Here is a 112,117-nt window from a genome sequence, read left to right on the forward strand (position 1 = left end):
CCTGAGAGAGCTCTAGTGAAATATTTCACAGTAAATACTTGTAACATTTCCAGCGAGCCTCAGCGACCGAAGTTCTGAGAACCTAAATCGTACACTGAGAAAAATATTTATGAAACAAAAACCCGATGTCTGAGGTCATTGTCACAGTCAGTTGCAGTTCAATTAGTAAAGGGTGATTTTTCAAGAGCTTGAGAACTTTTTTAAACAATAAAACGCATAAAATTTGCAAAATCTCATCGGTTCTTTATTTTAAACGTTAGATTGGTACATGACATTTACTTTTTGAAGATAATTTCATTTAAATGTTGACCGCGGCTGCGTCTTAGGTGGTCCATTCGGAAAGTCCAATTTTGGGCAACTTTTTCGAGCATTTCGGCCGGAATAGCCCGAATTTCTTCGGAAATGTTGTCTTCCAAAGCTGGAATAGTTACTGGCTTATTTCTGTAGACTTTAGACTTGACGTAGCCCCACAAAAAATAGTCTAAAGGCGTCAAATCGCATGATCTTGGTGGCCAACTTACCGGTCCATTTCTTGAGATGAATTGTTCTCCGAAGTTTTCCCTCAAAATGGCCATAGAATCGCGAGCTGTGTGGCATGTAGCGCCATCTTGTTGAAACCACATGTCAACCAAGTTCAGTTCTTCCATTTTTGGCAACAAAAAGTTTGTTAGCATCGAACGATAGCGATCGCCATTCACTGTAACGTTGCGTCCAACAGCATCTTTGAAAAAATACGGTCCAATGATTCCACCAGCGTACAAACCACACCAAACAGTGCATTTTTCGGGATGCATGGGCAGTTCTTGAACGGCTTCTGGTTGCTCTTCACTCCAAATGCGGCAATTTTGCTTATTTACGTAGCCATTCAACCAGAAGTGAGCCTCATCGCTGAACAAAATTTGTCGATAAAAAAGCGGATTTTCCGAATGGACCACCTAAGACGCAGCCGCGGTCAACATTTAAATGAAATTATCTTCAAAAAGTAAATGTCATGTACCAATCTAACGTTTAAAATAAAGAACCGATGAGATTTTGCAAATTTTATGCGTTTTATTGTTTAAAAAAGTTCTCAAGCTCTTAAAAAATCACCCTTTATTAGAAACAAAACAACAAGCGTCGAATCGCGTCGTAACTATGACAATGTTTGTTTATGTAGAAATAATCTTAAGTTGCAATATGAAAGAAATCACGTATTTTGCTGCATATCGAGTGGATCTTGAAACAGGAAAGCTAGAATCAATTAGAATTATTACTAAGAATCTGTATAACTTGTTATATTTTTATCTTACGAGGCATTAAATTAAATGGAAGTAACAAAATATTGTGGGCGATATGTTTACATACACTTAGAAAAATATTACAGTAACCGCAACCTGTTCCTCGTGGTCATTTCAACTATGCACTCTAATAATAGTAACGACCATGATATCAGATTGTTTACCATCTGTATTGCAATAAGAACTCGAACAAAACTGCTTCAACTTGACTATAATATTTGTCTTAAGGTCTGAGGACAGAGGGTCACGAGTTGAGTTTTAAATCGACCACGTGGCTCGCTCAATTCCCTTTGCGCATCGTATTTCTCTTGTACTCTCTCGTATATGAGCAAACTGTACCGGGTTGCCAGCATACATTTTATTATTTTGATGAGAAGTTTTATCACATTAATCTATCGTATGGGTTGGACATTACATGGATTCCAATGAACAATTAAAAAATATTCAACTTTCACAAAGATTGAATGTCTGTGTGTTTGGCAGCCTTGTCGAGCCAATTTTATTTCTCTCCCCTTTTTCAGAATGCTATCAGGAAACCAAAGCGAAAAAAATGGCGGATGCATTGAAACTGACTTTGTTTCACATAAAAATACAAGACTTTATTTTTATCGCGATAACATATATGTTTTTATGTACTAATCGCATATATACTAAATTATCTAGACTTTGTCACGGTAGATTTATGATAAAAGCCTTCAAAGCCGAGATACTCGATGAACAAGTAGAGGTATGCATTTCCGAGCGTTCCAATTTTCAGCAGTTCTTCAGTCAGAAAAAATACAACGCGGCCGCTAAACTCAATGAATCATTTTGAAAATTTCACAGAATATTCTCAACTAAATTGCGAAGACATTGTCAGGTGGGTTTTTCTATATTCTGCACCGTTTCCAAGAAAATTCAATTTGAAACCGGAAAATAGGAAAAAAACCAACCACTTTACGGTACTGTCCTCAGCCCTTAATGACTTTTCTGGCGTGGTAATGCTGACAATCATTAAAACAAGAACAAAAAAAAACCAATGCTAATTACAAGTAAGGTGAAATTGAACTTTCGGTCACCATAAAGTTGAGAAGTGATATAGTTATGACTACCATGTGAGTAAGTTCTTTTTCAGAATCATGTTACCATGAATAAACATATAATTGGATAGAGATTATCAAGTTTGAAAGCACTTTACATATTGTTCATATCAACTTAATTTTTGCAGAAAGAACATCGTCATATGGTGTTTTTCAACCGACTACAGGGTCCGGCACTCGAAGTGTAACCAACTTCAGACCTTCGAGCCTGGCGTCAAGGTAAATGCGACATATTATCGGGAAAGTATTCTGGAGGTTGCTTTGAAGCCGTGGGCAGACAAACATTTCGGTGGCAGACCATGGACGTTTCAGCAGGACTCGGCACCGTTTCACAAAGCTCGAGTGAACCAAGAATGGCTGAAAAACAACGTTCCGAACTTCATCACGTCCACACAATGGCTCTCGAACTCACCAGATGCGAATCCAATAGATTATTCTCTTTGGGCCATTTTGGAGAGCAAAGTCCGAACTAAAAGATACACCAGTCTCGAGGCGCTGAAAAAAGTTATTGTCCGCGAGTGGGCCAAAATACCTGCAAGTCACATTCGGGCAGCTTGCGATTCGTTTTTTGACCGTCCCTAGGCCATAGTCAAGGCAAAAGGTGGTCATATCGAGCAAAAGTGAATTGATTCTGAATTTTTTTATTTTTTTTACACATTTTGTACTTTGAATTAAGTAAAAGTGATTTTCCAAACTGAATTTATGGCCTTTTTAATTGGTTACACTTCGAGTGCCGGACCCTGTATGTATTTGCTCAGTGCGACTATACAAATTGTCAATCAACGCGTTTGTTTTTTTTAGTGTCACATAAAACTTAATTACAGCGACAGATTTCATATTCCGACGACGGAATTGAGATATCTTTAAAAAGTTTTAAATTTTGTAATAGTGCGCAATTGTGCTTCTGCATTGGTATTGCAAATGAATAAATTTCATATGATTTTTGTGTATAAGTACTGGCAATATTAATGTTTCGACAGTATTTAAATTCAAGGATGAAGTAATCATTGACGATTATCTTGCGGATCCTCAATATTCGAACCGTCAAGACATTCTCTGTTCTACAATTTATTACTGCAAATCCTTATATATCGTTTTTCCTACAGACAAAAAACGTTGGTTATTTTAGGAAAATCGTCAGTAAATCTAAGAGTTTTCGATGGTGTTTCTTTGAAAAACTTTTATTACGAAAGTGGGTCTTCAGTGAGTGTAAAATGCTATACATTTCAATTAAAAGCATACTTTTGTTAGAATGATAGCGCATCGTCTCCTCGGTCGGTCGTGTGTACCCCCGGGACTAATTCTATAACTTCTAAAAAAATTCTAACAATATTCGGAAAAAAATATTTTTTTTTTCAATTTCGGAAATTTCCTTCCCGCCCACTTTGGTGATTTTTCAAGATCGTAAATTTTCAAACTTTGAACACTGAGCGCTTTGCGAAATTAGACATGATCCTAAATATTGACATTAAACATTGTATTCCCATATATATCACAGAGATATCCAAGATTTCTCGGGGCTGTACTACGAATCAACAGTTTGAATGAGGTTCCATTTGAATCCCTATAGTCCTATTGACAAGAAGCTTCAGCGTATCCGTTAAACGTGAATCCTTTCTTTGGATAGCGTAGTTCATCGTCTCTCCTATGCAATCAAGCTGGAACTACTGGTGTAACATACTAATTTAAGACCATTTATATTCATAGCAAGAATCACTTAGATTTGGGGAATGTATATTAAAGCAGACCCTGTCAGCTTGGAGCGAAATCAATCTTCAGTTCAGCAACGCCATCGCACGGCATCACATTCAACATATGATGTCAATTGTGTGAGTGTGTAGTGCTGCTATTTTGGCGCGCACGAGTTTGACATTTATCTTCCCTACTGCTATGTACGAGATTCGATGCGGACTCGTCTGAGGGCGCCATGCTCGCAAAAAAGTATGTTGCCAATGATTTGTTCGAGAAATGTGAGAGCTGGATATCTTGTTAATATGATGTCTTTGATTAATGGCAACGGCAGCAGTTAGTATCGCAAGCCCATTTGATTTTTTCCAACGTTTAATTAGTTTTGAATGTATACCACCTTTTGGAAGCTAATGTTACACTTCTTATTGACGTGTTCATCAAATCTTAAAAGGCTCCGTATCACTATTTTTTGCTGCCATGTCATTCTTTATCCCACCATTCGAAGATATAAACAAGATCGATTAGATTTTTCGATGACAAGCGATTTTTGAAAGAAAATGGTATGTCAAAAGATGGAAGTATTACTGATGGTTTCAAAATTACGATTTTCAAAAATATGTTGCCCTTTGTGTGAACTATACGAAGTTAAAAAACCTGTTTTAATCCACCTAGTGGTGTAATGACGCCTTTCTTATATTACTCATAACATCAAAAATATTACAGTGGAATTTGCAAAGACAACTGTTCATTGGATAGAAATAGGAAAGTTTGTTTGGGCTTAATCTGACAAACTCTACAAATCCCATTTACCCTTCCGGAACCGAAATCAATAAAGGAATTCCGTATGAAACTGTAAGACTTTTCCTTTGAATCTATAAGTATGTGAAAATCGATTTGGCCATCTTAAAAAACAGTAAGATTCTTTCTGCAGTTTTTCATCACTCTTTCCAATACTTTCGAAACAGGATTCGGATAGCCAAAGTTGGTTCGTTTGCCAGCAACAAATATGACCTACGAATTGACACAGTTTTGAACCTAGTTAAACCTATACTTACTATCTCATGCTCAATTTCGATTAAATCAATTAAACAAAATTTAACAAACGAAGCGAACCTGCGTTTCTGTTACTTCTGCATATGTAAGTCAAGCTAAACAGTATGAATCAGCAGCATAAAACATGAAGTAGAATTATTACTTTTATCATTATTATCAACATCATTACACCACCCAATCATGTCAAAACACGCGTTTTTTATTTGTGCTTCAGGGGTCAATTTTGAAACTTTCATGTCTTCAAAAGAATTTCTGTTTAAAATCTTCCGCTTCTTTTAATATAATCAAAGTTGATATTAATCCACCTACACGTGAGTTGAAAAATTATTTTGCGTACCATACGAGATAGAGCATTTATGACTTTAGAAAAATTGTAGATCATGTTTAAACCAGAAAACATCCCAAAGACATAAGCAATTTAAAATGCATTGGAGTCGAGATATGACGCACTGTTTAATAAGGACCCCCAAAATCAAGTATTTCCATCATAACTTTTTTCAATGAATTTTTAGAATTTTCGGATGCTCTACAATTATATTTTAATTATCAAAATATATATTTTTGTCAAAGACTTCAATTTTTAAGTTTACAAACTAAAAAGTTTTTGAACAATTTAATTACAAAATACTATATATTCATGTATCAATATCTCGAAGATGTGGAAATATGTGGAACCAATTTCAACAAAGTTTGAAAGTATGGTAAAAACACTATTAGAAAAATTAGTAGTCACAACTTAAATTCACTTAAATTTTTTTATGAAAACACACTTTTAAAAATACTATACTTTTTATCAACCGCAGCACCGTCTTTTACCAATATTACACACTAGTAGCAGACATCCGTAACCGTAACTTCATAGCGTGTACGAAATAGAACACGCATCGTTCGTTTTATGTCTTCTTCTTCCACCGTACCACCACGTACAGGTGTTGTACATAATGTCATTCTGTATGGCGATTTGAAAACTTTGACACTCATCGCCCTGTAACTGCGGAACAGGAGGACGGATCCGGGTGAAATTTCACAGTAGCTTTAAAGATAATATGAGCTTTAATTCGAAGTGAATTCTATTTTTGGAGTTTTTCTTCACCACTTTCGGTGCTTCCAGAACAGGAAAGGGAGGACCAGTAGCGTCGAATTAAGTTTTTATTTCCACAAACTAACAAGCTTTGCAAACTAGAAGAATTTATTAGGCAGTTTTTTTGGGTTTGTACCTGTTTTTGATCATCGTTTGTGAAAAAATATTAATGAAATTGGTAATTTTTCACTTATCACGCTTTAGTTCCGGAGCCGAAAGTCAGATCTGGATAAAATGTTGTTGAACTTTCTAGGAAACTATAAGACCTTTCATCTGAAACTCAGTTTGTGGAAATCGGTTGAGCTGTTTCAGAGAAAATTGAATGCACACTTTTCCTCTAATTATCACATATTACCATGTAATTTCGGAACCGGAAGACAGATCCAAATGAAATTCAATAGAAGGCTATGGGACCATAAGACCTTTTATTTGAATTTAGTTTGTGAAATCGGTTCTGCCATTTCTGAAAAAAGTGAGTGCATATTTTTTCCATTTTTTTGTGCATATCATCCTATATCTCCGGAACCGGAAGTCGGATCGGGATGAAATTCAATAGCAGTCTATGGGACCATGAGACCTTTTAATTTGAATCTTAGTTTGTGACAATCGGTTCAGCCATCTCCGATGAAAGTGAGTGCATATTTTTGTTACATACACACACATGCACACACACACACACACACACACACACACACACACACACACACACACACACACACACACACACACACACACACACACACATACACAGAGAGAGAGAGAGAGAGAGAGAGAGAGAGAGAGAGAGAGAGAGAGAGAGAGAGAGAGAGAGAGAGAGAGAGAGAGAGAGAGAGAGAGAGAGAGAGAGAGAGACCTTTGCCCATTTGCTCAGTTCGTCGAGCTGAGTCGAATGGTATAAAAAAACAAATATAAGGTTGAAACTTTAGAGCCTTTTTAAATACACCAAGAAAAGGAAAGTATGAACTATCAGCTAGTGTTCTAGTAAGCATCTGTTAAAACAAACACAGTTTTAAGTACATTATATCATACTGGGACATAATGGGTGAAGGGTTTTATAGTAACATTAGAATAACTGGAACGGAAAAATACTAGAGCTCATTTCCAAGTGATGATACATCCAAAACAGTAAACGCTCCAGTCGATTTTAACATACGAAATTTGCAGATTAGGCCTGTGTAAAAAGTCACAAGGAAAAATAAACAGTAAAAGATAGGCAGATAATTTCGAATAAAAATTTTCACGAGTTTTGTTTTGAATATCAATAATTTATTTACTTTTTATTGCATTTCAAAAAATTATATATGCTTATCATTTTAAAATATTTGTTGTCCTTTTTTTAATTCTTTCCAATGAATCAGTGTACTTCTACCCGAACAAAAAAAAATACTATAAAATAATGTAAATAAATGGAACTAAATAAAAGCATATTTTGATGCAATTTAGTTTATGTTAATCTTCTTTCATCATTTAAATTATTGATAATTATTTTTCAAGAATGGAATCCAATTGTTTGTTTGTGTATTTCGACTGTCATTATTTTTCTGCTGTAAGTCGTGGTTTTTCATGGAATACATACATTTACTTTAATTGTTTGTATATATTTTTATCCTTTTTAGATTAAGTAATTTTAATCGTACCATTTCCCGTTCACTACTCATTTGCCTACTAATAACCATTATTCATGCACATTCCTGACTTTTCCTCGCTATCGATAGTATATTTGATTTGTTGCATAATAATATAATTTGGAATAATTGTAATAATTAGTTGAAAATACCCAGTGTCTTAATTTCATGTTTGCTTTTTATTTTACGCATATCTAGCGATCAATAATCGACACGTTACATGCAAACAAATGAATCGTTACTGTCATTCAGATCGCATCACATAACCAATTGTAATGTACAATTTTCTTCGTCAAATAATAGTTGTCTTTTTTGTTACAAAAGCCTGCAAATGTCAATTGAATTACAGTATAAATGTCATATTTAGAAGAAAAAAGTCCTTGTTCATTGATTGATTGTACCGAAAGTAGGTATGAAACCAAATTGATATTTCAGAAAACTTTCAATCATACCACACTGCAAGCTATTTCATTCATGTTTCAGGAAACTATACACGAAGAGTGGGTCTAAAGATGTCTCGTACTGTTATGGAATGATGAGAAACAGAATTCTACTGGAAAATTTTTCGCTCGTCATGATTTCCAGATTCTCGTGCGAGACTGAGTACATATACTGCTGACGAAATGAAAATGCCATTGACCTTGTTCTGCATTCCCGAATGATGTTTTTTTTTTGCAAAGTAGATAGTTTTCGTCTCTATTTCTAACTGCGTGATTTTCATGTTCCTCTAAATGCGTGTGCTCTCATATGATGCGACAGTGGGTGTATGTGAGTGAAAGTGAATTTGGTGATGCTATATTGTTTTGTAACGTTTTATATGATAAAATTGACCATTAAAGTATTACCCTTTCGCTTGCCTTTTTGCTTCCTTGCTATGATTAAATATTACGTTACTTAGTTGTATGTACTGTTGTTTTAGTTGTTATCAATTATTTCAATTTACTCTAATCTACGGATTCTGAATGCGTACTGCTTGCTTGTGGATGTATCATTTTTCCGGTGCTTGTTTTCGCATGTACTATCTTCCTGCTGGTATATGCAGTACTACGTGATGTATACTTATCGCCATGTTCTGAGTTACTTCATCGTAATTCCTTGCGGCAGTCGCTCGTCTGTAACGTGTTTCGAAATATTTCTCGACAATGAATTTGTATTTGGACTATTTCTGAAGATTTACACCTGTGGTTTTTTTTATTTGTTACACTATAAAATAGTAGCTAGGGATAAAAATTTGTTGCTGTTTTCTTCCTGCTGTTTTTTTTTCTGGGTACTTAATTTGAATGTATTCTGTTTTAGAAAAATTCATCAAATTAGTTCCATTTGTTATCGTTTCCATTATGGTGGTATTTAAAATTCTCGTAACGCACTTGAATTCCCGTCGTTCATGTTATCAAAAAAGTTGGATGAATGAGCGCCTCCAAGAGTACTTAAGTATAAATCTTAAATGGGTCGATCGTATGCACATTATTTCACTTAATAATATTTTTACATGAGTCTAAATTGTTTAGCTAATCCCATTAACGATCATCAATATACTACACTTGAAATGTGTTGAATTACCAGCACTATGTGGGGTGTAATTTTGATGTTGAATATTCGATTATTTTATTGATACTATTCTCATATGAATGCTGCGTTAATGTACCTTAGACAAACATCGTGGCGGCCGACTTGGCAGTTGCTGCTGACTCGCTACCACTGTCACCAGTCACCAGTTACATCGATATAAAGTCCATTTCTGTTAAGTGCGTGTTGGAAGAATGTGTGCGAATGGAGTGGGAAGGGGGATCGGGATTTGGTGATGCAGTTTCAGTTAACATAGTACAGATGGACTACATGACACTATTGGGAACATGACGAACCAACGTGGTGGTGCTTACAAATATTGACTATTCTGGAGTGTGAAAAGTAAATATTTGTTTTTCGCTGATTATACTACTGTCTAGTAAATGTATCAATCTCTCAAGTTGTTTGGAGATTCCTGGTCGGAATAACACGGATTTTAAAATTGAGCGTAAACAACATTACACTCAGGGTGCCTAACATACATACGAACATCATGTTGTAATATGCTGATATGGTGTAATTCCGGATAAACACGAAAAAATAGAAAATTGAAACGTTTGATGACGGAAACGTAACAAACTTGCCATGCTTAAGCTCCATTTAGTTCAATTATATAGAGCCTATAACCAACATCTATAGTTACTCGAAAGATAACACATATATTTACCGTACACAATATCTCCACGGATATGAACATCGGTTTTGACCGAAGCCAGAACATTTATGTGTCCCACATCGTATTTCGGGATTCCTACTATGCATCACATGAAGATTACAGCCTGTTGAGCCACTTGAGAGATGCGAACCATTCACAAAACAAAAACCATTCGTTTATAGTTGAAACCTAGTTTACTATCACTGGTGCATTTTCGATTTTATAGTTTGCTACACCACGTTGGCAGAAGAGGAATCGAACTAAGAACAGTATCGTAAATGGATGACAGACGGATGATTGGTTATGTTAGAGTGTTAAATTTCATGAATTCTAGAAAGGTTAAGGTTCTAAAACTGCATTGATGTTGGTAAATGAGGACTATCCAATTGTCAACGAAATTTGCCCAGTTTCAAGATCGTTTGATGTTCGAGATTATATATTACTTTGTAAGCTACTCTACGACGTCATACTCGTGGATTCTATTCATTCATAGGTTTTTTGACGGTTATACCCATTAAGTCACACTGTAAGCTTTTGGAAAGCTTTGTTTCCAACTGTATGATTGGGTTTTTTATTCTGTGCCTCTGTGATAGAAATATGAGCTCTACAAGTGGCATCTTTACCTGTTTTATTGTTGCACTTTAATCTCCTGCTACTAGTTCAGTGTTTCACTCACTACTCCGCTAAATTGGAGTCTGCTTGGGGATTCATCTACCTACAATTAAAAAAATGCTTTTTAGAAATCCTTTATCGATACGTCTGCCACATAAATGCTACTTACCCATCTTAAGAGTTCCATCACTGGGCGGTAGCGACATGGCTTGACCGCCATTGTTCGAATTCTGTTGCCGTTTCATAGTTCGATCTTCATATCTGGTACCACTCTGGGATGCCATCGGACGGTTAAGCGTATTGTTGGGGGAATTTGGTGAATTGTCACTGTAGCTTCCTCCATTACTACTATTTACGTTCCGCGAGGCAATTGTTTTTGTTACAAAGTCTTGCTCCTTCCATCCATGTTTCTTGTAAGTATCTCGCAGATCCTGGTGTTGCCACATCGTGAACAACAACTGGCCGGCGAATTTAAGTACCCGGGGAGTATACTTTGACCGTTGTCGGGTCATGTTCATTAGCCGTTCGACTCCACCGGCTTCAAGAAGGGATCGGGCAAATTCAGCATTCTTTTTGATCACTTCATTGAGCGTGGCCAGCACGGCTGCAATCGTGTCATCCGAGGTACCCTGGTCACATTGTGGATTGCCGGATGGTAACTTCTGGACCAAATCCCGCATGGCATACTTGCCTATCAATTCTTTGTTTCTTTGGTCAATAGCTAGATTTCGAAGGGCAGTCGCGACGGCACACACCACCCGATCCACTTCCATCCGTAGTAACTCCACAAGAATGGGAAGCCCTTTCTCTTTTCGTACGGTGGCACGAATCTCTATACTCGGCTGCCAGTAGCATGCGGCCAAATTTTGCAATGCACCAGCTGCCGCTTCAAGTGTTTCCGGATTTGAGCAACTCTGCAGTAAGGCAAGATAGGAATGTACAACATCGGGCTGCCACAGTTGCTCTGCTCCTGTTAGAGAAAAAAAAATACATCAACATTGTTCCTAAAATGAACATGAACTTATCGAAGCATCTATCTGCGATGATAACGTAAATAGGTGAATAATTTGTTGCTTATTAGTGGCTAACTAGTACCGTTGGGTGTACTTAGCGAAACACTAGTAAAAATATAAAAAATGAGCACTCCAAACCATCGATCGTAACTAATTAGTAACAAATTATTCACTGGGTTTCGATATGTTTTCAAGCTTATTTAGGAGGGGTCAACTTCATGTGAACTTAACGAAGAAGTCAAACTTGCTTTTAAACAGGCATAAAACCTCCTCTTCTTTTGCATCAACAGATTACAATCATCCAAATGATACATTTTATGTACCTAAATATATTTTTTTCTAAAATAACTCAAACTAAAACTCATTGTATAGTAAGTAACCCTAGGAACAATTTCTTGACAACATTTCGTGATAGATTAAAGTCGAATGAATTGAAGCGGTGATTGAATATGCAACACAAGCTGACAAAAGGCTCGTTGTACTCATAATTTGTTCGAGCATAGTGAATCCGAAGAAAATAATAGTTTCAAATAATTTTTTTCGGCGTTGGATATCTATTTGTAAACGCTATAAGAGTTGGGTGCAGTCTATTCTTGATTGGAAAAGATCTGTCACAAAAAAGCCTTGTTAACATCACGACTGACAGATAACAAATCGAGATCAATTAGTTTGCATCTGTCATGGTTAGCATGGCATAGCATTAAACGTTGTGATCTAATATTATATCGACAAAAAAATTAGAAAAACAGTCCCAGAGAGTCGACTATTTTTTTTTAGAAAACACCGGTTCTACACGTCTCGTATAACTTTGAAAATTCGCTTTTTAAAATCGCATATCTTTAGAAATTCGCAAAAATAAACAGTAAATGCTCAAATTTGAAATCAGGACTTACTATATATTGGAGTTTGTTTTATTCATACCACCACCGCATTTACCCTGTGGACATTGTTCTTAGAAGGCATTACAAACATCAGACTTTCCTACATTTTATTCATTGTGTAAAATCAATTTTTGGTGATACTACAAGTTTTTAGATCGAAGATAGCGTTAGAAGAAGAGCAAGTGCGAAAAGCAATTGAATGGGGTCGCAATAAAAATGCGGATCTGTCAGTTATCATACTTGAAATAATGATTGATTTTCCGACAAGCACCGTCCTCAACATTCTTAAATCTTTCGATACACGTTTGACAACATCTAGGAAGGCTGGAAGCGGAACAAAAACTTATCTCAGAAACCATCAGAAGGTCACGAAGGTGAAGCGAATATTTCAGAAGAAACCATATTTTTTCGATACGTACTATTAATATAAAAATAACAATGTCTCCAACTTTTTCTATTCGTGTATTTTCCTGCGTGATAATGGACGATGAAACTTATGTGCTGGACTTTCAGCTGCTTCTCGGGATGTCGATTTATACAGCCATGCAAAGAAACGGCGTAGAGGAACATTTCAAAACAAAGAAAAAGATCAAGTTTTCCAAAAAATATTCGATATATTGTATCGCCTCCCACCACGAATATTGATAGACGGTGACGATATCGAGGTGTTTGACGAGTTCGTGTATTTGGGTTCACTGGTGACCGCCGATAATGACACCAGCAGAGGAATTCATAGACGTATTTTGGCAGGGGATCGTGCGTACTTTGGACTCAGAAAAAACCCTTCGATCGAGAAAAGTACGCCAACGCACGAAATTGATTATCTACAAAACGCTCATTAGACCGGTTGTTCTCTATAGCCACGAGACCTGGACTATGTTTGCAGAGGACCAACGCGTCCTCAGAGTTTTTGAAAGAAAGGTACTGAGGACCATCTATGGCAGAGTGCAGATGGAAGACGGAACGTGAAGACGGCGTATTAATCCCGAATTGCAACAACTGCTAGGAGAACCACCAATCGTACAAACAGCTAAAATCAGACGTCTACGATGGGCTTGGCATGTCATAAGGATGTCGGACGACAGCCCAGTGAAAATGGTTCTTGAATCCAATCCGACTTGCACAAGAAGAAGAAAACGCAGCGAGTAAGGTGGATCGATCAAGTGGAGGGTGATCTCCGAATCATCCGTGCCTTGAGTGGCTAGCGACGAGCAGCCATGGACCGAGTTATGTGGAGACGTATTCTTGATACAGCAAAGGACACCCCAGGACTATAGCTGTTAGGTAAGGAGAGTAAGTGTAACGATAAAAAACTGGTCAACTTCAATTTGCTACTTTTCGATTCTGACAGTTGTTCTTCAGTTGTTAAAATATCGTTGATGCACGAAAAGCAATATGTTGAATTTTAGTTCGCGCATCGCAAAAATCCAATATACTCGCACGCTAAAACTGTCATCAACGTCATCAACGTCGTCTACCACCGTTCATCAAGCTACTGACGATTTATAAGAAGGTGGAGATTCCAAATCGTGACGAAAAGCAAAAGGGTCAGCTAAATTGTGATTGTGAAAAAACAATGTCTCGATATTATATTACTTTCGTTGACTCGAACATACGACAACTGGCTTGTAAGACCAGTTCTCTATGCATTGAAAGGCTAACCCGGTTCGAAATGTGCGATTGCATTTCCGGACGAAGAATGTGTCCGAATTACGGAAGAAGCAGACCATACGTAGTTGTGGTCGAAAATCTAAAAGTTTCGTTTCTACCGGTACTAACAATGATGATGTGTACGAGAAAGATTTTTTTTGCTACCATTTATCAGAAGTCACGACTCTCCAGCTCTGTTTAGGAGGGATTTGGCCTCTTGTTACGATGCGAAATCCGTCCTGGAAAGGTACAAGAGGTCATGCCAATAACAGCCAATTCACCGAGCTATTCAGAAGTTCTCCAAACCTTACCATTTCCCTTCAATCCTTCCCTTTTATATATCGGGAAAATGATGCTAAAAACATATTGATGGCAAGGCACAAATCTCCAAATATCAAGGGGAACGTGCCATTTGAGCCAATTTGTTCTGATTCCTGAATTTTTACTGGATTATGCATTAAATTGATTCCATTAAAACCTACGTGAAAAATAGGGTCTGACTTCAGCATCTTAGAGCTAAGGCAGTGTGTCTTATTAAATATATTATTAAAAAAATAGTAGGGTGGAAAATATTCACATAACTTTCCACGTAACTACGGTGTGATAATTTTTTTTAATGAAGAAAAGAAATGTTTTTCTAGAAAAAAATGCCAGTTGTCAGGTCTGGTCCTAGGCACGAATGTCAAAACCCCTTGAATCAAAATGTTTATTTTTCGGAAAAGCTGTTGTGCAATAAAAAATTCTTCTCGTCAACTTGTAAACATATTTATGTAAAGTACAGATACTCGGGTGAAATTTCTTATACCCGGAACCGACGTAATTGATTAAAAAAAAATTTACTCGTATCCGACATGTACCCGTTTAAACAATAAAAAACTTTACGCTTACCTTTGTAATGTGCCGTGTTCTTATATGCCATCCGGGCCGGGTCCCCGTTTGCCATCGGGTGATCCTTCGGTTCAGCGGCTTGCTGTGCCGCAGCCGCCGCGGCCTGTTGTTCTTTCTTCTTCTTACTCGCGCCAAAGCAGCCAAGATTTTCGCCTTTCGAAGAGGCCGCACTCACAATTACACTACCGTGCGATCCGTCCGCACTACTGTGATGCGGAATCGGATTCTTGTCGTAGTTAGGATCTTCCACCTCCTGGCAACGGTAGGAAAGATTCCGAAGTATACACACGCAGTTTTCCACAATTTTGTTGCCAATATTGGACTTTTCGATTGCTATCCGTATTACGTACAGCAGTGAATCGACTAGGCCTTCACACTCGCGAAGTTTTTTCCGCGCATATTCTCCAGCCGAACTAACGTTTCGCAGGATTCCCGAGGCATTCCGGAACACCGTACTCCAACAAGTTTCGCCTGGATTTGTCGGATCCCAACCCGAGTGGGGAATGATGATGTACGACACAATTACAAGAATGGCATCATCGATAATGAATCGCTTCAAATCTTCGCAAGACGACATGTTCCAAATGATTCCAGTTACTAGTTCTTTGATGTCGGATTCAGAGGTACGTCTCAGCAGATGGATCAAGGCTTGAATTCCTCCAGCACTATTGATTGCACGCTTGTTTTCGTCATTCTGACGACCGTAGGATAAATTTCGCAGGGCACCACAGGCATTCCGATAAACATCGGTGTTATCGTGGCCTAACAGTTTGACCAATGGGGGAACTCCCCCTAGAGTCCGAGTTCGCTGTTTATTAGGATCGTCCATGTAGCAGAGATGTTGTAGATACGCGGCTGCGTTAGCTTTGATGGCATTGTTTGGATGACTAAGAAAACCGATCACCTCGGTTAGATTTGGATCACGCCATTTCATTTGGCGCTGATCCTCAAGATCTGGGCCCTCAGGTCCGTTGCCCGCCGAACGATTGTTTCCTCCGGGCGATGTTATGATGTGATGCTGAAGAAATACGTGATTGTGGATTTGCAAATTGGACATGTGCTGCGAAAGGTCGTCTTCACCATCATAATATCCCTCCGGTGGTACGCCTCGTTGACTGGCACTAGCTGCTGCTTCGTATGCAAGTTGTTTCGTGGCATACGTAGGTTCATTGGAACCAGTTGGATCGAGATGACCATGTGAACTGATTGTGCCATAGGGAGGAGTTGAGACGTAACCGTAGACCATAGCGGATGGATTATCCGGGTAGAGCCTATCTACTGGGCCACCGGGTGACGGAGCTATTACATATTCACCCATTTCGTCGTATTGACCCTGTAGATAACCCGGCGGTAGCATGTTGGCTGACGGATTGCCCATCTGAGGCACATTCATCGGAAGCGGGATTGAGGATTCGCTATTTTCGCTTGAATTATGCGGCGTTGAGCGGTCGTTAATCTGGTATTCTCCGAGGTAGGACTGCGGGTGTGGTGGATGATGCACACCGGCCGGGTCATAGCCGGAATCTGCGTACTGCGAATAATGCTCATAATCCTGATAATGAGTTTGATACTGTCCTTTATCGTTTGGCCCACCCATCCCCTTCGGTCCGGGTTGCAGATGCGACTGAGATGCAGCTGCTGCGGCTGCCGCGGCAGCTAAGTGCTCTTGCTGATCCAAGTGATTGTAATTCATGAATTGTGACCTAGTCGTGTAGATTCCCATTGGCATCGACACGTAGTCGAGAGGCTGTCCATCTGGTCCCATGTCGAGTGGCATTGCTACATAGTCAAATGGTTGTCCATCCGGTCCCAACTGTTTAACCTCGCGCACGACCTTCGTTACGGTCGTGATTTGCTGCGTCGTTTGTTGTTTATGAGTGCGGGCGATTAGTTCATCCTCACTATGCATTGATATAGGTTATTTTGCCAGTGTTTGATAGTCTTGTTTCTTCGAAACGTTTGCCCTCACTTTCACACTAATTTCTACTTGAATAGTGCACAATATTCAGTGATATTTTACCATTTCAAATATTCATTCCCATTCGTTGAGTTTCATCGGAACAATTTGCACCAAAAATAATTATTACGATCACTTAAGTTTTTTTTATTGCCGTCTAATAGAAACAAACTAGAACGCAAAAGCACTTCCATCAAATAATACTTCCAAAAAGGTCTTCAATAGGATTTCTAAGAATATTGCATGGTTCCTCCCTCCGTTAGTCAACTACACTATGGCTATGTTTTTTTTTTCCTTTCTATTCGAAACACTTTGTCTCAATTGACAATTTCGTTACTTGATAAGCGCCCCCCTTCCGGATAAATAAATGCCACTATAATTAACCTATCACTCGTTCAGTTCGTATTTTTCCTTCCGTTAGCTTCTAGCTGAATGGGTGATGAAAATGCAAGTGGTGCACCCGATCGACCTCAACAAAATCCACCCTCTTCCTTAGAACGAAACGTGCCTTTGGAAAAATCCTCCCTGCCGTCTGGAATCTTTCGACGGAACACTACAGGCAATTGTGTGCTTGGAAAAGAATCGCATAGATTAGATGTGTTTTCGGCACCCGCTTTTATTCTCGTTCGACTCTTTCCCGTACACCGGTGCACAGATGCAGAGCCCGAAACCGCCACCACCGTTGTTTGACACAGCGTGAATAAATCTATCTATCTACGGCAAGCGTCACACATCCAGAGCACAGGACTCTCACGCGTTCACTCCTTCCGAGTCTATCCCTCCTCGTCGTCCTCGATGTATGTGTAATCGTTGTTGGGCAAGGCTGCTGAGTGCAGTTTTCTTTCTACCTCCTCTTCTATATTCAGTTTTTTCGACTCCAACGTCGCCAACACACCGGCAGGCAAAGAAGCTTGTTATCAATTCAAAGACACTTCAGTTCAACGGGCCGAACACGGCATCCATCTGCAAAAAACGACACAAAAAGAACGTATATAAGTATGCAGAATACGATTATGTTCACATGAATGTGTACGACGAAGAGTAAATCGAATCAGTAGAGGCCTTCAGGGAGTGGAACCGGCTAGGCTATTGATTAGTAGCATTTTAGGAACGAAAATTGCATGTCTAGAGAATCGATTTTGTCACGTTCAACTATTTAGGCCAATGCAATTCAAATTTGAAGGTATCGCTTCGATGAAATTCTACATTCCCAATGAACGAAACCAGAACAAATTCATAAATCACCAGACAGTGATCAATTACTTTGGAACCGCGACGAATATCACACACTTATTGTCCCATTGTATTCAAATCAGTAGTCATTGGGGCATAGGAAACAGTAAAAAAAACCTCACCATCATCATCGTCATCCTCATTGCTATTGACTGTGTGAACAACAAAGATTTTTTTCGTGCTTTCTACGATTGTATGACAAAGCGGACCTGACAGATTCGCTTTAAATATTTCGGAACAAACTTTATTTGTCTAGATTATCGTTAGTTTTTGTTGTAGATATAATTTAGTAAATCTGTAAAAAATGTTCAAAACGACGTATGTAACAATGAGAAATTCTCTTTGTTTACTTTCTCCTTCGATTATTGCGAAATATTCCTGCTTTTTTCGGCAATTTCTCCAGAGCAGATTAAAAGATGATAGAGCTTTAGTTATTATTATCGGTAAATGATTGGAGAGAAGGATTGCTAAGAGTGCCGTAATAATCAAAAGAGAAAGTAAACAAATAGAATGTCTCATTGTTACATACGTCGTTTTGAACATTTTATACAGAAATAATGTATTTCAAATTTTGTGAATCAACACGTCGAAACTACGAAAACCACTTCTTTTTTTTTGTAAAACTCAACTCTATTCATCAACATAGTCTCCTTCAGGAGCAACTCAATCGGTCCAACAGTTTTCTAACATTTCAATAGCTTTCTGCTAAAACGACTTATCTTTTGCCTCGAAATTAGCGTTTGTTTTAGCGATGACCTGCTCATTGGAGAAGAATCTCCTTCCTTGGAGCATTTTTTTTAGGCTTCAAACATGTAGTAGCATTGGGGGGCATATCCGGTGAATATGGTGGAGGGGGAGAGCGTTCGAAGGAGGCATACGCCCCGTGTACAACGTTTTTCGGGGTGACAAATCGATTCTTGGGTCTCGGAGATGGAATTGAGAAAACTTAAATTATTTTTTGCTCACTAAACCAACGATGGGATGGCAAATCAAGTAATGGGTGGCTGTCGTGAAAGTAGAGAAAAAAATCTTAACTGGGTTATAAACTATTCCCATCGGTGGTCATTGTCTGCAGAAGATCAATTAAACCGATTCCGGCTACCCTGGCTCCCGGTATCGCATTCCGGTAGTACCAGAAATAGGTTCGGTCATATACTCCAAAGTGGAACTCACTTACTAAGAGATAGTTACACCGATGTTCATAAACATAGGTTCAAATGAAAGGTCTTGTTGTTTCATACAAAACTCCTGAATTTTATTCGGATGCGAATTATACGATGATAAGTGTACAAAATTTCGAACCGTCGTTTAAAATACTATGATAAAATTGTAGAAAATATTCTAAATTGGACCTATAACTAATGGTAGGTCATATTAGCTGATGGCCATACGAACCGACTTCGATTATATCGATTCCCGTATTTCGGTTCCGGCATGAGGCTCGTTTCATTTTTTCAGAATTGACCAGACTTGGAAACTGTTTCATTTTGTAAATTATACTAGTTGATGCACAAACAAACTTGATCGATGAACATTATTTTGCAGAACACCACAATATTATACATGAGTTGGCATTACATGAAATAGGCATCAGATTTTACTTTTTCATTTGGCGTCGTTTGTCACCGATTTCGTTCTTTGAACGCGGCAATTGGTCAATACAACGTTCGCTTTTGGTAGTCTTAAGTTTTTCAAGTTAGTCGATTAACGACCTTACCGGCCCATATAAGCATTTTTGGTCGCTTTGGTCAGTTCTCATCGACTTCATTTCACTCGGCTGACGACCGCTTCGACTCCGGAGTGTAGTGCTGGATCCAGGTTTCACCCCCTAACTGCGGTGCGAATCAACGACACGCAGTTTATGATCCACCGTGAGCAAACGCGGAATCTAGTTTGATAACAGCTTCTTCATAGTGTAAGTACGAGCACGTTTAAGCTTAGCATACCACCAACAAATGGTTGTTTTCAGTGGGGCGCAATCCCCATACCACGTATGAATACGTCTTACATTACTATGGGGCGCCTTTTCAAAATTCGCTCTGTGGGAAAATGGGTAGAATTTAATCGTGAAAATCTCGAGTTGTACTAAACACAATAACGAAATGCTATCAACAATATGATTCAATTTTCAACAGTTTCAGATAGCCATAAAAACTCAAAAATAATTTTTTCTCAAACTCTTGGAAACAATTAGGACAACTCTGCAAACTTACTTTACTTTCTCGTACCCGTGACGACGGATTGTGTGGTACAAAGCCGCAAACACCCAAGTCGCATTCTCATGCGCTTTTCGGATGTCGTGGATGTAGTTGTCGTCTTAGCCAACAGTATCTGGATTCTGGAACTGAATTTGAATTGGATTCTGAAACAAAATTCCAAAAATAAATTGCGAAACCGAGGAAAAATCTGGGTATTGTGGTCCACTTGAATTCTGAATATAATTTCAGGTTTAGAATATTATTTCAGAGCTCAGTTTCAGAAACCAGATTCAAAACTTAAAACCATGTCTCTGAAAATGAATCCTAAATCTGAATTCTGGAAAAGGTTTCTTGACAAAATTTTGGAATTAAATTTAGTTCCTTGATTACGGTGCGGAATTTTAGATCTGGATTCTGGAAATAAATATTAGATCTGAACTACTACTTGAAACCTGGCCAGAACTAACTTCTGAATCAGAATTTAGTACCTGAATTCAGTTTCACAATTTAATTTCAAAAGTCAGCATCAAAAATCATTTTCAAAACCAATTTTCAGAATTCATTTCCGGAATTCAGAAGCTGCATGCTCGAACTTAATTCGGAACATCAAAAGGTAATTATAAATAAACACACGAAATTGTTTCGAATCCATTGTTTTGAGAATATCAAGAGTAGCGTCACTCTAATTCGTGGACTATCAGAATGTCATTGAATTTTGACAGGTGAAAATCATGAAAAACTTATGTCGTTTTCGTTTTTAAATTGCACTACACCGGTGCGGTGTAGCGAAAGCTGCACTGAAACCGTTCGTTTTTACCTATAGCACTACACCAGTGCTACACTTTGTCTGCACCGATACCACTGGTGTAGCACTCATCAAAAGTTTGGTGTAGCTCTGTGCAATGGAATCGTTAATTGTAGTCAATGGTTACTGTTTATGTTTTCGTCATTTTTGTTCGTTTATTCATGCCTCAGTGTAGCACTGCACCGGTGTAGTGCAAATTAAAAACGAAAACGCCATTAGTATGCTAGTGTTAGTTTTGATATTGTGCCTGACTTCATGTGCGTAAAGTGAAAGATTTGAAGCAAGTAATGTAAAAACATAGTTGTTTTTACGGTGACCACACTATCAGGAGGAGTTCGAGATTATTTGATCCGGTATGTATTAAAAAATGTATTGCATGTCTCATAGAATTCCTAAGTAGGAGTATGAAAGATCGGTTGGGATACTCTGTTATCAATCGGGACTAATTAAGCTATTCCGATACTGGAAATAGTAATCAAAGAATTTGAAAAGAAACTGGCATCAATTTCTCAACTTGATCAAATTTGAAGATTAAATTGCTATCACTTATGGTTTTTAAGATATAATCAGGGTGGCAAGTGAATTGCCGATTTCAATGTCCCGTTTTTTCCCGGTTTTCCCGGTGCGCGAGACAAAAAAATCCCTGTTTTTTTACAGGCTCAAATCGCCTTTGTTCAGTATTTTTTTGAATATTTCTAGAAATCCCATATCCAAAAGAACATCGAGAGTTGAGAAATAAATTATTTTTTGGGTATCTCGATTTAGAAATAGAAAATATTCATGATGCCAAGTGCACATTACAATGGCAAGAAGTCTTTCTTGGCTTTCTCATATAGATAAGTTATGCAATCACTGTGAAAACCGATTTTGGAACCAAGGCCCGGAGGGCTGAGTGACATATACCATTCGAATCAGTTCGTCTAGATCTAGTTTTTGAGCAATCATTTTTTTTCAGAGATGGCTGAATCGGTTTTCCGAACTATTCAGTTCTTTGTAAGACTACCACTAAATAAGTCTTACTTAGGCTATCTGGAAAATCAGTAGTTCTAAAGACTCTTAGGATTCAAACTAGGAGTGTATTCTAGAGATGGGCAAAACCGTTCATTACAAAGAATTTCTACCGAAAGAATTAGTTCTGATAAACCGTTCTTTCGTTCTTTTTTTATATATCATTTGTTTTATCCCGGTTTTAACCTTTTTGATTTCGTTCAGCTGAAACTTTGTATGTTTCTTCGAAAATAAAATGAGAGATACAGACTACAGATTCAATAATAGTGAGCAGTGCAGTAAAACTTCATTCAATTCAATTGAAACTGAATGTGGAACACATTGACTATCACCCTACTTCAGTAAACTTCACACTCTGACACACACAACGTTCCCTGGTGTACCTAACGAGCAGCATTCAGTTCTTCACTCTTCACACCTTCAACCGAAGCTCAGTTTCAACTCATGTCTGTCCCATATGTGAAATACCCGCATATCAGTCCCATTCAGTGTAAATTTCTATTCATTCGCACTTGCTCACTACCAACAGCGAAGACAATGAAGCAGCTAGACTACTTGGCATTGACCAGGAAAACTTCAAATGGCTAGGTACGATAATTCAACTGACGATGAATTCTGGGAGCTTCACTTGAAAATAGCAGCAAAAGTCAAATGCATTAGTAGGAATATGCTGACGGTCAGGAGCCATAAATTTCATTTTCATCTTATATTATTCGATTGAAAATGAAATTTTACCGCACAGATAGGAAGTACTTTTTGCATGTATTTCTACCAACAATCATTCTCTTTTCATAGTTACGTTATCAAAGGTCACGAATGTGTGTAACTTCTACCAGATACCTCGGGCCAGCAAACATTCCGAAAAAACGCAACTAACTTGTATACATCCTCAAAAATTTCGATTACATTCATTTCTATACATAGAACTATCATTCTTAAATAAAGAACTCCAATTCACTCACTTTTCGAGGAGATATAACTCGTTGAACTATTCATGAACGGATTGCCCATCTCTAGTGTATTCCAATACTATATTAGCCTAGTTTAGTCTAAAAAAAGTATACCTAAGGTTAAAAATGAATTAGAAACATTTCTCCTGCCGATTCCATCTAACAACATATACGATATTCTTTCAAAATTGAACTTTGGCGAAACAGAACAAAATCCTTCTAAAATTCTTGAAATGGACTCTTGTCGCTCTGGAAAAACAACAACAATCTATGCCTCTAGTGAATGAGATGATCTTAATTTGATTCTTCGTCGACATCAACACCCGCATTCTTGTGATCCTACTATGAAATCCATCTTTAATATAAATTAAACATTAAACATTCACTGAACAAATCAAACCATCTTCTACACCTGTCTAAGGTTTTTCACAAACTCTCAGGAACCAATTTCTGATCTCAAAGAAGGAAATCAAATACTCATTGCAAACGGTGGACAAGGTCAAAGTCGACAGCTTTTTTTAATTTTATGAATCCTTTTGAAATCAATATCAAGATTACAACACAAGTATTGTCTCAAGATGACATTATGATGAAATTAGGACAATTATTAGCCCACTCAAAAACATAAAGGCTCCTAAGAAATTTCCATGATTGTTACCTGATATTTCTTTTGCAATTATATTCTGACAACTTATTCTGAAATTTAACAGAAATCCAGCAATAGCATCCCTTCGATGTGCTGTTGATAACAACTAAGAAAGCTTTAATGCTTTCTGATCCATTAAAAATTGTTGCCAAACCCTTACAAAAATTGTTGAACGAAACATGGGATTTTGACCCCATCTCCAATGGATTGTGTACCATCAAACCTGTGTGGGACAATACGATGTTTCATTGAACTTCTCACTCAAACACAAAATAGAGTATTGTCTCCAACTGTGATCAGGAAAATCATGATGCTGAAAATCTTTACGAAGATTAGGACTACTAATTTTTTTCCTGGATGTGCACTAAAATTCCCGACTTTTTCCCGGTTTTTCCAATTTTCCCGGTCACATGCCACCCTGTATAATGATATAAGTGATAAAACCAATAAAACGTAATTTTTTCGTAACGCTCAACTTTCCTGGAGATGTCTAAACCGATTTCAACAAGCCATGGTTAGTTTTAAAGCAAATATAAAGCCATTGATCAAGCTCGAAGATCAAATGGTTGACACTTCTGGCTCTAAAGATATAATGGTATACGTGGCGTATCCGAAAAACGCACTGTTTTCTAACGCTCACTTTTCTTGGTGAATAAGCCAATATCAACAAGCTTAAGCTCATTTGAAAGCTTATAATCTTCATACTCAACTGAAAAACTTTTGTGAAGACTCAAATCAACCGTTATAGCATAATAAAAGAAAGGACAATCATATTACCACCATACTAGCATCAGTGGTGCTAGATATATTAAGGAATGAGCCATTGTTCGGACCTTGTGCCGGTTTTCCTTTAATAACTTTTTCTACAAACGTCGGATTGTTTTGCGGTCTTCTAAAGTTTTCTTCCTCGTTAAATTTACTAAGAAAATATAACATGCACTGATTTTTAGAGTTCATAGGTTGATCTCCAGCCGATTTTTTTTGTTAAAAGCGAATTTCTCCATACTTAATCCCATACATACTTTAAACCTCGGGCGCGAAAATATAATTTTTCCGATCGAGCTAAAATTGGAGCGAGAAAATAAACCTTTTCATCTTTTTCCCATACAAACTTGTCCCACCCTAATACACATACATATTAGTAGATCTATTTCATTTATACAATTTTCGAACGGCTAGTGGAACCACATGAAAATTGAATCAAAAATTTAAAAAAAGTGTGATGTTTGTGCTAATATCAGAAAGCTATAATTACACGATTATGTGGGTTTCTTCTTTAGTACACATCGGTAAATACTTCATATACTATCTACATTTAACACGGATATACCGTGCTACCTCTATCTGAAAATCACTTTTACGGGAGCTAACTCAGAATGGTGCAAATGACTGCTAGGAAGGCAAGTGCAATGCAATGATTAATTTATTACACTATTACTTTTGAGTCTTTCCGCTGTACATCATCATTGTGTGCTTTACTTGTGTCCGTATATGAACCGCCGGCCACTGGATTTTTCTGCACCATAAACAGTTGGTAGTTATAAATTGTATTCTTTTCCTTATGATATCCTGCCTGTTGATGAGAAAATGAACTCAACCATTAAAATCTCGTTTTTATAGGTTAGCAATCTAGTGGCTTAGCCGAACACCTAAGATTTGGTTTTAATCCTAAATGAGCATCCTAACGTTTAACGTTGATATATCGAAGGTTTCATTATCATGTTTATCCGTATGGCTATAGAAATTCGAACTAATGATTGATTTTGAAAATGTCGAGCTGTTTAGTATCAGATTTTAGATTCTGGATATTATACTAAAGAAAGTAATTTCCAAAAATGGAATCATTAGCTTCAAGAGGTAGAGTTCTAGGATATCGCATTCCTCAACATCTTAATCAAACAAAAAATCCAGCATGTAATGGAAAGACACTAACTAACACTTGATTAACAATAAGCATGAATATAAACAATTTACTAGTGATGGTAATTTCCAAGGCACACAGTGAAATCGAGCAATGAATTATTTATTAATATGAAACCACACACGATGAAATATATCTGTTCGTATCTCCATACGAACTTTGTCAGGGATATGTTTTCCAACCGTGCACAACAATATACTTATGCATATTTAAAAGTTGCATCCGCAACTGTTAGTGGAGAGTTAACGAAAACACACGATGCAATGCTCGATCGGAAGAATTGTTTGTAACGAATAGAGCGGAACTACTGTGATCTCCGAAAATTACTACCAATCCGGTTTTTACGCAACAGTCTGTTACATAAGCGCGTGGTCACTGTTGTGAGAAAATGAAAAGACTCAACACGAAGATAGTTTTGAATATCGTTTTATTAGACTCAAAACTTACATGCAAATACATTAATAGCAAGTCCAATCCCCTTCAACGTTAATAATGGCTTGACACCTTCGACGCATACTTTTTGTGCGTATTCTTATACATGGATCACGAGTCTATTTCTTCCCATCGTGAGGCAAAGTAGATGGGAAGATATAGACTCGTGATCGATGTATATGTTATGTTTCAGTTGAATTTGTTTCCGTCTATACGTCTAGTCAATTGAACTTTCTCTTCATGTGTTTTCATATGCACGGTAGTTTAATTGGTAAAACTATTTTCCCGGTTAGGAGTTAGCTACGGGTTCGAGTCCCGTCTATGCGGTAACATTTTCCGGTTTTCATTACATAATTGTGTTCATATATTTGTTTTCCCCGTTCAAATTAGAATTTTTCAAATTAGAATTGCGGATTATGTTGATCCGTGACGTGGCATTAGCAGATCAACATAATCTGCTAATTGCACTGATGAGCCGAAGGCGAAACGTAAAAAATTAGAATTTTTCGTTTTTTGCATTATTGCTTTATATCCCAGGTTACAATTTCATACATACTTCCCTGTATTTCCGGAACCGGAAGCCATATCTGGATAAAACTCTACACCGACTTATGGAAACATAACACTTTTCATTTAAATCTGAGTTTGCGAAAATCGGTCTGGCCGTGTCTGAGAAATTCCCGATTTAGAGCACACGAGCCGGTACTTCCAGAACCAGGAACGATGCTCCGATATACCAAAAAATTAACGTATTCACTCAATTAACCATACCTGCCTGATTGAAGAATTATACGACTATTTGAATGTGCTTGGTTTGATTTTTCCGTATCACGTATAAAAACACGATCCTGAACATGAAATTTTTATCGATTTGTGTATTAGGCTTTTTTAAGACGTAGAGTCGTCTTGAGCTAGTTTGTTGATGTTTATATTTCAATAAAACTGTTTCGGCTTCGAATATTACCAGAAAGAGCGTGTTAAATACTAATGAAATAACCATTGTGGCAAATCTAGTAGCACTGGTTTCATTCCGCTATACGTCACCATAACACTGTTAAGTGTGTGTGTGTTTCATCGGCTATGCACAGAGATGCCAGATATTTTCATAGAACATGTAGAAAGATGTATCTGCTCTATCTGTTTTCACTAATGAAATGAATTAGTACAAATTGGTTTAAAATTCTAATATAAATGTTTATCAGTGTTCATCATCAAATATTTTCACACAAGATTTCCATTTTAACATGTGATTCGTTGATTAATAAACTTTTAAAGAAGTACTGTAATCAAATACTAACAGATACTCAGAGCGAAAAGTCTAACTTTTTACTTCTCACTTTTTATGAACCTTTACAAATTTGTATTAAATTTAAGAAATCTGTATAAAATCTGTATAAAATCTGTAATCTGATTTAAATCAAATTTAAATCTTCAATAGAGATAAATCTGTAAATATAGAATACAGATAAATCTGTATAAATGGCATCCCTGGTCTGCATTTTGTTTTTAGAAGGGCTAGTGCCGAAATAGTAACAATTCTTTTTTTTGTTTTTTTTAAGTTCTCCAAATTAACTGCTCAGTAAAATTATAAATTTAAAACGAAAGGTAACGAAACCAATCCAAAAAATTTTAAACGTCAAAATGATTCCAAAGCAAAGCCTTGGATTCAGAGTGTACAGAATCATCGCATGGCTGGTGCTACGAATCTACTGACACTACGAATCCTTCCAGGTCGGGGCTCGAACATACGACAACTGGCTTGTGAGACCAGTGCCTTATGCAATGAACCGCCAACCCGGGCCAGAATGATTCCAAACAGTTTCTAAAAATATTGTGTGATGTCTTATAGTTGGCATTAGGCCCTTTTTTAGGAAAATTCTTACATTTTGAACCTGAGAGTGTAATATTTTGGTTTTGATTGCTGTCGCCATTGCTAATTTATGGGCCAAAAAAGCAAGAACGAGTGTCAGAATGATCCAGCGTATCAAGAGGCGAAATCACATGAAGGCCTACAAGAAGCAGAAAATCTAGAAACAAAGTGTAGAACAGAAGAAGCGAGCAGCAACAAGACCCGGAAATTGTATTCGCGTCTTTTGCAGTGTCCGGATGCATTCGTTTTGATGGACGATGAGACTTATGTAAAGGAGAACTCAAAAGCCCTTCCAGATCCACAATACTTTACTGTCGTCGTTTGGGAGGATGTGAGCGATGCGGACAGGCCGATTCAAGTGGAGAAATTCGGTCGAAAGGTACTGATATGGCAAGTAATATGTTCTTGTGGTTTGAAATCAACAATTGTTTACACTACCGGAACTATAAATGCAGAAATCTATGGATCTGAGTGTCTCCAGAAGAGATTGCTGCCTTTATATAAGAAGCACCACTGTTTTGGCCGGATTTAGCGTTGGCTCACTATGCCAAAACCACTCTCAATTGGCTTGCGGAAAAGGGAATTAATTTCGTTGAGAAAAATATCAATCCATCAAGTTGCCCTCAGTTTCGACCGATGGAACGTTACTGAGCAATTGTGAAGAGGATCTTTAAGAAGACTGGTAAGGCAGCTTGGAACATGCAGGAATTCAAAAAAATCTGGGCTCAAGCGTCCAAAAAATGCGATGCAACAATTTGAACGGAATTTGATGAATAATTCGAAAATTCGTTAAGGAATAACTTAAATTTCATCCGGTTTTCATTATGCTCAAGTTTAACCTCGTACAATAAAGGATCAATTTTTAGTTTGAATAAAATATCGTTTTTAATCGTAATTTGAAAAAAAAATTTGTGGATAGCTTATTTTCGATACACTCCTTAGAAAGTGTGTGCAAAATTTGAAAAAATGGGACAGTAGTTTTTGAATGACGATGGACACGGAGTTTCAAAACCTGCTTTCGAGAAAAACGCGATTAATGTTTTTTGTCTATAAAATCGAAGGATACAAGTTATTACTCTAGGGAACCCGTCGGCTCGAACATTTTCAAAAAATCATACTTTTCCCTTTGTATTTTATTATAATGTAACATTTCAAGAATGTTTGGTCAAGTCTTTAAGTCAATCGAAGCAGAAATCTTAGGCTTGCGCGCCGAGTTCTTATTTCTTAAGCAAAGATAAAAGCTCATAACTTGCTGAGTTTCGTTCCGATAGGATTGAAAATGTCACAGAATATTCTGGAAATGTTTCACCATAAGAAAGTACAAAGAAAAAAATAAATGGTTTTTCAAAAGTGACCCTCCCCGCCCCTTAAGCAATGATCACGAAGGTCGGCTGTCTAATGTGAATAGCAATGCTAATGTTCCTGCAAGCAGTGATGGCATTCCATTAGAGTGATACACCAATGTGTCATTTTTATTTCTACACTGCGGATGCATTCGGTAGGCTCCACACAAAGAGGAAAGCGCACTTCTTCTCAGTGTACATTAGACAGACTTTAAGTGTCTGCTTGTGTTGAAAGAAGCAGGCGCGAGAGAACCACATTCTTTTCGCATGAATCGCTCTCGCCTAAATACACCCAAGTGATCACTGGTGCGTGATGATGAGCGAACACTTCTGCGGACTTCAATCAACAGAGATTAGACCAGGCCTTGCTAATTTTGCGTGCCCACGCTTCTTCTACGCAAACCATACACCAGAGTGTTCACCGGCGTGTACACCTTTGTGAAAAAATCTGCGTTCACCTCAGAGAATTTGAGAGCTCTGCTCTAGCACTTTGGTGCGATTCAGTGCTAGAGGTAGAAGAAAATAAACACGCTCACTCATGATGCGCGAACACTTTATACAACAGTGGTGTATATATGTAAAAGAGAAGAACTCTCGTTGAAGTTGTCAGTGCGAGGGGAGAAATTGTCAGTGCGAGGGGAGAAATTTTAGAGTATGTCAATGCAATGACTCAACTAATTTGTCTAAATCCTATTCACTCGTTTATTTTGTATCACGTTATTTCATTTATAAAAACGTGATTAATCCACCTAGCAGTGAGATGATACCTTTTTTTTATCAATAAGCATGTGTTTTTGCATGGATATTCTTAGGTGTTTTAGTTCTCATGACATTATTTTAATTATCGTCGTTTTAAACGGCAAATTGAGATTTTAATCACTCATTACCCTGTAATGCCGAAACTACAAAACATATCGAATTTCAATCTTAGCGTGCGACAATCGATTGAACATTCCATGAGATGTCGAAGTAAGTTCCACTTCAGCGTTTTTCGTCATTATTTATGGTACTTCCAGAGCCGGTATTCAGGAATTAGCATAGCCCAAAATGATTCGAATGGCCAAAAATTATTACGCCAAACAATTTACATGAAATTTATAAACTCATCATCTGTAATTCCAGAATCGGATAAAATTCACCAATTTTGTATGGGACCTTAAGTCCTGTAATATTTGTTTTTGAAGTTCGATTTGGTCTTTTTTGAGAAAATGATTGAGCTTTGAGAATCGATTCGATACTGGAACCGGAATTCTAAAATCGGTGTAGCCGAAATCAGTTAAATTCACCTGAGCAGTGTGTAGACATCTTTGAGAAATTGTAGTGCGAATTAAAATTTGGGGGTACATTCCGAATCCAAAAAAGAATACCCCTTAAACTGAAATAAATTTATTTGGTAATCGACTATCCAAGTTTGCAAACCCGATAAACCTGATTAATTTATGTGAAATGGACATTTTTATACTAATCACCCTGCATTTTCTAAACCAGAAGTCGGATCTGACTAAAAAGTAAGAGGTTTTATAGGATTTTAAGACCTCTCATTTGAATCATAGATGATTCTTAGATTTCATTTGAATCTTAGATCGGTTCAGCCATCTACGAGAAAAATTAATTGCATTATTTCAATTTCGTTTCACATATCATTCTGTAATTCCGCAATCAGAAGTCGGATCCAAACATAATTCAGGAGCCTTGTTATACGACTTTTCATATGAGTTGGTAGAAAAAGGTTTAGTCATCTCCGAGAAAATTGAGTGAAATTATTTGTCACACACGCATTTGCTGATCTCGACGAACTGAGTCGTATGGTATATGGAAGTCATGTTCTTCCAGCATTTATTGCTGTAAATAGTTTAAATCAATATAATTATGGAATTACTTCCAACTCGATAATGCTGGTATCATCTGGTTTACATATGCCATATTCGAAAGATTATGTTGTCAAAAATGAACCGTGCTAACATTGGTCCGTGGCAAATTGTCATAAAAAAGGATGCTGTACACAGTCTTTTTGGTACTTAGAAACAATTATATGTAACAGTATAAAAAATCGTATTTCATGTTGCTCCCAAGCATTGCTTTTTCATACAGCGCTCAAAATTCCTTCTACTGGAATAAGGCTTACACAAAAATATCGATATCTCCGTTAAAAATGGACGGATTTTAACAATCTATGGCTTGTTGGATAGGTATTACCGAGCGAAATCTAAGTCTGGAAACATATTCTGTTTTCAAGGTCAAATGTGACAGATACTGTCGAAAAACTGAAAATTTTGACATAAAACTTCGTATAACTCAAAAAGTAAACATCCGATCTCAAAACCATTCAATAGCGTTCTGGGTGACGGGGAGACCTTTCATTTGCGACTAGTTTGATCAAAATCGGTCCAGCCATCTCTGAGATCTCGACCTCTTAGTTGACAACACACATACAGACACACACACATACACACACACACAGACATTTGCTCAGTTCGTCGAGCTGAATCGATTGGTATATGACATTCGGCCCTCCGGGCCTCGGAAAATTTTTCGAAAGTTTGAGCGAATTCTATACCTATTTTTTTTATATATAAAAAAAGGTAAAAATAGGGAAGTTTTTATTCTTTACGCGATAGTATTGCAAATTTTTCTTCAGTTTCCTCGAATAATAGCAGTGAATCAAGACTTCCCGGGACTTTAATATAGGATATTGTTGAAACGTTCACTCACTGACTAGTTTAGTGGTGCATCCGAGCATCTTGAAACCGGAACATGCTGAGTCGCGCGCGAATAATACTAATACTGAAATTTTTACTAACAAATATCCTTCTCCCGTGACACTTGTGGAGTGCGCAGTAGTATATACGGCCTCTAGTAATAACAAGTGCTGGACTAACATCCCTTCCCATTCCTTAGACGATCTACGTTCGGGCCTGGCCGGCGCCGGTACTGATCAATGAATTCTGGGATTACCAGAAGATGTACATTGAAAGATGATTTACCAGTCCCAGGTCGGATCATCTAGAAACTCCCCGTACAATTTCAGTCAATCCCGATCAGTAACGGAGTAGCAACCAGGGATGGTCGCTCAAGCTTAAGATCAAGCTCAAATCGCAGATGGATTTGATGGCCATACCGGAAACTGAATATAAAAAATGTTTCGAGGATTAGATCAAGCGCTGGCATAAGTGTGTTGCAGTCGATGGGGACTACTTTAAAAGGGACAATATCGATTTTGATGAATTATCTTGTATTTTTAATTTTCTGAAAAAAATTCCGAGATCTCTTCGATCAAGGTAGCATTAATTTGTACTCTGAACCTTGAAACTATTTTATATAAAACAGAGAATTAAGAAAATAGTTTCAAATATCTCAGAAACAGTTATTTGAATTAACTCGATATCCGGTAGCTTTTCCATGAATCAATTTGATGCTGTAGGATAAATAAGAGCTTTTTTGACTCTATAAACAAAGTTCCCCACTGACCATACTTCTTCGCAGTTCCATATTTTAACATATGTCAATTTACACTACGAAGAATTTATCCTATTTCCTTGCGTGCCCTAGAAAACGCAACAAGTTGTTCTTTGGCATTCGTTATGAGCGTATGCATATTCCAACATACCTTCATCATTCCCTTTGCGATCTGGCAGCAAATGTTGTTCTTGGTTCCAACTAGTACGAATGGCACCACTTACACTAGTTGAATGTAAACATGTCTCAATAAAGTTTCGCTCGAAATTTTCGAGCACTGAATCTGTGCAGTTTGGTTAATGGAATGTTGCTGCTTCTGGGTGTTGTATATTGGATATATTGAACATCTACTGCTCAGTTGATAAAAGACTGAATCATTTTGAGTATGCTATAAGCAACCAAAAGGGGACGTGCATCCGTGTGTGTTTGTTGTTATGTTTTCAACGCAGAAACTAATCTAATAAGGCAATAATTCCGAACGTTAGCTGCAATTTACATTAATAGTAACCATACGATGTTTAATGGAATCGGAATCAATATTGGAAATTTTCCCGTCGTATGACCTGAAGGTTAAAATCCGGATTAAATGATAATATACATAATAATAATAAAATTCGATGTTGTGAATTTTGTGCAAATGGGTTGGGAAAATGCAGTTTTGTTTCGGAATTTTTCGGCACTATTTCCGGAAAAAGAATCCGATGTGCGGTATAGCCAAAGTCAATTCGTATGACCAGAAAAAAACATAACATACAAATTGGAACAGGTTTGAACCCAATTTAGAAGTTTTGCGTATTTAGCATCGTCGCTCTAAACGACGGTTTGAAAAAAAGTCACAATCAGAAAAAAAATAATCAGGAAATCTATATGAAACCATTAGACATTTTATTTGAACCTGGCATTGTGGAAATCGATCCTGCCATCTCCGAAAAAAGGCGAGTTCCGTTTTTGAGTATTTGACTCCGATACTTCCGGAACCAGAATCCGGAGGTCGTTGTAATTTGACCATCAACTAATATGACCTACAAACTGGAATATTCCGGAACCGGAAGTCGAATCTGGATGAAATTTAATACTAATATTTGAGACGCTAGGTCGTTTCATTTGAGTCTAAGTTTATTAAAACCGGTTCAAGCATCTCTGAGAAAATGAAGAGAGTTCGGTTTTTGGAGTTTTTGACCACTACTTCCTGTACTTCCTAAACTAGGAATAGATATAGCTGAAGCCATTTTTACCATCAACTAACAATAGGTACGGGAGAGTGGGGCAAGTTCGATCAATTTCGATCTTTAAACATGTTAATAATATTTTCAAATTGAATTCGCGCCAAACGTTTACTCCTCCAGCAACCCTACTTCATACATGCTGAAGATGGTGCGCGTGTATGTCATGCGAGATATGATCGGAACATAACCACAATATGAACAGAAATAAATAAAACCCTTTGAATCATATTCACTGAAAACAAAATCGTTCGAAAAAAAAGTGATCGAAACTGCCCCACCCTCCTCTACACAATATAAGAATTATAGAGCTAGTTTAACATACTCTTGAAATTGAAATATTTTTACTTAGTACACACACTAACACTAACAGACATTTTGTAATCTCGACACACAGACTAACACACACAGACATTTTGTAATCTCGACAAAATGTCTGTGTGTGTTAACTACACACACAGACATTTTGTAATCTCGACACACTAACACACACAGACATTTTGTAATCTCGACAAGCTGATTCGAATTGTATATGACAATCGACTTTGATTCAAAAGTCGATTTTTATAGTGTTGTATTGAAGAAAATTGGGATTTGCCGGTTGCGTTCATATACTATTATGATTCTCGAACCGGAAATGTTCGCCATAACCTTTTCAAATTAGATTGACATTGCTAGCTTTCAAATATGCCTAAGTTTATCGAAATTTGTTGAATTTTCTTCGAGAAAATTCAGCCGATAAAAAAAATTCCCGGTTTTTAGAACAGGATCAAATCGCCTATGTTCAGTATTTTTTTGAATATTTCTAGAAATACCATATCCAAAAGAACATCGAAAGTTGAGAATTAAAGTATTTTTTGGGTATCTCGATTTAGAAATAAGAAATATTCATTATGCCAAGTGCACATAATAATGGGAAGAATTCGTTCTTGGCTTTGTCATATAGATAAGTTATGCAATCACTGCGAAAACCGATTTTGGAACCAAGGCCCTGAGGGTTGAGTGTCATATAACATATACCATTCGAATCAGTTCGTAAAGATCAGAAATGGTGTATGTATGTATGTATGTATGTAACGTTTTTGAGCGATCAATTTTCTCAGAGATGGCTGAACCGATTTTCTTGTGGTCCCATACGAATTTCATCCGGATCCGACTTCCGGTTGTAAAAAAAGGGTGAACAGGTGGAAATCTGCAGAGGGAAAATATAAGCTCAAATTTTGATTAGAAACTGTTTCTTCGGTTCGACAGCCTCCTTGTATCGTTTATATGATTTTGAGTGCAGTTTTGTTAACTACGCTCCCAGCATTCAATATTGAAACGGAACGCTGAGCCACAAGACTTTCAAAACATTTTTGTTTAAGTATGAGGATTTGCTTAATAGAAGATTTAAGATTTGAATAATCCTTGGAACGACGTTTAAAAACCTCATCCACAATTTGTCCAAATATTCATCTTTAGAACCAACAGTACCACCCAGCCCAATGTATTCCATCTTAATTTTGTCTGTTACTTGGCTACTAATGTTATTCGTATGTACTAGCTCTTCAAAAAAAAACTCACAAACTCTCAGAAACCAATTTCATCTCTTAAAGAAGGAAATCAAATACTCATAGCAAACGGTGGACAAGGTCAAAGACGATAGTTTTTTAAATTTTGTGAATCCTATTGAAATCAATACCAAGATTGCAACACAAGTATTGTCTCAAGACGACATTACTGAGACAAATTATGATGAAATTAGGACAATCATTCGCCCACTCAAAAACATGAAGGCGCCTAAGCATTCTTCATAATTCTATTAAACTTATTCTGAAAACTAATAGAAATCCAGCAAAAGCATCCGTTCGATGTGATATTGTTGATAACAACTAAGAAATGCTTTCTGATCCATTAAAACTTGCTGCCAAACCCTTACAATTGTTGAACGAAACATGGGATGTTGGCCCCATCTCCAATGGATTGTGTACCATAAAACCTGTGTGAGACAATACGACGTTTCAGAACTTTTACTGAACTTTTCACTTAAACTCAAAATGGAGTATTGCCTCCAACTTTTCATTTGTTTAATCAGAAAAATCATGGTTTTTTAAGATTAGGGCTAGTAAATTTTTTCCCGTCGCTTGCCACCCTGACTTTTACTATTATATCACCGGAGCGAGAAGTGACAGCCATTCGATCTTTGAGCTTGATCCACAATTCAATAGTAGCTTTCAAACGAGCCTAGGCTTGTTACCTCCGGTTGTGTTATTTCCGAGAAAATTGAATGGTAAAAAACAACGCGTTTTGTCGGATACATCACTTATACCATTAGATCTTCGGAACCAGTAGTGAAAGCCATTTGATCTTCGAACTTGATCGATGGTCCACAAGTGGCTTTTCAAACGAGCCCAAACTTGTTGAAAAAGGTTCAGCCATCTCCGAGAAAATTGAGCGTTAAAAAATCTTTTCCGATTTCGTCTAGTTGAGTTAAATAATAATAAATAATAATATGAGTCTTCGAAGCTCCGTTCGAAAGCAGGTTTTTCCAGCAATTATATTACCTTTCTATAGAGAAAGGCGAAACGGTAGACATAAAGTGAAGATAATGATAAAAATTTATTTTCAAATACATATTCTTCTCGTATTATTATATGCTCGGGAACATGTATCTGCTGCCAGAACTAATCCACACTGTAATCCCGTTCCTAACCGCTCGCATAAATGAATTTATTCGGACCAGACCGATCGACATTTGTTGGAATTGTACAAGCACATCATATGCCAAACGGTATGACTCAACTGAAATGCAGCAGTGAACCCTGATAAAACGGATCTTCTGCGTAGGGTTGGAACGGACGGACGGACGGATGGGACTCTTTAGTAAAACTGATTTTGCGGTTACATCGGAACAGCAAATTTATATGAATCGTTTCGATTATGGCAAGCTCCACTCTGTTTCACGAATGGTTGACTATTGGTGGTGGTGCGTTGAGTACGTTCAGGTTTTGACATGTTTAAGTTAATGCAATAAAATGTTTTTCATTTCCTAAAGTAAATGGGGTCGCAGTCATATGAATATCATGAACATCAACTGAAGAATTCGAAATTGAAAACCCTCGTGAACATTAATTGAACTCGAATAATTCTGCACCTAGCAAATGAAGCAAAGCCAAGTCAGGGTACTACAATCTGAAGCGGAACTTGAACTTTCGCTTTAATAGACCTCGCAGCAGATTTATGGCTAATGCTACGATTCTACTGACATTGAAAATTCTTCCGCGTTAGGACGCGAACATACGTCAACTGGCTTGTGAGACTAGCGTCTCATACTCTGATCTGCCAGCACGGGTACATAATATAACCACAAATTATTTTGTACAAAATATACTCGAAGTAGAATAAAAATGTATACTTTTGCGGAAATTTTATATACAAAACAATGCCAACAATGTTTTTAAAAAATATTTTCAAAAAGTACAGTTATGTATGGCAAGCGTAAAGGCTTCTCCAACGTTCCGAAAACAGAACATGCTAGTTAGTAGGAGTCGTTCGTTGGCAGCTGAGTCTTCCAACTGCTTCACTTTGTTTGCATTCGGTGGAAATGATTGCATACTCTTATTCATATTCTTTTATTGGCAGTTTATACATTATTTATAGGGTGTGAAATGTACGACTGAGGTCTCGAAAGATGACAGACACAACTGAAGCAAGATTCGCTCCAACATGCGTGCCCGTTGCCGTCTCGGACTAGATGGCAGAGAGACACCAAGACAAACTCCGTTTGTCGTTCGTTCTTGTTGTTTTCTGGAGCATACTAACAGTCATGCTCGAGGCTTCCGATGACCTACTAGTCGATCTCTAGATGTTCCAGTGCTTCAAGAAGAATATGACAACAAGTGGTACACTTACAACAGTTGTTAATATCTCTTTAAGAAGGGAAGAAAACATTGCTATACACGTTATTCATATACTTTTCTGATATATTACTTATCCGAATTTTATCGGTATTACTAATATATGTCAAAAGACATTCCGAATATATATTTTTTTTATTTTGAGAATCGTTGAATACACGAACCGAAAGTCGGGACGAAACAATGCAATAGTATTTTATGAAAACACTCTGCATTGAATATTCCAAGTACGTGAAGAAAACTGTATTCAGTCAGCTTTGAAAAATCAAATAAAGTTGCAAGTCAAGTAGAGTCCGAGTTCTACGTCTGCTTAGTGGTTTATGTTGAACTGGTAGGTGGCACAACAGCTCGACATTAACTGTTATGCACTGACCAGTCGAAGACTGGATCGTAAGACCAGCGCCCTATGCATTGAACCGCCAACTCATCGGGTCTCATGCGCTAATTTATAAACCACAAATGACAAATTTAACTGTAAATAGCAGAAACTTTACGTCTGCTTAGCGGTTCAAATTGAACTGTCGAGTTTAGCACTAAGCAGTTCAATTTGAACTGCTCTGCACTGATGAGTCAAAGACGAAACGTAAAAATAATAAAAACGGTTATGTGCCCTAGCACAAAATTTGACTAACCCCTAAATGACCAAACCTGCATCGGCCAGAAATAGTCGAAAACACGTTTTCGTTCGGCACATCAGAAAAGACATTTCACTCCGTAGCAAAATAAAAAGTGTTCTGTAAATAGCAGAAACTTTACGTCTGCTTAGCGGACATTTTTTTATGTTCCTAACAGGAATTTTCTCAATCTAATTCGAAATGATCGACACCATCGAACATTGAACAAAAAAAACATACACGGAGGGTTCAAAACAGGCATCATTTAGGTATGCAGGTCAATTAAATGCGTGTTTAACAATACTTACTTGTTTAATGGAGATACATGTGATATCTGTAATGAAGAAAAAAATATCTGTTAGTATTGGCATTGGCTTAGATTATTTCTGTCAAAGGGCCAGGGAACGGATAAATTTCGTAAAGCGGTAGTACTCAAGTGTTTAGCCAGATCGAGAAAGCCCTTATAAAAAAAATTGAGCTTAAACGGACATGGGAAAGTGGAGCCGCCCGGCGATGAATTTTTAAAAGTCCCAGAGTCAAATATCTATTTCGGCAATTTCATTAATAACCTCCCTCCTTTTTCTCATAGGTGATCAACATACTTAACAACAACAGTCAACTTAACATACCATGTGTTAACATATAAAGATTTTTTTAAATTAGTCAAGCAAATGTATTCTACATGCATATAATTTTAAATGCTTACTTATACTACGCATTATTTGTACGACAGAGTAAGGGTCAAACAATTTTACATTTGTCTACATGTAAATTTCCTAAATGTATGTCTGTAGACAGAGTTTCACTTTTTCTACTAAATGTTGAGTTACTTTTTGCCTTTTTTTTATAGAAAAGATAAAGAATTTCTGAAAAAGCCGACTTTCGAACGGAGTCTTGGAGACCCCTATTGTTTATCCCATTCGACTCAGCTTGAAGTGTAAATGGCTGTTACTTATGATTCCAGAGATATAATGGTATAAGTGACGTTAACGACAAATCATTTTTTGTCTATCCGCATAATTATTTCAGAGAGTGACCTATGATCACGTTCAAATGTGTTGTTGGTGATGCACTTGGTTTGAGAAATGTTGCCGAATATGTGACGTAAACGATGATCAGTAATGAATTTTTCAAAACCTGCACCCGATCGAAAATTAAAAACTTTTACCCGTACCCGACAAAAAGTTTTCTAAACCCGAGCCTGTCTCGTTCCCGATAAAAAAAAAATAAAAATCTTTACCCGTACCTGACCCGAACCCAAACAACGAATACTTTTTCTATTTAATTGGGTTCTAAATTCTAAGCATCTCTCGTGGAGTAACCAGAAAAACTAACCAGAAAGTACAAGTTCTGTGCTGGTTTCTCTTCAGTTATATTTCCAAATAGCTCAACTACTTTATCTTCTATAAGAAATTCTTCTACAATTGATCTAGTTCTGGTCGATAAATGTCAGATTTGTAGTGGACTGATTCCTCAAGCAGACTGTGATCCAGATCATCTACCAATAACATTGAGGATTTCAAATAAAGCAATTTAGTTCTATATTCTACCGCCTTAGAACTAATCACCTAGGATACAGATCTCATACCGAAAACAATGTGAACCATGAAATTGTTTGGGGAGATTAGGCTGATGTCGATACGGCAATAGATTATTTAAATCAATGCATGATTGAAGTTAGGAATCTATCAGTTCCAAGAGGTTATTAATTTAATTTTATTTAATTCTCGAATCTTCAACTACTCCTCCGTCGACATCAATATCAACATGCTTGTGATCCAATTATGAGTTCCATAGTTGAGGACATCACAAAAAAATTAATCATAGATTCACTGCACATATCAAACCATATTCAAAACCTTTCTAAGACTATTTTCAAGTCCTCAGAAACCAGTTTCAGCTCTCAAAGAAGGAATACAATACTCTTTGCAAACGGTGGACAAGGTCAAAGTCGAAAACTTTTTCCATTTTGTGAGACCCACTGAAATCAATATCTCCCGTAATTATGAGCATAACACGAGTATTCAATTCGCTTTCACATCTCATTCAAGTCAGTCGATATAACAAAACCGCTTACGTTCGGGACGGAAGAAATCAAGTACAGTATTGTGTAGTGAACAATAGAACGACCTCGAAATGAGTGAACCAAACGAACAAAAGCTACCGCCGACACGAAAGAATACAATTGTTGTTGACTTCAGGCAGTGCAAAATTCGACCTTCAATACGAGAACTTGAAGGTTTGCTTAAGGAGCAAATGCATCTTGGCATTAAACGCGTGCATTTACTTCAATGCAATAAGACGAATAATGTTGTTTACATCCAGTTTTATAAAGAGTTGGATGCAATTCAATTTACAAAAGACTATAACAATGTGCATTTTGTGGAGCACGAGAACATTAAGTACAACATTCCAGCATATATCGAAGATAGTGCTATAGAAGTGCGTGTGCATGATCTTCCCTCAAGCGTCACCGATTCTTCTATTCGCAAAATTATGTACCAATACGGAGAGATTCTCTCTATCGAAAGAGAAAAGTGGAAGAACTTTTTCCCCGGTATTCTAAATGGCGCACGTTTGTTACGCATGCGCTAGAAGTTTCCTATACATTCTTATGTGACTTTCGGACAGGATACAAGAATTCCGTGCAAATCACTTGTTACCTATGACAATCAGATGGTCACATGTCAATAAACTGATAAACTGGACAAGGAAACAACCACACCAAAGGACAACGGTGCTTCCTTTACACCAACCCCAAGCAACCCCAGTACACCTGTGACAGCCATCAACAACAATGGAGCATCTCCTTCAACGAAACCATCAGCATTCCCTATAGAACAAAGTACACCAGCTGCAGTTAACAACTTACCATCCAACCAACCACCAACTGCAACCAATGTACAACAAGGCGCATCTACAACAACTCTCAACGAGCCCAAAACTACGATCAACAAGGAAAACGAAAAGAAAACGGAAATCACATACAACACCGACAATGAAGCAATGGATGATGAGATAAGCTGCGGACAGTGACCCCCGATCCTCGTTGGATGGAAATGGAAACTCATCTCCCCCTAGAAAAAGGGTGGTAACGAGGTCCAATAGCAAAAATAAATTGTTAAGTAACAAAAATGTAAGCCAATCGGCCACGTAAAGCTTTTACGCAAAAAGGCCAGAATAAAAATTTTATTATAAAAAAAACACAAATATTGTCTCAAGATGACATTACTGAGACAAATTATGATGAAATTAGGGCAATCATTAGCAAACTTAGAAACATGAAGGCTCCTAAGAATTTTAAATAATTTTATTAAAAAACTTATCGATGTTACCTCATTACTATTGCTAACAATTTTGTATACTTATTCTAAAGCTTCATAAAAACCCAGCAGAGGCATCCAAATTATCCTTACATTTCATTGTGAGCATTCATTGTGCTGTTGTTGATAGCAACTAAGAAAGCTCTGATGTTTTCTGGTTGATTTAAAGCTGATGTTAACTTTTAAAAATCGTTAGACGAGACATAGGACGATGGCCCAATTTCGGATGGATTGTTCAACATAAGGGACACTAAGTTATTTTAACGCTTTTACAGAACTTCTCGCTCAAATGTCGAATTGGGTATTGCCTGTTGAATCAGGAAAATCATGATTCTGAATATCGTTACTCAGGTTTGAGTCAATTTTTTTCCAGTTTCGCACTAAAAATCCCGGCTTTTTCCGACCAATTTAGCTGAGTTAATCTTAAAATTTGATATTGATTTCAAGACACGAATAATTGAAGAATGTTGAGGTTTCATACTCGTTTCGGTTGTTCAAAATCTTGCTTTGATCAGGGAAACAGATTTCAGATGAATAAAAAATCAAACATTTCTCGCGGACAATCTATCTGAAACCGTACCCAAGTAATCTTTTGTTTTGAACCATTTTTTCGTATGTATTATCACAACTGTCAGTTTATTTGCGTCCTATCGAGCAAAATTAATTGAAGTATTGATGGAAGATGCAACAATTGAGATGCTCTGTCAACCGAAAGGTAATTGCAATTTAATACGGCTTGACAATATATCAGTTAACCCGGCACTACCGTAGACAAAGGCGACGACGACCGCAACGAGACAGTATCGGTACAAGCGTTGACGTCCCTAATGGATGATTGTTCATTTCTGTTGCACCCACAAAAAGGATAGAATACTTCAAATACATTCCCGCTTTCGCCATTCAGTTTCTTTATTGTCTACTGCTACTGGTACAGTCGTATGATATCGGTGTCGTCGTGCAGGCATCCGTTCCTAGCTGGTTCATAATTGGGACAACAATGTGCAACTCATTTCGCTAAAATGTTCCATTCTACTGCTCGGTATTTATTACAAGCTCTTTCTCTGCTCACCCATTTGATAGACTACCTACCGGCGAATGCTTGTTTACAAGAATTGTGCACGTAAAATTGGAGCAATTTGCCTTTGTAATTAGTTGACTAAACAACTCAATTTATTCTACGATGCGTTCTGATGCGTTTCCTGGCACTCGGTCCGTTGCAGTAACAAGATTCCCTATAATCAATTTAACAAGAACTGTTCTTCTTCGGTCAAGGCATTTTTGCACTTGCCGGTGTATGATGCTTTAAAAGAATGTATGGATGCGTACAACCCTCACGAACCGAACAACCGTAACTACAGCATTGTTCCTAACTTTGTTAATTCCAATGGCCGATGATAATGTTATTAAGAATATATACTAAAATGTCGAATGACAGAAGGTCGAATGACAAAACGTCGATGAACGAAAGGTCGAACGAAAAAAAGGCCGAATGCGTCAAATGGTCGAATACGACAAAAAGTCGAAATAACAAAACGTCGAATATAACGAAAGATCGCATGTAAAGACTGTCCCAGAAATTATGGACGCAACCAAAAACTGCCATTTCGCAATGGTTCAGAATGTGTCAATTTTTATGGCCGCGTACTGTTGTTTACACTCTTCTCTAACCACTTGTGCAATTGTTTATTCGTTTTCATTAGTTTGTTTCGAAATGCGTGGACTTTCAGCAGAACAACGTCGAAAAATTGTGTACAAATGGTGCACAGAACGCGGACTGTCACTGAGAAAGATAGCAGAAATGGAAGGAGTAAGCGAAAAAGCCGTGCGAAATGCAATCAGAAAGTTCGGATAACACCTTTGAGGATAAAATGAAAACGGCTCGAAAAAAGGTCCTGCTAACCCTGAGTTGGATAAACGTATACTGACGGCGTTCGAGCAAAAGAAAGAGGTTTCAGTTCGGTATGTGGCCAAAAAGGTGGGCACTTCGAAGTCAAATGTTCTTCCTGCTAAAGAACGTTTGAATCTTCGAACTTATAAGAAGCAGAAACAACCAAAACGTAGTCCGAAACAAGAAGCATCGATCAGGCCGAGGGTTCGAAAGCTGTACAATACGATTCTTGCCTGGAATTTGAACTGTATAATCATGGACGACGAAAGCTACGTGAAACTCGATTACAAATCCACATCGCCGGAACCACAATATTATACGGTGCGAGAAGGGCAAGTGTTAAACCAGTTCGAGACATCGATTGAAGTCGAAAAATTTGGTAAGAAAGCTATGGTCTGGCAAGCAATTTGAAGCTGCGGTAAGATTTCGAAACCCTTCATCACAACTGCTTCAATGAAAAGCGAAGTATACACCAAGAAATGTTTACAAAAACGACTTCTACCCATGATTCGAAGCCACAAGGATCCTGTTGTCTTCTGGCCCGATCTTGCTTCTTGCCACTACTCGAAATCAACGGTAGAATGGAATACTACCAAAAATGTCACTTTCGTCCCAAAAGACTTGAATCCACCAAATTGCCCACAACTTCAACCAATTGAGGAATTTTGGCCATTAACGAAGGCACATCTTAGAAAACATGTCTCGGCAGCCGAAACCATTCAACAGTTCGAAAAAGATTGGAAAAAAGTGTCAAAACTTGTCGCCAAGAAGTCTGTACGGAATTTAATGAGGAACGATCGCAAGAAGGTGCGCCAGCTAGTCTACAATGGCTAAGTAGCAAATGTTGAGAATAATATTCTATTGGTGTAGTCTAATATTATCAGTATATCGAATAAAATTTGAATATCTAGCACTTGTGAATTATTTACAGCGAAATCAAAGTGCGTCCATACTTTATGGGACAGTCTTTAACACATAGTCGGATAACCATAAGGTCGAATACGCCATAAAGTCGAAAGAGACAAAGGGGACGAATATAACAGAAAATAGAATACAACAATAAGTCAAATACAATGTAAGGGTGAATTCTGGGTGTGTTGAATGGGATATATGCAAAGTGTTTATTCCCAAATTATACATTGTTGTTAGTAATCACTATCACTTTACGTAATTGCACTTCATAATTATTTGTTGAAATGAGCAGTGCCAATCTTTAATTGCTAAAGCATAAATCGCTGTAGGAAAACTACTTTGGAATTATTCATTTTTCGTGCTGCGTAACTGAACGTCGAAATGGCAGTTTGGAAACTTATGAAATATTATTAACAAATAAAGGTAAACCGAAACTGTCATCCGATGGATTCATTTACCACTTATATAAACAGGTGTATACGGATCTATAATCTGCGAAAAAAGGGAATTGCGCACAAAATTTGTCTGCGTACCATTTGCCTAACATGATGTCCATTGGTCATTCGAAGCTAAGAGAGTCACTGAAACGACGTTGTGAAATGTACTAGTCACTGACACTAGATTTAAATAGACAAGATTTTTAGATATTCTGAAATATTACTATGCGTGATATAACACATGGATCAATAAGTCCCGAGACTAACAATGGAAACAACATTTTTTTTGCAAATTTTTTTTTTATTCATCCACACAATCACCTTTTAGAATGATACAATGGTTCCAACGTTTTTCCAATTTTTCAATATCATGTTTATAAAAAATTTATCTTTCGCTTTAAAATAAGCTTCAGTTTCAGCGATGACCTCCTCATTTGAGCCAAATCTTTTTCCCTGGAGCATTTTTTTAAGATCAGCAAAGAGCCAGTAGTCACTGGGGGCTAAATCTGGCGAGTATGGGGGGTGGAGAAGCAGATCAAAGCCCAATTCGTTCAATTTCGCCATTGTTTTCATCGACTTGTGGCAGGGTGCATTTTGTTCCATCGAAAGCAATCGCGGCACCCACTTGGAAAAAACCTTCTTCATGCTCAATTTTAAAGTAGGATAGTAAATACACTTCCATATGATGTCTGTGTCATCTCAGCAATCTCACGGAGCTTCACTTTACGATCTTTCATTATAATTTTTGTCACTTCACTCACATTTTCCGGTGTAACGGCTTCGACAGGTCTACCCGAGCGTTCCGCGTCATTTGTGTCGGTACGACCACGTTTAAACTCGGCGAACCACCGACAAATCGTTGCTTTTGATGGACAAGAGTCCGGATAACATTTTTCAATCCATTGTTTCGCTTGCACGGTGTTTTTACCCATTAAAAACAATGTTTTATCAAAACACGAAACTCGGTTTTTTCCATTTTTTAAACAAACTACAAAACGACTTTACTCCAACCTCGATAACTCAGCTGTTTCAGAAACGTATATGTCAAAGAGCCCGAAGATTCGTCGGTTCCAGGGTTGTTACGAAAAATTTCAAAATCAAAACGCGCGAAATCCGCCCGAAGTCGAAAACTAAAACGCGCGAAATCCGCGGAAGTTGAAAACTAAAACGCGCGATATTCAAGTGAAGCGTTAGACAACTATTTTTATGCAGGTGATACTTTACGCAGTACTTGAAAATTCACTTAAATATAATTTAAAAATCTGCATAAGTTTGTCATATGAACACAATAAATAAGTCCGCATACAGCACTTCACTTCGAGAAACCCCATGAAAACGATTTCTTTTTTATTCTCCATCTTTTAATGCTTTAGTTAAGGAGCAAGACTTCTTGCAAGCGTATAAGTAATGTCAACAATAAGTGCGTAAAAACATATTTCGGCGCTTCTTTTACTGATTTTATACAATAAATCTTCCATTTGGCTGAAAAATAAACCAATCAGTTCATTCTGATTCAAATTGCAATTCAAGAAAAGTGTCTTAGTCTAGAACTCTTCGGTTTTCCTTAAAACTGCTCGAGAAAAATTATCTCAGTTTCAGCTTACTTCCACTGACAAATTTGATTAGCAAGAAACACATTCCTATATGGACTTCCTCTTGCAGAATTTTTTTTCGTGGCTTCTATAAGTAAACCCGTACAATAGGAATATTTAATTTAACATGCGAAAGGCAATGGAAATGGCATGTTGTCGTAAATATATTTATTTTTCCGGAAAACTACTTGTGTAACAGAAAATATTTAGTTTTGCTTATTTTGTGTAGCGCAAACTAATACAAATGCTTTGAAGCAGTGTTGCCAACTTTTTGTATTAGGGAAATAAAATATACATTCATAAAATGTAAACAATTTTCCATCAAACGTTGGTGAAAAATTATACAAAACTGATATTTCATACAAAATGTCAGGCTTAACATTCATTTGAGAATAAATTATTTTTAAAACAGATTGTTTGAAACTCAATCCTGCAAGTCACTTTAATACACTCGTTGCACTGCATATATCAATATATGACATACGTACTGAATAAAATGTGCGTAAAACACAAATTACCAACACAAGTTAACTTGGTTTACTGTTGATCCTTAATTAACACTCTCTGATGTACGGAAAATGTTACAGTAAAAATAAAAATGCTTACACTTGTGATTTTGAAAGAAGTGAAACAGATTTCATTGAAGATATTTTTTTTGCTTCGACATCTTTTATTATTTTATTTGGATCAGGGAAAAGTCCACTGGAATTAGTTTCTGTCAAACTTGTTCTCCAGCAGGCATAAAACCTCCTCATCTTTTGCATCAATAGATCAAAATCATCCAAATGATACATTTCTTTAAATCTAGTGCTTCTATAGTAACTAAATGTAATGAGACAGTAACATAAGGAACGATTTTTTGATAACATTAAGTGAAAAATGAAAGTCGAAAGAATTGAAACTTTTGTTAAATATGCGGCACATGCAAGAAATGAGCTCGTTATATCCATAATTAGTTCTAACATAGGAAATCCGAAGAAAAAAATAGGAAAACTACGACGTCGAATGTCAAATTGTAACAATTGAAAGCTCTATGTGCTCTTTAAAATTTAACTTGGTTTCCAGAACACCCAGGTCCTTAACAGACGATGCGCGTTCGAAAACAGTTCGTGGTATGTTATAGTCGAACTTGAATACAGACTTTTTGCTACAAAAAGAGACGACGGAGCATTTAGTGGTATTTAAACTATTTTGAAATATGAAATACGAAAGTCATCGGCGAACGATAGTTTCATACACATGATCGAAAAATTTAGATCGTTGAGATACAATAAAATTATGAACGGTCCAAGGTGACTTCCTTAAGGAACTCCAGATGTAACAGCACATGATAAGGTTGTACAGGCTCCTATTTTCATTATCATTCCATTACCAGTTAGATATGATCGAAGCCAATTAAAAAATGATCCGTTTAATCCCAGTCTACTTAATTGATGATTGATTTCGTCGAACGCAGCAGGGGAAGTTGAAAGCTTTGGCACAGATCCAAGCTGAGTCTCTGATATGTAGTCAGAGCAACTATGTGTTATAAAATCCAGAACTATAATTTCAAACAGCTTCGATACAGCGCACAAAGCAACAATTCCAAGGTAGTTGGATACTATACCCTTGTTCACATAGGATTTCTTCCATATTTCAGGAAAAATTCCAGAACGCAAAGAACAATTGAAAATGTTGGATAGTGGAACCAACAAACTATTAGAACACTTTCTTATCACTACGGATGGAATCCCAGATCTTCTTCTTTTCTTTTATTGTCAGACTTCGCTTCGTAAACATGTGTAAATTTTGCTTTAAGAATGCGATTTTTTTCATACACAAAATTTGTTACCATATTATTGAAGAATCGCATTCCATTTATTACGTTCTTTGTATTATTGAATGTATTATCACTGAGACGATATCTTCCATCTGACATCAATATTCTTGAGTGCAACATGTTGAAAACATTGGCTAGAACCGCCTTCTAGTAAATTTTGAAAAGGTAACAATCAATAGTTTGTCAAAAGTATTTCCGGATGTTTTTTTCATCTTACAATTTTTGTTCAAAAGAGCACAGTGCACTGGATTTCGCTTACTGTACATAGAGAACAAAGATGTTCATATGACATTTAAGACTTTTGTACCACAAGAAAACGTACCAAAAGCATTACAAATCAAGAAATGTGATGAAAAATTGTTTTCGGCAATCATAAAAAAGCTCAGAGCTGGAAAGTGAAGTATTTGAAATAAGTTTGTGGAATGTGCAACAAAATGTTATAAAGAGCCTCGAACCACTAATCTAAAAGATTAGAAAACAGGTGAAAAAATATGACAAGTTATTTAAAATTGTGGAAAAGTTTGCAAAAATAGACAACATTTCTGATTACATTACGGGTGTTGCATTAATATTAGAAGACTACCCGATCAGATGCACATAACAAAATCATAACACAAGTATATCAACAGTTGATATGTATACCAATTTGTGTTATTTTGAGATATTTAACAAATGAAAACAGTTGAAGGTTAAAACTTATGATAACAATATAATAACAAAATCAGTTATGATGTTCTGAAAACAAACTATGTTTAAGTAAACCGGGTAAACGAGTGGATCACAGGTTCGTATGCAAGAGGTTCCTCGCCCTCGTGTATGCGGCTCCGCCGCATAAGCATGTTTCACTATTTCCTTTTTATATTTCTACTACAGAATTTCTCACCATTCACCATTTTGTTATATTCGCCCTTTCGTTGGATACAACCTTTAGCCACTAAAGGTTGTATCAAACGAAAGGGAACCAATTCGACCTTCTGTCATATTCGACGTTTTGTTGTATTCGATGTTTTGGTATCTCGACTATCTGGTACTTCTACTTTTTGTTATATTCGACCTTCTGTCGCAGTCGACCTTTTGTTACATTCGACGTTTTGTGACGTTCGATATTTTGTCATTCGACTATTTGTCGTTCGACGTTTTGTCATTAGACCTATTGCCTTCCGACGTTTTAGTATAAAACCGTTATTAACATTGTTTTCTATTGTCAAAATTCCAATACTTGGGATTTCGACCAACATTCCACCCTTAGAAAACGAAAAACTCACATATAAAATTTGACTCTAATCAAAGTTAAGATTTTCTCCTGAAATCTTATTAGAAAAAATGTCATTCCGCTATTCGAACACTTAAACTATTCCATAAGGTAAAAATGACAAGTCTAGATAGAATTTACTATCACAAAAACCGTACCGACCAATTGTTCAGATTGCATTTTAATAAGAGAACAGATTCCGTTCCCCTCGTTGAAATGTCACCAGTGGTAGTAACTGGTATAGTTCTTTATCGATGAAACGAAATGGTATGCATGTAATCATGTAAAATTTACATAATTGCTTCAAATTTTCACTCATTCAATCAGTTTCCAAGTGCAACAAGAATGTAAACCCAAAATGTCTCAGCACCGATTCGAAATCTGCTAAATTTCAGAGCATAAAATAATCTGGTTCCAAAGCAGGGAAAACTTCTTCCGAATGGTGTTGAGTAACGAGCAACCAATCGCACGTATACCAGCGGAACACCATCACCGATGCTTAATAGATAATCTATTGCGATGGCTTTTCCGATGTACCTTTTCTTTTTCTCTCGGAGGCCCAACTGAAAACAGCAAAAAATGTTCGTACTGTAGTTGACGATAATCAGGAAGAGAGCAGGTTGGTAAACGCAAAAAGCATAAAATAGGTTGGGAATAACCCTATAACATAAAGATTATCTTATTATCAGGTTGTTAGTTGCTGTTCCGTTCTTGTTTCTTCATTCCCTGGTTCTGTCAGGTAATGCTTACACTACTTCTCACTGTCCTGGTCCTGGGACTTCTACCAACTAATAATACCAACCAAGAGAGAGAGAGAGAGAATTTGCTTTCCAACTTGGGGCACGAGGCGATTCAAGCGCGTAGATGTAGTTCGTAATCTGATTAGGATTCGCTTGTGCAGAGGGGGTAAGGACACCATCAGGGCAATCAGTGTACAGAAACCAAAGCTGTCTTTTTGCATCCCACTCAATTTGGACAAATAGCGTTTATTTGAAACGGAACATAGGCAATAATGTCATCAATGAATTTGCCATAGTTTTTCATTGCGTTGCTATGAAAATAAGCATAGGTATCGACATGATTGCAAGTTAGTTCTTTACAGACTAAATTCCAGTGAAAACATTTGATTAATTTGGCTACAACAAAACACCGCAATATAGAAATTTTGAAACTTTAGAAACACAACACTTGGGTCTAAGGAATCCCAACTGAATGAGAAAAACACTACGATTAACCTCCTCCGGTGGTAGCACATCAAACAAGGAAGTAAGCCATGTGACGACATCTGGCCGAGATCATTCAACCCAGAATTGATTCACTGTTTGTTTGTCGTAAAATATGAAGATGCATCTTCGTACTGATGGCTAAGAGCTTAAATAAGTGTCAAATGAATGACAAAATACCTCTTCTTAATCCACCTAGTGGTGTAATGATGCCTTTCTATTGACATTCGAACAGTCCCAATAAAACATATATAGTTAATTTTTGACACAAATTTGGGCTGATTTTTGAAACAAACTCATTCAGTTTGCTTCGGGCAGAGCTCACAAAAGCATGCTTCAGTGCTTACATCCCATATTCGGAAACATTCCTCAAACCAAAAGTATCATCAATAATACATTTGAACTTTATTATTGGCTATTGTGCAGCTAAAAACAGGCGGGTGTGTAATATCACTGACATAACTAAAGGACGTGAATACGTAAAACTTCTCTCACACTTCCGAATATTATCTAATCGTTCAGTATAAATGTTGCAACTTTTACTGCTTCGCTTCCAGAACTGTAACAGACCATACAATTAAATAATACGGAACAAATGAGAGTAAAGTTTAATTTTAATCAAAAACCAGTAAACCAGTTTTAATCCACCTACACAGATAAAAATATTTTGTGAATTTACATTTATTTCCGTGTACTTATTTGAAGCAGGCAATTGAATGGAAAATTATATTACAAAACTAAGCGGTTTGTGAATATATAGTCTTGTTTAATGAAAAACTAAAAGAATCTTAATGTACACGGAAAGAAATCTGTTACTGCTGTTATGATTAGAAAATCATGAAACCAATCATTTTAACTTATCATGAAATCATGAGCAATAACTCTTCTCCCATGAAAATTAATCATGGTTCGAAAATGCGTTACTTGAAGAATGCATTTCTTTCAAAGCTCGTAACTCTAATTTTCTACCCGTATATCACTTTGAACCCTCTGCCTCAAGTGATGTGATAAATTGCTTAATAGATTAATAGTGAAGCAAAAAGCAGACATTGAAAAGCAAGACCTACTGATAATGTTTACTTGATCCTGAAGCATGTTATTTAATAATCGTGTTGTTCTATCCACCGGCTGATAGAGAATTAAACAAAACATAAAAATCAAGACAATGAACCGAAAATTGACATCATAAGAGACTAAGCACGGCAACGCTTTTCATTTGACAAACATCAATGTTACATTTTGTTCGAATGTATTCTTACACATTTGATGTGATCGTTGTTTCTAGAATAATATTCCGAGAGCTAGCGTTTAATTCGATTGTGAATTTGGCACACCATCTAACGAAAATCAGAAAAATATTTTGTTCAACCACTTTGATTAATTTGTTTCATAGATATAACAACACAAGCTGTATTGATGCGCCTAAATATTATGAATAAGACGATTTTTTCCAAGAATTCGACATAGAGTTTCTTTTTAAGAGGTTTGGTTCAGTCGTGTTTTTTTATGCAGCTCGTTTAAGTGTTTAAATTCTGAAACACAAAATCAAAACTGAAGTAATGGACGCAAGTAAACACGTTATCTCTTGCGTTGTCGTTTTTCAAAAACGGAATATTTTATTTTAAAAGAACTTCGTCGTGCTTTTCACTGAATTTATATTCCAAAAATGACCATCGTTGCAAAAATCACACATAACGCCTGAATTTATGTTGCAAAAATTACCATCGTAGCAGAAACACGCCTGAAGTTATACCCAACAACTTCAAGTGCGTTACGTTTAAATTTCTTCGAAATCAGTCCGAATGGATCATGATCCGAGAAATTTTAATCATGATGTATTATCATAACATGAAAATATATTATTTTCCCCATATCATGATTCGTTTTGCTCATTTCAAGAATCGGAATTTTGCCCGTGTGATTTTACATCAATCATGGTTTTAAATAAGACTTTCATTTCAACTGATGTGCCGTAGTGATGCTCTTCTCATATCACTCATATTCTCCATTTAATAATGTGGTATTCTTCGAAATAATTTTCTTTGCTTCTTGGAAGAAAATTTAAAAAAAATGTTTGTGCATCAACTACTACATTCAACAAATATAATAGTTTCACTATTCCCGGTGTTTGTGGAATCGGAAATCAAGATAGTTGGAAACAGTTTATTTGGTCTTCTACTGACAATGACTACCGATTGAAATAGTTTAGACACCAGTTTAGATTTTTTTGCGTTTTCTGCTTGAAGTTAAGTGTGCTTCGAGCGACGGTATACGATTTTTAACTTTCTGCACCCTGCAATTCCGAAACTGGAAGTCGGATTCGAATGAAAAAGTTTTGTAAGAGAACATATGACCGTTGATTTGAACCTTAGTTTGTGGAAATCGATCACGCCACATCAAAGGAAAGTGACTAAGTAGTTTCAAATTGAATTTTTTTTCACACTTTAATTCCGGAACTGGAAGTCGGATTCAAATAAAATTCAGGAACTTTGCATGGGACTACAGTACCTTTCATTTGAATCTAAGTTTTCCAAAATCGGTTCAGTTATTTCTGGTAAAATTGAGTGCACAAAAATGTTACATACATACATAAACACACACATACAGTACTCGATGAACTAAGCCTCGATTAAAAAGTCGGTTATTACAGCGATTGCAGATTCTTTCTATACGAGCAAGGCAACAATACAACAAACAATATTATATGCTCAGTTGAGGAAAACTTCGCATTATCCTTTCGGAATAATCTAATGGTTCTAAAAAGAACCGATTTGTGAAATTGATACGATGTTTACAACTGTTGAGTACCATTTATTTATCTACACCAGAATCATAACTCTGAACCAGGATTCAGAAACTGAAACTTAATTCTAGAACAAAATCCCAAACATATAACAGGCTCAGAATTCAGTTGCAAAATTCGGACTCGGAATCCAGCTCAAGAATTCAGATCATGAATTTAGTTCTAGAATTATGAGGCTGAACTCATTTTCTAGAACTGAATTCTGAACTTAAATTGCGAACCTTAGTGAAGGAACTGAAATCTAGTTCCAGAATCTGAGTTTCGAATTTAGTTCTAGAATACAGATTCTGGAAATGAGTTCCAAAAGGAATTAGGTTCTGGAACTGAATTCAGGAAATGAATTCTGATTCAGAAGTCAGTTCCAAAATTAAGGTTCGGAGTTCAGATCTAAAATTTTGAAAAGGCACCTAATAGTGAAGCATTCACACAAAAAATATGATGAACATCATTTAGGGGTTAGCCAAATTTTTGTGCTAGGGCGCATAACCGTTTTTATTATTTTTTCGTTTCGTCTTTGACTCATCAGTGCAGAGCAGTTCAAATTGAACTGCTTAGTACTAAACTCGGCAGTTCAATTTGAACCGCTAAGCAGACGTAAAGTTTATGCTATTTACAGAACACTCTTTGTTTAGCAACGGAGTGCAATGTCTTTTCTGACGTGCCGAACGAAAACGTGTTTTCGACTATTTCTGGCCCTGCTATCTAACAGATCGGCTGAAAAGTTCGTATCGTTTCTATGAGAGGACGCCACTAGAATTAAATCCATACCATTTTCAGTTAGTACCAACCTTCAAAAGATACGTGTATAAATTTGACAGCTGTCTGATTATTAGTTTGTGAGATATTGCATTTTGAGTGAAGCTACTTTTGTTATTGTGAAAAAAAATGGAAAAAAAGGAATTTCGTGTGTTGATGAAACACTACTTTTTGATGAAAAAAAGTGCCGCCGATACCAAAAAATGGCTTGATGAGTGTTATCCAGACTCTGCACCGGGCGAAGCAACAATTCGTAAGTGGTTTGCAAAATTTCGTACTGGTCATATGAGCACCGAAGACGATGAACGCAGTGGACGTCCAAAAGAGGCTGTTACCGATGAAAACGTGAAAAAATCCACAAAATGATTTTCAATGACCGTAAAGTGAAGTTGATCGAGATAGCTGACGCCCTAAAGATATCAAAGGAACGTGTTGAACATATTATTCACGAATATTTGGATATGAGAAAGCTTTGTGCAAAATGGGTGCCGCGTGAGCTCACAATCGATCAAAAACAACAACGAATTGATGATTCTGAGCAGTGTTTGGAGCTGTTATATCGAAATAAAACCGATTTTTTTTCGTCGATATATAACAATGGACGAAACATGGCTCCATCACTTCACTCCGGAGTCCAATCGACAGTCAGCTGAGTGGACTGCACGCGATGAACCGAACCCAAAGCGTGGAAAGACTCAACAATCGGCCGGTAAGGTTATGGCGTCTGTATTTTGGGATTCGCATGGTATAATTTTCATCGACTACCTTGAAAAGGGAAAAACCATCAACAGTGACTATTATATAGCGTCATTAGAGCGTGTCACAAGTCGATGAAAACCATGCTGGAATTGAACGAATTGGGCTTCGAATTGCTCCCTCATCCACCGTATTCTCCAGATTTGGCCCCCAGTGACTTTTTCCTGTTCTCAGACCTCAAGAGAATGCTCGCTGGTAAAAAATTTAGAAGCAATGAAGAGGTAATCGCTGAGACTGAGGCCTATTTTGATGCAAAGGACAAATCGTACTACAAAAATGGTATGGAAAAGTTGGAAGATCGCTATAATCGCTGTATCGCCTCTGATGGCAATTATGTTGAATAATAAAAACGAATTTTGGCAAAAAAATGTGTGTTTCTATTAAACGATACGAACTTTTCAGCCGAACTGTTATTGCTATTTAGTCAATATAGGATAGGTACATCCGTCATGTCATCCCATTTTTAAATTTTGTTCCTCAATAGGGTTCTAAATGCTAACAGGGTGGCAAGTGAATTGCCGATTTTAACTCCCCAGGTTTTTCCGGAGTTTTCCGGTTTGCGAGATAAACATTCCCGGTTGTTGGAATAGCCTCTGTTTTGTTTTTGCCTTTCTCCTATAGAAAGGCTATACAATCACTGTGAAAACCGACTTTTGAACCGACGTCCGGAGGGCCGAATGTCATATACCATTCGACTCAGCTCAACGAACTGAGCAAATGTCTGTGTGTGTATGTATGTATGTATGTGGATATGTGACAAATAATGTCACTCGATTTTCTCAGAGATGGCTGAACCGATTTTCACAAACTTAGATTCAAATGAAAGGTCTTACGGGCGCATAGATCGCTATTGAATTTTATCCCGATCCGACTTCCGGTTCCGGAATTACAGGAATTACCAAAAAATTAAAAAAAAATTATCACTCACTTTTCTCTGAGCTGGCGAGACCGATTTTCACAAACTTAGATTTAAACGAAAGGTCTTATGGTCCCATAGATCGCTATTGAATTTTATTCCGATTCGACTTCCGGTTCCGGAATTACAAGGCAATATGTGCAAATCTATGAGAAAATGCGCAATCGATTTGCTCGGAAATTTCTTAACCGATTTTTACAAACTAAGATGCAAATAAAAGGTCTTGAAATTGTTTAAAAAGTCTCCAAGAAGATGATCCAGATCCGATTACTGGTTCCGGAATTACATTGCGATTAGATTTCAATTTCATGCGTATTTTTTCACAAGCGATGGCAAAACGAGGTGCACATTTTTGTAAATTTTACTGGTAAATTCATCTAGTTGGCAGCCTTGTTAGTTGGTGGATATATACATCTACTTTGGGGCTACTAGTGCCCGGTTTCTGCTTCCGAACGCACCGGTAATAGTGAAGAAAAGCTCCAAAACCGGAACTCACTTCGATTTCACACAGTGTGCTTTGTTCAATTTTGTATAGCGTGCAGGGTTGCCACATTTAAATCTATATTAACTTGACATAGCTGTTTACAAATCGAAAAGGTGATGGTAGTTTTTGATTTTATTTAAGTTTGAAAAAAATCTTGTCAGAACATAAGTAATATAAGAAAGGCATAATTACACCACTAGGTGCATTAAAACAGGTTTTTTTTAAATATTCCTTTAATTCAAGCTTTAAACAGATATCCCATGTGTAAAAAAAAACATTGTAATAGGTCCGCTAATTGATTGAAATACTCTTCGGACATCTCTATGTATAAATTGAGGTTTCTATGCTCAGTGAAAAATGAAAGGCGAAGTGAATAATAGGTGGCCAATACGTTTCCTGATGAAAACAAAACCATATGTAAGAGCGATTCACACGGGGCATCAGGCGACTACCACCGGCATGGAACAGTTACGGAACAACAACATTAATTGTAAGCAATTCTTATGGAGGCACACAACGTCAAGTTCACGGAACATTTTGACGTCCAGCATGTGAGTAATATCCGGCTAAAAAAAGTTATTAAATTAATCTTGACGTCGACCGAAGTTGATTGACCTTCTGAATCGTGTTTAGTACTGCCGTTTCCTGGTGAAAACAAACCAATCTCATTTGCATTTGTGGCTGTAAGTGAGCTGTCAGAAAGCCGAATAGGATATATTCTTTATTACTATTTCATGTAAGAAAAGCATAAAGCCTTTTTCCAGTAATATAGGAGTTTTGGTTACACGTAACCGATTTCTTCCGAGCGCACAATGTGAACCTTGAAATTGTTTTGGAAAATTCGGTTGATAACGACAAAACAACCACAAATTACTTTAATCATTACATGATTGAAGTTAGGAGTCTCAGTTTAAAAAACTCAAACTAATTTTAAATCTCCTATCATCAACATCATCAACCTTCGTCAACATCAATATCAACATTCTTGTGATCCTACTATATACTACCTTCAAAAGAAAATAAAACATAGATTCACTGAACAAATCAAACCATAGTCTAAACCTTTCTAAGGTTTTTCACAAATCTTCAGAAACCAGTTTCCGCTCTCAAAGAAGGAAATCGAATACTCTCTAACAAACTATTCCTTCCTGTGGCGCATGTAGTATGCAGAAGATTCTTCTAGTATCAACGTGCATTGAACTAACAATGCTACCTCTTTCAATTATTGCAATCTGTGGCGTCAGTATTGCCCAGCATGCAAGGACCAAAACGGTTTACACAAAGCGAAACAATGGGTTGATACCAAACATGTTGCTTCAAAAGGATCCGAATAGATCCTGATCAATAACAGAAAAAAAACACAGGCGGGCTTCAATTCTAATGCTAATTTATATTTCAGGAATTGTTCACCAACGCGATTTGACAATTTTAACAAACCTGTCAACCTCAAACCAGTATTTGGTATCTATCTGCTAGTGCAGATTAATGCGGTAAATAAATTCAAGTGTTTATTAGGTTGATAATTTCCGGGAAGCAGAAACTCACAGTTGCGTCTTTTAGTTAGTGAGCTGAGCAACGAATGAAAAAGGATGACACTCAAACCAAGTCTGCTGGTGTCTTCTAATCCGACTGCCTCAAGAACAATCATTGTGCATCGAAATATAAGATTATCTGATGAATAACATGACAAAACGTGTTATACATGCTTTCCTCTAACTGTTAACAATCTGAAACGGGCAATATAACTCTGAGTCGACAATGCTCACGCGGCACAAGCGACAGGAGACTATTGGAATTCGATTGGGCTGACACCATTATCATATTTCCCGTTCCGTTTTGCACGTTTTTCCCCACAATGGGAGCTAAACAAAGATAAAACATAACTAGGAAGTTGTATAATAGTTTTGATATAACACAAATTTCCGTAGCAAGAAAATTGAAATACTATGCTGATGTCGCTTGTCACGAAACTTATTGTTTGGCATTTCCTTTGTTATAAAACCCGGCATCGTTCGTTGGCTTCTTTTGAAAAAGGGAAATTACATCATTCTATCGTGCTTGACTCTTTTTGAAGAATACTATTTTCTAGTTGGGATTTTGTTGATAAGGATGTTGTTTGGTTTTGTGAGAAATACATGGAAGATTCAGTACCTAGAAAATGCCATATGAATAGAAAATGATTTACAATAACATTAACATTAGAACCGGATATCGGACACCAATGTGACCAATAGGTCATTGATCGGTCATGAAACGTTAGGACTCGGAAACATAAATGATATAATGTCAGATTTGTTCAACTCAGCACTTTTTTCGCGTAGTGGCTCAAATGGGTTTTTTAACCAACCCTATCAACCGATATCTATAGCCGAACCGAATGATTCATTCACCGATAGAATATTTTAAGGTTATGTTTTTGTGAAAGCCTAGATCATAAACTAAACCTTGGCGAAGTGCTCATTTGGATTCACCTGTGTCTCATATTAGATTCTCTTTATCTTGCGTATCGCAAAAAAAAATCACATAAACAAAAGCATTGTTTTTTTTTGCGATGACTGAGCGAAAACATATATTGGAGAAGCCAAATGAATGAAAAACTAACAGAAAAGATGATTTTTTGGAAAAAGATACGCCCAGAGACAGGACTCGAACCTGCGTTCTTATGCATTCCGTGCATACGCGCTACTCGTTACTCTGAACCTTGTTCTAGACACTCTAAAACGCCAGTCAGTCTATAGCAAGATTCAGAGTGGCGAAATGGTAGCGCGTATGCACGGAATGCATAAGAACGCAGGTTCGAGTCTTGTTTCTGAGCGTATCTTTTTCCAAAAAATCATCTTTTCTGTTAGTTTTTCATTCATTTGGCTTCTCCAATATATGTTTTCGCTCAGTCATTGCAAAAACTGAACTTAGTTTATGGTGGCTTTACGTCAAACCAACTAAAACTAATAAATCGTTAAAAACCGCATAACTTTGAAAATTTGCATAAACATTCACATAACAAAATTGCATGAAAAGAGAATTGTTTCCTGGTTACAGAACTAATTGGCTCAAGTGGCATGTTCCATCTTTAGAGTTTTTCTTCACTACTTTCGATAGTTCCGGAACCGAAAACCGGGAAATAGTAGTGTCGAACTAACAATATCTGCAGCTAACTAGAAAATTTTATCCGTTAGTTTTAGGGAATCTGTTTACCATAAAAAAATAATCATGAAATAGAACATTTTCCACTTATCGCACTGTAATTCCGGAACCGGAAGTCAGATCGAAATAAAAATCCAGATGTTTTAAGGAATTTGAAAACCTTTTTTTTTAAATCCCAGTTTGTGAGAATCGGTTCAGCAATCTACGAGAAAATTGAGTGCAATTTGTTTTATAAGTTTGCACATATTACTCTTAACTCCTGAAACGGGAGTCGAATCTAGATGAAATTCAATAGAACACTATGGGACCAAAACACCTTTCATTTGAATTCTGAGTTCGATTCAGTCGAAAAGTCTCTATGCTAAATTTGAGCTAAATCGGATATGGGTATGTGGTGCCACCCGGTGGTTAAGCAACGAAAAACTTCCGATGGAAGCTTAGTCATAATTTCATCAGCAACATGCAGAAAAATATATCATCGTCAAGTGCGTTCAAGAAAGCATCTATAATAATATTCACATCAAACACTTTTTTGCGAACTTCCACTTTCGTTCGCAAATAGAGATTTCTGTACACGACAAGCACCACCGGTGATATCGATATCGATTTTGATGAATAGTATTGTATTTTCAATTTTCTGAATAGATTCTGGGATCTTTTTGATCGAGGATCGAGCGCTATCTAACATTTTGAAATATTCTCAAATGTCAATTTTCGGAAACTACTCCTTAAATTTATGTTTATGGTAATTTTTAGTTATCATATGGTAAATTTTGTAATGAGTTTCCGCAAACCGAAGTTAATTGGAAGATTTTAAACAATAATTTTGACATTCTCTCAACCAGCTAGTTGACGTACTCTGATTGACACGTTCAAACTTCAATAAATTTCATTTAATTTCTTGAATGTCTCTCTCTCTTTCAGTCGTAGACCAATTTCATGAATGTACTTATTTCAGCCCTGGTTGGTGGTTCAATGCATAGGACGCTGGTCTTACAAGCCAATTGTCGTATGTTCGAGCCCCGACATGGAAGAATTCTTAGTGTCAGTAGGATCCATAGTACTAGCCATGCAATGATTCTGTAGGCTAAGAATCGGCTGCGAAGTCTGTTGAAACAGAAAGGCCAAATTCCACAAAAGGAATGTAATGCCAAGACTTTACTTTACTTATTTCAAATAGCAAATACTCTTGCTATGCTCGTTTGGGTTGAAGGTTTTTGAAACTACTGGTTGTTTAATTCTAATTTAATTAATAATTCTGAACCTACTCTTTTATTACAGCCAAATACAAATAATATAATAATAAATAATAATAATAATAACAATAATAAATAATAATAATAATAATAATAATAATAATAATAATAATAATAATAATAATAATAATAATAATAATAATAATAATAATAATAATAATAATAATAATAATAATAATATTAATAATAATAATAATAATAATGATAACAATATGTCTCATATAAAAGGATCACTAACATTTGGTTCACCAAAATAAACAAGTTTACCTAGTCCACTCGGTTGTTTCGTTGTGACAGTTTAGAGGTGTTGAAAAATAAAGTGTCTGGCAATGCCACAAAATCGAAGCAAACCAGCTTCCATGGAACGAATCGAGTTATCATATTTTTAGGTTTTCAGTACACATTGTGGGTAGCTATTTGCGGGAAACAGTTTACGTCAACGAGAGTCTACGGAAACTACTATGGAGGAGAGATTTGGCATCACTGGAAGTGCCATGCGGTGTCCTGGTGCCGCTCTTAAAAAAGTATAATTTCAATGTGTTGTTTGATTCGTATAGTTAAACATTTGGTTGAAATAGTTATTTTGAGTGATAGTGCTGGTGTGGCAAGTGTGTGTTTAGTAGTGAGAGTGCTATTTTTTCAATAATATTGTTCCGCGAAACAAAAGATGCTCAAGCGGCGGATACTGTGAATTTGCCGCCCCAAAATTCAACGATGTTAACCTGTTAACCGATCGAAGCGCCGCCTGCATGTCATTGTCGTTGTTGTCGGATTTCTATGAAATATTGAAAGTTTACAAGTCGATCGTGTCATTCAGACTAAAGGTCTAGGGTTGGACTGCAGTGTTTTTAAGAAGTGTATCGAAAAGTAGTTAGCAACATTGATTATTGAATAAAAAAGCGTAAAAAAACATATTTTGACATCAGTTTTCGATATATTGTAGAAAAATTACATTTTTATGCATTCTTCATTAAATTCTTCACAGTTACTTTTGTGACTTTCCTGGTGGCAGCTGTCCAGTTTTTTTGAACTCCTGCATGTTTTCGGACACTGTACCTTCCTTCCGAAAGTGCCGCTTGATACATACCCAATACCTATCAATTTGGCGGAAAATCCGGGCAGTTCGGTGGGTGGATGTCCTTTTCCACAAATTGTACATTATTTTTTGACAACCACTGTAGAACGGAGTTGGTGTAGTGGACTGAAGCCAAATCCGGCCAGAAGAGAGAAGGAGCCTTATGCTTTCTGTACAGCGGCAGCATTCTCTTCTTCAAACATTCTTCCTCGTACACCTTGGCGTTGATTGTGCCCTTCGTGAAGAAAATCGACGACCGCAAACCACAGGTACAAATTGCTTGCCAGACCAACACTTTCTGCCCAAACTTTTCCATCGCCACCGTGGTGTCAGCGTCGTCCAGGTCCTGGTACACCGATTTCGTATAATATTGCGATCCGGGCAGCGCTCAGGAGTCTTCCTTGGCGTAGGTTTCGTCGTCGATCAGGATGCATCCGTCTTTATTCTGTAGAATCCGGTTATACAGTTTTTGCGCTCTTGTTTTGGCCTGAACTTGCTGTACCAGGCACTTTTTCGGCACCTTATGTTTCTTGTACGTTTTCAGGGAGTTCCGAACTTTGATCCGTTGAATCACCCTGATGCTGGTGTTGAACTGCTTGGCCAAATCCCGCGTCGACGCCGATGGGTTTTTCCTGATGTACTCAACCACTTTCAAATCCCGCCTGGGCTGGCTGGGACCCGTTTTCCTACCGGATCGGGGCAAATCCTTCATGGAAAGGGTCTTACCGAACTTCTCGATAATATTTTTGACACTTGTGTGGTGCACTTTCACCCGTTTTGCAATTTCGTTGTACGTGACACCGCTTTCTGAGCACCAAGAGTGCAGAATTTTCTTTCGCGTTTCCGGATCAATTCGGCTCATCATTGAAACAATAAACCGTACCGAAACCAATCGATTGCGCACCTGTTATTGACATGTAAACAAACATGTCACCGCAAAACACGCTGCAAAAAATTAAGCCATTTCAGAGTAATAACTGTTTGAATGTTGCTAACTACTTATCGATACACTCCTTATTTTATTCTTTCAGTGGTCGTGTTTCATCTGGAGAAAAGGGATTCTGGTGAGATCGTTCCTAGGAGATATTTTATATTTTCTTACTTAGATTTCTCCTGAATATCGGAAATCAAATTTGTTGAGATTATATTGTTTACCAAAACATATCCGGATCTCTTTCCCTCCCTACTAACAAAGCTCCTATCCCTTGATGCTCGTGGAGATACAGTGGTACCCGCGGTCTCTAGAAACAACGAGTATCGGACTAACATTCCTTCCTTTCTCTTAGTATCACAGCCTTTGGCCGTAGCCAGCGTCGTTATTGATCATTTAATAAAAAGTAGTGAAAATGATTTGCTTCTCCCAAGCTTCATTTTCTTTGTTCATTGTACATTTCCACTCATTCGGTCAATCACGAAGTGCAACTACGGGCGATCTATTTCAGCTCAGCTCAGATTGTGGGTAGCTATTTGCGGTACAAAATTGCAGCTCCAGCTTCCTATTTCGTGTCATAAGATTTGGCAAGTAATTTGAAATTATCGACATTAATGGATGTTCTCTTTTCACTTTCGAATTTTTCAGATGACGCAACAATATGCACAAATATCTCGTTAGAATGAGGATATCGACGCCGTGCATAAGCAGATCGCCAAAATGCAGCAATTGAAGTACACAAACAATGTTTTTCACTGTGTTAATTTTGAACGATTTTGTGTTAACTAAGCAGCATTTGCGGGAAGTTTTAGTTTTCTATTTTTAGCATTGAAGACAGGCCTCGCTCTGAACAAGTAAAAAAAATAAAAAACAAACAGTTGGAGGCATTACTTGATGAACATCCAAGTCAAACGCAAGAGTTTCTGTACGATTAAAATGAATGGAAATAATTCAAAAGCCAGGCAGTTGGGTACCTTATGAACTGAAACCGAGAGACATTGTAAGACGATTTTTCACTTACGAACAGCTGCTTCAAATGTAACAAAGAAAGGGTTTTTGTTACACCTAATCGTTTCTGGGGATGAAAAATGGACATTCTATGATAACCCCAAGAAGAAAAAATACTACGCTATGCCCGGTCAATTGTTTCCATCGACCTCAACATCAACACCAAAGCAGAATACTCGTGATTCGAAGGTCATGTGGTGCATCTGTTGGGACCAAAAGGGTGTTGTGTACTAGAGATGTTCGGGTAGGCATTTTTTTCCAATCCGTGTACTATGAGCTGCTACATCTAGGCAATACTATTACGGGTGATCGGTATAGGCTGCAATTGATGCGTTTGAGCCGTGCATTAAAAGATAAACGGCCGCAATACAAGCAAAGGCATGATAAAGTTATTCTCCTGAATGAAAACATTCGGGCTCATGTCGCAAAAGTGGTGAACAAATATTTGGAAACACTCAAGAGGGACATTTTGCCGCTCCCGCCGTATTGATTTTTCCGACGCTTTCCGATTTTATTTTATGGTTTATTTTTTTTTTTCGCAGAAATCGAAAATTGGTTTCAAACTTAAGTCACCTCCAAATACGAGACATTTTTTCGACATGGAACTCAAAAATTACCTGTGGTGGGAAAAAGTAGTAACTAGCGATGGGCGATACTTTGATTAATCTTTTAATTCGTTTTATTTAGAAATAAATTGATTTGTGACCGCAAACAAAACGGACCGAATTAATTTGTACTCCCAATAGAAAAATCTATCTATATTATTCTAGCTTATCAATGTCCTGATTTTCTCTTTGGCCTACATGACTGCGTTCTTCTTCAATCACTTTTATTCAGTTGTTCTGATTTTTTTTAATGGACACCCGGCCCGGTATAGTGAAGAGTAAGGCATTTTAATACCAAAAGCATTAAATGAATTAATTAACTGATTTCCATAATAATTAAATTATGAACCACAAAAACAAACTTGATAAAAATGGCTTAATGTGAAGGTTTTCGTCTGCATCGGAGTTTACATTACAATACAATAAGTAGCAGGACAAGGAATAGCACATGAAACGAGCGGCATCAGAGAAAACTAGGTTACTCATTAGAGATGGTGTTTATCAAACGCACAAACAAACTAGGGTGGGGAACGTTTTTCAAGTTGGGATATTTGATTCCCAATTAAAAAGCTTTGACTCAGCATGCTGCTTTACAATTCTAGAACAAAAACGTATCGCTTAGCATCACACATAAACCAAACTTCTGATAAGCCACTGATTTCAGTAAGGATGCAGTATACGATCTACGAAAAAAAACACAAACAATTTTATGAAAAGTGTTAATGTGTAAAAGATTTGATTGTTCAACAGAATGAGTACCTATTGGAAAGCTAGTTTCCACTTCGATTTACTGTGCATTAGGTTCTCTAATTTCATTACAAGACTCTGAAAAACATGACACATTTTTGCAGCGATACCGAGTTAATTCACAAGCTTCAGCTTAGACACTTTTTTAATATGTTCGGGTGCACAAATAAGAATGCGGATATAAGCAAACGGATCTTACGTTACGTTTGAGAATTACTACCACATTTGGCAGAAAAAATAACTTTAGTTCGCATCTGTCATCGTTGAATACAAATTAGAAGCTTTAATTTGATGAGTATAAAATTTTTTTGCACTGCTCTTATTTTGGGCTGTTTGCAGACATGCTGACGTTAGAGAGAAAACCGACAGAAACATGAAACATCAATCAGATGGTAAAGCAAAATAGTAAATATCTGACAGACTAATAATACTTGCAATCCCGCTTTCCATTCCACACAATGCACTACTTGTAGTATAAATATGATATGAAAACTTAAACATACGAGGACAATAATTGACAAATGTCAAAAGTCATTCAGCAATGAATCGAATTTAATTGGGTGAATATCCGCATATTTCTATACCGAAATCATACCTCCGGAAGCTGGAATTATTCGCCATTCTGCTGCTGTCGCTGCAGACGAATGCTACTCTTAGTCCCTCTCGAACGCGATCTCTCTAACGTAATCACGCAGGCACACCTTCCTTTGATCCTTCCGCGTGCTTCTGCCTAGCTGCCTTTCATCCAGCAGCGTAACCCAGATTCCGCACCTTACTCCAACCAGAACTTACTGTCGGTCTTTCACTAACCACACCTTCGCAGGCACTATTTCACACTACACTACACAAGCACACATACACAGGTAACACCTATACGCTGCCGATGCTGTTATTACTGTTAATGCTGAAGCTCGACGAGATGACGGTACGATATTCTCAGTTTTTTCATGATTTGCAGCTTCACTACTTGCTTGCAAGATGCAGTAGTGAAGAAAAAAAAAGACGAGCCGCTATCGATGGTAGATTTAAAAATGTATGCAACTTTAAAAATTCACGTCCGTCACAGTACCGTAGACACTTTTCAGCCGGATTCGGCATGCACTGTGCAATGGAACCATCTTGGACGGACGATTCAACCGGAAGAAGAAAAATCAATCGTAATTCACTTTTGCGTACAAACAGTCACTAGCCGTCCCGGAAGAGTGAAACTTTTTTCATTGCGACCTCGTCGCCACTTGACTCCAATGTTCCAGCAAAATTGATGTCGCGATTTTTTCTTCCTATACCCTTGGCCAGTGAAACACACCTAAATTTTTGCTGTCATTCATAGAGGTAAACGGAAAATCCCACAGTTGTCGCTAGATTAATCGCACGGAATCTCCGGAAACTTTCCTTCTACTAGGCAAAGAATACTTTCATAGTAATTTATAAAACTTTCATTATGCATTTACTAGAAAATTTTACGATTTACGAGACAATTGCCACACCAGATAAGTTGTAGTAAGACTTGCATACGAAAACTTCAAATCGTCGTCGTCGTCGTCGACGTCGCTCTTGTCAGTGTGGCTTTTTCTGCTGGCGAATCCTCTCTTCTCTCCTTCATAGTTTTCCTCTTTCTACTGTCAACCACAATCGCCAATCTGATGTACACTTCTTCTATGGCCCTCTTTGTCTCACACAAGGCAATGGTTTCGTTTATGCTCTCTCACCTCATTGAACGAAAACTGAGTTACGCGAAGGTCACTCATTGCGTGTTCCATTTCATTGAAAGTGCACTCAACGTTGTCTGCGTTCTTGTTGTTCTCACTGGACAGAAATATAACAAAATATCCGAAGACTGCTTTGCGATAGGAGCCAAATCATGGTTCATGAACAATTTTTTTCATTAATAAAATCAACACACTGTCCATGGCATAGTATTTATGGAATTGTTTCAATATTTAAAATACGGATTGTTTCCAGCTGTCTATTTAATAGGAATAGCTCCATATTTAATGATTTTGACCAGTCAATAATAAAATTCTTTGTAATGTTTTTATTCGAAAAAAAAGAAGTTTAGCGTAGACTGCTTTTGAATCCTATCTGCTGCAGAATTGCCAGCACTGCAATTTGATCTATCACTAAAACGAATATTTTAAAAGATATTTAATATAGGTGCAATCAAATTTTATACGAACCTATGATAAAAAGATTGTTGCACCAAGAGATGGATTGGGATAAGTGAATTTTTTCTTCATTTTCTTTATATCGATCTCAGCGCCGTACTAGGTATTGAATTAAATTAGGAGTTATATGAGAAAGAACAGTTTTATAATTTCGATGACACGATGAACGTGCAAGTTTCAGTCATTGATATTCCCATATATGTACTGATAAATTTAGTCATCATGAAATTGATATTAACTCATGTGGCTTTAGAATAAGTTCGATTGTCACACTACATGATCTAAAGAAATTCACCTGATCATATTCAACCGCAAAGATGAATTTTATACAACTAGAACCTTTAACCTAATCGATTATAAGAAAACTCAAAACAACAGTATTGAGATTTATTGTAAAACGATTATAAGTATATTCTAAGCAATGAAAATGCTGTTTACGGTGGATACTTTCAACAATGAATCAACGGTCTCACTATTAATAAATAAATCATCTCACCCTGCATTCCAGTGTTTGCCGACAGTCGCATTCATAAATGAGATAGCACCATAGTAATAAAGCATAAAAGAAGAATAGCAACTCACCGATCTCATGAAACCATCCACTCACGAGTAAATTTCTCTTGTTTCTTGTTGTCCACCACTCCCACCCACGACCGTGCTACTTCTAAGCACCGGCTGTGATTCCACTTTTCTACCACAAATCACAAAAACGCTTCACACACACTTTCGATCCTGCATAAAAAAATCAACTTTTCACTTTTCGTCAAATGCCACTTTCAAACGATACAAACGATTGAATTTTACTCGCATTAATTCCTATGCGGTAGCACAAACCGGATTACACTTGTTTCAATCCAAGAAGACACAAATTTTGTTCAATTTCTATCCAGAATATCGACCCGAACCAGCAGCACCGAAAAGAAACATCACTACTTCTGAAAGAGGAGTCGCCATTTGTGTTTTGAGTGAGCTGGTACGAACAGGAGCGCAATAATGTGAGTTCCTGAACAGTATATACCAATGCATGCAAAAGAAAGAGTAGTAAAAAGAGTTACCAAGTGTTTGGAACATTCCTTACTACCGAATTACTATTTACCGACGATAGCGTTACTCGAGCAAATTGCGTAAAGAATATGGGTTGTCAAAAATTCAATACACGCTTACTTGTGGCTACTGAGTTGCACAAAATAATGTTTTACTCAAAATTAGGCCCCCTACGATGTCCGATGAAAGTTTCACTGACATCTGTCGACCATCGGCCAACTTTTACTTTCTACAATTTTTTAGTAGGAATGGTAGTTGTAAAATTGGGTAACATCTATTGAACTCCACTCACTCGTACGCAGCTGGCAGATTTCCCTCCAAAAGACGGGCTATATCCGCAGAATTCCGGCAAGAATATGGCAACAATCGTTTCCGGGAGAGAATTTCGTCTAGCGGTTTTTAAAGGTTCTATTTCTGCCGGATTCTTGCGTACAAGACTGGCACAACCGTTTTGAATTGGTTCTACGTTTTAGTGCTTTTGGTTTAAATTTTTTTCCCTAAAAATTTATATATGCAGGGCAATAACAAACATGATATGCAAAGCTTCACAATATAACCATGACTACAACTCATTTACCAAGTCTCACGACTAGTTTTATTTTTTGTATGTACATGTCGGATTGACGAATACCAAATGAAGCCGAACAGAAAGCCAGGCCAGGCTTCTGTCAGCTGCCAGAAATTCTCACAAGCGGGAAGTGCAACAACCGATTCTGCATGAATTTCGCCGTTAACCGATTGGTTTGGAAATCTGTTGAGTAAAAAAACGAACTGAATTGTCAATTCATTTTTTCTTCTTCAATCTTGCGCGGTTTTCGTGTTGATTTTTAGCAAAAGTCGAAGACAAATTATTTATTACTGAATATATAAATCTAAACCTACAAAATTTTCGGATAAATAAAACTATTGAATGACCAATTCTTCCTATGAAGTAATGAAATGGCGTAAGTCGCTTGATTTTTAAGAAAGTCTTCATATTAACAAGATATCCAGCTCTCACATTTCCCGAAAAAATCATTAACAAAATTCCTTTTCTCGAGCATGGTGCCCTCGGGTGAGTGTGCATCGAATCTCGTATATAGAAGGAGGGGAGAGAAATGTCAAATTTGTACGCACCAAAATAGCAGCACTGCGCACCCATACAATTGACATGATATGTTGAATTTGATGCCGTGCAATGGTGTTGCAGAGCTGAAGATTGATTACATTACATGCAAAGAAATGGAGCATAATAAATTAGTTATCAGATGTACAACTTTGCTTCCGCCGTTTTCCCATAAGTGGCTGTACCGGCTGAGGCTGGTTAAAATACATAGATGATAATGCCTTTAAGGTGAGTGTGTACAGTGCCTAACGAATTGTCATCGCCGTTTCAGTGACAGTTGTTCTTGTTCTCGTATTATTCACGCTCGAAAATGTCTGTTTAATGTCCAATTCTCGCCATTTGCGGGAAGTTTTACTTTTCTGATACAATTCGAAAAAAATGCAACTGAAGTGCATCGAATGCTTTCAGAAACTTACGGTGATGCTGCTCTGAGTAAAAGAACGTGTCGGGAGTGGTTTCAACGTTTTATGTCGAAGACAAACATGATGGTGGAAGAGAAAAAACCTTCAAAGATGAATAACAATTCACTACGAGCTCTTAAAAGCGGGTGAAACCAACACAGGAGATCGCTACCGAACGCAACTGATGCGCCTTAGTCGCGCGCTAAAAGAAAAGCGACCACAGTATCAAGAGCGACATGACAAAGTCATCCTCCAACACGACAATGCTCGGCCTCACGTCGCAAAAGTGGTCAAAAAGTACCTGGACACGCTGGAATGGGAAGTCTTGCTCCACCCGCCGTATTCCCCAGATGTCGCCCCTTTTGATTTCCACCTATTCCGTTCGATGGCACACAGTCTGGCAGATCAACATTTTCAATTCTTCGAAGAGTTGGAAAAATGGATTGCTTCAAGGATAGCGTCAAAAAAAGGACTCCTTTTTTCGAGCCGGGATCCGAAAATTTCCGGAAAGATTGAAAGGGAGAAAGTTGTCGCTAGCGATGGACAATACTTTGAATAATACATCTGTAAGCACTTTTTCGCAATAAAGCTTTAAATTTTGAAAAAAAAAACGGCGGAAGCAAAGTTGTACACCTAATACTACATTTTGAAATATGATTCGTATTAATTTCTAGTCAATATTATAAATGTGAGTAATTGGAATTGCTAAAAAATATATAAATCGAAGCGAAAAAATAAAATATCTGGTTTTGTAGTTTCAAGCAACAATATTTTCAATATTAGACCAAATTTTTTTTTGTCATTATTTTAATAAAATAAATCGTTGAGTGAAACCAAAATTTAGTTGCATCAACAGTAGATTTCTTTGCGTGTAACACATCCATGAAGTGAGTTAAAATTCAATAAGCATTTAGAAACGAGAAATCTGTAATAACAGAGTGACGACATCTACACTGTACTGATGGCAACAACTCAGAATTCGCAATCAAAAATGTGGGCAGCTTCGAAAGCTTTGTACTGTTGAAATAAAGTACCCATTTGTGTGGATTATTCGACCCATCTGCGTTATGACGCTGGTTTTGGCGGATTGCACACTGATATCTTCATGTTTTCTGTTGCTTAGGAAATAGTATTGGTAACTGGTACCATTAAAACTTAAACTGAACATTTCAACAGCAAAATAAGAGGAAAAGAGGAAATTATAATAATTCACCTCCTTTCCGCAAGGACGACGACTCGTTATTCTCTCTCATAGGTGTCGCGGAGTTGGATATATGGGAAGGTAAGAGGCCTAGGAGTCGCTCTAAGCTAACGATGGGACCATGGAACAAAATTTGTCATCTATTATATATTTCAACACCGAGTTTATATATATATATATATATATATATATATATATATATATATATATATATATATATATATATATATATATATATATAAATATAAATATATATATATATATATATATATATATATATATATATATATATATATATATATATGTATATATATATATATATATATATATATATATATATATATATATATATATATATATATATATATATATATATATATATATATATATATATATATATATATATATATATATATATATATATATATATATATATAGTAAAACATATATAAAATAAATAAATCGCTTATGTATACGTACTGTACTTGAATAGCTATCCGGAGCCACGAAACAAATGTCCCCGTCGAGTTCCAGTTCCATTGAAAAAAAAAAACACTGTGTGCAACCGGATGCCGCGAACCGAAATTGATTCGTACATTGTGTACCGACTTCTTGACAGGAACAATCTTGCTGTTTCGTGGCGGAATTTTTCACTTGGCTGTGATTCCAGGGTGTTACACACTTAGTTTTCATTTAGGGGTTAGCCAAATTTTGTACTGGTTCACATAACCGTGTTTATTATTTTTACGTTTCGTCTTTGACTCATCAGTGCAGAGCAGTTCAAATTGAACTACTTAGTGCTAAACTCGGCAGTTCAATTTGAACCACTAAGCAGACGTAAAATTTTTGCTATTTACAGAACACTTTTTGTTTTGCAATAGAGTGCAATGTCACACATCACTCAAATTCATAAAAAGTGCACGTACTCTTAACTTGAGTTACCACCTATCTACTCATTTTACTCAGTTTTTACTCAAAATAAGAAAAAAATATTTTGTTCAAAATTTGAGTAAGTTCAACTCAAAATTTGAGTTCCTTTCTCTCAAAATGGAGAAATTTTACTTCGGTAATTTTCATATACAAAGTTATTCTTCTTTCTTTTGAATGCGCAAAATAGTGATTTAAAACCGTTTCCTTTTGAACGGTTTGGAGTCAAAATTGAATTATTTTTATATCCTTATGTTGCGCTTTTCACTAAACATAATTGAAACCACAAAACATCTATGATTGACGTTGATTCGTTTTCAAAACCGCATCTAGAAACGGCATTGGAAAACGACATATTCTTGCATTCTTTATTTCGATAAGAATATTCCGAAATTGGAAACGCACTGAACTGCAAGAAGTATTTTTTTCACTCAAATGTTTAAAAACTCAACGTTTACTATAATGTATGAATAAATGCGAGAGAACTCATGGCAACGAGTTTATTTTTTTTTCAATTATAGAGGTTTTAACCTTAAGGTCATTCACCTCTTCGGACCAGAAAAGCTTTCTGACCCTATGTGCGGGGTTGGGGATCGAACCCAGGTGGGCTGCGTGATAGGCATCGACTTACCCATCACGCTATACCCGTCCCGGCAACGAGTTTATTTTACTCAAATCCATACTCAAATTTTGACAAATTGTTCCAGTTTATGAATTTGAGTAATCGCAACTCAAACCATGAGTTGTGTTCAAAGAGCGTGTAGCTCTAAATGAGAAAAATTTGGCATTTCTCGGGTAATTTTCCAAAAGGGCGTATAAGCAAGTGACAGTTTCTCTTTAATCACTCTCTCTTTCGATTACTGTGATGTGAATAAAAAGATTTTCTTTGATGTCACTATTCTGTTTGAAAGTCGAAAGTTTCGGGTATCATTTCATGTAAAGAGTTGAGTGATAAACGTGAAAACCGCTTGGTAATTAATAGAAGAGAAATTAAACAAAGAGAAACTGTCTCTTGCTTATACGCCCTTTTGAAAAATTAACCGAGATTTGCCAGATAAATTTGAAACAGTGGCAACCCTGTTGGGCAGTATTCAGGGATGCCAAGAGCTAAAAAATAAAACCTTGTTTGTTATAATCATTTTTTTATTTAATAACATATTTTAAGGCACATTGCGTTAAGCTATAAGATGCCGAGGGCATATGTTTAAACTACTTAAACTAGATTTTTTTTTTATTTTCACACCATATGAGCTTTGGGAGATCTAGTCTTCAACGGGTGGTCGGCAGTGGCTGGCTGGATCTTGTACGCTGGAGTAAACTGGCAAGTTATAATCATTAATTTTGTTTTCTTTTTAAAAGTAAAATGATTTCTTTTAAAAACATTTGAAGGCTTGTTTTTGGTATTCCTAATTACTACCAATAACTACTCACATTCATAATATTCCAAATATTTACAAACGACAATCAAACCCTGGTATATTACTTTTTATTGTATCCAATGATTCGGAGCACTTTCAGTCCGGTCAAGACAGAAATAACCTGCATCAAATATTTGTTGTGGAGAAAACGTGTTATGGAATATTATGCAGTATCGAATATTAGTAATTATCGATACATACACTTGGATTGTTGAAAAGCTCCAAGAAAAACAAATATGCATATAAAATTTCACTTTTGAAATGCGTACAAACTTTTCTGTTCATTCACGGCTGAAAAAACAGCTCTGTTTTATTAAACATAAAACTGATACGGTTTATTTGAACAATCAACTTTGTTGTATCATTACACAAACAAGACCACAGATAAAATTAATCAATTTTTTTCTTAACATAAAGGTAAAGCAGAATTGATTCAGCATAGATATTGCAAATAAAATTAACTCTACTCTTTTGATACGCAATAAATAGGTGATTTATAACAATAAATTCAGCTGAAACAATTTTTTTTTTCGTCTGACAAGATTAAATTTACATTAAACAGAGATCATTATTGATGTTGAAGGAAGAAAACGGTTTGAAACAATCATTTTCTAGCTTGAAATTGATATGAATCAAATTTGAAAATCTATGAACTGATTTGTTATTTTAAACAAGCTTCATTTCTCTGCGTGTATGTTAACAAAAATAAGCTCTATTTGCTTAAAATTTTGTCTTCGACCCGTTTGTAAATTAAGATCTTGTGCATAGCAACTTAAGCATACCTTACAGACGAAAAATTTGATTCTACTTGAGCGAAACTTTGTAATTAAGATGTTGCGCCATGTCTTTATAGGTATTTATTTTAGTTGAACCATTTGTCCGAATTTATTCAAATAAAACTAAAAATCTAGCATTTCATGTGCAGAAAATATGAAAATCTGGTGAAATCTACAAAATCTGGCAAAAGATCTGTTTTTTTAGTGTCTATCGAAATGAGAAAAATCTGGCAAATGCCTGATAAATCTGGAATAATGGCAACTCTGGCAGTATTGGGAATTGACTCAAACCGATAACATGAATTGCCTGCGACCGGTAATTCCAGTAGTGAGCAAGCGATCAGCACTAATAGTTTCCGATTGTGGATTTAATAGCTGCTATTATATCGGCCCGAGTTGCAATATTCGAAAAGACAGACGGCTGAATTGTTTACAGAGGTATTTTATAGGACAATACCGATATGTCTCGACATCTTTTTTAAAGTTACATGAAAATACTCAATTGAAAAAACGTCCCTATAGACGATGGGAAGAAGAAGGTAGCAAACTCGAGAAAGGATATCTACCAGTAACAGCATTTGCAACCGCCGTAGAATATGATCTGGATCGCTTAGTCGTTGCTTTAAGAGATCAAAATTTGTACGATCCGAAGCAGTTTCTTTCAAATGATGACTGTAACCCAGATGTGCTTCATGTTACCGCCAAGTATAAAGTTAGGAATGAATCGCGTGACGTGTATTTTTTTCGTGAAGGCACCGTTGTTTTGTGGAATTGCACTGATTTAGAGAACAATAACATATTAAAGTTTTTGAAGCCGTTTGAACAGGTTAGTAAAATATTGTTGCTGCATAAAAATACTAACAATTTGTATCTTATTCTAGGATGCTTATGATGAATCAACCGTAATAGAAGAGAGCGAATCAATGCTTTATAACAGAAGTGAAACAACCGCAAAATTGAAGAACAATAGTTTTTATATTTCCAACAATATAGATTCAGATTTGGAAAAATACACATTTTCCAATGCTATGTCTTTGTCCGTAAAGCTGGGAATTTGGGAAGCCTCTCTCGCACAATATATTGAATCAATGGCATATGTCACAGAGGATCTAAAAAAAGGCAACCGCATTAAAATATCACGCCAGGAAATGCTTCGCAAAACTGGCGAGCTATTTGCCCTCCGTCATTTAATCAATTTAAGTTCGGACCTTTTGGATGTTCCAGATTTTTATTGGGATCGAGAACAGCTAGAGCCGCTTTATCAGCAAACCTGCTCATATTTTAGCATCAATCGACGAACAAGAGTAATGAATGAAAAATTGAACCATTGTGTTGAGCTTGCCGATTTGATCAGCTCAAAACTAAACGACGAACATCATGTTCGATTGGAATGGATGATAATTATTCTAATAATGGTAGAGGTCGGCTTCGAGATTATGCATTATGCGGATAAATTTTTGTGAGATAAACCTTGACAAAATATTTCGAATCAAACACAATTTATTGTTGAATTGTTTTAGAGAAAGATATAATAAATTGATAGATTTTATGGACAAATATGATACGATGGAATTGAGCTTCATTTGAGACTACTTTATAGAAATACCGACTGATAGACCCGCCGTCGGAAGCGGCAGCCTCCGCACATAAACCTGTAATCCACTCGTTTGCCCGGTCTATTTAAAGCTAGGAGCTATCCCTTGGCCTCGCATTAGAAAACCGCAAGCAGGCAAAGCCGCCTTTAGAATTTATTCTCTAGTTTTAGACCAAGAGGACAAGGCAACCTCGGCAACACAGTCCGAGTCCAATCACTAATCGGAAAACCTATAATTCAAGTGTTATTAGGTCGTTATATGTTTCAACCTTTTAAATTACTCCCAGAATAAAACCAATCAAAAGAAAATATGCACAATTGAAATTATGCCAAATGAGACAGTATATATTTTTTTATTATATGCCAAACGACATTATGCCAAACAGATTTATGCCAAATAAAAGTTATACCAAACAAAATTCGGTCAAATAACGTACACATTAGATGGGGTCAGCCAAATTCCAAAAGTGAAAGTTTAATTTTTTTTCTTCTAAGCTCAAGATCTTATATTTGTATGCGCATGCAAAAATCTGTATAATACAGATAAATCTGTCTAAATGGCATCTCTGATCCTCGCAGACCGAGTCTGTTTTGGGAAATTTACTCCAAAACGAAAACTGCAAAAGAGAACAGATGACAAAAACAAAAATGACACATCTCGGGTAATTTTTCAAAAGGGCGTATAAGCAGTTGACAGTTTCTCTTTAATTACTCTCTCTATCGATTATTGTGATGTGATTAAAAAGATTTTCTTCGATTTTACTATAGTCTGTTTTAAAGTCGAAAGTTTCGGGTATAATTTTTTTCAAAGAGTTGATTGATAAACGTGGAAACCGCTTGATAATTAATAGAAGAGAAAGTAAACAAAGAGATACTGTCACTTGCTTATACGTCCTAATGAAAAATCAACCGAGAGTTGTCAAAATTAAGATTGAACTTTCTCTCATCTTATTCCAGACGTTCTTAGAAAATGGTTCCAGATCAGGTGAAATTTTGTTTGCATAATTGAAATATCAAGTATAATGCTGGAATGGCTTCTAAAATCGGACTAAGCATATGTTGATTCCAAAATTTCAAAATTGTAAAATCTGACAAGCTTTTTTGTTCGTTTTATAAATCTGGATTTATCTGACATCACTTTCGTTCTTTCCCATATACACTCCGGTCCGGTCAATCGACCTTCATGTTTTCGACTTGAAGGGTGATGAAATGGTTGTAGAACAGTAGAACAAACATATAAAAGAAAAACGTTGAAATATTAGTTTGAATAAAAGTGTGATAAGTATACAGGTGTTGTCCTTTTCAATGGTGTCTCAGTGTATATTTTGGAATGAACACTGCTAGGCCTCGTTTAGTGTCTACTTCTATCCGAAAAGTACAGCTTTTGTCGCCATCTAAACGTGTTAAAAGTAGCAGTAGTAGTAAGGAAGAAGAGCAGTCATCTCCGCCGCCGTCGATGACAACGACGACGACGACGACGGAAGATATGGCAGAGGCGACTGGTTTAGAAAAAAACGAAGATGCTTCAGGAGATATTGTCGATCAGCCACCAACCAAATTCACAGAAGCTGATCTGCAAGCTATCAAACTAACCAGTGACACACTGAAGGTGAGTTTTTCATAATTTTTGACATAGGTAGTAGCTATGGGTAAAATATATCGATTGAAATTTTGTGGGGGCGTAGAAAATAATCACCCAATTTGACGAGACGAGACAATTGCTTATTCAGCGAGTACTAGTTTCTCGAGGATCGATTTGCATTTCCTTTTCAAATTAGAAATGAAACTAGATGAATCATGTTTTCTTAATGTAAATACTTGTTTTTTTTTTTAATTTGAAGAAAATTATTCTAAAATGTGAATTAAAATGTTTAGCCATCCGATTGATTCTTACATTTGACGAATTATGTGATATTTATCACAATCATTTATTACGTGTGAAAAGCTACAAGTCATGTTGAAGCGATAAGAAAATCAATATTTATGTAGTGTCGTGAACGAAAGAATATCAGAAAATAATAAGAAGCTTGTCTGAAGCGCATAGAAATAGGAAGCTTGATAATCTCATTAATACTATTTCTGTGATGTTTTATAATTACTGAAACCCATGGAAAATTATCAGCTACACTACACTACACTGTAGTGATATATTTTTATCCGCCTGTGTAATTAGTTATTTTTGTTATTTTTCATATTCTAGCGCAATCCAAAGATGGATTTCAGTAAAACCGATCTACTAAAGCTTCTTAGCTATCTGGAGGGAGAGCTACAAGCCCGAGACGTAGTCATTGCTGTGTTGAAGACGGAAAAGGTTAAACAATTACTGAGTACACCACGATATAGCAAATCCACCAATTTAAATGATCCCCATGCTGCCCTCTATCGGGATAATCTTGCTTCAAGTGGAAACATCGCCAGTCGACAGTCTTCAATCCAAGCAGCTTATTCCGAACACGAAATGCGACTGCTGAACGATCAGAGAATAGGTGTTAAGGAGCAAATGGACTCGCTAGCCGCACTGGTTATGCAGCAGCGTCAGACGCAGGCCAAAATGGTCGAAGTGCTCAAGGACGCCGAAGAGCGCTATAAACACGTCGTTCAGGAACTGGAAGAAGAACGTCGAAAACACGAGCATACCACCGCTCAAGGTGATGATATCACGTACGGATTGGAAATTGAACGATCAAGGCTGAAACAGGAATTGGACCACGAGAAGGAACAGCGGAAAGTAATGGAATTAGAGGTGAAAAAAATTGAGGAGCAGTTCGAGGCGGAGAAAAACCGTCAAAAACAAATTGTGCTGCTGTTGCTGGCAGAGCGTAAAAAGATTATAATCAAGTACATTGAAGAACGTAAGCGCAGTGAGGACCTGGCACAGATTCTGTCGGAGGAAAAAATGCGGGTTGATACTATTGCAGAAGGGCTAGAGGAGGAAAGCAAAAAGTCACTGCGGATGGAAGCAGAACTGGAAACCCAAGCTCATCAGTTCGACATGGAGCGAAAAATATTGCATCAAAGTTTAGCTAAGGAAGAGAAAAGGTAAGTGTGGAGGATGTATCCACATGGAGGATCCTCCACAGTAAGGTTATGATGGTTGGTAATATGAAACAATTGACATGTGTTCCGATCAACAGGATCAAAGAACAAGATTTAGAAATACAGCAGCTGAAGGCCGAATTGGAGCTACTGCGTAAACAGATGGGCATTCGACATCCAATCATTGCTCCGCAACTTCCAACCAAGCCTGGTGGGTTGATGCCGTCTCGACCCTCGATCGGAGGAGTAGCACCAGGTGAGTTTCATCAACCGTGGAACCGGGTATACAGATGTGTTTTTCAATTTCACCGAATATGGCTGCCGCCGTACTTTTTCAACTACAAGATTACTTTCGGGTTTGAACAGGTTGTTTTTGTTTTTAATTTTTATTACACGTTTCAATTGTTCTTTCTATTGCATCGAGTCGAACATTTTGACAACATGATAGACGTAAATAAAATAAAGTTAATTTTTTTTTATTTGTTTATTCAACCCCGGTTTTAACCAATTGGTCGTTCGCCGGGGGAAGTAAATCTTGATATATTTCAAAATTATTTGAATTCGAGAAAAAAAGTCTGTAGTTGAAGATTCTGTTCATTCGAAAAAATGAGTTTACGCAAGCACCTATCCCATAAAAACAACAGCAAATCTGAGGTGTGTTTGCATGGTCGCATTCGCACGCAATTATATTTAAAAGATAAATTTTTTCATAAAAGTAATGGCAGTCATATGTTCCGATTATTCTTTTCTTGAAGTTTATTCAAATGCTGTAAGAATCAGATTACTATAAGATATTTGAATACCCTGTATGTTAATGTTTTTAGTCCATTTTCCACCTATAAACTATACATTGAATCTTCTCTAACATCTCTAATGCGATCGGACATGTGTGCGCTAAATTTAATTACAACACTATTACAATCATTGAATATCATACGCTCATCAACGCGAAATCTCGCCGCAAAAAAAAACAACAGACATAGACAGCGTAGCATCGTCCATCTCTTCCGCTTCCGCCGCAGCTGGTTCTGCGGTAGCCCCTGGTGCTTGCTCTTCCGCTGCCATTGCTGGATCAGTCAATGCTGCCGCTGCCGCCTCCGCCGCAGGTATTGGGATGCTGCCACCTGGTGCAATGATCAGTAGTGTGGCCACGAAGGTGGTCCAACCTACCGCAACCGTATCTAGCGTTCCAGTTTCCGGACCAAGTAATTGCAACAAAAACACCTAACCTAGCCTGCTTTGATTGATGGCGGAATGGAATGACGCTTGCTGTGTTGCAAACCCTCCTCGCACCCCCTGTTTCTCATCCTACCGCTATCGCTATCGGAGTAACCATATTTTCGCTACCTCTGTTTGTCTTCCTTTAACCAAGTTTCGAATTAATTATTTGTAAGTGAAAAACTTGATTGATGGTTTTCGTATTGACACTTTTTGTAAATTCGGTTTGTTTTTTTATTTTACAACGGAACAAATTTATGCATTTAACCATACATTCTATGTTCTGGTCACATATTTAGTTCGTATTATTACGATCTATTGTACGATTTCGCGTTGCATGTGTACGTGTGTCGTTTTGTATAGTATTCCCACGTGTGTGTGTTCATACAGTTGCATCTATGTGTGTTTCTACTGTTAAATTGTTAGTTGACAGAAATAAATGCGTTTTGACAATGTTTTCACTTCACAGCGACTGGAATAGCACGTTCGGTGTCTCCGGGTCAGTTGATACGCCAAACAGCGATTTCGCAGCTCTCGGTGACATCGCCTCCAATTGGATCGGGGCCAGTTTCGAACTCAGCACCGACACCACTACCGGTACCCGATCCATACGCCTTCACGTCCACGGCCAAGGTAAGTGCGCATAGTTTCCATCACATCGAGTAGCAATGGTTTGAGTGCCGATAGATAATAGTTATTAACACCAACTGTCCGTTCTGTGGTTTATGGTTTAAAGCCAAAATTATCACGATTTTCAAATTTTCCGTTTGAGTTATTTGTCTTCGCTGGCTTTTTTTGGGTGGGCTAACACAATTATTTCTTCTCACATGCTCCAAATTGGCACGCGCTAGGTATAATCGATGTTGTGTTTGTATTTAAGATCCAGCAAAGAGTGAGATTGTTTGTGTTGGAGTTATCATTCCTGTCAAATTACGTTTATCAGTTATCATTTTTGGGTTAGCTTCAAACGCCGGTATATTTTGCAGAATCATATCAATATTCATCATACTACTATCCTATTCAAGAGATCGATTCAGTTGTGATATTTCAATAGGTAGTTTTTTTAAATTTAAATTTGTATAGTAAAAAAAAGCCAATTCTCAGAATTCATTTCCCAGATATAACATCGCTCAGAAATAAAAAACTTTCCGGAACTGATCTATCAGGAAATAACATCCGCCACAACAAACTAATCCCAAGTAAATCATTTCCCAGAACAAACTAACTTCCAGAATAATATTTTCCTAAAACGAAAATTCACTAAAAACGAAAAAGATGCTTATCCTTTAGCCTTCTGTTAGAAAAAAATAAGCGCACAGCGCCCAATGCAATGACGAAAATTGAATGGCGATCATGACTGAGTCAGGAGGCGGTCCTAACGTTGCCAGGTGTACCGATTTATTAGTATTTATACCGATTTTAATCTCTATACCATAACACAGATATGTTCTTCTAAAATACGATAATTCACAGTTCATACAGATAAATACAAGGGGTGGATCACTTCTGATATATTTAATATATTAACAAAATTAAATGATATGAACTCTGAATTACGTTTTTTTTAGTTGTGTGTATCATCTGCAATTTACTCTATTTCAGTGCGTTGTAGTAGGTTGTGGTACAGATTGGTTTGTTCACCGTATACAGATTTTTTAAAAAATGACCTGGAACTACTCTGGGCGTCCTCTCACAAGCAACATCATTGTATATCGCAATAATTTCGGTGAGCAAAAAAATGTCTTGTCAATAAGGGGCGGTCGCTTACACCCTCATTGAACATAACTCAAAATTGAGTGACACATCACTCAAATTCATAAAAAGTGCACGTACTCTAAACTTCAGTATCACCTATCTACTCATTTTTGAATTAAGGGACGAAATTGTCAAAACTTGAGTAATTTTTAACTCAAAATAAGAAAAAAAATTTTGTTCAAAATTTGAGTAAGCTCAACTCAAAATTTGAGTTCCTTGCTCTCAAAATGAAGAAACTTTTCTTCATTATTTTCAAATACAAAGTTATTCTTCTTTCTTTTGAATGCGCAAAATAGTGATTCAAAACCGTTTCCTTTTGAACGGTTTGGAGTACAAATTGAATTGTTTTGATATCCTTATGTTGCGCTTTTCACTAAGCAAAGTTGAAACCACAAAACATCTATGATTGACGTTGATTCATATTTTTAAAACCGGATCTAGAAACGGCAATGGAAAACGGATCTAGAAACGGCAATGGTACTGAGGACAGTACCGTAAAGTGGTAGGTTTTTTGCTATTTTCCCGTTTCAAATTATATTTTCTTGGAAACGGTGCAGAATATAGAAAAACCCACCTGAAAATGTCTTCGAAATTTAGTTGAGAATATTCTGTGAAATTTTCAGAATGATTCATTGAAATAGCGGTCAAAAAATGGAACGCTCCGAAATGCATACCTCTACTTGTTCGTCGAACATCTCGGCTTTGAAGGCTTGTATCATAAATCTACCGTGACAAAGTCTAGATAATTTAGTTTAGATCCGATTAGTACATAAAAACATATATGTACGATAAAAATAAAGTCTAGTATTTTTCTGTGAAACTAAGTCAGTTTCAATGCATCCGCCATTTTTTTTGCTTTGATTTCCTGATAGCATTCTGAAAAAGGAGAGAGAAATAAAATTGGCTCGACAAGGCTGCCAAACACAAACATTCAATCTTTGTGAAAGTTGAATATTTTTTCATTGTTCATTGGAATCCATGTAATGTCCAACCCATACGATAGATTAATGTGATACAACTTCTCATTAAAATAATAAGATGTATGCTGGCAACCCGGTACAGTTTGCTCATATACGAGAGAGTACAAGAGAAATACGATGCGCAAAGGGAATTGAGCGAGCCACGTGGTCGATTTAAAACTCAACACGTGACCTCAGACCTTAATGGCACAATTGAGCACAATCGTTCTCATTCTCTTGACACAATACGTTGCTCACTGTGGCACATTTGATATCGATGTAATGCACAATATCTGCGACAGTGGCACAAGTTTATCATTTCGGTTTTGGCAGGCACAAAACCATTTGTATTAAGCGACTCTGCGGGCAAAAAAAGGTGTCACTACATTCAAACACTTCGCGGGAAAATTCATTTTCGCTGTGTTTCCCTCAGCATTTTCGAGACATTTAGTGGCTCATTGTCAGTCTGTGATCGATTCCAGAAATCTGTCATTTAAATTTTAAATCTGTGAAACACAGATGAATCTGTGGACCTGGCATGTCTGCTCACAAACAAACCTGTAATGAACCCGTCTACTGAAAAGCTAGATATCAATACTAGCGATGCTAGATTGTCATTATGTCAATTCCGTAGATTTAGACTTTCAAGTATAAAAATTACCTAAATCTTATTTTCTTGTAAGTCCAACGTTCTTTTGTAATCCTTTTAAAATACTTTTAAGGGGGGAGTAAGGGATAATTTGAATCAAAAAACCCAAAACCTCTTTCGAGAATCACGTCAAAATATTCTTAAATTTACTTGAAATACGAGTTATTCCCGTCCCCTCCGTCGTTATCTAGTTATTATTTTGATTTAATAACAGTTCGTGACAAATTTAAGCAAAAAACGCAATCTCGCGCAAAATTTCCGGCAAATTTTTGTGGCCCGAAGAGACGAATGATCTTAAGGTTAGAGTTTCTATAATCGAAACAAAAACAAAATCGAGCAACTCTAGGTAGCCAGAAAAAAAATCTCGAAGTCGAGAGCTATCTTCGTGCGGTGAGGGTCGAATGCTTAATACCGACTTAAAACATAAAACAATAACTTTTTCAACGTTAATGTATCGAGTTAATCTCATTTATTTTACATATTTTTAAGAAATGTTATTGTTGTTTCCTTGACTGGATAATTTTCCAAAAGCTTACCTTAAGATAAAATTTTGATTCGTTTATTTATGCTTGAAAAAGTTCACAAGTGCCCTTTAAGAACAAGCTCAAACAAAACAATATTGGCAAATGAGTTCTATGGTGAGACAAAGTTAATATTTCAGCTCCACCAAACTTTAAACATCGGGAACCAAAAAATAGTTTCACCGATCGAGCTAATAGTTTTCATAGTTCTTATGGGATCCAAAAGGAACACGAAAAGTGAAATAATCATATATTTATTACATCGATCATGAAAAGGATTGTTCTATACTATCATATTGTATTTTCTTATAGGAGCAAAACAGGTCTCAAAGATTACAGCTGATCGATCTCGTTCATCCATTTCCAGTATCCATCATTAGTATTATTATGATTTTTTTTCACTGACTAACCAAATTATCGATTTTCTGATTCTAGTTATAAATCCACCGGCCTAGCGATAGCTAATTTTGCTCTTTCTGTTTTATTCCAATTACTTTTCTCGAACACACAATCTAAAAATTGCCGATCCGAAACCAAACTCGCAAATTAAAAACAAAACTAACAATTGACAAACCTAACTCGCTTATCTAGAAAAAGGTATCCTAATATGAGGATTGTAGCGTAAATTAAGTAACGTAACTTATTAAACCAGTGTAAAACGCCTTTGATTTCAAGAACAAGCAACAAAAAATCATTCCATTTATTTCATTATAAACCTCGACACCGCAAATCTCTTGTCTCTTCCACCAACTGTAAAATGAAACGGACTTCGGATACCGATAGATGGCAACAGTCAGAAAAGCATCGCCATCACCAGCTGGAAGCCCTGCCGGGATCGGATTTCCGTCGCCAGGTATTGGATCAACGGCGGCACCCCTCAAGAAGACAATAATTCCACCGGTAGGAGGACGCGGAGTGCCGCCTCCTATTCCACCCAATAAACCGCAGATTCCACCGAAACTTTCGTCGACGTCGGCTGCGGCAGCCGTAGCTGCTGCGGCCGTCTCATCTCGTATACCATTTTTGAATAATAGCAATCACAGCAGCAGCAACAGCAACAACATTAGTAACACTTTAGCCAATAGCAATACCAGTTTCGGTTCATCGATACCATCGCCGTCGTCGGTGTCTTCTCCACTATCGTCATCATCTACATCATCATCGTCATCTTCATGCTCATCCTCTACCAATAGCGCTAGCAATATTTTCGTCGCGCCTCCCGGGCTCAACAGTGGAACGGTACCGCCCACAAATAATCTTATCGCATCTTCAACAGTTGCCAACAATGCCACTGCTGGAACAGCAACAGCAGCAATCAACTCCTCAGCCTCAGCAGCTGCCGCCGCCACCGTCGCTGCAGCTTCAAAGGCTGTCGCCGTCTCAGTCGCCGCCACAACAGCATCACAAAATTCTGCGGCGTCAGCCGCATCTGCATTCGTTTCAACCGCAGCAGAAATACTGACAAACATCGGTTGCGAAGGTGGGATAGTGTAAATCCACTATTATTTGGTCCTCACTAGCGCTAGGTCCATCATAACCATCACTACCAATTCTCGAATGAAAGTTACACTACTAAAACATACAGATTCACAATTCACGCAACATAGGCGCTTCTATTTCAAAAGTTCAGAACTATTCCGACGGACTTGTTTTATTCGGTAGTTATTGCCCTTGCATGCAAAATAGTTTCCAAGTTGTGCTAATAAATGTCAGGCGATCGATAGGAATTGATCTACGATTAAAACTGAGATGTACAGTGACAAAACAAAATAAAAATGTATAAATATTAGAGAACCAATAATGTTTAGTAGAAGCGCGTGTGTTAGTAAAAAGCGGCTCATACACCTTCAGTTTTCCGGACAGTTCAAATGAACCTTGGACGGAATGAAAAACTGAACGATTATCTGAACTGAGGATGTGTGGCGTCAGGTCAGTTATGCGTTTGGTCTTCATGTCAGTTTCATTAGTTTTTTCATGGATGCACATTATTCTGATGGATGAAAAATGACAGACTGAACGATTAACTGAAGAACTGATCAGTCAATCGGATGAAACTGAGCTCAAGAGCTTCAGTAAGAAAACCGGACGTTTGGCCGGATGAACTCTTCAGTCACTTCAGTTAGTCATTCAGTTCATGAGAAACTGTCCGGAAAACAGCGTGTATGGGCCGCTATAGAAATAGCACTCATATTCGTCCATAGAAGAACCACACGTACGTTTATCATCACAAGATTTCATTTCGAACTCAACATCACCAGCTTTGGTTGCATCCTCGCAATGTCATCACATAACCTAACACAACAAGTTACGCGAATTTGCTCCGGAAAACAAGACCACTGTCGTAGTAAGAGCAGGATACTGACTCCAACGTAATGCAAGACAAAAAGCACAATGAGTGCAATAAGGTTGATGAGCTACAGCAGCTTTTCGATGAGGCTACGTCGATCGGAGTTTTATATTTTTGAAATTTTAACTGACTTTCAAACAGCTGAATGTTCGGTAGAGTTGCAGAGAACATCAATATGTCATAATTATATTGACCTGTTCATCATTCAATACCGACATTCCGTAAACCTTACAAATGATTCATAAATATAATAGCGTCGTAAGCTGTGAAATATTACTGATTTTTGAACAAATTCTACTAAAAAATTATTCATGAGTGCTGGAAATAGTTTAGACATATTTTCCAGTTATGAATAATACTAAAAATAGCAGCGACTTATGTACTTTCTGCGATCATTGTCAGCGTTTTGGTTCCAGGGAATTTTGAAATAACTTGCAATTTTTCCGGAGTGCTGAAATCAAAACCACATTGCATGCTAAAATTTTCTTATTTTCGCTACCGAAAACTTGTCTATTTGACAGCTCATTTTCTTGCCGAAGCTTTCGGCAATCTTTCGATTGATTCATTTTTTTTTTCAATTGATTCACTGAAAATTAGTAATACTCTTACTGAATCGGAAAAATGAAACATTTCAAACTTTACAAACCATGTCAGTAAAATAAAAAAAGGAATGCTCTGTAGTATATTTACAGGATTAGGTGAAATTCAATAGTTCGTTGACAGATGAAACTTGGATACCGTGTTGAAAAAAATCTTTTATTTACATTCGATGAATGAACTGATCCAAATTTTTTTTTCGTTCCGTAGTTTTCGGAGTGCTGCTCTGACAAACCATGCGTCATGAATCGGAACAAATGGTAATTGAATGGAACAATGTTCGGTGAATGTGACGTAAACTTCCCTTTTCAGCGTTGCTAAATAAATTTTAATTGTCTTCTGTATACGACCCCAGCTCATAATAAATAACGTCCAGTTGATCCCGCCAAAAGCACTTTCTTGGTTGGCGTTCCTCGTCTTCCTAGTCAAAATTTTCAGGCAAACCACCTATACTTCAACTAAAATACGGTGACTTTCCGCGGTACTTTTCTTCATGTTGAAGTAATGAAGTAACACTTCCCGCAAAAAACGACTTACTATTTGTAATTTGTTTTGCTGGTATTGATCGTGAGTCTAATCCTCGTTATCTATCTTTTTTAAAAACGCGTCGGTCAATCTGGATAATATCGATAGCCCAGGATCATAAGTGGTCGAGTGGTTTGAGAGTGCGTCACCCTGATTAAAGCCATCTAAGGTTACGAAGGATGTCGAAATCTTATCCGCAACCCTCACACTTGATTTCGAACCGTCCAGTGTTACACGAAGAACAGTGTTCTAGCCAGTGTTGGTGATTGCCGAAAATTTGACAGAAGCTGCTATATTGATATCTATATTGTATACAATATTTTCGATCCGGTAGAAGATGCTACAAGAACTCGAGTCTCTCAATGCATGAACCGTGAGAGAATTTTGCTACATTTCTTCGCTCCACTTCATACTCTGAGTGTTTCACGCCCTTAAAAAATTTACAGTCTGATAATGATCGGTGCTGTGGGGAATTTCCCAAGAGGGAATCGCAAGTTTACAATTATCGCAGAAAATCGAATCGATTATTCAACTTGATGATTCTCATACTAGGTTGCAATTTCAAAACCCTTGTGTGGAGCATTCACAGACATTTTCATATACACAACTTATACAAAGGTTATATGCACATAGTTAGAATAAGCGGCAATAGTAAAATGATTCTATCGCAATTGTCAACTGCCTGTATAGAATCGGATCGCGAAACGAGAATAAGCGACCGTTTGTTACTTCAGAGAGGATCCCCACAGCAGCGTGCTAACCTTTGATTCTCAGAAATGTCATCGAGAGAAATTCGCTCTCGCACTGGTGTCGATTCTATGTTGAATGAGCCATGCCGGGTTTTTGTTGTTGCGATGATATCCGTCTCCCTTTGATGGCACTGATTCAATCGTGTGAAGAGTTGCCAGTGAGCGTTTTTTGATACGATAAACGTCATCCTTGGTTCTAGAATTATTTGTCAATTCATTTCGTTTATATAAATCGTATGCTGTCTTAAAATCCACAAATGAGGTATCTGCAAATTGTTCTCCAGGAATTAATTGAGAATTTCGGTAAGAATGCGATTCGTCGTTGATCGGCTTCCGCGAAATCTGGTATGTTGAACAAAATACGGGACATGAAGTTGTACATGTCATTGAGGTATTCGTAAAGCTACTCACTGTCGTTTTTGATAAGTTCAGTCGGGAACTGATCCTTCGTATTCTTCTTTGTGTTTCTGGTTGACGTCTTCAGTGCGACTTCCTTATATTATTCAAACCCGTCTCGAATAACGTTGAACCTTTCACAACACAAAAGAGAGAAGGGTGAAAATGAGTAAGCGGTAATCGTGGAGAACTCGATTCTACCAATACATAACATCGGCTTCGTTCGCTCCCGAACATACGAACAAGTCCGAATACGAGAGCGATAATCGAACAAAGGCGAAGGAAAGCGAACGATGATCGTTGACGTTCATTGCACTTTCGATTTTCGTGCAACATTGTTTAGAATGACACCGATTGATGGCACCGCACTTTAGGCTATATTTTCAGTTAATTTTCGTTTGGAATTTAAAGGACTTTCTTTCCACTGGACTAACCAGTGTGAGGCTCGTTGTTCCGCAACACCATGTCACCAAAATACTTGAATTTTAACCGCAATAAACCGATTCGATGTGCTCACCCGTTGGGTGTTTCATCAGAATCGAACTAATATTACTTTACATCAAAGAGTAAAAATCAGGCAAAGTTTACTGTAATTTTATGAAATATGACAATATTTCATTTTCCAAATATAATAATGGAAATAGATGTTCAATTTTCAAAAAAATTCATTTGCTGTAGAAATGCAAATACCCGGCAGATTAAGTGTAGTTTAATATTTTTCAGTTCCATTCACAGCAAAAAAGGCGGGTCCAGAATGATCTTGTGATATTTATTGCTGCTGGACAGAAATTTGTGTCAGATGTGTTCTCTTGTATCTAACGGCATCGAGTTCAGTTTAGTTTCTTGCAATTACTATGACAAATGGCATACTTTTTTCCATTGTGTTGTTCGTGCTTGGTATATTCGCTGATTGATTATTATTTGATCAAAATTGTAGTTTTGTTTTGGTGGTGGCTCTTGCTTCTTAGAACTTTGAGAAAACCCAATTATTACATTTGATCGTTTTCTGTTCTATGATTTAGTGATATTATTAAACAAATTTGATTATTATATGTTCGTGACACCTGTTAGCATTTTACAAGTACTTAGCTATTTTTTAGAACTTTCGGCCATGGATCGAAATTTATACGAAATGCTGTTGAAACGGATGTAGACTACAATTTTGTTTGCAGTTGTAAGTAATAGTCGTCATTGGTAGAGCCTGCTTTTGGTGTATTTGTGCACTGGTTTTCTACAAATTAGTTAGCGAGAGCTTCCGATCCATTCTCGCTGCATTCCAACGTTTTTTTACTCTCGTCCTGTCGGTTGTCGGTTTTTTTGGGGACTAAGGATGTTGAAAATTACTCTCGAATGGAACAGTGCAGAATTTGTCGAATGCGAATGGCGCTGGCACTTTTATTATGCCATTTCACACATTCTCATCATTTCAACTCATCAATTCTTGTTTCATAATAGATGCAGGAAGTGTTTACTGATCCTGCTATCGATTAGGGTTTTATTTTATCAGTTTTCATAGTTATCAAACAAGCGTAGCAAAACAAGCAATTCATGTAAGCTATTTGCACCCGTCTTTACTGCGTTTTTTCGGTTTTACGATACAAGTAGTCATTCGAGGAAATTAGTGGATCATTATTGCTATTTTTGAATTATCGTGGTGTTAAAATAAGGTGATAACTAGATAACCAGATGTAAAACAATACTATACTATGAAAACATTGTTATTAAAAATCAAATACACATAGATATGCTTATACGCTTAAAATAAAACCAGAAAATCACGAATGATGTAAAGGTGAAAGACATTAAAAAATCTCATTATTGTGTGAAAATTTACAAACTCCTGAAAGTAATAGTACTGAACCGATTGATTAAATTGATACTAACCTTAGTCCGGTCTAGAAACACCACAGACTGGTGTTGACTATTGTTTTCGAGCTGTTGTGTTTTTTTTCACTATCGAGTACTGTGAATGTGAAACATTTGTAGGCGGAACTCGCAACTGTCTCGTTGATAAAAATATGAGCAAGCATAATATAACTTAGTGGTAGGACGTTAATCGAATCAGGCGTTTGAGAGTTCATGATTGATCGGAATCAGAGACATGTTCACCACCAGTGTGTGCACGAAATAAGTGTAGGTAAGAAAGTTCGATATTCATTCACCTTAGTAGAACAGCTGTGATTGATTTTAGTATGAATTCATAACAAATAGTAGAAGGAATGGAAGCCAATGAATCATTTATTTTCAATTGTCTGCGCCTCTTAATGCCTTATTCAATCATTTTATGTTAAATACAGTAAAATTTCAGATCAATTCTTATTTTGCTTCTAACTGTAATTATTAGTCACGTTTAATCATAAGATATTTAGATGATACACGATTGTCATATAGACGGGCTACGTGGGTTTTGGACTTTCGAAGCATGGCTCATAAACAATACGCAGGAAGTTAATCACATCGTCTCTATGTTCATGCAATGAACCAAAATTTCGTATCGTTTGAATATTGCTTTTGACTCGGAAATTATTTTTTTACATTAGCACTTCCGGGGACTTTGGATCAGATGTTGATATTTTTAAACATGAGAAAAAGAATAAGAAATACGAAAAGCAGTTCCTTAATTTTTTTGTCTTTTATTTTTACTGGACCCTTAAAATGCTTCCAACATCGTACGTTTTTGTTTATAAAACGCTGCGATTAATGAAGTTCAACATTACCAGCAGACGAAATATTACCAATACAATAAGTAGTAGTAAAATTTGTTTAATCTTCCTAAACGTTCAAACGTTCTTCAGTTCTTGTCATACAAATTTAATCGTTAACAGCAGTAATTCTGACATTTTTTATCAAATGCTGATTTTCTTCAAACTGAAATCCGCACAATTCACCACTCTAAGTCTCTTTTTAGGTTCGATATTTCTTGAACGTCGCTTTGAGGTACATCCATTTTATGTGTTTTACTTGATATCCCTCTCCAATGTTATAGCGGAAGATAGGGTGATGCAATCGCTTCTATTTATTGTTTTGATAGCAAATGTTCAACTTCCGACATTGATAAAAAGTACTGATGGTGGGGAAATTTATTAAATTCTTTAACATACCAAAAATGTTGGTAAAATTTTTTTAACTGTAAACGCAACAACACAATTCTTTCTCCATGTCATCAGAAATATGATCATGAATTTTAATCAATTTAAAACATTGTGAGATAACTATGAATAATGCAAAAGTTAAATTTCCTCAAATTCTTGGAAACAACGTAGGGGCTGAGGTTCACTAGGAGATTGATAGTACCTATTATCTTTCTCTGGACAGTACCAGCCTAGAAGCCGTGTGGAATCCTTCGAAAAAAACATGAGCCAAGAATAGATCCACTGGTTTCCATGTCGTAAAAGGCGACAATTGCAGGATTTTCATTTACTTTCAATTATCAGATATTTTCAAAGTTTCACTTCTGATTACTCTATTTTAGAAAATGATCTCTTCATTCAACTCCATTTAACTTATCAATTTCCAATTAGCTTCGGAAAAAAGTTTTATTTAGTATGTTTGCTTCTCATCTCAACAATTGCCCAAATCCATTAATATTACAAAGTAACATAATAACAGAGATGACATATATCGGTATATTGAATAAATAGAAAAAAATACTTGTTTGTTTGATAAATTAATAATATTCTCCCCGGTAGCTGGCTGCCCAGATCAATCCTGACCTATGATTAATTTTGATAAATAATTCAAATAACAAACAATCAAAACACGCGTAAAATCTGTTGACCCTTGTTTGGTGATTTAAAAAGATTTTATAAATTTTTTTTAGAATATGTCACTACAATGAATCAACTATTTTGTCTAAATCCTATTCACTCGTTTATTTTGTAGCAGGTAATTCCATTTAGAAAAAAGGAAAGTTTTCATTCGTTACGCGATAGTATTTAAAATTATCCTTCAGTTTTCACGAATCAGAACTGTGAATCAAGACTTCCCGCGACTTCAGTGTCGGATATTGTTGAAACGTTCACTCGGGAAGTCAGTGAGTTCAGTGGTGCATCCGAGCATCTTGAAATCGGAAAATACTAGGTCGCACGCGAATACTACCATTACTGAAATTTATACTACCAAATATCCTTCTCCCGTCACACTTGTGGAGTGCGCAGTAGTATATACGGCCTCTAGTAACAACAAGTGTTGGACCAACATTCCTTTCCATTCCTTAGACGATCTACGTTCGGGCCTGGCTGGCGCGCGTATGGGAAGGTGGGGCAATACTGCCAGAGGGGCAAGTGTGCCACCCCCGCAATTTTCACATAGAATGAGCATTTATCATAAATATAAACATTTGGGTTTGTTTATTGAATATCGACGGTGTAATTTCATATTGCTTCGAGAAATCCAAACAAACCAGATCTTGTAATTAGCATACATATAATATAAGAACGAGATCTTACAAAATAAGAGTTTTTCAATTATTCTCCATTTGCTAGGGTTTCATTTTAATGTCAAATCATTGGTATACCTTTTAGTTGAATATTTGTTAAAAATTGAATATCTATAATTGCTTTATTAGTAACGTAGTAGCATGATTTTGCAATCGCTTCATAACGGGGCAAGTTCGCCATATTGCTATGGAGCAGATATGCCATAACAGAGGATGAACAAACCTAACCTCAAAGTCGATCAGTGTTGAAGCATTCAATGTAAACAAACAACTAAAAGCAGATTGTGAACGATGATATGGACATACAAGAGGCTTTCTTCGCGTAAAAAGTGGTCAAACAAGCATGCTTTCTGTAATCCAGTCAGTCAGCCACCACCGCCCTCAACAATTCGAAAGGCGCATAAAGAATTCGACATGCCGCGGAAAACTTTAGAGAAGTAAATGATGATGATTTTTTAAATACATGTAATATCTAAAATAAAGGTGAATATTATGGATTGTATTAAGGAAAGCAGTACAGTAGAGAAAATCAAATTAAATTACGAAGAAAATGTAATTATTGTAAGGGTGGCGGTTTTGTCCCACATAGAGGGCACTTATGCTTCGCACTAAAATATTATGCTGCTCAACAAGCCTCCGAAAATTGCATGTATTGATTACCGAATTGTTTTGTTCATCAATAATGTTTTTTGAGCTATCGAGGGTACTGCTGAAAGTACTTCATAGACATATCAATTATCAAAATCAAGCGTTAATTTATTATAGAAACAAGAGAATTCATAGCATGGCACACTTGCCCCACCATCCCTTACATCAAAGGATGATTTATCATTCTCCTGTGATTCACCAGAAATTCCCTGTACAATTTCAGCTAATCCCGATCAGTAACGGAGTAACAACCAGGGGTGGTCGATCAAATTCAAATTCTCGGAAACAATAAGGAAAGCTCATAATGCTTGCTTGCTTTCTCGTACCCGCGACGACGATTTTGAACGCTCATAGGTACATATCAGTCACGCCTTATAACTGGACGAGTAGAAAAAATAAAACAATTAAAATCGATCATATCGTTTTTGTGCTTTACACGGAATTGGGGATCATAATAAGGACCTTCCACCAACATCAGCAACAATAGACTTTTTGCGTGGTATAAAGCCTTAAACGCTCAGTTCGCGTTTTAATTTGTTCTTCGGATGTCGTGTTGAACAGTTCTCAACTAGCAGCAGCAACAACATATCAGTTATCGCGTTCAGTTTCTAAATACTGGATCTGATACAGGGCATTGAACTTTGGATTGGATTCTGGAACAAAATCCTAAATCTGAATTCTTAACCTGGATTCGGGTCCACCTGAATACTGAACTTAACTTGATTTAATTACAGAATTCAGCTTTAAAATTCAGTTCCAGATTACAGCTTCAGAAATCAAAACTAACGGGTGTTTTTTTAGGAGATTTGTTTTTTAATAGGGATTACTCTTTTGTCTAAAGTTGTTTTGACAGTATAAAACGACGTCTCTATTCTGTATTGTTTGACGAAATTGTCATGAATAGGTTGATAATCAATCAATTGTCACGGAAAGGTTAACAATCGACTTATTGAAAGAACGTTTCAACTACATTATTCCGAAAAATGTACCGGTGACACACGTTCGTGTGATTTGACGCCACACGATTAGTTTTAATGTGGGAAGTACGTGAAGTCTTTGGTTTATGTGGATAAACCAGCGACAATTGAAGCTTTGGAAACCAATATTCAACATGTCATTGCGGTAATACCTATGCCCTCAAATGCTTGAAAAGGTGATTCAAAATTAGACCTCCAGAATGGTCTTTGTGAAAACTAGTCGTGGCGGCTATTGGCTATTTCATTATTTGGCATGTGTTTTATTTAAATTTCAAATCAGCTCTTAAAAAATACCCTTTATGACTCAGAAACTGAAGCCTTATTCTGGCTTGACTACATTTTGTAATTTACTTCATATTTAAAATTTAAATCTAGAATTCTGATTTGGGATTTCAACTTTAGTATTATGGAACAAAATTCAGGATTTGAATTTTAGAACTGAATTCTGGAACTAAATGTTAGATATGAACTCCGAGCCTGAATTTAATTCCTGAATTCAATTTAAGAATATAACTCCTGAATTTAGTTTCAGAATTCATTTACAAAATATAAGACCTTCATGGTCCAGATTCAAAACATGGGCTTTGACACCTAATTTAGATTCTTTATTCAGATTCGGAACTCCAGTTCAGAATGCAGTTCTAGTACTAGAAAGAAGTTCAGTTTCATAATTCTGGATCTTAGTAATTCAGTTTCTGAATACTGGTCCAGAATTTTGGTTCTAGTTTAGATAAATAAAGGATAACAACAAGTATATAATAGTTATAATTTTTCTGACCCGAAGAGCCAAATGAGTGGTTAGAGAACCTCTATGATAGCAACAAAAATGCCCGAAGCTAATTTAGGTCGTTCCTTGTACATATTCAAGTATCAATATCTCTAAAAAGTGGAAATATGTGGAACCAATTTCAACAAAGTTTGAAAGTATGACCAAACACTATTAGTAAAATTAGTAGTCACAACTTAAATTCGCATAGTTTTGGCATCATTCGTTTTATTTATTTCGCCTTTATATACGAATGCGTGAACCTTGGCAGAATCTCAGAATTAACTGTTTTTTGCATATTAATCCATACTTTCTCCATTTCTTCTGCATTCTGCACTACTTTAGGCTGTTTTAGAAGGTGCTTTTCATAATGGCCAGTATTTTTCTATTGGAAGCAGTTCCGGAGTGTGTGGAGAGTTCAGATCTTTCGTTACCAAATTGGCGTCGTCCGCCTGCCAGAATGGTGGATGTGCTTAATGTAGTGTAGCTTTTGGATGTATTCCTCCAACTATCCATTATTGTTTCTTGTGATGACGAAAGATGCACTTCGCTTTCCGCGAGTACAAATCGCTTGCCAAATAATAACTTCTTGTCGAATTTCGACATCTACATCGACATCGGAGTTTTTCACACTTATCCTTGGTTTTCACATAGTTTAGGTAGTTTCGTGGAATCGGGAACGCCTTCACACATGTCTCGTCATCCATTACGCAGAGCAGTTTGGTTTCGTTAATTACTGGTCGTACAATTTCCGGGCCCGATTCTCTGCGACCGTATTCTGTTTCTCTTCCCGATTTGGGGTCCACTGAACCTTAAACGTACGTAGTCTAGCACGAGTTTTGGTATCTGCATTCAGTTTTTGTTGGAAGGCCCCAACCACGCTTTTGTGATCGCTCTCATTGATGACTTTGGAGCTCTCAACGTGAAAGCTCGTTGATTCGCGTACAGTGCGTTAGAAATTCCAGTAATTCGCCAAAAAGAAAGATTTTTCGTGCTGAAGTGGCTCGGTGGTGCGACGCCGCGAGATATCATCGGTAGTCAAACACAATAAAGTCCATGTGACTATAAACGAATCCTCTGGATGTATGGTCATTGTAACCTTTCCAATGAAACAAAGAAATAAGAAGAAGAATACTCTCGTGCAAAACGTTTTGTGCAAGCACTGCTCTTTCGTCACTATTTTTTAAACTTTTGAAAACCTGATGTAGTTAACTCACAAAGTTTAAACAATATACATTAAACTATGTCTACACAAAATTTCAATCAATTTTACATTTTTTTTTGCTTTGCATGCAGTAAACCCATACAACAAGTATTGAAATACTGGTAGAAGTTTTGCCTCTAACTGATCGTTGATCACAAAGAATGCTCTCCTCGCGACCTCTCGTACGATGGATGTTATTGGATACATTTGCGATTGAAAATTTACAACGTTTTTGACACTAAACTCATTGACAGTTAAGATCACCCACACGTTGCAAAAAATGAACCTATCCCATATATTAAGACTCCTACGTGCTTAAGTAATCTAAACACTTTATTTTTGGAACATTCATGTTAGAGGAAACATGGAACCCCGGGTAATTTCAAACTTTCAGAATGTTTACTACAATCTGCTAGTATTGAGGAGGTTACTGGTTTTGGTATTCCGAACTGTAATTCAGTCCTCATCAAAGGAGCCTTTCTCTGTTACGTAGCTAGAAGAAATTCAATGAAGTCTGGGGTCATTCATTCATTACCCGTTGAAAAGAAGTTCAGTGTGAACTTTCTCTCTTGATAAAAGCTGAACAATGTATTCTAGAACCTGCTTAGAAGTTCGTTCGGTTGTGCCGCGTGAACTTTCAAGTGTGGTTCAATACTTTAAGTAAAGGAGCGCTGCTCAGAATGCTACTCTTAAACTTCGTAAGCTACTTAAGCCAAATCATTCCCTTTCATTCGAAGTGGTTAGTTGGGTATTCTTGAGCGATAGAGCGCAGTCAATTCCTTGGAGTTTTAAAAGAACCAATAGATTGAAAAAACCTCGATGTTTCACAATGTTGACGGGATGTTTTTCGAATGCGCATTCCTCGATTCTGCAGCAGGATTCTGGAACCTGAATTATGGAACTGAATTCTAAATCTGGATTCTGAAAATTAATCCTGAATTAAACCTGGCTTGTAAACTGGTTTCTGAGTCTAAACCGACCGAAATGAGGTTCTTACGGTGCGCTGCCTAAAACGGTATGTATGAAATTGTGGAAATGTCCCACAAAACATCAAAATCATCGTCCGAGCATGAGAAAAGTAAATGCCAGTCTTTAGTTTTATCTGGAGGCTATTGAACATTTTAGAAAACTCTAATTTTAGATTATTTCTCGTTTTTTTCATACTACTGAAAATTTTATCATTGAATAATGAACATATTGTTGATGGTGTGATGCAAAAACTAAGTTGTTGCGTTAAATATAACAAGATATATTCACGATTATTTTTTTCCATTCATTAAATGGTAAATTTTGAAAAGTTACCCCGTAATAAGGTAAGACGTATTCATGTACAAATGATTACCTGTTCACCATTGTGTCAGTTCCGGAAAATTGTGTTATTGCTATAATATAATAATTGAGGTAATAATTTTTTAATCAAAAGGTCAGAGTTGCAAAAATCACAGTGATGCACAGATTCGTCTGAAATCGTATGGTTTATAAGTATGATGTAATCTTAACGTTAGTTGAACTACATTTTTAGTGACGTCAAACAGAGTGATGAATTCATGTGTAAATTGATTATCAGTTATTCTTGTATTTTTGCATGATGCGAGATGTTGAATATATGGCGGGACACAGAATGTATTCTATTTGAATCCTAAGGTGTCTTATCTTGACCTTGGTTTACTGCAAATTATCAGGTTAGACTCGATAGTATTATCCAATGCATTTCCTCAGTGAGTGAAAGACTTTTAATTTCCGCCATGTTTTTAAAAAAATAATATTTAGGATAGCTTTTAATCTCCCTCAGTTTGAAACATTGGATTGAATAGATGAAATGATTGGGAATTAAAATAACATTAGTAAAGAAACAATACCAGCATAGCAACAGTATGTAGATTTCTCACTGGTCATTCAGATACCTTGAATCGACACACGAGGTATCTGAATGACCAGTGAGAAACCTTCGTAAGTATGATAATCACATAGTAAGCCCAAGTCCAAATCTGTAGAGTTGAAACAATTGAAGCCATTAAAAACTATGATTTATACGAGTATTCAACATTATACAATAGAAGAAAAAAACATTAATATGTACAAACATGTGTTGAATAGACTATTGGAAATTAATCGATAAAACAAATCTGTTCCCTGGCAGTATTGGAATCTAATACCTATCTAGAGACTTACAAAAAATATATATTTAAATAACACAGACTTTTTCATGTGTCCGAAATCCCACCAAATGTATTTAATACTAGGAGTTACGTATTAAGTTCGCAAATGAGCCAGTTTCGTAATTGGATTCTTTCCATTGCGAAATACTGTTCTATGAATTGAAGACAAACATTAGAAACCTTATTTTCAACACAGTGACCATCTTAAAAAAAACATGTTCAACATAAACCGATGAAGCTTCATGCCGAACACTTTATCTGTTTGCGAGTACAGCGTCTTTACTGTCGTACCGAACGTAAACGAATTTAGGCTTATACTGGCCGACTCAGGTGGTGGACAAAAAGCCCAAAACAGGCTAACCCCTGAATGACCACAACCTGAATCGGCCAGTGTAAACTAAAACTGTTTTGTATTGACGAGTCGAATCTGAAACATAAAGTATAGGGACCGTGCATGACAACAAGTAACACCATTAGTGGCGAATAGGCGAAATAATCCTACCATAGCTGTACACTGTTACCATATGTTTACGATGAATAAAAAAGTCAAAAACCTGTCTTAATCCACCTAGTGGTGTAATGATGCCTTACTCATATCAATCATATTCTCATATATAATACTGTGGTGTACTATTAAAAATATTTCTCTTCGATTCTTAAAATAAACCAAAGAGATTGTTCGTGCATTAACTAGTATGACCTACAGAATGAAACAGTCCTCTGACAGAAAACGAAGTGAATTTCACTATTGTAGGTGTTTCGGGCACTGGAACTCTAGAACCAGTATAATCGAAGTTGGTTCGTATGGCCATCAACTAACATGACCTACAAACTCTACTAGTTTTTATTCAAATTTTGAAGATTTTATACGATTTTGACGATAATAAATCGTATAAAACGACGATAAATCGTATAATATCTACAAAATTTAAATAAAAACTATGCTTAATTTTCAGTAGGAACATAAGATCTTTCATTTGAATCTAAGATTAGGAATACCGGACTCTCTGAGAAAAGTAAGTAAAACCCTTTTTCGAGCAAATTACTATTATCTGCCGTCGTTATTCGAAAACCGGAAACCAGTATAGCCGAAATCGGTTTGCTTGGCTGCTTACTGATAATGGCTATCGATTGGAATACTTTCAAGGCCAACTTAGAAAGTTTTTTACTTTTATCGTTTCGACTCTTTAAGTGACAATACACAATTTTTAACACACTTTACCCTATAACTCCGGAAGCGAAAGTCGGATCCGGATGAAATTCAGGAATCCCGTGTAGAACTACGAGACCTTTCATTTGAATCTAAGTTAGTCAACATCGATTAAGTCATTTTCGAGAAACACGCACACACACATACATTGCTCAGCTCAACGAACTGAGTGGAATGGCATATGACACTTGGCCAATTTTTACTAGTCAATTTTCAAGTGATTGTATAACCTTTTATATGAGAAAGGCAAAACAGTTTAGCGTTTCAATAAAATGATTTTTTGTTGTTATTTTGTGACTCGTATTTTCAATATACGTCGAACCTGTGAATTTGCTAACATTTTTACGATTGCAATTTATTTCCTTCCTCCATTCTATAAATATGGACCATCCTGTGAATTATTTGAACTTTTAGTTAAAATTTAACAGTCGAGCAGTTATTTTATATCGAGTAGTTGAATTTATGTAGAACTGCGGCCCATTTCAAAGTTTGACGAATGGAAAGTTATTTGGGTCTATTTTGCTCTGAAAATAAAATAACGGGTGACAACTAAAATTTTGGAATTTTTTCGTGTCTCGTGTCTCATACAGGCCCCGAGGCCTGTATGCTCAACAACAAACGAGCTCAGAAAGAACTAAGAGTGTGTATGTGTTAGCTCTCTTTCTCCTCTTTCTGCTAGAATTTTCTGTTTTGTTCATGCTCGCTGAGTTTTGCTCAAAATGCCGTCGAAACAAGAAATATTTCACGAACGCATTGTACAATTCTACGAACTGCACTGGAATCTCGGCAAATAGTATACGGTACAACATTTTAAAAGCAAAAATGTTGCGGCTTCGACAGTTTACAATATCCTAAGATGCCCAACAACTGCTCGTAAGGAAGGTAGTGGAAGACCAGCCAAAATTATGGACGCAAAAGGACTTCGTTCTTCTTCTCGTGCTTTCAACAACAAGGATTCACTGAGTCAAAAGGATGCAGCAAAAAAGTTCAACTGTTCTCACCAGTACATCTGCAAAACATTGAAAAGACTCGGAATAAAGTACCGAAAGAAGACACGAGCCCCGGGATATACTGAATTCCCAATGCCGCTGGTTGATTAAAAATTTTTCCGGAAAAAGTTTTGTTTTGGACGACGAAAGTTACTTCCCTCTTTCGAAGACGCAGATTCCCGCAAACGATCGATACTTTTCAACGGATAGTTCTACTGTACATCCGAACATAAAATATTAGTTTAAACATAAGTTTGAACAGAAAGTGATGCTGTACATTTAGATGATTTATTGGAAAAAGATACGCTCAGAGACAGGACTCGAACCAGCGTTCTTATGCATTCCGTGCATACGCGCTACCATTTCGCCACTCTGAACCTTGTTATAGACATAGATCTAAAACGCAGTCAGACATGGTAGAACGTACATCGAACATGGTCTAAATCCTGGCCGTCACTCGTCCGATACCATACATCCAAGTATCTTCTCTGTCCATTAAACACTAGTTTTCTCACTCTATATTTATTTTCCGCTCAAGCATTGAGTAGAAGAGTGTATTTATAATCGCTTGTCACCTTCTCTACTGGTGCCATGCTGGACATCGTTTTGGGTTATGCTGGTTCCTGAATACCGGCTCTGGAAGTAAACTTTAAAGTGGAACTTACTTCGACATCTCATGGAATGTTCAATCGATTGTCACACACTTAGATTCAAAATCGATCCGATTTGCAGCTACGATATTACAGGGTAATGTGTGATTAAAAGTTAAAATTGCCGCTTAAAACGACGGTCATTAAAATAATGTCATGAGAACTAAAACACCGAAGAATATTCATGCAAAAACATGCGGAATGATAAAAAGGTATCATCTTACTGCTAGGTGGTTTCAGCACGTTTTGTTTCACCACTTTACGTGAGGGTATCAAATTTTTAACACACTTCATCTTATAATTCCAGAACCGGAAGTCGCATCCGGATGAAACTTTGGAGTTTTGTATAGGACTATGAGACCTCTCATTTGAACCTAAGTTCGGTCAAATCGGTCACGCCATCTCTGAGCAAAGTGAGGAAATAATTTTAAATTGTAATTTTTACTCTAGTCACACTGTAATTCCGGAACCCGAAGTGGGATCAAAATAAATTCAGGAACTTTGTATAAAACAGTTATATTGTAGAATATATTGGAAATCACTGGAATTTGCCGTAATAATTTAAACAGAAAGTAAACAAAGAAAATAACTGTCATTTGCTATTGGAACCTTTCGTAATGTTCATCGAGTAATGTTTTCACTTGTATGATAGTAATCGCATAGAGTGTATCTCGCAATATTTGGAATATAATGTAATCAGGATGGTCGATTATACCAACATTTAGCGGCCAAACAAAGCCCTAATCCATAATTTGAGCTGAATCAGACATGGGCACGTGTTTCGGCTGCTTGGCCATCCATGGAAGTTTTTTTTTTTTTTATTCAATAATATATATTAAGGCACACTGCGTTAAGCTATAAGATGCCGAGGGCATTAATTTTACCACTTAAAATTAGAGTAATTTCTTCTATTTCGTGATGTGATTTCGAGGAGATCAGATTCCAAGGATGTAGTCTCCAACTAGTCATCGGCAGCGTCTGGTCGGTTGGAACTTGTACGCTGAATTATCCTGGTGACGTTGGTACGCATCGATGGTTTTTCGTATTCTTTCGTGTGGGTCCGCGGGAAACACCCCCGGGCAGTTAGAACCCGGCGGGTGGCCCGCGCGTTGATCATCGTCTGGAAGGAGTGAAACAGGGAGAAATAAATGTTGTTGGAACAAGGGATAAGAAAGTGAAGTTACTTAGCTCAGCGAAAAGATCTTATTAGTTCACGTCGAGATAGTGAAAAGACGAAAGAAGGGGGAGCAAAACAAAATTAGTGTCAGCACAAAGATCTTGTTAGTTCCGAAGAAGATGGTGAACAGATGTTGGATGAGGTGTTGCGAGCGGATGTTAGGATCGAGGTTGAACTGAAATATCATCGGGGGATAAGAGAAGACTCGAAAAAAGCAAGGACTCGTTTCGCTTTTATTTCATTGGCTTGAACACCCACGTGGAATGGGATAAAGGTTTCTGAGAGAACACAGATCAGACTTGTACGTTGATGATTTTTATGAACTGGTATAAGAGTGACATATAGGGAAGGTCTCGATGAGCCAACACGTCTCGTACTGGAACCCCAGGTGATATACCTCGGGCCCGAAGGGAGTCCATTAGCTGCGATCTGGCACCACAATACTCGGTACATGCCCAGACAATATGTTCGATGTCGTGATAACCCTTACCGCAAGTGCATAGACCGCTCTCCACGAGGCCGATACGCCGGAGGTGTGCATCCAAGGTGTTATGATTAGACATGAGCCGGGACATCACACGAATGAAATCACGACCCACATTCATCCCTCTGAACCAAGGTTTCGTCGATACCTTCGGGATAATGGAGTGTAACCATCGTCCCAGCTCCCCATTACTCCATGAAGTTTGCCAACTTTCGAGAGTCCTTCGACGAGATATACTGAAAAATTCGTTGAAGCAAATTGGTCTTTCGTAAATTTCACCATTTAATGCGCCCGCCTTGGCCAATGAGTCTGCCTTTTCATTGCCCGGAATGGAACAATGCGAAGGGACCCAGACTAACGATATTGAATAAGACCGTTCAGATAAAGTTCTCAAATGTTCCCGTATTTTCCCCAGGAAATATGGGGGATACTTTCCTGGCTATCCATGGAAGTTGTCCATCAATGTCAACTTCTCTTTCTGAGCAGCATGTCGGTAGCGGTTTCCCAACTGGCTAAGAATAATGCTACGGTGCACCTGTAACCACTGGTGGAATTATTTTCTACCAAGAATTGATCCACTGGTTTCCTGTTCCATGTCGTAAAAGGCCACAAAAATAGGAACTCCTAAGTCTAGGTGTATTTCCGTGTCGAGGATTGAATGGCTCCAGGAGGTTAAACAATGCAGTCGTGAACAGAATATCTTGGTTTTTTTTCCTTACTGGATACACGCAATGCTTAGCAATCGACTTCTTTGTTCATCGCTTCGGCAAGCAGAGATTACAATGCTAAGTGTCTGTGGGTGTTCCAAGGCGGTGTACTATCCCCACTTCTATGGAACCTAGTCGCTGATGGTTTGTTAAGGAAACTTAATAACCTTCGGTTTCCGACTTATGGTTTTACCGACGATTATCATATATTGATGACCGGTATAAGCATTATCACTCTCTTTGATTCAATGCAGCAAGCCCTGCGATCTGTTCAACAATGGTGTTGTCAGGTTGGATTATCTGTAAATCCGGGAAAACATCGATAGTGCTTTTCACTTATCGTAGGATAATCACAGGAGCTCGTCCGTTACAGTTCTTCGGTGCAGAGGTTACTGTGGTTGATCAAGTTCAATACGTCGGGGTTATTCTTGATTCAAAACTGAATTGGTCTGTTCATATTGACTTCAGGATTAAAAGAGCTTGCATGGCTTTCGGCCAATGCAGACGATCGTGGGGACCTAAACCCAGATACATTCATTGGATTTACACAACTATCGTTAGACCAATTTTAGCATACGGATGTCATGTATGGTGGCAGAAAGGAGAAGTCGCGACAGTTCAATCAAAGCTAAATCATCTCCAAAAGATGGTCCTAATGGCGTCAACTGACAACTCCTACTGCTGCTCTAGAGGCGCTACTGTGTATTAAACCACTACATGTGTTCCTAAAACAAGGAGCATTATTTTGTGCATACCGTCTTAAGGTTGCAGGGCTTTTGAACAGTAACCCTATAGACTATGCTACTAGCCACACTCGCTTGTGGTCTTAAATGGTTACCTGGGATGAGTATTTACTCGCTCCTAGTGACCATGCAGTTTTCCTTTCAAAACATTCAATGTGAGCTAAATTTCATTTTTTCTAAGAGTGTGTGTTCAAGGCAGAAATCTACGCGATTCTGTGTGGAATACAATCGGCACTTCAGCAGAGAATCTGTGGTAAACGAAATTAGTATTGTTCCGACAGACAGGTAGCTTCACAGTCGAATCTAGTGATCGCATGTCAAACTCAAATTGACCTTAGCATCTCAAATGCTGTATGTTATGTTAGCACCAGTCATTCGAAAGTACACCGTTTACGTTGAGCTCCTCGCGTGTTGAGCTCCAAACACTGCGATATTTTGATACCCATCGTGACTCTCAAATTGTGAAAATTACTTCCACTTGATGTCCCAAAACACTATCTGTGATAAACTGACAAGTTATTGTGAGAGAATCGACAAAAAAATTTCAAATTTCCGTGTAATGATTCGTAAAACAATTGCATTACTAATTGCTTATTTACGTTGCAATCAGCTGCGTTTGATCTCATCGAGATAGCGTCGTGACAGTGGGTCGGGCTCAGGCGCGGCAATTATGGGATGGCAAAGCACTTTTTGCCCCTCCAAAGATTTATTAGAGTGACCATGCCCCCCCAATATTTTGGCAACTTGAATAAATATTTGAAAATTTTCAGTTAAGTTACTATAATTTTCAAATAAATTTACTACAATGTGAAATGTGCTATACTTTACCACTTTCGAATATTGCTTATTACTGGAATAGTAAGAAAAATGTTTGTGATCGTATCAAATCATTCGGAAGAGAAACTAAACTTGCTTACTTGATTGCTTTTTATTTGCTCTAACTTCTCCGCTCTCTTTATAAAAATGTTTTATACATTGCAAAGTTTAATGATCTGTAGTAATATTTTCTTGTGCCCCCTTAATATTTCATGGAACTTACCGCCTCTGGCCGCGCTAATTGCAGAATCACTGTGAACGTGCATCGCCATGTACTGTTTGTCGTAGAGTTATAAATTTGCCCGTAAAAACGATAGAAATCTGCACAAAAATATCCTTAAGGAATTAGACCGTACAAATGCTCTGAATGTCCAAGCGCCTTCGCACATCGCAAATTGCTATTGACGCATAAGGTTTAAACTTGTTTTGTCTTATGTTTAGATTAGTGAAATTGTTTTCCCTAGCCTTTGTATGATGAGCTACAGGGCGCGTACCTCCGCTTGGTGGATGGGGTGGGAGTCAATTTATACTTCGCGTATTGACAAAGTCGGACCATACCGAGATCGATCGTTCGCTTATAAATGTTAAAAGATGAAAATTATTATGTTCTCTGGATCGATCACGGAGTTGTCCACTCCTGGACTAATATACTGCTTGAAATTGACAATAGGTCATTAGGTGGTTTCGAGCATTCTAATGCTTGGAATTGATCACCAATTTGAATTATCTTGATCCAGTTGGGATTCATGCAAACCCTGTCAGCTTGGAGCGAAATCAATCTTCAGTTCAACAACACCATCGCACGGCATCACATTCAACATATCATGTCAATTGTATGGGTGCGCAGTCCTGCTATTTTGGCGCGCACGAATTTGACATTTCGCTCCCCTACTTCTATGTATAAGATTCGATGCGGACTCACCTGAGGGCGACATGCTCGCAAAAAAGGATGTTGTCAATGATTTGTTCGGGAAACGTGAGAGCTGGATATCTTGTTAATATGATGTCTTTGGATTCATGTTAATATATAACATTCGGTGAATTTAATTCAGAAAAGAGGACTATTGTTATCAGGAATAAGAGTAAATTGACCTCTCATGAACCGTCGAGGAGCTTTCAAACCTTTCCGATCCGGTTCTAATGTTCACAAATTGCAATGACGGCGAAACTGATTGATCAGGTGTGGATACATTCTCAAATCAGGAAAGGTTTGAATGTACCTAAATTTCTCTAACTTTGACACAGATGTCACTTTCAAACTGAAAGTGTGAGATGTGTGTTTCTGGAAGAGAACGGTTCACGTGTTCATTCTGGAAGAGAACGGTTCTTTACGAAATACATGTAGTTCATGTTTCCTGGACTAGAGAGCCCAAAACCTAAATTGCTCAAAAGCAGTCAAAATAATTAGATTCTCTCCTAAAAAACTAACAGAATAACTAAAAGCTAGTGCAGTGTGCCTTAGTGCATATATCGTTAAATAAAGAATAAAAAAGATCACAGAATTTTAAGCAATTTTAAGCAAACCTTCCATTGTGCCCATATTGTGACTTTCCTGGGCAATCTAGTGTTAAAGGCGCATCTTTACATTATATAATTCAACAAGCTCACTAACACCTGATTTTATTTTGCTTTTGTTTTCTTGACGAGAAACGAGCCTGTTGAAATAAAAGATTATCATCGAAGATTTAAGACCAAGGAAAAAGACCCTAGAATGTCCCAAAAAAATTGAAGCAAAATAAGTATTAAATGTGATTACCTAACATTTGGTAAGTTATGTTTTGATAAAAGAAAAAGGTAAATGCACTACTATTTTTACTATCAATATTATTATTATTGTTGTTATTATTATTATTATTACTATTATAATTGTTATTATTATTATTGTTATTATTGGTATTGTTATTGTTGTTATTGTTATTGTTGTTATTATTATTATTATTATTATTATTCCTTTATTCCTGATAATCTATCAGCTTGAGCTATTAACAGGTCTCTCCGGCACAGTAAAAAAAAACAATGCAATGGGAAAAAGGAAACGAAACGTAACATCGACAAAGATAGAAACAATTAGTTTAGATTAGAATGGATAGTGTTAGTAGACCACACTTATGTACACCTATTTAGGAACTTTAAAGTAATAATCGTAAGTACCGCTTCAGACATAAAAGACTATATAGGAAAGCAGGTCCGAAGCGGATACAATACGAAAGCACACACTTCCTGCCCAAGTGACGAACTCTCTGGTGAACTTGCAATAGAAGATATTCGTATCTTTCGTTGCAAATTGATAACCGTACTGGAATCTGTCGCTTGGGTTACATGCTGGAGGGAACCTATCAATGATAGGCCGGTTTTTTCTTTGTTACTAGTGTTCATTTGGGCACCATAGCCTAGTTCGTATGGAAAGTGCGGAGCTTTATAACCACCCCCCTCGGCCAGAGTAGCCCATAAGGGAAAAAAATATTCAGATTAGTAAAATTGTTTTATGTTTTCTTTAGGTAACACATTGGGAAACCCGTCGTTACAAATGTAGTATGTGTGGTAAAACCTACAGACACTTGATTGTTCTCCAAAGGCATATTGCGGTTCATCACCGCTGCTCGATCTGCAAAAGATATTTCCTGGCAAGGTATTTGATTACGTTTTCATGTTGAACGTGAATTCAAACAAATAATTGTTTTTCGTTTTCAGACAAGTCCTAGATAACCACAGGCAGAAGCATATAGCCGAATGTCCTCATCCTTATTTGTATCCGTATTTCCGCACAGTTGACAGCCTTCAAGCGCATTTAAAAACATATAAACGAATCGCCTCGAATGAGTGTGATCTTTGCGACATGGTCTTCGATTTCCGATATCATAGGTATTATTAGATAAATAATACCACAATACCATATAACTATTAGACATTTGACTGCTGTTTCAAATGATGACCATATCTTTCTGAATATTGATCAAATTTCTGTAAATTTACAAAGCTACTAATATCTTATTTGGCGAGGCTCGGGCCCAATAGGGTCTCCCAGGAAACTTAGTTGAGCAAATTTCTTCGGATGAATAACATCCGTATATCGTATAGAACTACTCTAATCAGCTAAACGAGTTGGATAGTGCGGAACCTTATTCGCTGTCATTGGAAAGCGATAATTGTTTTTGAATAAGGATGATTGTGAAGGTTCAACTTATTTGTCTAACGGATCAGAGAAAAAATTGTGGCTCCATAAGCAGAGAAGAGGAACCGGACTTTGGTTGGCGCTCGAGTTCGGCAATAATTCCCATTTTAGGAGCAATTTAAGAAATCAATTAATTTAGTATTTTCGTACTGATTGTGTAACCTATTAAATGAGTTTTTATAATTCTTCTCGTAACTATTGTTTTATTGAAAAGGCGCACGTTCCCTGTGTAATGTTCAACAGTAGCAGATGTATGTCTACATGGTTTAAATACGGTCCTTTGAAAAAAATTGAATATACAACTCTAAGCTACTCATAAATATATATATATATATATATATATATATATATATATATATATATATATATATATATATATATATATATATATATATATATATATATATATATATATATATATATATATATATATATATATATATATAGATATATATATATATATATATATATATATATATATATATATATATATATATATATATATATATATATATATATATAAATATATATATATATATATATATATATATATATATATATATATATATAGGGTATTCCACGCAAAATCAGCCACCTAAATTTTTTTTATCTAATGATTTTTTTCGGTAAAGAATTCGAAAATATTCGACACGTATTTTTTTATTTCAATATGGTACGTGGAATTTTCGAGATATGATTTTTTAGAATTTCGCGTTTTCAAAAAAGAGCCTTTTTTCAACAGCATATAATGTAAAATTTAATAAAGATACAAAAATTCATCCAAGACATAAAATGTGCGTCTTTTCTTTCAAATAAGCTCGTTAGCTTTCAAATAAGCGATTCCATAAAACAACCTTTGAAGGTAATATAATGAAAAAAGTTAAAAATTATTAAACAAAAAAATTTCAAACCAGGGGCTATTTTTTTCTTTTCTTTTTTGCTGATGAAAGAAGCCTTAGGGGTTTAACTCAATCTTGGCAAAGTTTCAGAGTGGAAAGATCAATACTTTCGGAGCAGTGAACTTTTCAATTACGGCGAGTAAAATTGGGACAAAGGATTTACGTGAGTAATAAAATAATGGTGACATAAAGTTTTTGAACAGTTGCAATTTTTCTATAATTTGGTTTTTTCTGGTTTACAAAAACTCGATATTTCAAATGTATCGTGGGAAGAGAAAACTTTCATTTTTAATTCCTTGTCTCCGTGCGGCTCAACATAGTGAAACGATTGTGTTCCAGAATTACTTGATTTTACCTATTACCAGTATCACGCATAGTGAAGAGATCGCTGTGGCGGAAAAAATTATTTTTTTCAACAAAATTCTGGTGGCGTGATGTTCATAATGACATCAAGTTCATCCAAATAATTACTTTTGTTTTTGAAGCGACTTCTGTGCTAAGGACCTGAATTCACTTCACTCGACTTTCACCGTGAAGTGATACCGATAATAAGGGCCATTGAGTAGAGAAGATGCTTTCCTAGTCCACTCGTACAATTCATTCGCGGTCGAAATTTGACAATCATTGATCATTTGTAAACTTGCGCGACGTGCCATTCCATGAGCTGTCGCGTGAAAATTCCACTGTGCAGCTCAGCTATAGCCGAAGCAGAAAAAAAGTCAACGCCGGAGAGCTCGGATCGGTCGGATCGGCATAATGCGGATGCCTGTTAGGCCCGTATCCGACTTGCGCTGCGGTACGCTCCACGCGAGCGGGTCGTAATTGAGAAATTCTTTGAAACTTTGCCAAGATTGAGTTAAACCCCTAAGGCTTCTTTAAAAAAAAAAAATTAGCCCCTAGTTTGAAAATTTATTTTGTTTAATTTTTTAACTTTTTTCATTATATTACCTTTAAAGGTTGTTTTATGGAATCGCTCATTTGAAAGCTAAGAAAAAGACGAACATTTCATGTCTTGGACGTATTTTTTATCTTTATTAGATTTTACAGTATCGGCTGTTGAAAAAAGGCTCTTTGTTGAAAACGCGAAATTTCAAAAAATCATATCACGAAAATTCCACGTACCATATTGAAATAAAACAATACGTGTTGAATATTTTCGAGTTCTTCACCGGAAAAAAATAGATGAAAAAAAAATTGGGTGGCTGATTTTGCGTGGAATGCCCCATATGTTTTACAAATTTACTTATTAACAAAAAATGTTAAGCGTTCTGAATTGAAATTATGTTACGAATCACTGAGGTCTCTTTTTACGCGAGGGTTACGTACCGCGTACAAAACTGCGCAAAAAATCCGCGTCACTTCGAAAATCCGCGTGAAAAAATCGAGTAACTTCGGAAAAAGGCGTAAAAAACCCCGCAAAACAAAAGAATTTTTTTTGACGCCAAATACCTTCGAAATGCATGAAACGTCCAGATCCGGTGTAATCTCGAAAACTTTTTTTTTAAATCGGCTTACGACTGGGATTTCCGGAATCGAAATTTTTTTATGCAAAATATCTTAGAAATGCATGATACGTCCAGATCTGGTGTAATCTTAAAAAGATTTTTTTCCACGTAGAAAAAAAACGCAAAATTAAAAAAAAAATGAGTGTATAAAGGTTATGAATCTTATGAAAAATGAATTTTCAAGCAGTTGCATTAGCTTTTGATGAACGAATGTGCAGCTCTTATGAAAGCTTTCCATCGATCATATTACAAATGCAGCAACAAAAACAGTGTAAATAGGTTTATAGCACTTATTGGAAATACTACGTCGTATAAAATCAATGCCTTGATGTTTACAAAAATATATCCAACATTGATGCCAATACAGGTCTCACATTTGTTTTCCAAAAGAATCGCTCGCCACAAAAGCATAAACTATTAGAAATACACTAGCAAGGGGGCTGGACCCCCTTGGGATGACTCTGTAAGCCCAAACGGTTAAATTTTATAACTTTTACCCGGTGAACGACCAAAATAATTAAAGCCGGGTTAAAATAAATGATATAAAAAAAAAGAGATACACTACATATGAGTAAATTATAATTCCTAATATTGTAGAATTGATCGTTTGTATGTTTGTCAGTTTAAAACGATAACGATCTG

At 36.8% G+C, this 112,117-nt stretch overlaps 3 protein-coding genes across 9 annotated transcripts; 2 read left to right on the plus strand and 1 right to left on the minus strand.

Moving 5' to 3' along the window:
- Positions 1-7,486: 7,486 nt before the first annotated feature.
- LOC131439648 (catenin delta-2) lies at positions 7,487-68,678 on the minus strand. 2 transcript variants are annotated; one of them, XM_058610934.1, is made up of 5 exons: positions 68,296-68,678; positions 38,930-38,955; positions 15,070-17,989; positions 10,807-11,607; positions 7,487-10,740 (listed from the first exon to the last, which is right to left on the minus strand). In XM_058610934.1, exons 3-5 carry the CDS (start codon positions 16,976-16,978, stop codon positions 10,733-10,735), a joined length of 2,718 nt encoding a protein of 905 aa, XP_058466917.1. In that variant the 5' UTR covers positions 16,979-17,989; positions 38,930-38,955; positions 68,296-68,678; the 3' UTR covers positions 7,487-10,732. The 2 variants fall into 2 exon arrangements, with proteins under 2 accessions (XP_058466917.1, XP_058466918.1); XM_058610935.1 differs by lacking the exon at positions 68,296-68,678 and adding an exon at positions 66,144-67,355.
- A 6,187-nt stretch (positions 68,679-74,865) lies between these two features.
- On the plus strand, positions 74,866-76,519 carry LOC131438998 (required for meiotic nuclear division protein 1 homolog). Of its 2 annotated transcripts, XM_058609469.1 has the most exons (4): positions 74,866-75,023; positions 75,108-75,411; positions 75,467-76,044; positions 76,106-76,519. In XM_058609469.1, exons 1-4 carry the CDS (start codon positions 74,884-74,886, stop codon positions 76,170-76,172), a joined length of 1,089 nt encoding a protein of 362 aa, XP_058465452.1. In that variant the 5' UTR covers positions 74,866-74,883; the 3' UTR covers positions 76,173-76,519. The 2 variants fall into 2 exon arrangements, with proteins under 2 accessions (XP_058465452.1, XP_058465451.1); XM_058609468.1 differs by having other exon boundaries at positions 74,866-75,411; positions 76,106-76,513.
- Positions 76,520-77,072: 553 nt separating this feature from the next.
- LOC131438997 (CTTNBP2 N-terminal-like protein) lies at positions 77,073-109,111 on the plus strand. 5 transcript variants are annotated; one of them, XM_058609462.1, is made up of 7 exons: positions 77,073-77,164; positions 77,380-77,788; positions 78,380-79,218; positions 79,314-79,471; positions 80,193-80,420; positions 80,903-81,066; positions 85,101-99,157. In XM_058609462.1, the coding sequence occupies exons 2-7, from the start codon at positions 77,510-77,512 to the stop codon at positions 85,809-85,811; spliced, it is 2,379 nt and encodes a 792-aa protein (XP_058465445.1). In that variant the 5' UTR covers positions 77,073-77,164; positions 77,380-77,509; the 3' UTR covers positions 85,812-99,157. The 5 variants fall into 5 exon arrangements, with proteins under 5 accessions (XP_058465445.1, XP_058465448.1, XP_058465446.1 ...); XM_058609465.1 differs by lacking the exons at positions 77,073-77,164; positions 85,101-99,157 and adding exons at positions 108,398-108,528; positions 108,591-109,111 and having other exon boundaries at positions 77,194-77,788; XM_058609463.1 differs by lacking the exon at positions 77,073-77,164 and having other exon boundaries at positions 77,196-77,788; positions 80,193-80,270; positions 80,301-80,420.
- The last annotated feature ends 3,006 nt before the right edge of the window (positions 109,112-112,117 follow it).

The sequence above is a fragment of the Malaya genurostris genome, chromosome 3 (genome assembly GCF_030247185.1).
Source record: "Malaya genurostris strain Urasoe2022 chromosome 3, Malgen_1.1, whole genome shotgun sequence".
Taxonomy (NCBI): Eukaryota; Metazoa; Arthropoda; class Insecta; order Diptera; family Culicidae; genus Malaya; species Malaya genurostris.

What these genes read in the sequence shown, in the direction of transcription:
- LOC131439648 (XM_058610934.1), bottom strand. Translation starts at nt 16,978, where the DNA reads ATGCATAGTGAGGATGAACTAATCGCCCGCACTCATAAACAACAAACG. An exon ending in GAACACGGCACATTACAAAG is followed by an intron (nt 11,608 to 15,069) that starts GTAAGCGTAAAG and finishes TTTCTCTAACAG; the next exon opens with GAGCAGAGCAACTGTGGCAG.
- LOC131438998 (XM_058609468.1), top strand. Translation starts at nt 74,884, where the DNA reads ATGAATTGCCTGCGACCGGTAATTCCAGTAGTGAGCAAGCGATCAGCA. An exon ending in TTTTGAAGCCGTTTGAACAG is followed by an intron (nt 75,412 to 75,466) that starts GTTAGTAAAATA and finishes ATCTTATTCTAG; the next exon opens with GATGCTTATGATGAATCAAC. An exon ending in CATTATGCGGATAAATTTTT is followed by an intron (nt 76,045 to 76,105) that starts GTGAGATAAACC and finishes GAATTGTTTTAG; the next exon opens with AGAAAGATATAATAAATTGA.
- LOC131438997 (XM_058609462.1), top strand. Translation starts at nt 77,510, where the DNA reads ATGAACACTGCTAGGCCTCGTTTAGTGTCTACTTCTATCCGAAAAGTA. An exon ending in TTAGCTAAGGAAGAGAAAAG is followed by an intron (nt 79,219 to 79,313) that starts GTAAGTGTGGAG and finishes TCCGATCAACAG; the next exon opens with GATCAAAGAACAAGATTTAG. An exon ending in GATCGGAGGAGTAGCACCAG is followed by an intron (nt 79,472 to 80,192) that starts GTGAGTTTCATC and finishes AAAAAACAACAG; the next exon opens with ACATAGACAGCGTAGCATCG.